This window comes from Hemitrygon akajei, chromosome 29, assembly GCF_048418815.1.
Source record: "Hemitrygon akajei chromosome 29, sHemAka1.3, whole genome shotgun sequence".
Taxonomy (NCBI): domain Eukaryota; kingdom Metazoa; phylum Chordata; class Chondrichthyes; order Myliobatiformes; family Dasyatidae; genus Hemitrygon; species Hemitrygon akajei.
Window position 1 is genome coordinate 50,681,351 of NC_133152.1, and position 144,179 is coordinate 50,825,529.

Consider the following 144,179-nt stretch of genomic DNA (forward strand, 5'->3'; position numbering starts at 1 on the left):
GTTCAGCAAAGCATTTGATAAGGTACCCGGTACAAGGCTTATTGAGAAAGTAAGGAGGCATGGATCCAAGGGGACATTGCTTTCTGAATCCAAAACTGACTTGCCCACAGAAGGCAAAAAATGGTTGTAGATGGGTCATATTCTGCATGGAGGTCAATAAACGGTGGTGTGCCTCAGAAATCTGTTCTGGGACCCTTTATCATGATTTTTATAAATGACCTGGATGAGGAAGTGGAGGGATGGGTTAGTAAATTTGCTAATGGCACAAAGGTTGGAGGAGTTGTGGATAGTGTGGAGGGCTGTCAGAAGTTACAGCAGGACATCGATAGGATGCAAAATTGGGCTGAGAAGTGGCAGATGGAGTTCAACCCAGATAAGTGTGAGCTGGTTCATTTTGGTAGGTCAAATATGATGGCAGAATATAGTATTAATGGTAAGCCTCTTGTCAGTGTGGAGGATCAGAGGGATCTTAGGGTCCATGTCCATAGGACACCCAAAGCTGCTGTGCAGGTTGACTCTGTGGTTAAGAAGGCACACAGTGCATTGGCCTTCTTCAATCGTGGGATTGAGCTAGGAGCTGAGAGGTAATGTAGCAGCTATCTAGAAACCCGGTCAGGTCCCATTTGGAGTACTGTGCTCAGTTCTGGTCGCCTTACTACAGGAAGGATGTGGAAGCCATAGAAAGGGTGCAGAGGAGATTTACAAGGATGTTGCCTGGACTGGGGAGCCTGCCTTATGAGAATAGGTTGAGTGAACTCGGCCTTTTCTCCTTGGCATCATGGAGGATGAGAGGCGACCTGATAGAGGTGTATAATATCATGAGAGGCATTGATCGTGTGGATAGTCAGAGGCCTTTTCCCAGGGCTGAAATGGCTAACATGAGGGTGCAATTTAAGCTGCTTGGACAGAGGACATGTCAGGGGTAAGTTGTTTTTTTATTATACGCAGAGTGGTGAGTGCATGGAATGGGCTGCCGGCCACAGCAGTGGAGGCAGATAAGAGAGGGTCTCTTGAGAGACTTCTGGATAGGTACATGGAGCTTAGAAAAATGGAGAGCTAAGGGCAATCCCAATTAATTTCTAAAGTAAGTGCATGTTCAGCACAGCATTGTGGGCTGAAGGGCCTCTATTGAGCTGTAGGTTTTCTATCTTTCTATGTTTCATCTCACAAAGCAGTACAGATTTACAACACTCCTGCTTTCCATCAAATGTTCAGGCCAACTTCTTTGCAGATTTTCAATGTCTAGATAAAGGTACTTTTGTGATGAATACAGAATTTAATCGATAATTAGGTGAAAATAAACTGTAACAGTTACTCAGTTTACTTCAAAAGTCATTGTACTTAGAAGTTACTTGAACACAGAAAATGCTGAAAATTTTCAGCAAGTCAGTTAGTATCAGAGGGAAAGAAACAGTTGACTTTTCAGGTTGACGAGCAAACAGCTACAGATGCTGGAAAAACAACAAAAAGCAAACTCTGGGATGCTGGATTGCTATTTCTCTGGTAGATCACTTGCTTAAACTCCAGTTCCACCTGTTCGGAGGTGGTTGATAAGGCAAATATCGGCCCCACAGTGGAGTGTGAGATTGGATGGGTGAGTAGTTTGTGAGATGGTGTGATTCTTCTATTTACACTGGGCTTCCAATAGTCACAGAGTCACCCACATTTAATGAGCGTTACTGAATATTCTGAAACAAAATTGGAACACAGTCTTCACCTACCCACAGTGACTCTGCTGTTGAAAGCTGGAGCCACATTTTTCCACCTTCAACCCCTTGGGCTCTGTCCTATCACAGACAATCCATGTGTTTCATCCCATCCTCCCCACTTTTCAGCTCTGGCACAGGGTTATTGATCAGTATATTCTATGTTTCTTTCAGCAGATACTGACTGACCAATCAAAATTACACATTCGTTTTATTGGAAACATGTAAAGACAACTGTGTGGAAGTATAGTACGGTATTTTAATCCGGCGAACGGTCTTTGAATGGGACCATCTACATACCTGCGAATAACGTTGCAAGTTTAGGAATCCCCATCGAATGATAAACAATGAGATTTTTGGGAGGACAGTCTGATTTCCAATCTGCACTCTTCTATAACGCACCTGTAAAACATGACAGCAAAGACCAACATCCTGTTATTGGTCCTGATGAAGGATCTCAGCCTGAACTGTCGACTGTTTATTCATTTCCATAGATGCTGCCCAACCTACTGAGTTCCTCCAGCAATTTGTGTGTGTTGCTAAGCATTTAACAACAGTTTTTCAACATCAAATTTCAAATTGTACAAATAGAAAAATGAAAAAAAAGTAATAAATATAGAGAATATGAGTTGTAGAGTCCTTGAAACTGCGACAGTTGTAGAATCACTCAGTATTTGGACGAGTGAGGTTGTCTACACTGGTTCAGGAGCCTGACAAGAACACAAGAATGATTGAGGGGTGATAACTGTTGCTGAACCTGGTGGTGTGGGGGTCACGGAAGGAACAGATCTGGACTATACGTAAGTGCCATTACAGAGTCAAATGCCACAATGATAGTGGACAGTATAAAGCTAATCATTCATTACAAGATCTCCCAGCTCGTTGATACAGTAGTTCTTTCTGCACAATAAGGTAGGCAACAGCTATGTCAGCGTAGGTGGCCGATTGTTGACAGGAAATTCTGAAGCAATAACTTACCTCAGAGTTGTAAATAAGGAGAATGCTCTTTTAATGACCCATTGGTGAGTACATCAACGTGGGTGTAAAGGGACAGCAAGGTCATTTTTTCATGTGTGATTCCCAGTTACACAGACCCCCATGCTGCAGAACGTTAGTGATGGGACCTTTGAACCTTCTGAAGATCCTCTTGAAGGTGGTAATTTCTGGCACTTGTATGGTGCAAATATTTGTTACTTCTCAAAGGTTCTACCCAACTACTTCATTTTTTTATCGGCTGCAGGAAAGAATTCAGAGTGGGGTGGGGTGGGGGAGAGGGGGAGCGGGGCGGGGGAGGGAGCGGGGGCCGGGGCCGGGGAGAGAGCGAGGGAGGAGAGGGAGAGGGAGCGGGGGAGGAGAGGGAGAGTTTAACACGTGCGACTCCATTGCAGACATCCCACTTCCCCTGGGAGTCTCCCGCAAACTGAAGTCGACGTTTTCTTTGACACCCCCAAACCCCTCAGTCATTTTCCCTTTACTTCTTGTCAAAATCCATTTCACACCATCAGTAAACACCCCAGCTGAATTTACCGAGACGGCTACACTCAGACACTTCACAGCTGATTAAAAAACCCGTCCAGTCGGCTGGCGCGCTCACGGGCTTTTTCATTAAAAATGTCTCCCCTTCAACTGTGCATCCCACAGTCCCTGGCACATTGACAGAACATAGTCTGGAATTAAAACTCTCCTCACTTACCTGCGCCGGTTCTGTAGTGGCATCCGCACCAAACTTCGGAGCGAGACTTCTGCGTGTGACACAAAGGAGAAGTGAACCACTTTCCCACTTTCCCAAGTGAACCAACCAGCCGATTGCAGGCGTCTCCCCACGGCTATATCGCGTGACACCGGTCTCATCGCCTGTTTCTAATGCCACACCCCTCAAGAAAACCAAATTAGACTCGGTGCGAGTAAACCATCTCTTTTACACCCCCACTGCTTCAGTCACTTCATGGTTAAGACATGAGCTCTCAAATGCAGACATCCCACCCTGCAAAAACTCGTTTCAGGGAGGTACAGTAGCACCACCATTTCAGACAGGTAGCACCCCCGCCCCCACCCGCAACCCATATCCTCCCCACCCCGGTCGATCTCCAAGAGTGTATGTAATACTTTGTTTAGTGATTTTGTCTAATCTCTAAACCAAGTTGGGTATATGCAGAAAATGTGACCTTAAAATATGTACCAATATCATATAATTATGGAGTCGTTTTTTTATTCTATTAGAACTTTAAGCAAGTCTACAGGAAGTTTGGCCTCATCGCGAAGGATATTAATAGAGTAGCTCCTTAGCAGCTAGCCAGCTAGTTTAAATAATGTTAGCTATACTAATGAACGAATGACACCTGTTAAACTCACCTCAACATGTCTTTTACATTTTAACCCACCACGGGCAATAGAAAAGTCACTGTTGCAAACAGTGCAGCGAACAACACTGTCATTGCTTTTGAGGTTCACTGTAAAACCCGCTCACGGAGAAAACTTCTTCAGTGTAGGCATCACTGGCAGAGGCTTTGCAGTAGAATTTAAAGAGCAAACACGAGGAAATCTGCAGATGCTGGAAATTCAAACAACAACACACACAAAATGTTGTTCCACCAGCATTTTGTGTGTGTTGTTTAAATTTCCAGCATCTGCAGATTTCCTCGTGTTTGCTCACGGAGAAAACTGACAGGTCTACTTAGCCGGAAGAGAGACCAATCAGGATGCTCCCTCTCGCTCTCAAAAAAATCGATTTCTGGGATATTGTATTAAATTTGCAGACGTCAGGGAGCTATCGACTGACTGCACCTTACCGCTGAAGCAATTTAGTAAGTGTTTTATATTCCAATTTGTTTCAGTGGACGAATGTCAAAGGACAGGTTCTGTACCACGTGTCCTGATAGCAAATTGTACAATAAAAGAAATTCATTGACCAGTTACATTTTTATGTGGCTCTGACGACAGTTCAGAGGCTGAGTATTCAGTGGAAGGGGACATATACCAGCCCAAATGTTTTCCACCAACTTCAGGATAAAGAGTGTAATGGAAAACTGTCCATCTGCCTAGTCAGTGCAGTTCCAACAACACACCATTCGGGATAAAGCAAGTCTCATCCGTGAGGACTTTTTATGCATCCAGGACACTATCTGTGACAGATTAAAAATGAACAACACCAAAACTTCATTAAATGCAGAAAACACAGACTGGGTTTAGCATTGAAATGAAAGTTCAAGTTCAAATGTGAATCTTTCCCATGGACTCCTTTGCCCCACTCCTGGATGGCGGTGGTATTGCTTCAGAAATTATCTGAAAGGGAAATCAATACACAGTCGACTTTTTTGGACCAAGACCCTTCAGCAGGACTTGAAAGGAAGGGGGAAAATGCTGGAATAAAATGGTGGGAAAGGGGGATGGAAGACTAGTTAGAAAGTGATAAGTGAAGCCAGGTAGATGGGAAAGGCAAATGACTGAGAAAGAGAGAATCTGAAAGGAGAAAGTGGACCATGTGAGAAAGGGGCACCATGGAGAAGTGATGGGCAGCTGATAAGAGGCCAGAGTGGGGAATAGAAGAAGAGGGAGGGGGAGAGAAAATCATTTTACCAGAGAAATAAATCGATGTTCATTCCATCAGGTTGGGAGCAAACAGGATGGAATATGAGATGTTGCTCCCCCACCATGACAGTGGCCTCACTGTAGTAAATGAGGAGTCAGTGAACAGGAATGGGAATAGGAATTGAACCAGTTGGCCACTGGGAAATTCTGCTTATGGTGGATGGAGCAGAGGTGTTCAACAAAACGGGCCCCCAATCGGGTCTCATCAATGTAGAGGAGGCCGCATTGGGAACACTAGACACAATAGATGACCCCAGCAGTTTCATCGGCGAAGTGTTGCTTCACCTGGAATGACTGTTTGGTGCTCGAATGGAGGTGGGGGAGAAGGCGAATGAGCAGGAGGAACACTTTGGCCACTTTCTGGGATAAGTGGCAGGAGGAAGAATAGTGGGATGGGACACATGGACAAGGGAACGATGGAGGGACCAGACTTCCGATTCGGAATCAGGCTCATTACCACTAACACCCGTTGTGAAATTCTTTGTTTTCTGGCAAAAGTAGAAGACATGAAATATTAGTGTAAGTAATTATAAAAATAGCTACATGGATAGCAACAGACTCTCAGTGGTCATTTTATTAGATACCTCCTGTACTTGGCAATAAAGGGGGCACTGAATGTATGTCTGTGACCTTCTGCTGCTGTAGCCCAACTACTTGACGTGGTATGTTTTCAGAGATGCCCTTTTGCAATTCACTGTTCTAACAGGCGGTTGTTTGAGTTACTCCCACCTTCCCGTCGGCTTGGACCAGTCTGACGTTTCTCCTCTCATTTCTCTCATTAACAAGGTGTTTTCACTCACCGAAATGCCACTCACTAGGTGATTTTTGTTTCCGCACCATTCTCTGTAAACTCTTAAAGACTGTTGTGTGTGAAACTCTAGAAGATCAGTTTCTGAGATACTCAGATCACATCTGGTACTAACATTCATTCCATCGTCAAAGTCACTCAGATCAAACTTCTTCCCCATTCCGACATTTGGTCTGAAGAACAATTAACTTCATGACTACGTCTGCATGCTTTAACGCACTGAGTCAAAGCCACGATTGTCTGATTAGATAGTTGCATCAATGAGCAGGTGTACAGTACCTAATAAAGTGGCTAAATGGATAGCTGCATACAGTTGCAAGAAAATGTTTGTGAACACTGCAATTACCTTGTTTTCTGCATTAATTATTCATAAAACGTGAGCTGATCTTCATCTAAGTCACTATAAAAGACAAACACAAACTGCCTAAACTAATAATACTCAAACGATTCTACATCTTCTCGTTATACTGAGCACACCATTTAAACAATGACAGTCTAGGTTCAGAAAAGTATGTGATCTCTGGGTTAAAGCCTTCTAACAAAGCTATTTGGAGTCAGGTGTTCCAATCAATGAGATGAGATTGGAGGTGTGGGTTGTAGAGTTGCCCTCCCCTATTTAAAAAAAAGACACACAAAGTCAGGTTACTGGCAGATACTGGACTTCTCAAGAAAGATTTCTTTATGTGCACCATGCCTCACTCAAAACAACTTTCAGAGGACCTTAGAAGAAGTATTGTAGAGATGCATGAAGCTGGAAAAGGCTACAAAAGCATTTTTAAGGACCTGATAGTTCATCAGTCCCAGTCCACAGTAAGAGAAATTGTCTCCAAATGGAGAAAGTTCAGTACCGTTGCTACTCTCCCTCGGAGATCATAAGAGCACAATGTGCAATGGTGAAGGAGGTTAAACAGAACCCAAAGGTAACAGCAAAAGATCTGCAGAAATCTCTACAACTTGCTAAACTCTGTTCATGTGACCACTACAAGAAAAACACTGAACAAGAACAGTATTTATGGAAGAACACCATGGAGGAAACCACTGCTCTCCAAACAGAAACATTGCTGCACGTCTCAAGTTTGCAAAGACCACCTGGATGTTCCATAATGCTTCTGGGACAATAATCTGTGGACAGATGAGACAAAAGTTGAACTATTTGGCAGAAATGCACACCCTATGCTTGTTGGCAAAAGGATACTGCATATCAATATCAAAACCTCTCAACAACTGTGAAGCATGGTGGAAGGAGCATCGTGCCTCAGGGACTGGACAGCTTGTGATCGTTGAGGGAAGAATGAATTCAAAAGTGTATCAAGACATTTTACAGGAGAATGTCAAGGTAGTGGCCTGTCACCTAAAGCTCAATAGAAGTTGGATGATACAACAAAAAAATGATTCAAAACACAAGAGTAAATCAACAATAGAATGGTTAAAAGAGAAGAAAATTCATGTTTTGAAATGCCAAGTCAGAGTCCAGATCTTAACCCAATTGAGATGCTGTGGCATGACCTGAAGAGGGATTTCACTAAGGTATCCCGGAAATATTGATGAACTGAAACCGCTTTGTATGGAGGAATGGTCTAAAATTCCTCCAAGCAGATCAACGGTAACTGGAAATGTTTGGTTGAAGTTATTGCTGTACAAGGAGGTCACACTAGTTATTGAAAGCAAAGGTTCACATACTTTTCCCAACAAATACATGTAATATTGGATCATTTTTCTCAATAAATAAATGAACAAGTCTAATGATTTTGTGTTATTTACTTAAGTGGGTTCACGTTATCTAGTATAGGACTTAAGTGAAGATCTGATCACATTTTAGATCATATTTATTCAGAAACAGAAAGAATTCTTTAGGGTTCACAAACTTTCTATCACTGCTGAACATATTGTGCAAAGGTGTAAGGTGCATATATATAGCTAGAGTGCCTAAAATATTTGCCTAATACTGTGGCAATTTTATATATTGCACAGGCAAGGAGAGGGGAATCATGGTTGGGAAAAGGGGAAGGGAGAGGAAAGGTAGCAGGAAATACCATAAAGATATTCTTTAATAATCAATAAACCAATTGTTTGGAAACAAATGACCTTGTGTGATTTCTCAGGGCTGGGTACATCTGCACCCGTACCATCCTCCACCCCAGCACTCCTTCTCTGCCACGTGTTCCACACCCCTCCTGCAGCACAACACCATCACCATTCCCAGCATATTTGCTCCTGCCAGATTAACAAACACATCCTCTACTGCACGTCGACAGATTCAGTGCTGTGCTAAAGTCTTAGGCACCCTAGATGTATACATGTACCTAAGACAATGGCAGAGCACTGTAGATACTAGATGGATACCTACCGACAGAGGGTGAATGAGATGTTGTGAACTAGGATCCAGTCACTGAAGCTTTGAAGAGACTGAGCTGAGTGAAGGTGGAAACAATATCCAGCAGTCAATAGGAAGAAGTACAGTCAACATACAATGAAACAACACTACAACTAACCCTATTTCCAGAGATTAAAACATTCAGTCCGGGTTTCAGGTCCACTGATCAGTCTGTGGGTGACTCCTGCTTAAGGCCGGCCCATCAGAAGCACTGCTGATAAATCCCTACCCTTTACATTCAATGGATAATGGTCTGTAATCCCACCACTTTCCACATGTTGTAACCATCAGATACATCTTCATCTCCTCTTTCAGAATTCCAAAGGGGCTGTTTTCTCTGTGACTCCCTGATTCACTCTTCAATCTCCACCAAATGTCCCTCTTCTCCTGGTTCTTTCCCCTGCAATCACGTGCTGTGACGGCTGAAATGAGGCTGAGACTGATCCTGGTTGATATTAAAAAGTCTTTATTCATTAGATTGGATTAATTAAGGAATCATATGCAATAAGGGTAGTAAGAGTTTATAGAGAAATTGTGAAAGGCAGTATAATTAAGAAAAGTGAACTTGTTCATTTTGGAAGGTGGAGCAAAATAAAAGGGAAGTGTTACTTCTTCAGAATTGTTATTTTAATTTTGTTTATGATTGACTGCTTGAAGCTGAAAACAAATATAATTTCAGATTACTTGTATCATGTAGGAATTTGGCTAAACAAGAAACAAGCATTTACTGAATATAATGTGTTTTATTGCACAGTGGTGCTGACACTTTGCAATAGTTCCATTCAGCTAAAAACATTTTATTGACTATTTGCACTTGTACACAGTGTCTGAGGTTTCTTGCTGAAGTGTCCAACAATAATCAGCCAGCATTGATGGATTCCAGTTGCCCTGATACTGTTTATCCCCCATGACTGCAATGTCCCGGTGAAACCCTTCCCCCAAGCTCATTACTGACCGGAACAAGATTTGCAAGGAAGAAGTCTAAATGCAAATGCAAAAACGAATTGAGTGACATGTTACACTCATGGTTTTGTGTGCTTGAAGCATGTTGTCAGCCAGTTGCACAGTCTGGTGCTCTGTAATGGCCAAGGAAATTTTCAACATGCTTGAATGCATTCCTGGCGATTTTCTCTGGTCCCACTAGACGTTCTTCAAATTGCCTGTCATTGGTGACCTGTTTAATTTGTGGACCAACAAATAATGCCTTCCTTACTGTTGGCATCAGTTATTCTGACGAATTATGAATTGAAATGATAAATATAGTCGATTTTTAAGAAAATGGTGCATGATAGGGAAACTTCGTGGTTCAAGATCGGCAACCCAAGATCCAAAAGATGCATGATAAAGTATTGAGGAAGCAATATCTTCGTTGTCCAGTGTAATTAGTATTTAATTTTCCTTCCTGTTGATGGAGTCCTACATTAATCTTCCATTACTTAACATCTATTCTACACAATGGTTCAATGCTCAATGTTACATATTATCTATGTTTGTATCATAATAAATTTGCAATACATTTTCAGCCTTTGTTATTTTGTAAAAACAGAGCTTCTATGTCATGTAATAAACAATGTATTAAAGTTTACCTATTGGCAATTATTAATGATTGCCAATAAGTAGTAAAAAAGACAAAACCAATCACTGACCCAAACCACACAACATAGTGATAGAAAGCACTACAAGTGTCCGACAACTTTTTGTCTCCCTCTTGTTGTCCTTGTCTCTATATCCAGCTCTTCGAATAAGTCACAACCCATCTTAATATTCCCACTAGCACAACAAAATTGCCCCTTTTTATATCCTTCAAGATCCCTTACTCTAATGCATGGGGAAGTGCCAGATCATATTTACACCTGCAGAATCTTCTCCCCCTTCCCAGACAAACGTATTTTCCACCATTATCTACTGGGATAATGTGTTATAGACTAGTACTCACACTAAACTCTCCAAACACTGCTGTGGACTGGTTCCTTGTACTTTCTCTAAACATTCCCACATTCTAAACAAACACCATTTTGTCTTGAGACTTCTGGTAAGATGGCGATTGCTTAGCTGCTCTGAACTTTTGTTCCGTTACTGTCGCTACCTTTGCACTAAATGTCTCCATTTTATAAACCTTAGTTAGGAATTATTTCGGTATCTCTTACTTGCCTGTGAATATATCTAACCTACAATGTCTAGCAAGAGTTCTAAATCCGGGAGAAAAGAAACTACGACCCCGTCGGACGTGACGATGGAGGCGCTTGAAAATCTCCGAGACGAAATCTTAAAGGAAATTAAAACCGCTTTCAAACAGTTAGAAGAGAAACTGGATCGGATCAATGATAAAGTGGACAAACATGCTGAACACTTATCTCGCATCGATTTGACTTCTGAAGCTTTAGAAAGTCGGGTTCGATACTTGGAGACTCTCTGTTCCAGCTTAGAGGAAAAATCTAACAAACTTCTTTCCAAAATGGTGGATCTCGAAAATCGCAGCAGACGCTGCAATATCAGAATTCTGGGATTACCAGAGGCAACTGAGAAGGGGTCAACCGTGAAGTTTTTCGCCGAGTTTCTCTGTGAGTTATTCGGGAAAGATTTGCTTCCGAACCCGCCCGAGCTCGAACGGGCACACAGAGTTAACGTCCCTCCCGGAATTCTGGGCTCCTGTCCGCGACCAGTAATCTTGTGTTTCCATCAATACCAGGTAAAACACAGTCTGATTGTGGAGGCACGTTGCAGAGGCTCTTTTTCTTTCCAGGATACAACCATTCGCTTTGTGGAAGATTTTGCACCCCAGACCTTAAAGATGCGCGCTGAGTATAAAGGCGTAATGAAAGTGCTTTTTGATCATGGTTTCAAACCTTCCTTTCGTAATCTTGCTGACCTAAGAATCAAGTTTAATACCGGGGAATTCAAGTGGTTCAAATCAGCGAGGGAAGCTGAAGCATTTGTGGCAAGTCTTCCGGCTATTCAGTTATCTTCGGAATCTGATCGGACCTCCTAAAATGGTGGATAAGTACTCCTCGTAGTAAAATTACTTTCTCTGGACTCGGAATTCACTTGAATCACTCAGACATTATTCACTGAAACTCTAAAGGCTGTTGACAATCTCTCCCGGGATTTGGTGTGTGTGTAATCTATTTTTACCTCTGTATAACTTTACCTACAGAGTTCTACAACTAATTCTAACTTGTTTTGGAGGTTTGAAGTCTTTAGTGAAGGCCTCCCTGTTTGTTGGTTCACAGTTCAACTGCTGATTTATTTTTCCTCTGTTTTAAATATTTATTTATTTTATCTTTTTCTTTTCTTCACCCCTTTTTTTTCCCATTCTCTGAATTTTTTTTTCTCCCTTCTCGGTAAACGGTTGATAAATACTTGTCTTGAATTTATAATTTTCCCCTTCCTCTTTTTTTCTTTTTCCTTCTTACCTTTTTTTTACCTTTTCTTACTTTATTCTCCTATAATATTTCGCGGGTAGGTTAGTTTTGGTTTTCTTCCGATTTTCTCTGTATTAAGTTGTATATCTCGGCAGAAGGTGTTCTAATCTGTAGTTATGTTTTCTAGTGCATAAACTAGTTACTGTTTGTTATAGCATTTATATGGAACTGCTGTCAATGACACAGATCTGGAAGTTGTATTTGGGTTAATTTTTTTGGTAGAGCTAGCTACTTGTTTTGGTAGCCGTCTAGTTTTGGGTTGTGTGGGTGGGGTGCGTTTTCCAGTTCCAACATTTCTTTATTGTTTAGGACATGTCTATATTTTGACCTTACGAATCTATGTTTACATCTCTGCTCCCAGACTGCTATTGTACCGCTTGATTTTTTATATGCCTGCTGCCTTTTATGCATTAGTAATTGATAATGGCTAGTGCACTTAAATTTGTGAGCTGGAATGTAAAGGGACTGAACCACCCTGTTAAAAGGAGGAAGGTATTCTCACATATTAAACAACTCAAAGCTGACATTGCTTTCCTCCAAGAAACTCATATTCGTTGTTTTGATAACTCCCGGCTTCTGTCCAAGTGGGCGGGTCAGCATTTTCATTCATCCTTTGCCGCTAAAGCTAGGGGAGTCTCCATTCTTATTAACTCAAATATTCCTTTTGAACTCCATAATAAAATATCGGACACAAATGGCTGTTTTATTATTGTTTCTGGTAAACTATATAACACTAAAGTTGCACTAGCAAACCTGTATGCCCCCAACTTTGATGATGTTAACTTTTTTGAACGGTTTTTTCCCTCACTACCAGACTTAAACTCATACTCTCTTATATTGGGTGGTGACTTTAACTGTTGGTTGGATCCTAAACTGGACCGATCGTCCTCTGTTACCAGATCACCTACCAAATCTGCTTTAGCTATTCAGTCGTTTCTCTCTAATTTTGGTATCTCTGATATTTGGCGTTTCCTCCATCCTACGGAGAGAGATTATTCCTTTTTCTCACATGTTCACCATACATTCACTAGAATTGACTATTTCCTACTCGATAACCAACTTATCCCATTTGCCCACACTTGTGACTATCAGAGTATACTGATTTCTGACCATGCCCCAATTACCCTCTCTCTGAACTTTCCCGGTCTCCCTCAGAGGAACAAACACTGGCGGTTCGATTCAACTTTATTATCGGATGATGATTTCGTAAAATTTATTAAAGACCAGATAACCTTCTATTTTAACACTAATACATCACCTGAAGTGCCATCCCAGATTGTCTGGGATGCCATGAAAGCATATTTGAGGGGTCAAATAATCTCTTACACAGCAAATCTCAATAGAAGATCCCGTGCAGATCGAGCAGACCTCATTAACCAGATCAAAGATGTGGATCAATTATATGCCCAAACTAAGAACCCTGAATTATACAAGAAGCGCGTTGAACTCCAAACTAAATTTAACCTTCTGTCCACTCAACCTGTCGAACGCCAACTTCTCGAAAGCAAGAGCCGCTTTTACATTCATGGGGATAAGTCTGGTAAATCCCTAGCCAATCAGCTGAGGCGTTCTAAAGCCAAACAACATATTACAAAGATCCGGAAGGAGAACGGAGACTTTACATCGGATCATTTAGAAATTAATGACACATTTAAAAAATTTTATTCTCGGCTTTATTCCTCTGAATCCCTGAATGACAATATCTCTGTGGATCAATTTTTACAGAATCTGAATATCCCCTCACTTTCATCTGATTTCAAAGCCAAACTTAATGCGCCTATATCACTAGAAGAAATATCTTCTGCAATTTCTGCACTATCCTCAGGGAAATCTCCTGGACCTGATGGGTTCCCTGTGGAATTTTATAAATCATTCTCCTCACTTCTTTCTCCTCAGTTACTTTCAGTATTATCTGACTCGTTTAACTACGGCAAATTGCCACCCTCTTTCAATGAGGCATCTATTATTCTTCTTTTAAAAAAGGGCAAAGACCCAACAGAGTGTTCCTCGTACAGGCCGATCTCTCTGCTCAATGTTGATGTAAAGATCTTAGCTAAAGTGTTGGCTCATAGATTAGAAACCGTTATTCCCTCCATTATCTCGGATGACCAAACAGGCTTTATTAAAAACCGCCTCCCTTTTTTTAACATTCGGTGTCTATTTAATATTTTATACTCAGTTCCAACTGGGACTCCTGAATGTGTTATCTCCCTTGATGCGGAGAAAGCATTTGATCGTATAGAGTGGAACTACCTTTTTGCAGTCTTAGAAAAATTTGACCTCGGCCAAAGTTTCATCTCTTGGATCCAATTGCTGTACCTGTGTCCTACTGCTTCTGTTCTAACTAACTTTCAGAAATCCCAAGTATTCAATCTCAAACGCGGCACCCGTCAGGGATGCCCCTTAAGTCCCTTTCTCTTTGATTTGGCTATAGAACCTCTGGCGATAGCATTTCGAAAATGTCCTGAACTGACCGGGATTTGGAGAGGGGGTGTTGAGCATAAAGTCTCTCTCTATGCTGATGACTTACTACTCTTTCTCTCATATCCGTCTACATCCTTACCTCTAATGTTTTCACTTCTTGACCAGTTTAGCCAGATCTCTGGCTATAAACTCAACTTACATAAGAGTGAACTTTTCCCAATTAATAAAGAAGCACAAGAACTAATATTTCGTGATCTCCCTTTTAAAGTAGTCCATAATCAATTTACTTACCTTGGAATTACAGTCACAAGGAAGTTTAAAAATCTCTTTCGTGAAAACTTTGTCAATCTTTCATATGCTACAAAACAGAATCTGGTACAATGGTCACCTCTATCTATGTCCTTGGTAGGTCGTATCAATGTTGTCAAAATGTATGTTCTCCCCAAATTTTTATACTTATTTCAATCTATCCCAATTTTTATTCCTAAATCTTTTTTTGATTCCTTAGACTCTATTATTTTGTCTTATCTGTGGCAGAATAAGCGCCCTAGAATTAATAAAATCCACCTCCAAAAATCTAAAAAAGAGGGTGGCATGGCTTTACCTAACTTTCGCTTATATTACTGGGCAGCTAATATACGTTGTGCTGCCTTCTGGTCTTTCTTCCACGGTCAACCTGAGTGCCCTAACTGGGTGGCAATGGAGTTGAGCTCCACTAAAGAATTATCTATATCTGCACTTCTTGGCTCTGCACTCCCTAGCAGTCTGCCCAGATCAATAGCTAATCCTCTGGTTAGACACACTCTGCGTATATGGGCTCAGTTCAGGAAATGCTATGGTTTCCAGGGGTTTTCCATTTCTAGCCCTGTCGCACATAATCACCTTTTTTTACCTACCACGTTCGATTCAGCATTCCATGTTTGGTACAGGAAGGGCATTAGACATTTTGAAGATCTCTTCATTGATAACCGCTTCGCTTCTTTTCAACAGCTCTCTGTTAAGTTCAACCTGCCTAACGCTCACTTTTTCAGATATCTCCAAATCCGACACTTTACTGCTCCTTTAATTCCTAACTTTCCTGAAATGCCTGCGAAAAATGCTATGGACCTATTTCTCTCCATTAATCCACTAGGTAAAGGTTTAATTTCAATTATCCAAGATAAACTAGCAGCCTTACGACGGGCCCCTGTGGATAAAATTAAAATGGCCTGGGAGCAGGATTTAAATATCTCCTTATCCGAGGAGAGCTGGGACTCAGTCCTCAAATCGGTTAACTCAACCTCTCTTTGTGCTTGCCATTGTCTCTTACAGTTTAAGATTGTTCATAGAGCCCATATGTCTAAATCTAAACTATCTCGATTCTACCCTGGCATTAGTCCGCTCTGTGATAAATGCAAGAGGGGTGAGGCCTCTCTCATCCATATGTACTGGTTCTGTCCTAGCTTGGAGAAATTCTGGAAAGATGTCTTCACTACATTATCGGGTATTCTGAATCAGCACCTAGAACCTAACCCCTTAATTGCTCTGTTCGGTTTTTGGGGCGAGACAGATTTATGTCTGGGTCCGACCAAATGCCGAATACTATCCTTTGCCTCTCTCCTGGCGAGACGCTTGATCCTCCTTAGATGGAGAGATGTTGCCCTGCCCACTCATGCGTAATGGCTTAACGACATTATGGCCTGCTTGGACCTCGAAAAAATTCATTATTCAGTTCTCAATTCGGATTTAAAGTTCCATAAGGTCTGGGGGCCTTTTATCGAGTACTTTCATAACCTTCCTCTTGACTAGCGTTTTTTTTTCTTTTCGGTCCCTTGCTTTCAGCTCCCTTTCTTTTTCTGGTAGTAGGCATTATTATCCTCTGTTGCTAAGCATATTCACAGTCTGGGAGTTTGACTGTCCGGACTTATACTCTCTATATTGTGTGGTGGTTGGTCTGGAATTGTTTTTTTTCTTGTGTTGTGGGGTTTGGGGAGGACACTAAGCTCACTTGTCTTTAATTTAGGTGCTTTTTTGTTAAATTCTCTTCCTTTGTAGCATATTGTTATTGTATGCTTAACCTTGCTCTGTATTAATGCTCCTCACTGGGATTTGGGGATTTTAATTTTGTAAAATGTTTTGAAAAACTAATTTTAAAAATTTTTAAAAAAAGCACCATTTTGTCTTACAAACACCCATTTTGTATCGCACATTTGAGAATCGACCAAGGAGGAATCAAATTTAACTTTTTCTTTCCAAGTGCTAATCTCAGATTCAGGAGGGGAGGACTCCCTTCAAAGGAGCAATGAGAATGTACAGTACTATAAAAAAAAAATTTAAGCACATGTATATAGGGTGACTGAGACTTTTGCATGGCACTGTAATAATTTCATGTATTGCACTATACTGCTGCAAAAATATTCTTGACATATGATAAACCTGATTCTGATGTGGGTCTCTGCTGTGGACTGAGAGTGAGAAGGGAGTGGGGAGAGGGGAACCACGGTTGGGAGAAGGGGAAGGGAAGAGGCATGGAGCAGGAAACACCAGAGAGACATTCTGTGGTAAACTCAAAGCATATTGAGTTTTTTAAATCATACATACAAGTATAAACAGCTGGTGAATCAATACACTTTCAATAATTACAATGTCATGAATAAACTCTTCTCAGGCTTCTAGCCAGATACGGGGTTCAATTATAACCAATGTTTCGATGACAAACTCTGCGATTTTCATCAGGAATGATGCCTGTGTCTAGACCTTGTTAAGTAACAGCAGCAACAGATTATACACTGAGTCAGATTTTAATGTTAAAACCACTACCTTTAGTTGTATATACACAGTATATAGAAACTTAACCAAGATAAACAAAAGTTAACAGTTAGGCGTGTATATGTACAACCATCAAGCTGAGGAATAGTTATTAAGGTCTTAAAATGGTAAAGTAGAAAAGTTCAGTGATCCACGTAATAAACGATGGGAGAGAGATCACTGTAATCCACGCTGTAATGTAGAGAAAAGGTTAGTACAAAGTATTCCACCGGTTCCACATCCACAATTATCCTGAGTCTCAGATCATCTCTGATGTGCATAAACTGTGATTTTAGCTTCCTTGTGGGTTTGTGGATGGTATTAATCCAGTTTTTCTTCACGACCCTGGCAGTCTTTTTTTTACAACTTTTGAACTATTTCCATGAAACTCTAATGAACTGGGGCAACTGCTTAATTGGACCAAAATGTACCACGTAACAGAACACCTGTGAATGTCACCTTTGCTGAGACAAAATTCTTGTGGTCATCTGCATCATAACACACAATGGAATCTGGGATGATTTTTGATAATCTGCAAATAAATGTCATATGTCAGATACTGCGAATATTCTGAAAAAGTAATGTTAAACTGTGGATTCATATCTGAAGCTTTAAATAAACATAATGTCCAAAATAAAACAAATTGCAGATGCTGAATGCCTGGAAACAAAAGCACAAATTGCGAGAAACACTTGGCAGATAGCAGCATCCATGGATACAGGGTTAACATGTTGGTAACACACGAGATTCTGCAGATGCTGGAAATCCAGAGAAACACACACAAAATACTAGAGGATTTCACCAGGTCAGGGAGCATCTATGTAAATGAATAAACTGTCAACATTTTGAGTGGAGATTGTATCCTGGGTTTATTCATTTTCATATATGCTGTTGGACCTGCTGAGTTCCTCCAGCATTTTGAGTGTATTAACATGTTGATGAAGTGTTAACAGTTTCTCATTAATAAATTAACTGTCTCTCTTTACACAGATATTGTTCACCAGCAGAGTTTTCCAACATTTTCTGTTTTATTGGTCTAGTGAAGGCCAATACATTCACTGCAATGTTCCAGTAAGAACTGTCCTTTGTTATTTAAATAACAAGCCATGGGTAACAAAGGACATTAAGGACATCCTGAACGCTAAAAAGGGGGTGTTTAGAGATGGAAATAGGGAGGGGCTGAGGACAATACAGAGGGACCTGAAAGCCAAGATCAGGGAGGCTACAGACAGGTATAGGAGAAAGCTTGAGTGGAAATTCCAGCAGAACAACATGAGAGAGGTCTGGAGTGGGATGAGGACCATCACTGGGTTCCAGCAAACTAGCAACAGAGGAGCTGAAGGCAGTATGGACAGGGCCAACGAACTTAACCTGTTCTTCAACAGATTTGACACAGTGGCCCCTGCCCATCCCCCACGATTAATCTGTTGTCGGCCCCCAACCAACATACACTCCACTCTCCCCTCCTACCCCTCCTCACAGCCCGCCACCCTCCTCTCATGACGACACCACTCCCCCACCTGAAACCTCCACGGTGGGCTTCACAGCTGAACAGTTGAGAAGACAGCTGAAACGTCTCCACCCAAGCAAGGCTGCAGGCCCGGATGGTGTCAGCCCCAGGGTGCTCAAAGCCTGTGCCCCCCAGCTATGTGGAGTACTTCACCATGTCTTCAACCTGAGCCTGAGTCTCCAGAGGGTTCCTGTGCTGTGGAAGACGTCCCGCCTCGTCCCTGTACTGAAGACGCCGCGCCCCAGTGGCTCCAATGACTACAGACTGGTGGCATTGACCTCCCACAGCATGAAGACCTTGCAGAGACTTGTTCTAGGGCAGCTCCGGCCTATGGTTAGGCCACACTTAGACCCCCTCCAGTTCACCTACCAGCCCCAACTAGGAGTTGAGAATGCCATCGTCTACCTGCTGAACCGTGTCTATGCCCACCTGGACAAGCCGGTGAGCACTGTGAGGGTCATGGTTTTTGACTTCTCCAGTGCGTTCAACACCATCCGCCCTGCTCTGCTGGGTGAGAAGCTGACAGTGATGCAGGTGGATGCTTCCCTGGTGTCATGGATTATTGTTTACCTGACTGGCAGACCACAGTACGTGTGCTTGCAACACTGTGTGCCAGACAGCGTAGTAAGCAGCACTGGGGATCCACAGGGGACTGTCCTGTCTCCCTTTCTCTTCACCATCTACACCTCAGACTTCAACAACTGCACAGAGTATTGCCATCTTCAGAAGTTTTCTGATGACTCTGCCATAGTTGGATGCATCAGCAAGGGAGATGAGGCTGAGTACAGGGCTAGGGTGGGAAACTTTGTCACATGGTGCGAGCAGAATCATCTGCAGCTTAATGTGAAAAAGACTAAGGAGCTGGTGGTGGACCTGAGGAGGGCTAAGGCACTGGTGACCCGTTTCCATCCAAGGGGTCAGTGTGGACATGGTGGAGGATTACAAATACCTGGGGATACGAATTGACAATAAACTGGACTGGTCAAAGAACACTGAGGCTGTCTACAAGAAGGGTCAGAGCCGTCTCTACTTCCTGAGGAGACTGAGGTCCTTTAACATCTGCCGGACGATGCTGAGGATGCTCTACGAGTCTGTGGTGGCCAGTGCTATCATATTTGCTGTTGTGTGCTGGGGCAGCAGACACCAACAGAATCAACAAACTCATTCGTAAGGCCAGTGATGTTGTGGGGGTGGAACTGGACTCTCTGACAGTGGTGTTGGAAAAGAGGATGCTGTCCAAGTTGCATGCCATCTTGGACAATGTCTCCCATCCACTCCATAATGTACTGGTTAGGCATAGGAGTACATTCAGCCAGAGACTCATTCCACCGAGATGTAACACTGAGTGTCATAGGAAGTTATTCCTGCCCGTGGCCATCAAACTTTACAACTCCTCCCTCGGAGGGTCAGACACCCTGAGCCAATAGGCTGGTCCTGGACTTATTTCCACTTGTCATAATTTACTTATTATTATTATTATTTATGGTTTTATATTGCAATATCTCTACACTATTCTTGGTTAGTGCGCCTGTAACGAAACCCATTTACATTGTATTAGGTATTTAAGTAATCTAGAAATGATTTAAAAGTACAGGCAGTCCCCGGATTAAGAATGAGTTCCGTTCCTGTGTCCGTCTTTAAGTCAGATTTGAAGTCGGAACAGGTACATCCGGTATTATTTAGCGTCAGTTAGTCAAACATTTTTCTTAGTATATAGTACATATTTTACCTTTCTATGCATATAAAACACTTAAAAATCATACGTATTTCAATAATCAAACCACTGTGTTGTTTAGTAATAACTGTAGCTTTCATCGGGGCAGGGCCTTTCACATTCTCCATTAAAATGGTTCCAATCGTTGACAGACAGACAGACAGACATACTTTATTGATCCCGAGGGAAATTGGGTTTCGTTACAGTCGCACCAACCAAGAATAATGTAGAAATATAGCAATATAAAACCATAAATAATTAAATAATAATTAAGTTATCGTAGATTCCGGACTACAGAGCGCACCTGATTAAAAGCCGCTGGCTCTAATTTTAGAAATAAAATCATTTTTTTAATTGTAAAGGCCGCATCGGATTTTAGGCCACACCGGATTTTAAGCCGCACCGGATTTTCGGCCGCAGGTGTCCCACGTTGTAATATGAGATATTTACACAGAAAGATATTACACGTGAGGATTTTTTTAACTTTTAATTAAATCCATATGGTAACAAAAACAAATACATATTGCAAATGCTTTTTTTCGAACCGTGCCCGTACGCGGCTACTTTTAAATATACGTTGCGTATACTTCTTTACTGAACAACATTCCAATATCTCCTAACGACTGGTAAAAAAATATATATATTGCAGCCTACCAGGAAAAGTTATTGATCACCTTTAACTTAAAAGCAGCGTTTTCGCTCAGATCCAAAGCCGCTCGCGTAATGCGCTCCCTCCCTCCGTCCCGTTTCATCGCAAACCGGCATTTTCCCACAAGACACCGCGAAACCGGGTGTGACGTCATAGCATCCCGCGATGTAGTACAGAAAACAAATATAGTTTAAACTAAGTAGGCAGCACAATGCTTCGAGTGTTTTCCATGTTGATGAGGGTGAGTACAAATGACTGATTTACAATAATTTAATTGTGAAAGTGCGCTTGATTTATCGTACAATTTCATTGGACCTCTGTGAACTACTCATCAATTTTATTGGTCTACTGTTACGAGGCAAAATGTTTACGAGGCGGCATGAAAAAAATCATGCATTAGCCGCTTCGGATTATTGGCTGCAAAGTTCAAAGCTGTTCAAAATGTGGGAAAAAAGTAGCGGCTTAAAATCCGGAATCTACGGTAATCATGCCAAGTGGAATTAAGTCCAGGACCAGCCTATTGGCTCAGGGTGTCTGACACTCCGAGGGAGGAGTTGTAAAGTTTGATGGCCACAGGCAGGAATGACTTCCTATGACGCTCAGTGTTACATCTCGGTGGAATGAGTCTCTGGCTGAATGTACTCCTGTGCCTAACCAGTACATTATGGAGTGGATGGGAGACATTGTCCAAGATGGCATGCAACTTGGACAGCATCCTCTTTTCAGACACCACCGTCAGAGAGTCCAGTTCCACCCCCACAACATCACTGGCCTTACGAATGAGTTTGTTGATTCTGTTGGTGTCTGCTACCCTCAGCCTACTGCCCCAGCACACAACAGCCAACTGTAGCCTAACGTTTTTCCAATGACAGATGGCGTTTCACCTCTTTCCGATCGCTTTATTACTTCCACCTTATTTTCAATCGCGATCGTGATTATTTTCATGAACAGAAACGCTGCAGTTTCAGAGCTGTGCCGCCAGGTCCTAATGTCCACCGCACTGATACATGTTAAATAAGGGACTTGAGCATCCGTGAGTTTTGGTATCCGCGGGGGGTCCTGGAACCAATCCCCCGCGGATAAGGAGGGCCGACTGTACTGTGTCTTTAAGAAGCCTCTGAAAGTCCAACCCATTGTGAGAGTTGGAAATGGGTAAGGCTGGCCAACAGGGTGAAGCTGTATAGGCCAATCCCCTATACAGTGAATACAATAGATTACAGAAACATCGATGAATTCCAAGGGAGGGTTTTCACGGTCTATGCTCTACTGGGAACTAACGGCCCAAGAAGACGAAGCGTGCCTTCAAGTTCAATCTTCCAAAGTGTATCATTTCATACTTCCTTTGATTGAACTTCATCCGGCACTTCTCCACCCAACTTCACACCCCTTTATAACCTACATCAACCTTTGACACCATCCAGAAAACCTCCAGCCTTCATGTCATCTGCAAGCTTACTAATTACTTCTCTTCTTTCTTACCCAAGTCGTTTATAAAAACACAAATTGTAGGGAATCTCTGCACAACAATGCTAGTCACCAACCACTGGGCAGAATACATTCCATCTACTACAACTCTCTGATTCTGAATCCATGAAGCCAAGTTTCCATGAATCCCATGTCTCATGGCTATCTGGATGAGCCTAACATGGAGAATCTTGTCTAAAGCATTACTAAAAGTCCACAACAGTGCTCTACCTTCATCAATTTGTTTTGTCACTTCTTCAAAATCTCAATCAGGCTTGTGTGGCATGAGCTGGCCCTCAGAAAGCCATGCTGACAATCCCTAATAAGTCTATTTGTTTCCAAATGCTCTTAAATCCTGTCCCCAAGAACCCTCTCCAAAAGAGCGTCCACCACTGACATAAGAATTCATCATGGAATTTGAAAAAATTCTCAACCAGAGACGGGTGAGCAAAGTCAGAAGATGAGTTGTAGTTGGAATTTGCAGGAGGCATTTGACAAGGTGTTATGGTTTAGTCATAAGTCCTGTGGCCTTAGGAGTCTCAAAAGGGTTAGAGATGGAACCACAAATGCTCACAATACATATTAGGGAGTTGGAGAAAAATTTGTGAACGTACAGTAGCCAAATATGCAAAGAATTAAAAACATACGGGAGGTAAGTTGCAGGGCAAAAGGGTTCATAACATTTTAGGTAACATTTGGATATTAAACACACAGCGCATATTTTCCTCGTTTGAACATATAAAATCATTGCAACACACCAATACTGTATTGCTGAATCAGTGGGAGCCCTGGGCTTGTTTCCCTGCAACAAGACGGTCCCATCGAGGGGTGATGGGAGACAGCGATACTCGAAGGGGATTCCTTATGTCCAGTCTATTCCGCAATTTAGTTTTTGTGGGTCTCAACATTGCTTCTGTCCCACTTACTCACATTTTTTCCGCTCAGAAAACTCAATGGGTTTGCTTTAAGTGCAGGGTGCTTGGACTCAAGGTATTGAAGCAGTTTTGAGGGCTTCATTGCCTCATTAGACAGCCTCCGGGCCCGAACTCCAGCTTCCCGCCCGCCCGCCGTCAGACGCCTTGGCCAGGTGCGGCTGGTCACGGGTGGGGTGAGAGGACAAGGTAAGGGTCAGAGGTCCCCGTGCTGGGGCCGCGGCGGTCGCAGTCTGGAGATAGTGACCGAGCGAGCGAGAGTGTGAGAGGGCGCGCGCGCCCGCACCCCCACCTCCCCAGATGTAGGTAGCATCTATCGGCTGACAAAAGTTTGGCTCAAGGGATGACTTTCAGTAGATCGCAGTGAGGTAGCTTTTCTGCTACTTACGAAACCCTGAGCCCGAATTAGGTTGTCTGCAAATATTTTAGCACCAGGTTTCCCACGAACATTCGGTGTGCTAAACAGGTTTAGAGGCGGCGCCCATCTGTCCGCGCTCCAGGCCAGTAGCAATGTCACTTCTCGCCAGCGCAACGAGTCGGCCGGTTACCCAAGGCCAACCACTGATCCCTGGCGCTAGGGTATCACTGCGTTTAGGCAACTGGTGACCTTGTGTGCGTTCAAGTTCAACAGTGGGTGTGACAGGGAATGAGGAAAGATGCAGCTGACTCATATCATTTCATTTCGCCAAATCATATCGTTACCTCATGCTTTGCGGCCTGGTGGTTGGGGACCACTGATCTATGGAACTCTATGGAGGCAGAGTTCTTGGGTATTTTTAAGATTGAGAGAGAGTGCAGTCTGATCAATGCCTTATAAATTCTCAGCATCACGTCCTTGCTCTTGCATTCTAGTCCTCTCAAAACCGCATTGCTATTGGGATGAATTATTCAGCTTTCAACAAGGAGGGAACCTGACATAGAGAAAAGGTTTAAGCTGAGTAATGTTTTTAGCATTTCCTTCTCCAGTAGACCGGTTGGTCAAAAATTACCTGCCTGTATGTGAACATTTCAGTCAAGATACAGTCTTACTGCAGCCACTGCAAGCTGACGTGAGCCAGATACAACATAAAACTGCAAAAGATACCAAATTGGCTGTGTGAAAAATATGAGAGGTCACTTGAATGTACTTACTTCCCCCACTTTACTCTGCCCTTTCCTCGTCTCTGAGAGTCTTTTCCTCATCTGTAGGAGGCTGCATCACCTTCCCATCTCCATTGTGATTCTGCAGAGGTAAACAAATTATTGTAATCACCAGTTTAGAAAATCACATTTTGTAAGTGTCATTTGATTTGTCACTGTTTTGTCACTCTGTCTATGAGAATGAATGTACACATGGTATTTCCCTTATGATGTCCTACACTGACTCTCATCATTATCATAAATGGCACAAGGACTCTGTGATTCCCAAAGTGGGGAGAACTCTCATCATTTCACCTTTGGTCACCTGCAGATTCATCGGCTGGTAACATCTCTGCCTTCCTCCGTCAGCTGAACTATGAAAAATGTTCCTTCATGGATATCATCGTTAAATCAGCTTCAATTACTGTAATATTTATTATTGCTCCATTAGTAGAGACAAACCCTCCTGAAGCAACTGACAGTCGAAACACGTCACTCTCCATCTTCACATTAGACTCCCAATGTTGTCCCACATTCCACATTCTCATCATGTTTATCTGGGACTTCACCAGCCCAAAATAGAAATATCTATCAATCAATATCACCAATGACATCTTACCTGAAAGCATCCTGTCTTATCATCCATACTTTCCTCATCAGCCCTGGTTCTGCCAACCACACTGTACAGAACTGACTCCCCAACATTACACCATGTTATTACTCCTTCCCACCACAACAGACACATCACACCATTTCAACTAGCTTCTATAAGACCATAAGACACAGGAACAGAATTTCCTATGTCCATCAAGCCTTTGATCATGGCTATTTATTTTCCCTCTTAGCCCCATTCTCCTGCCTTCTCTCTATAACATTTGATGTCCTTACTAATCAAGAACCTATCAACTTTCATTTTAAATATCCTCAATGACTTGCCTCTACAGATTACCCTCTGGCTAAAGAAGTTTCTCCTCATCTCTGTTAAAGGGATGTCCCACTGTTCTGAGGCTATGCCCTCTGCTCTTAGACTCCCCAATTACAGTATAGGAAATATCCTCTCCACATCCACTATATCTGGGCCTTTCAATATTCAGTAGGCTTCAATGAGATCTCCCCTCATTCTTCTAAACCCCAATAAGCACAGGACCAGAGTCATCAAATTAGCCTCACATTTTAACATTCCTGGATGTTTTCTGAGATTTGGGGACCAAAACTACTCAGAATCTTCCAATGAGATGGAAAATAAGTCAACCATGGTGAACAGTGAAGCAGACTCAATGGGCTGAATGGCCTAATTCTTCCCTTAGTCTCAAGGCCTTACTAGTAACCTCGGTACTTAAACACTTAACGCTTCAGATGCCATCAGCTGATATTACCGTTAAACATGCTTTGCAACTGGTGAAATTATGTATTGTTTCAAGATAAAAATAATGTGCATGGAAAACATAACAGGACATTAGTTAAATTAAATTGCAGTCTTTACATTATGATGTCAATTTTAATTCTGCAGTCATTGCAATTTAATACACGTGCCTTTTAAATATTGGAGAGATATTATGTACTTACCCTGAGGCTTTGAATGTTCTGATTATCTATCAAAAACAAAAACACAAGAAGTACTGTGAAATTATTTCTAGTAGTGATGAGACAGCCAGCAGAGGAGAGGATAACACCCTGACACAATGGTGCCAAGATAACAACCTGTCCCTCAATGTCCAAAGAACAAAATAGCTGATTGTGGATTACAGGAGGAACAGAGACAGGCTCGCCCTGATCAACATCAATGGGACTATAGTTGAGAGAGTGAGTAGTTTCAAGCTCCTCGGTATACACATCAATGAAGATCTCACCTGGACTGTACACACTGCTGTGTGGCAAAAAAAAAAGCACAATAGCACCTCTTTCACCTCAGATGAACAAAGAAGTTCGGCATGGGTAACCAAATCCTCAAGGCCTTCTACAGGGGCACCATTGAGAGTATCCTGACTGGCTGTATCACCACCAGGTACGGGAACTGCACCAACCTCGATTGCTAGGCACTGCAGAGAGTGGTACGGACAGCCCAGCGCATCTATGGGTGCAAACTTCCCTCCACTGAGGACATTTACAGCAGCAGGTACGTAAAGAAGGCTGGGAATCTCATTGGGGACACCAGTCACCCCAACCATAGACTGTTTCGGCTGCTTCCATCTGACAAACACTACTGCAGCATTAAAGCCAGGGCCAACAGGTTACGGGACAGCTTCATTCTACCAGCCATTAGACTTATAAATTCATGTCTGTACATTGCAACAGTCATTACACAATGATTTTTACTCCCTCATATTGTGGGACGGATATAGATTTAAGTAAATTCAAATTGATTTATCATATTTCTACTTTGTTTTGCCATATTTTTAAAAGAAATTAATGGGAGTTTAAGTCACAAATCATATTCTAGTGTCAATCTACAAGAACGGTGTGTGGGAGGTTGTTTTACCAAAGTGACCTCACCAACGGTTGCCATCACAACGGTTATGTTTGGCTCATGTCAGTTTGATGGATGATTCTACCACTGCCCAATGGGACCCATTTAAAAATGGACAGCTATGTTCTGATCACATTAATACTGTGATATACAAAATATTTGTGAGGTTTCCACAGTCTGCAATATCTGAAGTCTGAACGCAGAGCCAGAGTAGCAGGGCCCAACAGGCCTAAACAGCCAGTGCTGTTAAGATTGATGGGTGTTCACCTTCATGGACTCTCTCCATGTTCTTCTTGGTATGGGGCTTGTGCACAACATTTCCATCTCATCCTACTCCTTTTCTCCATATGCATCAAAATTAAAGGCTGATGAATCAGAGCAGGAATGCTATCCCAATGAATGTACTGGGAATGATATTCTGAAGAATTTAATAGGAGTGTTGACAAAAATACTGGCAAATTAAGACAGTGAGTTGAAAGTAAATTTATTATCATAGTACATCTATACTAACCTGAGATTCATTTTCTTGCAGTCATTCACAGTGGAACAAAGAAATACAATAGAATCAGTGACAAACTATGGCACTGATATTTGTAATAATAAATCACATATATCAGCAGGATCACAGAGGTAAATCTGTTGGAGAACGTCAAAGTAAGAAAAATTCCAGGAGGAAATTCCAGAGATTAGAGGACCGGTGGATGCTAAGTTCAGAGATGATCAGGAATTTTGAGATTGCAAGATTGTATAAGGTTGAAGGGAAGGAATAGCAGTTGTCCAAGGCCAGGGAAGGACTTGGAAAATGAATACTGTACTAATATTTAAAAGCTGAAGAGCACTTGTAGCAGGAGCTACTGGTAATCAGCAAGTAGGGCGGTGGAACAGTTGTTTAAGTAGCAAAGAGGTGACTGAGGATTTCAGCAGAGGATGGGTTTGTAGATAGCTTGGAGATAGCGTCGGGATTTAGAGGTTCAGTAGGGATGAGGGAGAATGAAGAGTCAGGGGCATGAGCCGGTTTTCCGAGTTTAGGTTGGAAAGCTCTACGGTCAAAAGTCAGTGATCCAGAGGTTGGGTCAGATCAGGTTCGACAGCTACTAATACCCAAGTTGCTAAATTTCAAGTTGGAAGCATGTATGGGCTGGAGTTATGAGGGCCGGTGAACCCTTCACCATTCTCCTCCCCCCCCCCCCCCCCACCTCCACCTCCGAACGTCTGTGATCGAAAGTCAACAATCACGGAAATTGGGTCCGTTGAGGCCCAAAGGTCAAACTTGTGATTATCAAGTCCTGGGGTTGATATCAAGAGGTCAGTGTTCTGGAGACTGAAGCTGAAGATCGAAGTCCAGAGGTCTGCAGACAGTGAGTCCTGGCCAGAGATTGAAGGTTGAGGCCTGATGTCTGCAAGTCTGGGAGTTTGAGCCAGAGTTTGGAGATTGGGAGTCTGATATCTGTGTGTTTGAGAGACCAGAGCCAAACCAAGATCTGTAGACCAGGAGCTGACCTGTCCTGGGGTTGGAGGTCTGTTTGTATTATGAGTGGGAGGTTGGGAAAGCAGCTTGTTTGGCTGTTGTTGTCTTATTTTGTTCGGTAGTTGTTTCTGCTTGTGTTGCTCTGTAGAGTGTGTTATGTTGCTGTTGTGCTGATCGTGGTGGGCAAGCTGTGCTGGCCTTGGAATGTGTGGCGACTCTTGCAGGCTGCCCCCAGCACACCCTTGGGTGTGTCAGTTGTTAACGCAAACATGCATTTCATTGTATGTTTCAATGTACACGTGATAAATAAAGAAGTAAATCGGCATCAGAATCTGAAAAAAAAACAAGAGCTATGTAGAAGGGAAGAGTTAGATTGATCTTAGAGTAGGTTAAAATGTCGACACATCATGGGCTGAAGGGCCTGTACTGTGCTGTAATATTCTATGTTCTATGCACACAGTAGTTCATTCACATACCTGTTTCAGGTCTGTTTTTGTTCCACAAAACATATGCCACGATACCACCAAGAATTACAAGCAAAATAACGACCACAACGGAAACAAAAACTTTCCAGTTGAACGCGGACACTTTTTCACATTTCACGTCAGCTTCAGCACTCCCTGGTTCAACCTGTTTAAATTTGGCCATTTCACATCTGGGTAAGACATAAAAAAACATGTATCCATACAAGCACCTGCAATAGTTGCTCTAAGTTTAATTACAATAAATGTTACGATTATCTGTTATTGAAATCCCAGTCAATCAGAAAAAATTTCAACAGCCAATGATCTACAGTAGTGGTCACCAACCCATCGATCGCGATTGACTAGTCAACCTTTGAGGCTTTCCCAGTAGATAACGACTGCTGAGAGGTTGTTTCTGGGTTGCGGGGGTTTAGTTCCATTCTTTCTGCCCAGTGCGCATACGTGTAGCTCCCACCCCCCCCCCCCCCCCGGAACTACACTGTGTAATTCAATGGTCCCCAACCTCTGGGCCGGGAGAAAACAATATGAGTCAGCTGCACCTTTCTCCATTCCCTGTCAGCCCACTGTTGAACTTGAACGCACTCAAGGTCATCAGTCGCCTAAACACAGTGATACACTCACGCCGGGGATCACCGGTTGGCCTCGGGCGGCTGGCGGGAAGTGCCGTTGCTACTGGCCTGGAGCACTGCCTCTAAACCTGTCTAGCACACTGAATGTTCGTGGGGAACCCGGTGCTAAAATATTTGCAGACAGCCTCATTCGGGCTCAGCGTTTCATAAGTAGCAGAGCAGCTACCTCGCTGTGATCTACTGAAACAAACTTTTGTCAGCCGATAGATACTATGAATCTGCACATGCACATGAATCTGCAGATGTTGAAAATATTCAGCAAAATGCTGCAGGAACTCAGTGCGTCAGGCAGGGAATAAACAGTTGATATTTTGAGCCCAGACCCTTCATCCAGACTGCAAATGAAGTGGGCAGAATCCAAAAGAAGAAGGTCGGGGAGGGCAGGAGTACATGTTAGCAAATGATAGTTGAGATCAGGCGAGGGGGAAGGTGGTTCCCTACGCTTCCCCTTTCTTCAATGATCCATTGTCCTCTCCTATTAGATTCCTTCTCCTTCAGCCCTTTACTTTTTCCACCTATCATCCCCCAGCTTCTTACATCATACTCTCCCCTCCCACCTTTGTATTCTGACTTCTGCCCCATTCCTTTCTAGTCCAGATGAAGGATCTCATTCCCAAAATATTGACTGTTTATTCCCCTTCATAGATGCTGCTTAATCTGCTGAGTTCCTCCCACATTTTGTGTGTTGCTCAACAATTCAACACATTTTTTTTGCTGTAGATTATGTTTGTAAAAATATACTTAAGGATTTTTTGTAATTCAGTTTACAAAGTTATGTGTAAACTATGATTATACTTGAGTTATGCAGAGAATGTATGATATACGTATGTTTTCATTTTCAGGTTTTTTTAGAAATACCTAAAGTGGACATTCATCACCTGAACTGAAACATACGTACACTCAGTGGCTACTTTATTAGGTACACCTTCATATAAATACAACTGCAAAGAAAGCATGACAGAGCCTCTTCTTCCTCAGGAGTCTGCAGAGTTTCAGCGTGTCATCAAAAACCTTGGTAAACTTCTGCAGATGTGTGGTGGAGAGTGTGCTGACCGGCTGAATTCCAGCCTGGTATGGGAATACCAGTGCCGTTGAGTGGAAAATCCTACAAAAGGTAGAGGACTCGGTCCAGTACATCACGAGTAAAACCCTCCCAACAATTCAGCACATCCACATGAAACGTTGTCATAGAAAAGCAGCATCCACCATCAAAGATCCTCACCATCCAGGCAGAAAGTATAAGAGCCTCAGGGCTCACACCACAATGTTCAACAACAGTTACCACCCCTCAACCATCAGGCTCTTGGACAGAAGAGGATAGTTACACTCAGTTAAGGACTCTTTTATCTTGTTACGTCATGCTCATTATTTATTGGTATTTATTTATATCTACAGTGGCAGATTACAGTTCCTGATGTTCACAGTTAGTTACAGTTACAGTCTGTAGATTTGCTCAGTATGCCCACAAAAGAATTTCGGGGTTGTATGTGGTGACATATATGTACTCTTACAATAAATTTTACTTTGAACTTTGAACTGCATCTGTACACCTGCTCGTTAATTCAAATATCTAATCAGCCAATCATGCGGCAGCAACTGAATGCCTAAAAGCATGCAGACATGGTCAAGAGGTTCAGTTGCCGTTCAGACCAAACCTCAGAATGGGGAAGAATGATGAAGAAATGTCACCCAAGTGACTTTCACCATGGAGTGATTGTTGGTATCAGGCGGGGTGATTTGAACATCTCAGAAATTGTCAATCTCTTGGGATTTTCATGCAAATCAGTCTCTAGAGTTCACAGAGAATAGTGTGAAAAACAAAAAAAAAATCACCTGAGTGGCAGTTCTGTGGGCAAAAAACATCTTGTGAGAGAGATCAGAGGAGAAAGGCCAGACTGGTTCACGCTGACAGAAACTCAATTAACCATGTTTTACTACAGTGATGTGCAGGGGAGCATCGCTGAATAATCAACACATCCAACCTTGAAGTAGATCGGGTAGAGCCGCAGAAAACCATGACCATACTCTCAGTGGTGTCGTCATTAGGCAAAGAGGTACTGGAATAAAGTGGCCACTGAGTGTCTATGACAAGTACAATGTAAAACTTACTTGCAACAGCATCACAGGCACGGAGCATCAGAGACACCACATTTACAATAAAAAACATCAATTAAGCACATTCCACACAGGGTTTACTGGAATGAACACAATTAGTACAAAGACAGATCAGCATTGTTTCTGTAGTGTGGTTACATAAGGATGAAGAAAAGTACTTCTCATCTTTTGCAGACCTGTAAGGAACTCCACACTCTCCAAATTAAATGAGTCTGCTAATTTTTTTCATCTGGGAGTTGCTGCCTAAGTGCAAAAGCTCCCAGTTATTCCTGAAATGAGAGACTTACATTTGGGGTACAGAAAGGAAGATCCAGACAATGAGACAATTCACTGAAAGATCTCCCACCCAGGACAAGGCAAAAGGAGGGAAATACTTTCCAAATGTACATCAATGGGCCAGGCAGTTTCTTTAATTCCCTCTAATTAAAGAAGTGAGAAACATAGAAGAGTGTTTTCAACCAAGTTCTATCTTGTTAACAGTACATTAGTGCAAATGATTAATTGTTTCTGAAAGGCAGATTGTGAAAGATTCAAGATTGAGGTTGGGGCAACTTGGGATCAATTCCTGAGCTGACAGTTAGGAGTTTGTACGATCTTCTCGTGACTGCTGAGGTTTCCTCCGAGTGCTCTGGTTTCTTCCCACAGTCCAAAGATGTATCGGTTGGTAGGTTCATCGGTCATTACAAGTTGTCCTGTGATTAGGCTGGGATTAAATAGGAAACCGTTGGGCAGCGCAGCTCAAAGGGCCAGAAGGGTCTACTCCACGCTGTACTTCAGTAAATAAATAAAAATGGCTTATTGTCATTCTTTAGTGCACAAATGTGAAGGAGGTCTTTTTTTCTCCAGTCCTGCTGAAGGGTCTCGGCCTGAAACATCGCATATACTCTTTTCTATAGATGCTATCTGGCCTGCTGAGTTTCTCCAGCATTTTGTGTGTTGCTTAGAGTTCCAGCATCTGCAGATTTTCTCGTTTGTGAAAAGAGAACAAAATGATTGTTACTCCAGATTCGAAGTAGCTTGAAAAAAAAACAACAGGCATAAATTCTGCCTCAATGCCTTATGGTCATGTGGTAGGTTTTGGGGAGAATTGGGTTGCAGGGGATAATAAATCAGCCATGACTGACTGGAAGAGCAGACTTGATAGACCGATTTATCTAATTCTCCTCTTACGTTCTTAAAGAACATAATAAAGAAATAAAAACACAATAAATATAAAAGCAATCCTACAAAACACACAGACTGATTATACGTACATAAAGTGATGCTGGGTGACGTGTATGTAGTAGTGTGGGGAGTGGTGGGTTGGGTTAATGTGGGGAGGTGTTGATCAGACTGACAGCTTGGGGGAAATAACTGTTCTTGAGTCTAGTGGTCCTGGCATGGTCACTGTGTCGCCTCTTCCCTGGTGGTTTGGGGCAAAAAGAAAGGAGGTATTGAGAAAAATCAACAAGAGGTGGTACTTTCTGGACATGGACACCGTGGAGTCTGAGGTACTTACACTGTCCAGTTCTTACACTCTTCAGTTGTTGAAGCTTCACTTGAAAATGTTCCGTCAGGACATTTCTCACACACTGTATCTTTGAAAGGTGTTCCTGAAACACACAATTAATGTTATTGTGGGTAACTTATAAAGCTGTAATACCAGTGTCAGAGATATCTTGTTACTTCTTTCCACATTCCTCTTCAAATAGTTAAATAAATGTGCAATTCCACTTTCAACTGTTATGAAGTTGTCACCTGCAGCATGTTGAAAATATCAAAGAATCCACTTCACTGAGTAGTTCTCAGTGTTTAAGAACAGAATTTTTGAACCCGTTTTAACATCCACAAATACCGTCAGTCAATTACTAGGGTCTACAAATATACCCATGCTTCTCGGTCACACCACTGTACAAATAACACTCCCAACTCCGAGCAGCACAGGAGAGGAATAAATTATCGTGTATTCCTTTCCTCATGGTGGATTAGTGTGTGGGCCTCTGTCAGCTGAAGAATTTGCTCAGACTTAGGAATAGCAGCATGAGAAGAGGCCAGATAAAGCACTACCAAAATACTAATGATATCAGAGATGAGGAGGAATTTGTTTAGCCAGAGGGTGGTAAATCCATGGAATTCATTGTCACAGATGACTCTGGAGGCCAAGTCATTGGGTATATTTAATAGGTCTTTGTTTAGTAAGGGCATTGAAAGCTACAGGGAGAAGGCAGGAGAATGGGATAATAAATCAACCATGATGGAATAGTGGAGCAGACCCGCTCGGCCAAATGGCCTAATTCTGCTCTTACCTCTTATGTCTTATGGTCTTACATCAAGCTGTTTAACAAAGAACTGGAGCAGAACCTCAGACTTTCTGTGGTCAGGAGCACGCAGTCATGCAATAAGATGGGCAATAGAGGCTGAAGGTTGGTTCCCTAAGGTTGTTATAGCCAGGGGTGGTAATGGGGACAAACTCCCACTACCTATTAAATGCTCCCAATGCTGTGTGAACCAAAAAGCCTCTGAAAACCAAGTCTAGCTCCTGGCCTTCACGTGTGATTTAGTTACTAAAACTAGCAGAACTGTTTCTACTAACAGAAGGTGCAAAGGCAGGTTATAGGCAATTTAAATCCAGTCGCTTAGAGCAGATGGCGCTAGTCAGCCAAGACTGGCAGCTAATCTAGGAGAAGGAAAACTCTGATCTCAAGCTTCCACTGCTTTGTGACCATACCCAGTCATGGGGAAGGCCTCGGGAGTAAATCCAGTGCTGGAGCACTTAGGGCAGTCCAACGTTAAGTTCAATGCTGACTGGCAACTCCTGTGATGCTGCTGGTACCAAACTGTATCAGTCTCTGCCGTTCCTTTAGATTCATCAGATGCATGGAGATGTGGAGCTTGCTACATGGACAACAGCTTGCTCTCCATGTTGTACTGCCCAGGCTTGTATACCTAGACAGCTAGGACACAATATCCATGGTCAACTCTGATCGACTGAGGCTTCAGGCTCGGTGGCTAAAACTCAAGACTGGCCAATAGTGGGTAAAATGGGAAGTGGGATGAATTAGCTTCTTAAAATACAAATCCAAAGACCATTCCAGTTACACTCAAAGAACTAACAGCAAGCTGCCGTTGCCAGTAGGGGGCCTCAGGCAGCCATCCTCAGAGCAAACTCCAGTTGGTGCCAGTGATTTCAATTTCCCCTGTCCTGCCCAGGGCACAGCACTTAGTAATGACACTCCATCAACCTACCTTTCTCTTTAACTCCTTTACCAGGTGGGCATGCTTTGTGCTTTCTGGCCATCTGACAGCCGTCAATGCAATAATACCCTTCCCTGGGCTCACATATCGTATTGCGACTGGAAGTACAATCCTGTTTAACTTGAAGTCCCAACTCTGTAAATACAAAAACATTTATGAGATCCACGATGAATTAAAGTATACTGCTTTCTGTCTGAAGTTAGACAGAAGACTAAATCAGGATTTGGCTGCTAAATCCCTTGTGTCTGTGCCACCATTCAAAAAGATCTTGTAGCTCAAAACCTCTCTCTTGTAATTAGCTCATATCCCTCAAAATCTAAAAATATATCACACTTGGTCTTAAACACACACAGCTGGTGAGCCTCTCAAAGTAGCTGTGCTCTTACTCTGAGACTGTGACCCCATGTTCCTGATAATCCCAGCCAGGGAAAATATTATTCCTGTTAATCCCACTAAGAATTTTTAAAGTGTTGTGTGATCATCTCTCATGCTTCTTCTAAACTCCAGAACAAGGTTTCCCAACCAAGCATCCATGGGCCCCTCAGTTAATAATAGGGGTCTATGGCATAAAAAAGGTTGGGTTGTAGAGTCTACAATAATATGATCCAGTTAATCTTTCCTTATGAGACAATTCCTTATCCCAGGAATTCTTCTTGTCCTCCTCTATCAAAAATATGTCCATCTTTAGGCCAAGATACCAGACGTGTACACAACATCCAGGTACAATCCCATTAGAGCTCTGCAAGCACACCATTCTGCCATTATTAATCAAAGTGGATAAAGAACTTAATATTCCATCTACCATATGTCACCCATTCACTTATCCTGTCCATATTCTCCCATGAACTCACATTGCAACCTGCTTTGTATCAGTAGCAAACTTAACAAATCACTCAAAAAGCAAAAATTGCAGATGTTGGAAAATTGAAATAGGAATTGCTATAAATATTAAGCAGCTGCATAACAACAAATTTCAAGATGTATGCCAGTGATAATAAACCTGATTCTGATCCTCAGAATGAGCTGATCTGTTGCGTGAGAGTCAATCCCGTCCTATTACTGCTTCCTGTTACCATTTCCTTTTAACAGGTTCTAACATTTCCTGATTGACTCATTCTGTGCTACCTGGTCTCTGTGACAACCAGTGCACCCACTACATCTATAGACAACTCTTTAAAACAGTAATGTGGAATGTAGGTCATCAGATCCTAATGATTTGTTGGTTATCAGTGTCATTAATTTCTCCACTGCTATGTTTCATTAATCTATTTCAGCTCCCTATTCACCCCAGACGAACATTCATCACTATTACTGGGAGTTTTCTGTGTTTTCCTCTCTGAAAGCAGGTACAGAATATCAATTTCTCTAACACTTCCATATTCACCAATATATCGTGTCTCAAGGATCACAAAGATTGACGTTATTCACCATCTATATTTACACTGCTGTGGTGTGTTGGGTCAACATGTAAGAAAAAGGCATGCACATGAACCAGATTATCATTTGCCATTTTATGTTATTTTCTGCTTCTGACTGTATTGGTCTAGTATTCTGCTTGCCTTTTTCTTGTCAATTTCTCAATCATTCTCCGTTAAATCTGATAAGAGAATCTAATCTTCACAGCTTTCAGGCAACAGTATAAGTCCATTCCTTACACATTATAATCAATTTAAATGGCTGACATAAAAATGGGGGAATTGTGGATGGTGAAGTAGGTTGTTAAAGGATACAATAAGATATAGATCAGCTGGAAAAAAATGGCAGATGGAGTTTAATCCAAGCAATTCTCAGGCGTTGCACTTTGGGAGGTCAGAATCATATTTGTAACATTGGCATGTCTTGAAATATGTTGTCTTGTGGCAATAGTACAGTACAATACATAAAAAATACTATAAATTACCATAAGAATATACAAAAACTAAATAAATAGTATATCAAGAGAACAAAACAGTGAGGTAGCATTCATGCATTCATCAACCATTCATAAATTTAATGGCCAAGGGGAAGAAGCTGTCCCTAAAATGTACGTCAATGGAAAGGGGGAAAGTATGCAGTAAAAGGCAGGATACTTAAGAGCAATTACCAATAGATGGATATTGAGGTGGAAGTCCACAGGTCCCCGAAAATGACCACGCAGGTAGATAGGATGGTAAAGAAGGCCATATGGCATGCTTGCCTTAATCAGTTAAGGCATCGAGCACAACAGTCATAAAGTCATGTTGTACACATAAAAAAACATTTGTGAAGCCATATTTGGAATATAGTGTGGAATTCTGAATCCCACATTACAGGCAGTATGTGGAAGATTTGGAGAAGGTCCAGAAGAGGTTCATCACAATGCTGCCTGGATTGGAGAATCATATCTACAGTGCCTATAAAAAGTATTCACCCCCCTTGGAAGTTTTCATGTTTTTACAACATTGAATCTCAGTGGATTTAATTTGGCTATTTTACACTGATCAACAGAAGAAGACGCTTTTGTGTCAAAGTGAAAACAGATCTCTACAAAGTGACCTAAATTAATTACAAATATAAAGCACAAAATAATTGCGTAAGTATTCACCCCGTTCAAGTCAGTATTTAGTGGATACTCCTTTGGCAGCAACTGCAGCCTTGAGTCTGTATGGATTGGTCTCTATCAGCTTTACATATCTGGACATTGCATTTTTCCCCATTCTTCTTTACAAAACTGCTCAAGCTCTGTCAGATTGCAGGAGGATTGTGAGTGAACAGCTTTTTTGAAGTACCAGCCACAAATTCTCAATTGGATTGTGGGCTGGACTCTGACTTGGCCACTTCAGGACATTAAATTTGTTCTTTTTACGCCTTTCCGGTGTAGCTTTGGCTTTATGTTTCAGGTCATTGTCTTGCTGAAAACAATTCTTCTCCTAAGTTGCAGTTCTCCTGCAGACTGCAGCAGCTTTTCCTACAGGATTTCCCTGTATTTTGCTGCATTCATTTTACCCTCTACTTTCACAAGCCTTCCAGGGCCTGCAGCAGTGAAGCATTCCCACTGCATGATGCAGCCACCACCATGCTTCACAGTAGGGGGGTTTGTTTTTGATGATGTGCGGTGTTAGGCTTACGCCAAACATAGCGTTTAGTCTGATGGCCAAAAAGCTCAATTTTGGTTTCATCAGACCATAGAACCTTTTTCCAGCTGACTTCAAAGTCTCCCACGTCTTCTGGCAAACTCTAACCGAGATTTCATGTGAGCTTTTGTTTCCAACAATGGCTTTCTCTTTGCCACTCTCCCATAAAGCTGCGATTGGTGAAGAACCTGGGCAACAGTTGTTGAATGCGCAGTCTCTCGTATCTCAGCCACTGAAGCTTGTAACTCCTCCAAGGTTGTCACACATCTCTTGGTGGCCTCCCTCACTCGTCCCCTTCTTGTACAGTCACTCAGCTCTAGGCAGATTTACAGCTCTGCCATATTCTTTCCATTCCATAGATTGTCTTAACTGTACTCCAAGGGATATTAGGTGACTTGGAAATTTTCTTGCATCTATCTCCTGACTTATGCTTTTCAAGAACTTTTTTGCAAAGTTGCATGGAGTGTTCTTGTGTCTTCATGGTGTAGTTTTTGCCAGGATACTGACTCACCAACATCTGGACCTTCCAGATACAGGTGTGTTTTTACTACAATCAATTGAAACACTTTGACTGCACACAGGTCTCCATTTAACTAATTATGTGACTTCTAAAACCAATAGGTAGCACCAGTGACGATCTGGTGTGTCATATTAAATGGGGGTGAATACTTATGCAATCAATTATTTTGTGTTTTATATTTGTAATTAATTTAGATCACTTTGTAGAGATCTGTTTTCATTTTGACAGTAAAGAGTCTTTTTCTGTTGATCAGTGTCAAAAAAGCCACATTAAATCCACTGAGATTCAGTATTGAAAAATAATAAAAATATGAAAACTTCCCGGGGGGGGGGGGTTGAATACTTTTTATAGGCACTGTTTAAGAAGAAGTTGGACAAACTTGGGATTGTTTTCCCTGGAATACTTAATACTCAGTGGAGATGTGATAGAGGTTTATAAAATTATGAGACACATAGATAGGGCATATAGTCTAATCCGGAGTGTCTGTACATAACAAAATGATAAGCAGTGGTAGTTGGGGATGTGGAGGGAAGGCGAGTGGGTAAAGGTGTTGATCAACCTTACTGCTTTTTGAGTCTGGTGGTCCTGGTGTGGATGCTATGTAGCCTCCTCCCTGATGGGAGTGGGACTAACAGTCCATGAGTAGGGTGGGTGGGATCCTTCATGTTACTGGCTCTTTCCTTGCACCTTTGTGTATTTATATCCTTGTTGGTGAACAGACTGGTGCCAGTGATGCATTGGGCAGTTTTGACTACCTGTTGTAAAGTCTTCCCGTCCACGACAGTGCTGTTTCCATGCCATGCAGTGATGCAGTTTGTTACGATGCTCTCTACTGTGCATACAGGCAGTCCCCGAGTTACGAACGTCCGACTTACGGACAACTCATACTTATGAACCGAGGAAGAAGAACACCGTCCGACATTTTAAGTCAGATCGCGACGCCGTCTGCCATTTTAAGTCATTGCCGTTGACACAGTGTTGAGTGTTTAACTTTGTATTTGGCTTAAATTTTTCTTAGTAAGATTCACCCTGACCCCCCTCCCCTGTTCCGGTCGGCTGGTGGCGCAGTCAGATCAGCACCGGGCTAGAGAACGGAGGTTCCTCAGTTCGATTTAGTGACAGATCACTCCCGTGCCGGGTTGATGTTGATTCAGTGACTCCCGTACCATCCATGCCGGGTTGATGTTGAGCTCGCAACTCGACCTCGTAAAAAAAACCACTGACACCACCAGTTTAAATTCCCACACGGAATATTGTGGAGGATCTAATACCCAAACCCAGCACAGACCCCACTTGTACCATTTAACCTGTCTCAGTGTGGTGCATATTAGGACCCGGGGAATTCAGTGTGGTGGTCCTAACCCAGCGGACTTCGGGAGCTGGCGCAGGTCGGGACCTGCCGCCCGCAGTGTTTCTGCTCCATTGATGGGAAGTGATTGCGATTGTAAATAAAATGGAAATAATAGTGTTTGGAAAGAGGTGAAACGCCATGGGTCATTGGAAAAGTGTTAGGCTACAGTCGGTCAACAATTGGAACAATTTTAAAGGATAATGGATAAAGTGAAAATAATGGAGCACGTGAAAGGTGCTGCCCCGATGAAAGCTACAATTATTACTAAGCAACGCAGTGGTTTAATTATTGGAATACATACGTTTCTTAAGTGTTTTATATGCTTAGAAAGGTAAAATATATACTATATACTAAGACAAACATTTGACTTACTGAAGCTAAATAATACCGGATGTACTTGGTCCGACTTCCGTACAAATCCGACTTAAAGACGGACTCAGGAACGGAACTCGTACGTAACCCGGGGACTGCCTGTATATAGAATGATATGAGTATGGCTGTGCAAAGTCCAGCTGTCTTCAGAGGATTGATAAGAGCAGAGTGGTAGATGTCGCCTACAAAGACTTTAATAAAGCTTTTGATCAGGTCCTGTATGGTAAGATGGTACAGAAGGCCAGAACATATAGGATTTGGGTGAAGAACCCAAACAGATATAAAACTGACTGGGGAATATTGTTTTCCAGATTAGAGGCCTGCGCGCAGTGGGGCATGAAAGTGATTGTTGCTGGGTATCATGCATATTAAAGATACGAATGAAAATGCAGGCGGCACCACTGGTAAGTTCGCAGTCGATATCAAAACTGGGACGGGTGGCGAACACTGAAGAGGGATCGTCTAAGTTTACAACAGGACATAGAACAACTGGGAAGATGGGAAGGGGATAGCAGATGGAATTTAACTTGGACAACTGGAAAGTGGTGGACTTTGTGAAGTTGAAACAAGGCTTACACAGTGAATGGTAGGGCTTTGAGGAATCCTGTTGAAGAGAGAAACCTGGGGGAATACAAGTACACAGTTTCTTGAAAACGAGAACACAGATAAACAGGGTGCTGAAGAAAGCTGAGGCTTCAAGTGCAAGAGTTGAGATGCTGTGTTACAGTCGTACAAAATAGTAGACAGACTGCACTTGGAATACTGAATGCAGTTCTAGTTACCAGACACTAGGAAGAATATAATTATGCTGGAGATGGCACAGGAAACATTTACAAGGGTGTGACCTTGATGGGAAGGCTTAAGTTATCAGATAAGATTGGAGAGGCTAGGTCTGTTTTCTTTGGAGCGAAGAAGGCTGACAGCCGAATAATATAGATATATGGAGGCACTAATGCACAGATTTTTAAAAAAAGCTGCAGAGAGTTGTAAACTCAGCCAATTCCATCATGGGCACTAGCCTTCACAGCATTAGACATATCTTCAAAAGGCGGTAGCTCAAAAAGGCAGCATCCACCTTTAAGGATCCCTATCACTCAGGACATACCCTCTTCTCATTACTACCACCAGGAAGAAGGTACAGGAGCCTGAAGAGCTTCACTCAAATGTTTTAGAAGCAGCTTCTTCACCTCTAATTGCTGAGTGGTCTATGAACTCATGAACTCTACCTTACTTTTTTTGCTCTCTTTTTGTAGTACTTTGTTTTTATTTCTTATTGCAATGCATAGGATTTGTTTTAATGCAATGCGCTATTCTTCTGCTGCAAAGCAACAAATTCCATGATACATATCAGCGATAGTTGATAGGGTAGATAGCCAGTGTCTCCTTTCTCTGGTAAGAGTATCTAAAACTAAAGAGCATGTGTATATTTGCATGAGGGAGGTGGTTGTGGGGGCAGGAACAGTAACAACATTTAAGAGGAATCTGAACATATTTGAATGAACAAGTATGTATGGATATGAAATTAATGCATGTAAATGGAACTTGATTGGCATGATGGCCAGCATAGACCATGTGCTGTACAACTCTATGACTCTAAATGTATGTCAAGGCTATGCCTTCCTGCCAGCAGTGACTGGTCAATATATCAAGATGGCTTTTTGCAAGAGTAAGACCTGTTTCATTGATGAAAAAGAGGTTTTGGCACCTGGGAAAGGAGAAACGTTCTTTCCTGTATAGAAGTTTAACTCCTAATCTTTGGACTGGAATGTTGACTTCTAGTACCACTGTTTTCCTAGAGTTAACTATTCGAAATGACAGCAGTTGTAATTCCACTGGAGATGTTGAAATTCATTGTTGTGTAAAATGAGTTATTTCCTCAGAGAACAACCAAGTTTTACTAATCATTTCTCTGAAATTATACCGTTTAATACAGGGGCCACCAGCCTTTCTTGCAACATGGACTGGTTTAATATTGACAATATTCTTGCTGACCGGCCGATGGGGGGTGGGGAGTGTTAATCACGACCGGAATATAGGTGATAAGTCAATTATAAGTCACTTGTAAGCAGCTAATACACTCAATTTCATTTCTAATAGGGTTTATCTATTGAATTTGATATTAAAAACACCGCATATTTTCCTCGTATGAATTTAGTGATAAGTCACTTATAAGTCAATAGAATCATAACTTTTTAAGTAACGTTTGGATATTAAACACACAGCGCATATTTTCCTCGTTTAAACATATAAAATCATTGCAACACACCAATATCGCTGAATCAGTGGGAGCCCTGGGCTTCTTTCCCTGCAACAAGACGGTCCCATCGAAGGGTGATGGGAGACAGCAATACTTGAACAGGGTTCCTTATGTCCAGTCTATTTCACAATTTAGTTTTTGTTGCATTCATTGCAGAAAACCCCACTTCTCAGAGATATGATGTTGGAAATGGAAGCAACGTTTTCAGTGCTTTTGTGGCTGTCTCAGGATATTCAGCCTTGACTTTGATCCAGAATGCTGGCAGAGATGTTATGTCAAACATACTTTTCAGCCCACCGTCATTTGCAAGCTCGAGGAGTTGATCTTCTTCCCACGCTGACATGGATGATTCACCAGGGACATTCACAAATGGGTCACGGACCCATTCCTTTGCACACCTTGGATCATTTGCGGTTGGGAAGTAACACGCGAATTCTGTTGACAGCAAAGATAGGTGATTGCACACCAGCTGTGAGAAGGACGGTGCAGCCTCAGTCTCTCCCAAAATCCCAGCTAATGTTGGGAACATGTCAAATATGCCCCTGTCCTCTCGCCGTCCCCACAGTTCCAGTTTGGCTTTGAAAGCAGACACTTTACCTGCCAACTTGAAGACAGTTGTCATTCTCCCCTGAAGTGACAAATTGAGTTCATTGAGCAGGTTGAAGATGTCACACAGATAAGTGAGTTTTATATCCATTCCTCATCACTGAAGTGTGCTGCCAGTGGTGATTTTTTTCTGAAAGAAATCTCTGCAGCGGCTCTCTTAACTCAAAAACCCTGGCCAGGGCTCTCCCCCTTGATAGCCACCTGACTTCAGTGAAGAAGAGAAGGCGTTTGTGCTCTGCATCCATTTCCTCGCACAGCTGCTCAAACAGACGTGAGTTAAGGGCTTTTGCTTTGATGTGATTGATAACTTCAACAACGTCACTCAATAGGCTGTTAAGATCGGGTGACATTTTTCGGCTAGCCAGCATTTCCCTTTGTATGACACAGTGTGTAGACTGGCATTCAGGAGCAACCTCTTTGACTCGGGTGGTGAAACCAGACAGCCATCCAGTCATAGCTGCATATTCCAACCCAGAATGACCAGTCCAGTTTGCCTGACATGTAGTCATTCAAAGACTTGAATAGTTCTACCCTAGTTGTGTTAGTTGGCAGCGGCAGTGCACACAACGTATCGTCGTGCACATCGTCTTGAGATATATATCGCACATAAACCAGCAGTACTGTCTTGTTGTTGACTTCGGTAGACTCATCAACCTGGATAGCATAGCATGGTGACTCATTAAGCTGTTCCAATAGCTGTGCTTCGATGTCCTCCACTATGTTATCGATTCTCCTTGAAACTGTGGTAGCTGAAAGAGAAACCTGTGCCATCTTGTTAGCTGCAGCTTCTCCCAACAGTTCACGGCACATGTCCCTGGCAGCAGGTAGAATCAATTCTTCACCAACAGTGAAAGGCTTCTTAGCCTTAGCGATACGGCTAGCCACAAAGTACGATGCTCTCAGAGCAGCAGCATTTGTGGAAGCGGTGGCTCTCAGCACTTGCCTCTGTCCCGATTGCTCACGTTTTCTTCTGCTTAAAAAACTCAATGGGTTTGTCTTTAAGTGCAGGGTGCTTGGACTCAAGGTGCCGAAGCAGTTTTGAGGGCTTCATTGCCTCATTAGACAGCTTGTCCCCACATATCACACACAGGGGGCTTGGAGCGTGCGAGTCACCGGTCACATTAAAGCCATATTTTATGTACGACTCATCGTATTTCCTGTTGAAGGAAGCTTTCTTTTTTTTGTAGTCTTGGCCTCAGCTGTCTCTGCGTTATCATTATCATTAGGCCTTTTATGTCCCCTACCACCTCTTCCAAAGAAACTCTCAAGTGACATTTGTTTTTTACTCATCGAGTAGTTGTAGGTTAATGACCGACTGATGCCCTCGAGTGGGTAATGACCTCGTGTGCATTCAAGTTCAACAGTGGGCGTGATGGAATGAGGAAAGGTGCAGCTGACTCATATCACCAAATCATATCGTTTCCTCGTGGCCTGAATCCGGTCCGCAGCTCGGTGGTTGGGGACCACTGATGTATTGGGCTGAAATTGCACTATCCTCAATAACATCAATGAGCTGCTGCAACCTCAACTATTGTCTCCATATATTGCATTCACTACTTCTGGAGATCATTCTTTGCTTTGTGCACTCAAAGTCATTCCATGTTGCCATCATTGACTGCTGCCCCATCTCAGATTGAGTTGTTCGTTGAATTATTACCCAGGTCACACAAAGCCAAACTAAAGGAGAGAAATTTCAGCCAATTTTCCTTCAACCTGTAGGAGGAAGAGGCATGGGTTGAAGATTTCTCAAGTACAGGCATTCATGTCCATGCAGAGATCTTCCTGGCAACTCCCACTGCCAAGAGTATGTCTGTAGTCCAGAAAAGGTGCAGTGGCTCCCTTGTACAAAGATCATGCCTCCTGCTAGTTCTGTTTTCCACCACCTTGCCCAGCTCCTAGTAACTCTTGTGAGCACTCTCCCAACTCCATATTCTTAGTGTATTCATTCTTTAGGTGAAGGCTCACCTGTAGCCTGATCAATGCTGCTTATATTAGGCAATATGCCCTTTTGACAACTGGTTTCATGGCTCAACTCAGCTGGGCTAAAATATGACAGATCAAAACATGTCAACTTTCACAAAAACAGGGTGACAAGAGATGCTGTTTTAAAATCCCGGAAAGAAAGTGAAGCAACTTCTGCCCCGGGATATTTTCACTGAGATTTAAGCTCATCATAATTTGTCCTACAGCAAGAATCTGATGGCAGAAAATGGCACATCAGGTTTGAAGTTAAGCTCAGGTTTTCACTACGATGCAGTCATGACATTGTTTGGTACAATAGCAGCAAGTGGTGTCAGTAATACTTTGTAAATGAATTTCAGAAAACCCTGATGGGTTGATAAAATCAGCATAACTTCAATCAATATTATAATAAATACCTGCATCGCATATTTTACACTTAAAACATTTCTCTAGTCCATTTGGATGCTCCATATACTCTCCACTTGTACAGGGATTACATGTTGTGCCCGTCATCAAGGTGCAGTGTTTGGATACTCTAAAGCCTGCAATAAAACAAAAATCTGCATTGGAAAAGTGACAAGGAATCACAATGCTTATTCTGCTCTCAAAGAATCAATTCGAATGCATTTTTGCCAAAAAAAAACGCTACCTGAGAACCATTATTACTTCTGAGCAGAAATAGTATTTCAGCGATGCCATGTATTCAGAGACGCTGTATGCATAAGCACTATCATGGATACACCCTATTTTTTGCAGCCCCCTGGAATTGTGGATGACTTGGTTAAGCTCCAGCTCTGTGGTTCCGAGGTGGACGATAAGGCTAATGTAAACCTCAGAGACTCAGCCTCAACTCTGGCAGGATGTTTGTAATTGGGCAGGTGGGTACACGGGTTGACGGCTGATGTGTTCAATCTTCCAATGACAGTGTGTTCTTAATTCATGAACATGAGGCTCTGCATGCACACTTCAATATTCCTTCCCCATATCGAGCAAATTCAAATCTGGGATGCCCATTAATCAGTAAGTCTTCACAATTTTATAACAAGCTTCTTTTATCCCTCAGCCATCAGACCCCTGAACCAGAGTGGCTAACTACACTCACTCCAATACTAAATTGATTCCACAACTTATGACTTCCCTTTCAAAGACTCTGTAAATCACATTCTCAATATTTATTATTTAGATTTTTTCTTTTTTGTTGTATTTGCACAATTTGTTGTCTCTTGCACATTGGTTGTCTGTGTGTAATTTTTTATTGATTCTATTGGGTTTCTTTGTACTGTGAATGCCTGCAAGAAAATGTATCTCAGGGTCGTATATGGTGACATATGTGTACTTTGATAATAAATTTTCTTTGAACTTTTTTGTCTGTCCACCTGGTAAATGCTTACTGTCACTTAACTCAAAACAATTTGTTTCAGGTCCTGCAAATAATATGGCCATCCATCAGGCCTAGGAAAGGAAGCTGATGTTGGTTTGCTTATTTGGAGGGAATGCAGAGACTTGTCTTGCTATGATTTTCTTGCTGCATATCGTCCATGCCACAGAAACATACAGGGGTGCAGTGAACCACTGCTACCCTGTGGAGCATGAGCTTTGTGATAGATGTGTGGTCTTGATCTTCAAACACTCCCTTCCTCAGATTACCCAGGTACACTGGAGGAGATAGTGAATATCACTACTGATAAGTGGATTCTGGTTAATTGGGTCATCAGATAACCAGGGCAGCCATTTATTTGGGACAGCCTTCAAAAGACAAAAACAAATCAAGAAAATAGCCAGGATTCCCTTTGTTTATTTGGGACACTATGCTGCTTAATTGGGACATGAGACCATCAGTCACATGCACTTGTGTAGCCATTAGACACTACACGGTGCAGACAGATGTGTGTGCTTGTGTTATGTTATGCATTTGGAACAACAGACGCTGATTCAAAAAGAAGAGATGTTTTTGATCATTTTGTACTTGAGTTCCTTGCCAAGATGCCATGAGAAGATTTGACACCAGCTGAAAAAATTACCCTAATAGACGGAATTGAAAGCTATCCGCCATACACCACTCAGCTGGCAGAAGTAACTGATGTGCCGAAATGCTGATGAGACAGGCCTTTTTTTAATCGTGCCACAGCAGATGGTTTCCTTTGATACAAACATGCAACACTATCAGGGTCAAAGAAAGCAAAGGATTGCAAAGCTGTGTTGCATTGTTCAAATATGTCAGGAACTGATTTAAAAAAACTGTTGATTACTGGGGAAAAGCATTAAACCTCAGAGCTTTAAGAGGCGAAGAACGGATAGTTTACCAATTGGGTTCTATGCTAATAAGAATGCGTGGATGACTTACGAAATTTTTAAGAAATGACTAATGAATTGGGATACAGAGCTACAAGCAAAATTCCTCTGCTTGTTGACAATCATACTGCACACTCTAATGTAGAATATTTGAGAAATATTCTTCTGGAATTTCTGTCTGCCAAGATAATATTCTTGGTGCAGCCAATGGATATAGGTATCAGGAAATTTATTGTTGGCTAACGACATTACTTCATGCAGGAAGGCAATGAAGTCAGTCCATTATCTGCACTAGGTCTGTGGACTGACTTTGTTCATTTAAAGTCAATCAAAAGAACACACCAGTATACACTCGATGAATTCCTCTACTGGTAACTATTACAAACAAATGCACAGTTTCTTTGTACTGTAGCGGTGTGCTACACGCAGCGCTGAAATAATGACACGGAGTCGGTAAACTGCAGTTAAAGAAGATTTTATTCGAACTTCACAGCCTTGCTTTAAAGCCTCCCTGATCCCGCCTTCCCCGGGCGCGGATGCTGTAAGGGGCACGTACTCACAATCCCCCACAGGCTTTTCCCTTTGTTGGTGAAGCAGACCTGGTGCCCTTTTGGGACTGGCCTTTGTGCCGGCGCGCTGGCTATTTGTGAGCCAGTTCGAGTGCGCTAGGAAGTGGGTCGCCACAGTACTGTAGTAATGTTGGTAGTTCTAATTTGTTCTATATTTCATTTAAATACAGGCAGTCCCTGGGTTATGAACGAGTTCCGTTCCTGAGTCTGTCTTTTAAGTCAGATTTGTACGTAAGTCGGAACAAGTACATCTGGTATTATTTAGCGTCAGTTAGTGAAATGTTTTTCTTAGTATATAGTATATGTATATAAATATATGTATATAGTATATAGTCTATGCATATAAAGCACTTAAGAAACATATATCTACTTTCATTTTTCACTGAGAGATGGCACCCCACAAAACAACACCAGCCGAAGTTTGAGTTACTGTAATATGAGGAAATAACGTTCTCAAGCCACATATGGTAACTAATAGCAAATTCCATAGAAATTCTTAACTTATGGAAGTTTAATTTATGCTCATTTCTCAATCATTCAAATGTTAATTGGTGCTGATATGGTAATTTTTTTTACTTCCTGTGTCCTTTTTAGCTCTCTCACTCAAGCTGTTCTTTCCCAATTTTTGCTTTTCACTGTGCTGCTGCTGCCTGTAGCTATTCTTTGAAAAGCACTGGTCTGACTCAGAAATCCCAAAAATCTACAAGCAGTGAGGGGTTAATGCAAAATGCTGGAAAAACTCAGCAGGTCAGGCAGCATCAACGGAGAGGAATAAACAGTCGATGTTTTGGACTGAGACCCAAATAGATAACTTGACTTGAAACATCAACTGTTTATTCTTCTCCATTGATGCTGCCTGGCCTGCTGAGTTCACCCAGCATTGTGTGTGTTTCTCTGGATTCCTAGCATCTGTATCAAGGGTTAATGCATCATGTGCACTTTCATGGCACAAGCTAATAGGATTGTTGTGGCCAATTTTAGGATTATCCAGTTCAATCACCAGTGTGGCTCAGTGAGGATTCTACACTCTCTTCAGTTTTTGAGCACTGTTTATTTTGTCCTGCACATAGCATAGTAGGAACCGTAGTAAATCAGATTGTCCGGGTGCAACAGTTCTCCATTCAAAGACTGTAGAATCTTGGCAAACATGTTAACAGTGACCAGGGTGCTCAAAGCCGGTGCCCCCCAGCTATGTGGAGTACTTCACCATGTCTTCAACCTGAGCCTGAGTGGCATTGACCTCCCACATCATGAAGACCCCGGAGAGACTTGTTCTAGAGCAGCTCCAGCCTATGGTTAGGCCACACTTAGACCCCCTCCAGTTCACCTACCAGCCCCGACTAGGAGTTGAGGATGCCATCGTCTACCTGCTGAACCGTGTCTATGCCCACCTGGACAAGCCAATGAGCACTGTGAGGGTCATGTTTTTTGACTTCTCCAGTGCGTTCAACACCATCCACCCTGCTCTGCTGGGTGAGAAGCTGACAGTGATGCAGGTGGATGCTTCCCTGGTGTCATGGATTATTGATTACCTGACTGGCAGACCACAGTACGTACGCTTGCAACACTGTGTGTCAGACAGAGTGGTCAGCAGCACTGGGGCTCCACAGAGGACTGTCCTGTCTCCCTTTCTCTTCACCATCTACACCTCGGACTTCAACTACTGCACAGAGTCTCGCCATCTTCAGAAGTTTTCTGATGACTCTGCCATAGTTGGATGCATCAGCAAGGGGGATGAGGCTGAGTACAGGGCTACAGTGGGAAACTTTGTCACATGGTGTGAGCAGAACCATCTGCAGCTTAATGTGAAAAAGACTAAGGAGCTGGTAGTGGACCTGAGGAGGGCTAAGGCACCGGTGACCCCTGTTTCCATCCAAGGGGTCGGTGTGGACATGGTGGAGGATTACAAATACCTGGGGATACAAATTGACAATAAACTGGACTGGTCAAAGAACACTGAGGCTGTCTACAAGAAGGGTCAGAGCCATCTCTACTTCCTGAGGAGATTGAGGTCCTTTAGCATCTGCCGGACGATGCTGAGGATGTTCTATGAGTCTGTGGTGGCCAGTGCTCTCATGTTTGCTGTTGAGTGCTGGGGCAGCAGGCTGAGGGTAGCAGACACCAACAGAATCAACAAACTCATTCGTAAGGCCATTGATGCTGTGGGGGTGGAACTGGACTCTCTGACGGTGGTGTCTGAAAAGAGGATGCTGTCCAAGTTGCGTGCCATATTGGACAATGACTCCCATCCACTCCATAAAGTACTGGTTAGGCACAGGAGTACATTCAGCCAGAGACTCATTCCACCGAGATGTAACAATGAGCGTCATAGGAAGTCATTCCTGCCTGTGGCCATCAAACTTTACAACTCCTCCCTCGGAAGGTCAGACACCCTGAGCCAATAGGCTGGTCCTGGACTTGGCATAATTTACTTATTACTTAATTATTTATGGTTTTATATTGCTATATTTCTACACTATCCTTGGTTGGTGCGACTGTAATGAAACTCAGTTTCCCTCGGGATCAATAAAGTATGTCTGTCTGTATCTTCCACATAATTCAGTTTAATCTACAATATATCTGAAAATTAATTTTCAAAAATATATATTGGCAAGATTTTGCAAATTTATGAATAGAAAGAAAAACAAAATTGAAATTACCACAAATAAAAGCTATTATGGTTGGAACTCTGGTTCAGCATTCTGTAGTCTGGCAAATCGCGAAGTGTGGCATATTTTAAATCTGACACTATTAGTTTGCAAAGCAGCTATGAAGACACTTGTATTATTCAGATGTCTCCCCTTTCCTTTTCAGTCCTGAAGAAGGGTCTTGAGCCAACATGTTCCATAGATGCTGCCTGAAGTGCTGATTTTCTCCAGTATTTTATCTATGTCACTGGAATTATCATTTTATATTTAATTAGCAAAATATTTCTCTATTAGCAATATGTGAGATACACAATTCATGTTGAAAATTAAACATAAAGTGTGTGAGGAACTACCCTAGTTTACCAGGGGCAATATTCTGTAGACTGGCAGTTCACAGCAGGCACGCACTTAAGGAATTTGCTTAGAAAACTGATATAGCAATCTCTTATCAATACTTGCTACTGTCAGTTCACAGTGGGAAGCAAATTATGGGATGTACTTGGTCTATGATTTTCACACATACAGTGAAAAACTGTTTCACTTGCCATGCAGGTAGATCATTCTAAAACAAATACTTTCAGGCAGTACAAAGCAAAATGCAGTAACAGAATGGAAAATACAGTTTTACCGATACAGTTACAGAGAATGTACAGTGTAGATAGGTGCAAGGGCCATGACAAGTTAGACTGAGAGATTCAGGAGGTCATTTTCATCGTACAATATGTTCAAGACTTTTAAAGAAGTGGGATTCAAGCTATCCTTGAACCTGCTGGCGTGTGTTTTCAAACTTCTGTATCTTCTGCCCAATGGAAGGTGGAAGCAGAAAAGATGTCCAGGGTGGGAGTAGTCCTTGATCATGTTGGTTGCTTGTCCAAGGCATTGGGAAGAGTAAGGAGAATTCATGAAGGGAAGGCTGGTTCTTATGATGGACTGAGCCGTGCCCTCAACTCTGTGTAGCATCTCGTGGTCTTGGCAGAGCAGTAGCCACGCCAAGCTGCTTACATTGATAAAAATTAGTCAAAGGAGACTGCCAAATTTCCTTAGCCTTCTGAGGAAGTAGAAATGTTGGTATGTTTTCTTGGCCATAGATTGAACATGCTACAGGTGGTATTTACATCAGGAATTTTAAGCTCTCAATCATCTCCACCTCAGCATCACAAATACATCCAGGAGCATGTACTCCAGGAAATGAGCAGCCCCTTTGTTCTGCTGCCATTGAGGAAAAGGTTCTTGTATTAACACCATGCCACTTCGCTCCCTGTATCCTTCTGGTACTCCACCTCATCATGTTTGAAATTGAGTTCACTACAGCGGTAACATCTATAAACTTTTACATGGAGTTAGATCACAGTCTGAACAAGTCGTGAGTGTATAGGGAGCAAAGTAAGTAAATTGGAAACACAGCCTTGTGATTCAAAGATGCAAAGTACGCTTATTATCAAAGTATGTATGCAGTGTGCAACCCTGATATTCGTCTCCTCAAGACAGCAATGAAACAAAGAAAACCACAGAACTGGATCAAAAAAAAACAGCAAACCCCTCCTCCCCCACACAAAACAAAACAAATCAATTCACGCAACCGAAAGCAAAAAGAAAAATGTGAAAAAACACAGAATAAAAAAAAACAAAATCGAAAGAGTCCAGGTATAATTCTGTTCAAGGATTTCAAAATACATTTATTATCACTGTATAATTTATAAAACCTTGCAATTTCTCTGCTTATAAGCAGTCACAAAGCAGGAAAGCCAAAAGAACTCAATTTTAAAAAAGACCAACACCCAATCGATAGAGAAAGGGGGGGAGAAAACTCAAATCATGCAAAGAATAAAAGCAAGCAACAGCATTCCTAACCGAATTCAGTCCATTGACCCGAATCCTGGAGCAGCCAGAGTAGGCCCATAGCCTCGGTCTCAAGTTAATCATTTCGTGGGGCAAGACTCTGCGAAGCTGACAAGTCAGCACCATGGAGAGAGGAGTGAACATCGCGGAACAGTGAGCAGAATTGGCCCGACACCGTGCCCTTACAATCCACCTGGGCTGGAGTTTAAATACTGTATCATGCCACATATTAGGACACAGGCCCCAGGTACTCTCTGGGCCAAGATCTCACCACCCAGCCAAAGAACATTCTTGACCTTTCCAAATTGGCTCAGCACTTGGATCAATCCAACCTCACTCCTGGTTCAGCTGGGCAGGCTACAAAACTCCTCCGCCACAACTCCTCTCTGAATTGCTCTCTTCAACTCCATCTCCGACTCCGACACTGTTCTGATCATGTTACGCTCCAAGTTTGCATCGCACCAGCACAGCTCAACCCTCGAGTTCACTTCGCCTTCACTCACCACTCCACTGTTTGCCTCAAGAAGTGTTCTTAATAATGTTGAGGATCCAGTTATTGAAGGAAGTGCTGAGTCCTAGGTCTGGAACTTCGGAGATAAGTTTGTCTCTTATGATACTAAAGGCAAAGTTGCAGTCAATAAACAGGAGATTAAATTCCAGACATTCCAGAGATGAATGTGGAGCCTGCAAGAATTTGTCTGCTGAGGAACTGTTTCAACAGTTGCAAATTGCAGTGGTTCAAGGTTTCTGGAAGGTTTCTGGAGCTGATGTGTGCCATAACCAACCTTTCAAAGCACTTTATGATGGTGGATGGTAGTTGCACTGAGGCATGCTAGTTTTCTTTTTCCTGTGGCATTGAGATGATAGTGGTCTTCTTAAAGTGGGTAGAAACCTCAGATTGGAGTAGGAAGTGGTTAGAAATGTACGCATAAAACCCTGTTTGCCTGCTTATGGACAAAGGATCAAAGGATGTGGGCCAGATACGTTCTGTGGGCTCACTCACAGGAAAGCTGATCCGACGTCTGCAACAGTGACTGGGAGTTCAGGTGTTTTGGAGGCTGCTGTCATTTCAATACCATTCTGTTCAAAACATGCATTGAGCTCATCAGTGATAATGCCCAGCCTGTTATAGCAGACAAGCCCTGATGGCTGGTCTGGGACTCGACTTTGAGCTGGTCTTGTCTCTTGGCATTCCTGATAGCTTTACAAAGGCCGTAGCTCAGTTTCATGTACAGGTCAGAGTCAGCTCATTAGAATAGAGCAGACCTACAATTCTTAGGAAGTCAATCTCTCAGTTTACCATCGTTTCTGTCTGGCAAACACCCAAACTGACCTCTGTACCGTGCAGTCCTCTACACACTTCCTGATGAAGTCCAACTGTGGTGACATACTCTTTTAGATTGGCCACAGAGTCCTTGAATATTCACCAATCTACCGACTCACAGAAATGTAAAACTTCATCATTTCCTCAACATGAGAAATTCTGCAGATGCTGGAAATCCAAAACAATACACGCAAAATGCTGGAGGAACTCAGCAGATCAGGCAGCATCCATGGAATGAATAAATAGTCGAAGTTTTGGGCCAAGATAATTTTTCAGTCCTGGATGCTGCCTCATCTGCCGAGTTCCTCCAGCATCTTATGTTTGTTGATATTTATTTCCTCAGACCGGCATTGTATGATTTTCTGTACTGGATCCTCATGGATGTCAGAGTGAACTGACCAGCCCAGGGATTAGGCATATATTTACATAGGGGGTTCTAGGGCTATTTCTCAGGTTTCCAGGATGCTGGACTAAGAAGTTTCAACCTGTCTAAGCATGAAAATCCTCTATGAAAAGGCTACAGATATGAATGAGAAACTTGACTGCCTTACGGAAATATTACACAAAAAAACTTCAATATAAACAAAACAGAACAGAGAGGCATCTACGTACATATGTTTTCATGTAAAAAGGGAAATATCACTGATAAAATAAACTTCATTAGAACATAGTTTATACAGTTGAACTGCGCTCTATGAACATAGAACGTAGTACAGGAGAGGAACAGGTCCTACAGCCCACAATGTTGTAAACTAATTAAATTAGTAATTTCTTCTGTCTACACAATGTCCATATTCTTCCATTTCCTGCACATCCACGTGTTTATCTAAGAACCTTGTGATCGCCCCCGCCACCCCGGGACACAGCACGTTCCAGGAATCACCAATCTTCTGAATAAAAATACTTTTCCCCCATTCTGGTAAAAGACATTTCAACTCTGGTAGAAAGATACCGGCTGTCTATCATTTCCTCTTATAATCCTAGAAACCTTTTTCAAATCTTCCTCAGCCTCTGCTGCTCCAGAGAAGACAACCCAAGTTTGTCCAGCCTATTCCTATAGCAGATGCACTCTAAGCCAGACAGCATCCTGGTAAACCTCTCTGCACCCCCTCCTTCCCATAATAGGGTAACCAGAACAATGCAATATTCTAGATGGGGCCTAACTGGAATTTTATACAGCTGCAACATAACTTCTCAACTCTTCAACTCAGTTCGTCAACATTAAAGGCAAGCATACCATGTGATTTCTTTACCACACTATCAACCTGTAATCACTTTCAGGGAGCTATGAACTTAAGCCCCAAATCCTTCTACCCACCAACACTGTTAATGGTCTTGCCAGTAACAGTGGATTGTCTCTTTGTATTTCCGGAAGTGCATCACTTCACATTGGATCATTTCTGTGCCCATATCTACAACCTGTTTATATATTCCTGTACCCTTTGCCAGACACCTACACTATCCACAAGAACACTGGTCTTTGCATCATTTGCAAACTTACCAACCACCCATCTATGTTTTCATATACAGCGGCATGCAAAGATTTGGGCACCCTGGTCAAAATTTCTGTTACTGTGAATACTTAAGTGAGCAGAACTGATCTCCAAAAGTCATAAAGTTAAAGATGAAACATTCTTTTCAACATTTTAAGCAAGATTCATGTATTATTTTTGTTTTGTACAATTTTACAGTGAAAAAAAAAGAAAGGAGCACCATGCAAAACTTTGGGCACCCCAACAGATTTGAGCTCTCAGATAACTTTTACCAAGGTCTCAGACCTTAATTACCTTGTTAGGGCTATGGCTTGTTCACAGTCATCATTAGGAAAGGCCAGGTGATGCAAATTTCAAAGCTTTATAAATACCCTGACTCCTCAAACCTTGTCCCAACAATCAGCAGCCATGGGCTCCTCTAAGTAGCTGCCTAGCACTCCGAAAATTAAAATAAATGATGCCCACAAAGTAGGAGAAGGCTATAAGTAGATAGCAAAGCGTTTTCAGGTAACCATTTCCTCAGTTCATAAGGTAATTAAGAAATGGCAGTTAACAGGAACGGTGGAGGTCAAGTTGAGGTCTGGAAGAGCAAGAAAACTTTCCAAGAGAACTGCTCATAAGATTGCTAGAAAGGCAAATCAAAACCCCCGTTTGACTGCAAAAGACCTTCAGGAAGATTTAGCAGACTCTGGAGTGGTGGTGCACTGTTCTACTGTCATCAGAAGAAAAGCTTTCCTGCGTCTTCACCATAAAATCCAGCATCAGAAGTTTGCAAAGGAACATCTAAACAAGCCTGATGCATTTTGGACTGATGAAGTTAAAATAGAACTTTTTGGCCACAATGAGCAAAAGTATGTTCGGAGAAAAAAGGGTGCAGAATTTCATGAAAAGAACATCTCTCCCACTGTTAAGCACGGGGATGGATCGATCATGCTTTGGGCTTGTGTTGCAGCCAGTGGCACGGGGAACATTTTACTGGTAGAGGGAAAAATGAATTCAATTGAATACCAGCAAATTCTGGAAGCAAACATCACACCATCTGTAAAAAAAAATCTGAAGATGAAAAAAGGATGGCTTCTACAACAGGATAATGATCCTAAACACACCTGAAAATCCACAATGGACTACCTCAAGAGGCGCAAGCTGAAGGTTTTGCCTTGGCCCTCACAGTCCCCCCCCCCCCCCCCCCACCTAAACAGCTTCGAAAATCTGTGGATAGATCTCAAAAGAGCAGTGCATGGAAGACGGTCCAAGAATCTCACAGAACTAGAAACCTTTTGCAAGGAAGAATGGGCCAAGATCCCCCAAACAAAAATTAAAAGAGTCATAGCTGGCTACAGAAAGCGTTTACAAGCTGTGATACTTGCCAAAGGGGGTGTTACTAAGTACTGATCATGAAGGGTGTTCAAATTTTTGCTTCGGGCCCTTTTCCTTTTTTGTTATTTTGAAACTGTAAATGATGGAAATAAAAAAGAAATCTTGCTTAAAATATTAAAGGAATGTGTCATCTTTAACTTCATGCCTTTTGGAAATCAGGTCATCTTTTACTCGCTTAGCTATTCACAGTAACAGAAATTCTGACCGGGGTGCCTAACCTTTGCATGCCACTGTAGGTCATTTATATGTATCACAAACAGCAGGGGTTCCAAGTACAGATCCCTGCAGAACACCACTAATCAGAAACCTCCAGCCAGAATAAGTCCCACTGACTACTACCCTATCTCCATGGGCAGGCCAGTTCTGAATCCAAACAGCCAATTCACCATGGATCCTGTGAAATTGTTATCTCTGGATGAACCTCCCTTCAGTGAACTTGTCAAAGCCTTACTAAAATCAATTTCTGGCATTTTTTTTAGTAAAAATATAGCTGCACCACTTTTGAAAGCTAATGAAAAGCATTCTGTTGGCATTGAGATAATTATTGTATAAAGTACTGGCCATCACTTACCTGGAGAACACAATGAACAACAGACACCATTATTTTCATACTCCCCTTGATCACAAGCAGTTGTCACTGGAATTTGGGAAATCAGGAATAGAAGGAAAATAATCTGTAATTAAACATTAAATATAGGGATTACTACAACTGAAAAAAATTACTTTTTTTATAACAGAAGTACCACTGCAGATTTAATTAAAATCTTCCATTTCACTCGACAGTGTAATTATAAAGCTCTACTGTTTCATGACTATTAATAAAGAAATAGTTCTCTTTTATATAGATTAATCAGCATCGTTACTGTCAGGTTTTCAACAAGGTCCGGGGCAATTATAGAAATTATGTTGCAAACTATGTTTTAATGCAAAGCATAAAATTGTAAGTGCACAGTTACTCCAAGAGATTTGAAAGTCATTTTTATTTGAATTAAAGACCGAAAATGATAAAAATTCTCAGGTAGTCAGGCTGTGTTTTTGGTAAATGTTTCTGGTTGACAAGCAAAGCATAAAAGATACTTGAAACTTCACTAAAAAGAGGCTGGGAATACTCAGCTGGTCAGGCGACATCTGTGGAGAGATGCTGACTCGCCACCAATGCTCCCTTACTACTCTAATTTTACTGTTTCATCAGTGTTTAAATAATGTGTCTCGTCCAGCTTATTATTTCTAGCATAAACATAAGAAATTCTGCAGATGCTGGAAATCTTGAGCAAAGCACATAAAATGCTGGAGGAACTGAGCAACTATAAAGGATGTTGTCTGGATTGAGGAGCATGCCTTATGAGAATAAGTTGAGTGAACTCGGCCTTTTTTCCTTGGAGCAACGGGGGATGAGAGGTGACCTGATAGAGGTGTACAAGCTGATGAGAGGCATCGATCATGTGGATATTCAGAGGCTTTCCCAGAGCTGAAATGGCTAGCACGAGAGGACACAGTTTTAAGGTGCTTGGAAGTAGGTACAGAGGAAATATCGGGGTAAGTTTTCTTTTTATGCAACGAGTGGTGAGTGCTTGGATTGGGCTGCTAGCGATAGTTGTGGAGGTGGATACGATAGGGTCTTTTAAGAGACTCTTGGACAGGTATATGGAGCTCAGAAAAATAGAGGGCCCCAGGTAATTTCTGAGGTAAGGACATGTTCAGCACAGCTTTGTGGGCCGAAGGGCCTGTATTGTGCTGTCCATTTTCCATGTTTCTAGAAAGGGGAATAAATAGTTGATGTTTCTGACCAAGACCCTTCGCCATCAAGGCTTGAAAGAAAGAGGGAAGAAACCATATTAATAAAGTGGGGGGTGGAATGGGTACAGAGTACGAGCTGGCAGATGAAGGGCATTTCAGAATCAGAACCAGGTTTAATATCACCGGCATCTATTGTTACATTTGTTAACTTCCACCATTTGACAGACTTCCAGTACAAAAGTGACCTGACTTTTTTAAAACTTATTTTAAATCACTTCCTGATACCAACACTAGCCACTAAAAAAAAATCATGACTACTGAAATACAACAAAAAGTTTGACCAGTTTATCCTGTTACATTGTGGCAGATGATGTTTCCTTGTTGGTAGCTTTGACGAGAAAAACGAAGTGATTTGATTTGCACGTTCACTGATTAAAGTTTATCAAAATTAGAATCAAGTTTAATATCATGACATTCAATATGGTGTAAGAATCTTAAGCACACGTATAGCCAGGGTGTCTAAGACTTTTGCTCAGTGCTGTATTTGTCACCATGAAGCGGTGCGCAAGATTGTAAATCTGGTGGGAGCAAAGGAAGTTGGGAATGGCGAGGGAGGAGTGTCACGAGAGAGGTAACAGAGAAGGAGTGCCAGGGGCAGGTGGCAGTGTGGGTGCAGACGTACCCAGTCCTGGGATACCAGGCAAGGTTATTTGATTATAAATTTGGTTTATTAATCATTACAGAAAGTCTCTCTGGTGCTCTCCACTGCCCCCTCTCCCTATCCCCTTTCCCAACCATGATTACCTTCTCCCTGCCCACTTCCCACTTTCAGAACCAGATTTATCACGAGTCGTGAAATTTGTTGTTTTTGCAGCAGCTGTACAGTGCAATACATAAAATGACTCAGTACTGTGCAAAAGTCTTAAGCACCTAGCTATACAGTACATATGTGCCTAAGGCTTTTGCACAGTACTACATGTCCTGAAATTTGTTGTTTTCCATCAGCACTACATGTACGCAGAAAACTACAATTTACACTAAAAATTCATTTTGAAAAGTAAATTAAATAGTACAAAAAAGTGAGCAAAGATAGTGAGGTACTGTTCATAGGTCGGTTCATCTACAGGTGAAGGGGAAGTTCACCCTAAAACATTGAGTGTCTTCAGGCTGTTTCTTTCAGGATAGCTCCTCTGGACCTGTGGAGTGACATCAGGTCTGGCAGGTGTTTTGTCAAAGACAACATTCTCGGTTGCCTGTGTCACATTGCTGTCAGTGTCATGATCATCACTGAGAGGCAAGTCCAGTGTCTGTAATGTGTCCGTCTTGCTGGATGCAATCGACTCAGGTGTGTTCTTCAGTTGAGCATCCACTATCTGGTCCACATCTCCATGTCTGATCTCCAACATCCACTGTGTACATCAGTGGTCCAGTTCCCGTAGCTATCATACTGGTTGACCACCTGTTCTCTTGGTAATCACACGCTAGGACTTCCTGTCCAATCTCGAAGCTCCTTTCTGATTCTCTCAGCAACTGACTGAACTGTTTATTCTGCATTTCCCTCCAGAGGTCTGGTTTCAGGTCTATGCGAGATCTCAGATTCCTGCTCATGAACAGTATTGCAGGTGTTTAATTTGTCATTACAAGGCCAGAGGTCCAATACACAAAAAGGAAGTTGTCCACCTTGTGCTGTAGAGAAATGTCCTCCTTGTCCATCGCTTTAATGGACTTCTTGAATGTTTGGATAAACCTTTCAGCTAACCCATTCATTGCTGGGTGGTGAGGAGCTGATTTGAAATGTTTGATGTTCTTTTTCTTCATGAATCATCTGAATTCTGCCGTGTATCATGGTCTGTTGTCACTCACAATTTTTTCAGGTAAGCTAGTTCTGGTGAAGATAGTCCTCAGAGTGGAAGTAGTCCTTTCTTAGCTGATTAACTTCATTGGTACGACCTCCGGCCACTTCAAATGAGCATCCACAGTAATCAGACATGGAGTCCATGAATGGCCCAGCAAAGTCAGTATGTACTCTTTGCCACGGTGAGGACAGTCATTCTCATGGGTATAACGGTGCCTGTGGGGGTGCATTTTGAACATTTTGGCATCCTGAACAGCTTTGGGCCAAGTCTTCAATCTATTCCCAGCCACCACACATTGCTCCATGCCACAGTCTTCATCTTGACTGTACCCAGGTGTTCTTCATGCAGATTCCCTAACACTCTGGTACACGGTCTGGAAGGAACAGCGCAAGATCTACAGATCAGCATCCTTGATGTACTGATAGTTGGTCTCGTCTCACTCAGAACTCTGGAAACATTGGGTTACCATGAGCTGGCCATCCTTGCATGCTGATGTCATAGACAATGTTGGGTCATTCCTTGTTTTTCTTTATATTTGTTACCAATGTGGTGTGGAACACTTCTGCTGAATCACAGTATGAAGACTTTCCTTCTTCAGCTGCCAACAGTGGAAGACACGACAAGCCGACAGTGTTGCTGTGTTGTTTGGTAACCTTGAACTCTACGTCATAAGAGTGGGCTCCTAGGAACAATGCTCAACGTTGTAACCAGGTAGCAGACATCACTCGAATTCCCTTCCTGGGATTGAAAACAGACACAAGAACATGGTGATCTGTCACTAGAGTAAACTTTTGACTGTAGAGGTAGTGATGGAACTTCTTATTCCCCATACTAGATTAAGGGCTTCTTGCTTGATCTGTGCATAGTTGCATTCTGCACTTGTCAGTGATCTTGAAGCAAACACAATCAGACGTTCAGATCCATCTTTCATAGAGTGTGACAAAATGCCCCAATGCCATAAGGGGATGCATTGCATGTAGTCTGATGGGCAGTGATGAGTCATAATGGGTGAGCAGTTCATCTGATGTTAGCAGTCTCTTTGTTTCTTTGAACGCTCTTTCACATCTGTCTGACCATTCCCACTTTGGCCTTGTTTGCAAAAGTGTGTTCAATTGGATGTAGCACTGTAGCAATGTTTGGGAAAAACTGGTTATAGTAGTTTACAAGGTCAGAGTACGACCTGAGGTGTAACACATATTCTGGTTTGGCCTGTAGCACTGCCTCAGTCTTGTTTTGTGACTTATGTAAGCCATGCTTGTCAATGACATGTCCACAATATGCGATTTCATTCTTGGATAAACTCACATTTCTCTCTTTTTGCGTGCAGGCCATACTCACTCAGTCTGGTATGTGCTTTACCAAATTTCTGGAGGTGCTCTTCATTACTTCTGCCAGTTACAATGATGTCATCAAGGTAACACTGTGTTCCTGGGATATCGTGGAGCACTTGATCCATCGCACTTTGCCAAATTGCTGGAGCTGATGTGACGTCAAAGACGAGACGATTATACTGGAAAAGTCCCTTCTGAGTGTTGATCGCGAGGGATTTCTTGCTTGACTCCGCAATCTCCATTTGCAGATAGGCTTATCTTTGAAAACCTTTCCCCATCTGCCAAAGATGCAAAAATGTTTTCTATTCATGGTAGAGGACAGCGCAATACACAGCACTGGATTGATGCTCACTTTGAAATCCCCATGCATGTGAACTGCTCCAGCCTTCCCTTTCCTCATCACTGGGACAATGGGCATGGACCAATCCCTCCACTCAAACATGGAGAAAATTCCAGAAGCCTCCAAGCTCTGAAGTTCAGCATCCACTTTAGGACGTAGTGTACAAGGCACTGGACATGCTTTATGGAATCTTGGTGTTGCAGCTTCATCCATTTCATTTCTGGCCTTCGTGCCTTTGAGTTTATCAATGTCCTTCTCAAACATTTTCTCATTAGCATCAGGTTTATTATCACCGGCGTGTGACGTGAAATTTGTTAATTTCGCAGCAGCAATACAACGCAATACATAATATAAAAGAAAAAAAAAAGAAAAAATAATAATAATAAGTAAATCAATTACAATATACGTATATTGAATAGATTAAAAATTGTGTAAAAAACAGAAATGCTATATATTAAAAAATGTGAGGTAGTGTCCATGGGTTCAATGTCCATTTAATAATCGGATAGGAGAGGGGAAGAAGCTGTTCCTGAATCGCTGAGTGTGTGCCTTCAGGCTTCTGTACCTCCTACCCGATGGCAACAGCGAGAAATGGGCATGCCCTGGGCGCTGGAGGTCCTTAACAATGCACGTTGCCTTTCTGAGACACCACTCCTTGAAGATGTGCTGGGTACTTTGTAGGCTAGTACCCAAGATGGAGCCGACTTGTTTACAATCCTCTGCAGCTTCTTTCAGTCCTGTGCAGTAGCCCCCCCCTGTGCATTAAGCAGCTGTGACAGTCTCTGGTTAGTGTTATCGTCTGGGCTGCAGTTGCCTGTTGATGAGATATTGAAAACTTTCATTGAGCACCAGCCTAGTTGGATTTTTCTCAACCATTCATTTCTGAAGTGTGTAGGCCCTCCACTTTTCAACACATAAAGCTCTAACTGCCGTGTATGACCTCCATACGTTACATTCACTTCCAGTTTGCCTTTGGGGGAAACTTTTTCGCCTGTGTAGGTCTTTAGCATCACTAAGATCTTCTCTAATGGTAACTTAGAAAACACAAGTCTTTTGTAGTCACCCCTGAAAATTATAGACAAAGCTGACCCTGTGTCCAGTTCCATTTTCAGTTTTACACCAGATATATCTATAGTGATCCATATGATTTTGTTATCTGCTTCAGTAATACTATGCAGTTCCAGGCATGAAAGCTCACCTTTGTCAGAGCCTGTGCTGTCTGATACTGTTTTACATTCAGTCATTTTATGCATTTGCTTAGTTTTGTGTGTGAGACTTTTCACTCTGTTGTGCTTTTTGTCTGCCTTGCACACTCTCACTATGTGACCTTGTCCCTGACCATTTCTGCAAACTTTTTCTTTAAGCCAACAGTCACTTGCATCTTGGGAGGATTTGCCACATTAATACTATTTTTAGCTTTTTGCATCTTTCAGGGACATAATGTGCATTTCACATTCTAACCTCTTTTCCTGTAGTTATGCTGCATCCTTTGCTGCAGTCTCTAACAATATTGCAATGGTCAGTGCCCGTTCTAAGGTCAGGTCTTTTTCTGACCGTAGCCTCTTTTGGGTGCTTTGACTATGCATGCCACATACAAGCCTGTCCCTTAATGCATCAGAAATCCCATCTCTGAAATCACTGTACTGATAAAAGTTTGCGTAGTTCTGCAATGTGTTCAGAAATGCTTGCTTCCTTTGACCGGTTCCTTCCCAAAAATCTAAATTTCTCAGCTATTACCAGGGGTTTATGGCTCAAGTGATTTTATAAATCAAGTGATTGCTTGCCAGGGGTTGCTAAGTTGCATAAAAGACAGGACGTTCCAGCCTCTATTAAGCTAAGAAGATGGGATTGACTTGCACCAGATTGTCAACTCCTGGAGAACAGTCGTCTCCAAAGCTTCACTCTTTGCTAACTGTTACAGGGCTGCACACATTTACCATTTACAAAATATTAAAAACTGAATACATTACCAAAAACAAAACTGAGTGGTTTGACTTAACTGGAACAAACTCCATGATTCCCTGTAAGATTCTCCCATCTCCACTCACCAGTCAACTTCTGACAACACTATCCCATGCAACCGAAAGAGCGTACACCATTATCGTTTTGCTTATCCACCATCCTTTTACCTCTTTCCTTCCCTTTATCCCAGAAGAATATCAGTCTTTCCAGGTGAAGTCATTCACCTGCAGTGTTTCCAGTTTGTGGACTCCAAAACCTGTTCACAGCATGAATCATCTGAGCTTGAGAAACCTCCATTCAGTCTGCGAGGGTGATCCTGCACTTTGCAATACTCCCACATTAACTTCTCAGTTTGCAGCTTCCTACATTTCCCCAAAAATGCCCAATACCAGCTCAAGATACAGTACGTCATCTTCCTTCTGGCTATGTTGTGGTCCTCTTACGATTCAATTTATGACAAAATTCAAACTCGTACCATTTAAATAATATAAGCACAGCACCGTGGAATTTCTAGGTAGGTAGCTCCTGCACCAACACTGCCAAGTTAATGTTCTTACTATAGTGCAACCATATATCTTGTCTAACTGATGTGCACATTGGTTGGAAGCCAAAATCTACCAGAGAACTATAATTATTTTTAAATTGCAAAGTACTAGGCCGGAAGATAGAGATGACACTGGAGTATTGCTGTCAGGATTATTTGCAGTGAAAGATGGCAATAATTGTAATTCTAAGCCAGGAGGCCAAGAGGCCTGTCCTGAAGTCGGAGGTCTGTCATGTGTCGGTAGGAGGAAAGGGACTTATTTGTTGTTTGGTTGATTTGCTGCTTGTCGTGTTTTGTGTTGTTCTACCCAGCATAGTGGGTATACTATGTTGGTGCCAGAATGCTGGTTGTTAATGCAAATGACACATTTCACTGTATATTTCGATGTACATGTGATAAATAAATCTGAATCTCACCCGTGAAGAGAACAGCGTTGGTCTAACCTGTGCATAAAACATTACATTGAACATCCTGACCATCATCAACTGAAAAGATGCTTCTCATGACCAGTTAGTTGTATATTTGCCAAACTTGACCCTTTCATTAACAAGAAAGGCATAAACACCAACAGAATAAGTAAATGACAATGACCGCAGTATTTTGACAAGCAAGTACTCTTCATCTCATGTTCTCAGTATTTATTGCTTACTAATTATTATTTTGCAGTTTGTTGTCTCTTGCACACTGGTTAATTGACAGTCCTGTTGTGTGCAATCTTTCAGGGATTCTCTTTTGCTTCCTGGATTTGCTGTGGATGCCCGCAAGAAAACAAATCTCATGGTTGTATATGACGACATGTGTACTTTGATAATAAACTTATTTTGAACTCTGATTACCTGAAATGTCATTTTCTCTCATAATAAAATGAAGGAATATAATGTAATCTTACCTTTATGAACTCTTCATATTTTGTAGCTGAAAAAAATAATGTAAATATATTTCTACAATTACTAAAAAGATCAAACATTTAAAATCCTAATAAGAACAATCTCAGAAGGCCTACAATATTAGTCCCTCAGGGTTTATCTTTGCTACTTTCCAACTCTTCCCAGGCCCAATCCACTGAATTTCATCTTGATTTCTGCTGTCTTCAAATAAAGTGCGCCACCATGGAAATACAAGCAGCAAGTTTCCTTCCCTTTGAATAAACCCCCTTCTCATCCTGTCTCCTATAAGGACACTATATCCTTCCCTCAGCTTCTCTGTCTCCACAAAATCTGCTCTCAAGATGAGGGTCTCCACTGCAAGTCTTCGGAAGAGTCCCCCTCTTTTAGGAAGCACAGCTTCACCCTGCTGTGGTTGATGGAGCCCATGCATGCATTTCCTATATGTCTGATCTCGCATTCCCATTCTCTTCCCCCACCCATCTTCCAAGCTTTCTGCAGACAAAACAAGAGCTTCCTACTACATTCAGCAAATCAATTTTGGCACTTCAACCAGCTCCAAAGGATCCCACAACCAAAAACATCATCACCTTTCCCCAACTTTCTGTTCTCCGCAGGAACCATTCTCCCTGTGATGCCCCAATCCATCTTTCCCTTCAAAGCCCACCCTGTCCCATCCCCTGCAACAATAGGAGGTGCAACACTTCTCCTGTCATCCAAGTGCAGTAGGGATACACGTGCAATTCTTCCATCCTGGTCTGTTGCATTCAAAACTTGTAACATGGCTCCTCCACACTGGCAAAACCAAGTGTAGACCAGCTGACTGTTTAGTAGTCCACCTGCACACTCTCTAAAATGGTCACGTTGAGATTCCAGTTGCAACCCGAGTTTCCTTTGCATCTACAGTTGTTACTCAACTTGTTGAGTTCTTATTTTTTGCTCAAGTTTCCCACCTATTTAGACATTCCTGATCTAACTGTTGTAATTCCATATCCAAGATGTGTGCCCAAGATCAGAAAGCCTTCTGGTGAGTGTTCTTATCTGCTTGGGACAACAGTAGGGAACAGAACACTCATGTGAATTTCCCCTGTAACTACTTATGTACTCAGTTTTCTTATGATGTGGATAAACTTAAATTCACACTGCAGATTATATCAATGCGACTGAAACATGCAGGGGCAACAGTAAATTAACAACTGCAATTCTATTCATAATATCATAGATAATTAGTTGTGGTTAATGTGGAATTTCCCTGTTATCAGTGTGTGTGCACACGTTAGATTCTATAGACACAAGATGCTCCAATTTATTTATATTAAATAAAACTTCAATTTTTACTACACATTTTTATTTTTCTGCATAAATTGTTCCGATGAGAACATTGGTTTGTTTCCCTTTCCTCAGATGTTCAATAATTCCAGAATGTTATTCTTTTTACTTAAATAAGACCATAAGACCTAGGAGCAGAATTAGATCATTCGGCCCATGGAGTCTGCTCTACCATTCTTCTAAACTCTCAGCGAGTACAGGCCTAAAGACATCAACGGTCATGTTAACCCTCTCATTCCCACAATTATTCTCATGAACTTCCTCTGGATTCTCTCCAATGTCAGCACATCCCAAACTGCTCACAATATTCCAAATGCCGTCTGACCAATGCCTTATAAGGCCTCAGCATTACAACCTTGCTTTTATATTCTAGGTCCCTGGAAATTAATGGTAACATATAACAATAACGTTGTTTCCAACAGGATTTAAAATTGAGTCAGCATTGTTGAATTCTCACCTGCCAATCAGCAGCAAAAATGGTGCATGAATTCTGTCAATTTTTCTATGCAGTTAAATGGAACAGAATTTAAATTATTTGATCACAACTGATCATACTGCCATCACTGGTTGTCCCAACATCTTGACTGATTAAAGAAGACATAACATGGTCAGTTAGTCAGTATGGCTTGCCAGTGTACTAAAGAATGGAATGGTGCCTGAGCATATTGGCTCAAGTCTGCTATTCAAACAGACATTCCTGTACATTTTTCTTGCCAGCTGAGTTGCAGCCCTCAACTTAGGGCTCTCTATATCAGATGCAGTTTACTGAAGTGAAGAACTATACTTGGATTCTCCAGTTTATCAGTGGGATTCTGAATTTCTTGCATCACCTTACTGCACTCTACCTTAAATATGCCCAATGACACGACCTCCACAGCTGCCTGTGGCAAAAAATTCCAGATTCACCACCACACATTCAGCCAGAAATAAAATCTTCCTCATCTTTGTTCTAAAATAAAGCCCCTCTCTTCTGAGGCTGTGTCCTCTGGTCTTACACTCCCCCACCATAGAAAACATCCTCTCTCTCTCAAGGTCTTTCAACATTCGAAAGGTTTCAATGAGGTCACCTCTCATTCTTCTGAATTCCAGGGAGTACAGGCCCAGAGCCACTAAACACTCTTCATATGACAAGCCTTTCAATTCAGAATCATTTTTGTGAACCTCCTTTGAACCCTCTCCAATGTCAGCCATCCTTTCTTCGATAAAGGGCCCCAAAACTGATCACAATTCTCCAAGTGAGGCCTCACTAGTGCTTTACAAAGCACAATGTTACACCCTTGCTTTTATATTCTAGTCCTGAAATGAATGCCAACATTGCATTTGCCTTCCTCAGCACGAGCTCAACCTGCTAATTATCCCTTGGGAGAATCCTGCACAAGGACCCACAAGACCCTTTGCACCACAGACTTTTTAGATTTCCCTACAACTTATACTCATATCTAAACTAAACCTCTCTTTGTCACCCTGCTTCTCCCATCAACCTTCTACAACAGGAGTAATATTCATGATGGTTGTGGGAGGAAACTGGAGCAATGAGAGGGAAAGGAGATCACAGAGAGACCAAGCAAAGTTCCCACAGACAGCATTTCCTTGTGGTCAGAATGGAACAAGGGACCCTGGAGATGTGAGACATTTACAATGCTTGTAATGTCACTGTGCCGACCATAATGCAGTTCCTTTGTGGCCAGTATTGATTCTCATTGTGAATTAATTTTGACTTTGCTACGATTGAGAGGAAAAGTTCTTAGAATGGGACTCAAACCCAAATTCTGGGATCTGAATAAATTGGCAAAGCTTATAAGCTGAAACACAATATATGGACTTAATCTACCTGCATACCAGCAAAGTGGAAGCAAAATGGACATGCAGCATCATTAACAAATAGATTTATTTTACCAAACACATACTGAAATCATTATACCAATCGAACAAATGGCCTTCTGAAATACATGGAAGAAATCCCATACCTGAAAATAAGAAGCAGTATTTTTCACTGTTTACTTGGTATGCAATATAGGTAACAATAGAAACGATTAAGAGCAAAGCCTGTAGAGTTGGGGCTACCACATGGAGCTTTTCCACCCCAGCTGGCATTTGGACCATCTGTTCATCCCTATGGAAAATGGAAAACAAAGATTATCACTGAGATGCTCCATTAACTGCACCTCCCAAGAATGTTCAGCAATTTTTCTTTCCAAAAAAAATCAATTTCACTCCCTTGTTCTTTTCCCCTTATCCCTAGAACTTATACCCTTTTATTTATTCAGTATGCTTTTTGAAACTACAATTTCTTCTTTTTTCCAACTTATTCATTTGCCTGCTGAAATGTTAAGATCCTTGCCTCCCACTCTATTTCCTATGAACATAAGCATCATGAAAAGGGAAGAGTTATTGTTTTTCCCCATGTCACAACTTCATGGTAACATCAGCATTGCTAACAATGGGATTCTTAATAACTCCAGACTCTTTTCTTCATGGAATTTAAATTCACCAGCTCACCAGACTGATAATTTAAAAGAGAAAATAGAAATCGTTAAGTTGCATCTAAGGAGAGACAAAAAAAAACTTGATAATGCATCAGTCAAGCAAATATATCTTATTATAATTCTACAGGGCCTTCATGAGACTAGACATTTGCTCTCCTTACCCAAGAAAGGATACACAGGTTTTTATTTTCATTTATAGAAGAAAATGCATAAAGCAAGCAGACTTTTCCAACCAGACACAAAAACACAAGTTACATTTCAGAGGACAAGAATTATAGTCAATATAAATCCTGAGCACTTAAAAATACATTAAACGTCTCTGAATACCAAATTTAAAATTTAATTATTAAAAATACATGCAGTGGCCACTTTATTAGGTACTTCCATTACCTAATAAAGTGGCAAGTGAGTGTATGTTTGTGGTCTTCTGTGGCTGTAGCCCATCCACTTCAAAGTTCAACCTGTTGTCCGTTCAGAGATGCTCCTCTGCACATCACTACTGTAAAGTGTGGTCATTTGTGTTACAGTCACCTTCCTGTCACCTTGACCCAGTCTGGCTATTCTCCTCTGACCTCTCTCATTAACAAGGCATTTTCACCCACACCACTGGATATTGTTTCTCGCACCATTCTCTGTAAAGACTGATGTGCATGAAAATCCCAGGAGATTAGCATTTTACGCTCCAAACGTGGACTATCCTGATTTTTTAAAAGTCTTTATTTACTTCTCTACCTAATCTAAATGAATATATGTTGATAATGGGCGGTGACTTTAATTGTTGTTTAAGTCCCTTGCTGGATAGATCTATATCCACTCAGACTTTACCAAATAAGTCGGCTGCTTTTATCAACTCTTTTTTGACTGATTCTGGAATTTCAGATATTTGGAGATTTCTACACCCTAAGGCATATACGGTATGTCAAACTCAAGGCCCGCGGGCCAAATCTGGCCTGCGGTGGAATTATCTTTGGCCTGCGAGATAATATCTAATTACTATTAAACCTGGCCCCAGTAATCGAAGCGCCTATGGCGTATGATATGGCTAATGCTGAGTTTATTCAGGTACCAGGTTTTCAGGGTTTTTAGTGTTTATTCGGCAGTCTTCTTCATAAGAAACGGAATTTGTAAAGTGAAACACTTTGTAGTTATAGCAGAGACTGAGACACATGAGAGCAGGCTGAAAAAACGGAGGCAACGAAAGCTGCGTTCGCACGCGTCCGACTGATCCGGCCCGCATGAAGCTGCATTTTGCTCAATCCGGCCCGTGACCTAAAATGAGTTTGACACCCCTGCCCTAAGGACAAAGAGTTTTCATTTTTCTCACATGTTTATCAATCTTACTCAAGAATTGACTACTTTTTTATTGACTCTCATTTTACTCCATCTGTAATTGGTTGTAAATATGACATTACAGCCATCTCTGATCACGCTCCAATGAAACTTTCGATTAATGGACACAGCTCCTAGCATTAGACAATGGCGATTTGATTCTACTTTGCTTCAAGATCCAGATTTCATTAAATTTGTGAAGGAATAGATTAATTTCTTCTTTTCAACTAATACAATGGAAGAAATTTCCTGCGGAACACTTTGGGACACTTTTAAAGCCTATATACGTGGACAGATTATCTCCTATTCTGTTGGTTTGAGAAAATGTATTAAGAATGAAACTCTTTTAGTAGTTGATAAGATCAAAGAAATTGATAAGAAATATTCTATCGCTCCTAGTGAGGAGCTCTATAAACAAAGAGTTGAGCTTCAAATGGAACACAGCTTATTACTTACATCCTTGATCAAAAATCAATTAATGAAAACTAGAAGTGAATTTTATATGCATCGTGATAAATTGGGCAAATTGTTAGCTAACCAACTGAAGACTGCGTCGGTTAAACGCCAAATTATTAAGATTCATAAACAGAATGGTGACTTGACAGTTAATCACGATGAGATAAATAAATCTTTTCAAGATTTTTATACTTCTCTGTATCACTCTGAATTTCCTCATGATCTCAATACCAAGTATGATTTTTTAGGGAAATTGAATTTTCTTAAACTATCACCTGAAGAACATTTGACATTAGAAACTGCTATTACAGATGCAGAAATAAAAGGTGTTATTTCCTCAATGAATTCTGGAAAAGCAGCAGGTCCAGATGGGTGTACAGTTGAATTTTTCAAGTTATTTTTCTTCTACTCTTTCTCTTTGGTTATGTAAGGTTTTTGAAGAAGCAATTAGATTAGGTAAATTACCACAATCATTTTATAGTGCTTCTATTTCTTTAATTTTAAAAAAAGATAAAGATCCAACTGATTGTGCATCCTATAGACCGATGTCCCTGTTGAATGTAGATTTTAAGATCTTTTCCAAGATGCTGGCCACCAGGTTGGAGAAGGTATTACCTCAAACTATCTCTGAGGACCAAACTGGATTTATTAAAAATTACTCATTTTTTAATATTAGATTAATGAATATTGTTTATTCTTTCATGTAACACCCCAGAATGTGCCATTTCTTTAGATGCTGAGAAAGCCTTTGATAGAGTTGAATGGCCATATTTATTTACTATGCTTGAGAAATTTAACTTTAGTCCGACATTTATATCTTGGATTAAATTGATATATCACACTCCATTAGCCTTGGTTCTTACTAATAACCAAAGATCTCCTTTTTTTTCTCGCTTATTTCGGGGTACCAGGCAAGGTTGTCCTATTAGTCCATTACTATTTGATATTGCCCTGGAACCTTTAGCAATTGCTATTCAAGAATCACCTAATATTCTTGGTATTATTCATGGGATGGAGATACATAAGTTATCATTATATGCAAACAACTTGTTACTATACATTTCTAATCCTGAGAAATCCATTCCCGCAGTTATATCCCTGTTGGCTCAGTTTAGTAATTTTTCTGGTTACAAACTGAACCTTAATAAGAGCAAACTGTTTCCCCTGAATATGCAGGTTCCAACTTATGGAAGTTTACTTTTTAGATTGGTTACTGATCACATTATATATTTAGGGGTTAAAATTACAAAAAAGCATAAGGATTTATTTAACGCTAATTTCTTACCTTTAATTGATCAGATTAAACATTTGTTTACTAAATGGTCACCATTGTCTCTGTCACTGATAGGTCGGATCAATGCTATTAAGATGATTATTTTACCTAAATTTTTTAGATATGTTTCAAGCGGTACCGATTTTTATTCCGAAATCCTTTTTTGATCATGTTGATTCTAAAATTTCTTCACATATCTGGCAGAATAAAAATCCTAGGTTAGGTAAAAGATACTTACAGAAGTCTAAAAAGGAGGGTGGACTGGTTTTGCTGAATTTTAGATTTTATTATTGGGCAATCAATATCTGATATATGAAATGTTGGTTATGGGACTTGGATGTAACTTCAAGTCCTCACTGGGTAAATTTGGAAACCAAATCTGTACGAGGGTTCTCATTGGGTTCTATCTTAGGGACTTCACTTCCCTTTGCTTTTTCTAAATTGCATAAACAAATTGACAATCCGATAGTTAAATACACTTTACGAATATGGTTTCAATTTCAGAAATTCTTTGGGTTGAATCAATTTATTTTAGCAATTCCTATTAAATCTAATTTCTTTTTTCATCCCTCTATTATGGACCAAATCTACTTAGCTTGGAAAGTTAAAGGTATATTACTAACCAGAAAAATTACTAAACTGAGCCAACAGTACTGCAGGAATGGATTTCTCAGGATTAGAAATATATAATAACAAGTCGTCTGCTAGGAGCTGTATCCATTAATTTAATAGAAAGTTTCATTGGAGCATGATCAGAAATGGTTATAATGTCATAATTACAATCAATTACAGATGGAATAAAACGAGAGTCAACAAAAAAGTAATCAATTCTCGAATAGGAATGATAAACATGTGAGAAGAGTGAAAACTTTTTGTCCTTAGGGTGTAGAAATCTCCAAATATCCAAAATTCCAGAGTCAATCAAAAAAGAGTTGATAAGAGTAGCCAACTTATTTGGTAAAGTCTGAGTGGATATAGATCTATCCATCAAGGGATTTAAACAACAATTAAAATCACCACCCATTATCAACATATATTCATTTAGATTACCGTAGATTCCGGATTATAAGCCGCTACTTTTTCCCCACATTTTGAACAGCTTTGAACTCTACAGCCTTTAATCCAGAGCGGCTAATACATGGTTTTTTTTCATGCCGCCTCGGAAACATTTTGCCTCGTAACAGTAGACCAATAAAATTGATGAGTAGTTCACAGAGGTCCAATGAAATTGTACGATAAATCAAGCGCACTTTCACAATTAAATTATTGTAAATCAGTCATTTGTACTCACCCTCATCAACATGGAAAATACTCGAAGAAAAGCAAGACCCGAGCGCATCAGACCCGATCGCGTTACGCAAGCGCGTCAGTTCCGAGCGCATCAGACCCGATTAGACCCGATCGCGTTACGCAAGCGCGTGAGACCCGAGCGCATCAGACCCGATTAGACCCGATCGCGTTACGCAAGCGCGTCAGACCCGATTAGACCCGATCGCGTTACGCGAGCGCGTCAGACCCGAGCGCATCAGACCCGATTAGACCCGATCGCGTTACGCGAGCGCGTCAGACTCGAGCGAAAACGCTGCTTTTAAGTTAAAGGCGATCAATAACTTTTCCTGGTAGGCTGCAGTATATATATTTTTACCAGTCGCTAGGAGATATTGGAATGTTGTTCGTGCTGTTCAGTAACAAAGTATATGCAACGTAATTTGTGTTACCGATACGTATGTATATTTAAAAGTAGCGGTGCGGCCTTTACAATTAAAAAATTGATTTTATTTCTAAAATTAGAGCCAGCGGCTTTTAATCAGGTGCGCTCTGTAGTCCGGAATCTGCGGTAGGTAGTGAAGTAAATAAAGACTTTAAAAAATCAGGATAGTCCACGTTTGGAGCGTAAACATTAACCATAGCAAACTTTTTATTAAAAGGTAACCCAGTAATTAACAAAAATCTACCATTCCGATCTGAAATAATATCATACTGAACAAATGTAATTGAGGAGTCTATAAAAATTGAAACTCCTTTTACTTTGGCATGCGAGTTCGAACGATACTGTTGTCCCTTCCAAAACCTAAAAAACATTGACCAAGGGTCTCGGCCCGAAACGTTGACAGCGCTTCTCCCTATAGATGCTGCCTGGCCTGCTGTGTTCCACCAGCATTTTGTGTGTTGTTGTTTGAATTTCCAGCATCTACAGATTTCCTCGTGTTTGCTCTTACAAACATTGATTGTCCTCTTTCCTCACATGAGTTTCTCGTACAAAAATAATATGAGCATTTAGTCTTTGTAATATTTTAAAAATCCTTTTCCATTTAATCGGATGGTTTAAACCATTTGTATTCCAAAGAGACAAAATTAATAGTCTTTGAGCCATATTTCCTAGGATCAACCCTTTGGTATATAAAGAGTTAACCATACTGTGAACTCATGAACCTGGAAGAGGAACAAAAATTCAGACAGGAAGCGAAAGTGACGATGCGGTAGACATTTTGGTAGTTCTAAATCAGCCCAAATGAAAAAACTAGAAAATCTAATAGAAAAGAACCCCCCCCCCACCCACGAAGCCCCCAAACTGGATCTGAAGAAGGCCAGAAAAAAGAACAACACTAAATCTACCCCCATGTCTCCAGAAGGCAACTCCAAAGATATATGTTTAAAAAAAAGAACCACCCAAAATGCAAAAAAAATTAAACACTATACTAAAACAGTCTTCGTAATATAGCATCTAAAAAGAAAAAAAGTGTAAGCACCAGTACATATTATAAGTCGGTTAAAAACCAGAGCAATTAAAAATAAAGTTATAAAAAAGGCATTATGGGAAGATGACGACAAAAAAAAGGTGAGGTATAAGAACAAAGGGTGTAAAGGGTGTATAAAAAAAAGAAAAACAAACCTCCATCTTAATTAAATGAAAAATGAGAAAAACAAGATATTTATCCAGAACAATAAAAATTCACCATCAAATTAATAGTGTCCAGAAAAAAAACTAAATAATTAAAATTAGTTAATTAATAAAGGTAAATACATCAACGAAGAAAAACTTTAATTGAAGTATAAAATGAACCTACACTAGTAACCAAAAACGAAAATCTTAAACTTATACAGATCAAACTTCATACGATGATTATAGGCTTTAAAAGAATATGAAAGAACAGAGCCAGTACTGAGAAAGCCATACATTTATTAGAGCCGAGAGTCTGAAGTAGTAGGATAGGGCTCATCCAGGAAACTTCGAGCTTCAGTCGTAAAGAGAAAAATGCGACGTGGTCCTTCCGAGGGTGAGATTCTTAGGTGCGCAGGATATAATAACGCTGGTTGGAGATTTTTCTCATAACATTCCGACATCAAAGATTTAAAAGCGAGCCACGCCTTCATCACTTTTGGACTGTAATCCTCCACAAGGTGGAAATGGCAATCTTGAAAATTAATCATACCTTGCTGACAAGCAGAGAGAGGGGGGAAGAGAGAGGGGGGAAGAGAGAGGGGGGAAGAGAGAGGGGGGAAGAGAGAGGGGGGAAGAGAGAGGGGGGAAGAGAGAGGGGGGAAGAGAGAGGGGGGAAGAGAGAGGGGGGAAGAGAGGGGGGGAAGAGAGAGGGGGGAAGAGAGAGGGGGAAGAGAGAGGGGGAAGAGAGAAAGAGAGAGAGAAAAAAGGACAGAGCAGATACAAGGAGGATGCTTGCTCTGGTTTAGAACAACAAGGGGTCTCAGGATCAAAATAAGAAACAGGCCATTTCAGACTAACACTATCACCCAATTAGAGTAACAATAGTTCTAGATCCACTCACTGCTTACCCATTTCTCTTACTGAGCAGTATTGATTTATCGATGGATTCCAATCCGTGCCACCTCCTGCTACTGACATGACCCCAGTGGTTTCCTGCAGAAAGGTGACAGAAAAACACAAAAAATAGGAAGTGCTTGTCAGTCCAGTGAATTGTGTTGTTCTGATATTTAACAAGTAGACTTGACTTTATGTGTCTCTTCTGTTTCATGGCAAAGCTGAATTCTTACACAATCTTGATTCTTGGGGCCATTACAGAAAAAGGGCAAGGACCCCCTGCTCTAGATGATGTCTTTATCCAAATGGGTTATCTCTGAATTATAAATATAAATATCAATATGCAAGTCTACAAAATGATATTGAAATGGCATAAACTGCGGACCTGTGAAAATCAGTTCAAGATCACTACCAATGACTGTCCATACACTGTTGAGCAACGCTGTTAACAGTGAGACATCTAGGATGACAGGCAGTGGTTTCCAGTTCTCAGTCTTCATTGGAACTGGATGCATCCTTTAGTATTTTCAAAACACAATTAGACAACTCTGGGGATTTACTAAATGGTTCTCAGTCAAGCAAGCCTTCTGAAATACCTCTCATCCCCCCACTTCCTTCTTCTACCATTCACTCTGCTCTCCTATCAGTTCGAGCAACGGTCGGCAATCGTGTCGACTCCCCTCGGCCGCTAGGGGACAGTCGCCGGCCGGTGAGTAATCCCGTTGCCATGGGAGAACCGTGACACCTTCCCACCGCTAGGGGGCAGTCGCCGGCCGGTGAGTAATCCCGTTGCCATGGGAGAACCGTGACACCTTCCCACCGCTAGGGGGCAGTCGCCGGCCGGTGAGTAATCCCGCTGCCATGGGCGCTATATTCACGTCCCCACTCCTTCCCAAACGGTGCCAGTTGGAAAACGGCCTCGTCTGTCAGTGAACCGGCCACCGCTTGGCAGATCGGTTCTTGGCGCCAAGTGGAAGCCTCTCGGCGTTCGCAATATCGCATAAACACGGCCCGCACCGCGAACATTCCCACCGCCCGGTCGAAAAGGGAGAAATAAACAAAGGCGAGCTGGGCGGATCAGGAACCGCCTCCCCTCGCCCCGTCTCTCTGTGTCTCCTCAGACCGACCCCGATCAGAAACCGGCTCCAAACCGACCGAACGAAGGGACTTGTCCCAGACGGTTAAGCGATGTCTGTACTTACTGGAAAGGCGCTTCACCCCGCGGCAGACACTGGATCCGGGTCCATTGGAAGAGCGACACGAACTCTGCACAAACTAGAAACCATGAAGAGCCCGGCTTTTAATTTCTGTTGCTGTGGGCGGGGATAACGCTGAGGCTGAGCCTATCACTGACTTTAGCATTATCATGGAAAAGGATAGAATCAGAGAGGACAGGAAAATTTTTAATTGGGAAAGGGCAAATTATGAGACTATAAGGCTAGAACTTGTGGGTGTGAATTGGGATGATGTTTTTGCAGGGAAATGAACTATGGACATGTGGTCGATGTTTAGGGATCTCTTGCACGATGTTTAGGGATCTCTTGCAGGATGTTAGGGATAAATTTGTCCAGGTGAGGAAGATAAAGAATGGTAGGGTGAAGGAACCATAGGTGACAAGTGAGGTGGAGAATCTAGTCAGATGGAAGAAGGCAGCATACATGAGGTTTAGGAAGCAAGGATCAGATGGGGCTATTGAGGAATATGGGGTAGCAAGAAAGGAGCTTAAGAAGGGGCTGAGGAGAGCAAGAAGGGGACATGAGAAGGCCTTGGCGAGTAGGGTAAAGGAGAAACCCAAGGTATTCTTCAATTGTGTGAAGAACAAAGGGATGACAGGAGTGAAGGTAGGACCGATTAGAGATAAAGGTGGGAAGATGTGCCTGGAGGCTGTGGAAGTGAGCAAGGTCCTCAATGAATTCGGTATTCACCAATGAGAGGGAACTTGATGGCGATGAGGACAATATGAGTGTGGTGAACTACATATACCTGTCTGGACTGCTCCTGTGGCTCCTCCCACAGACCCCTGTATAAAGACGACTGAGGCCTGTTGCCCAGCCTCATTCCCCAGGATGTAGTGTTGTTCATTCTTCCAGTCAATAAAAGCCGATACCTCGCTTCCTACGTCTCAGCGTGAGTTATTGATGGTGCATCAATGAGTGAGGTTGAAGTTCTGGAGCATGTTGATATTAAGGGAGAGGAGGTGTTGGAGTTGTTAAAATACATTAGGACGGTTAAGTCCCCGAGGCCTGATGGAATATTCCCCAGGCTGCTCCACGAGGTGAGGGAAGAGATTGCTGAGCCTCTGGCTAGGATCTTTATGTCCTCGTTGTCCACGGGAATGGTACCGGTGGATTGGAGGGAGGCGAATGTTGTCCCCTTGTTCAAAAAAAGTTAGTAGGGATAGTCTGGGTAATTATAGACCAGTGAGCCTTACGTCTATGGTGGGAAATCTGTTGGAAAAGATTCTTAGAGATAGGATCTGTGGGCATTTAGAGAATCATGGTCTGATCAGGGACAGTCAGCATGGCTTTGTGAAGGGCAGATTGTGTCTAACAAGCCTGTTAGAGTTCTTTGAGGAGGTGACCAGGCATGTAGATGAGGGTAGTGCAGTGGATGTGATCTACATGGATTTTAGTAAGGCATTTGACAAGGTTGCACACGGTAGGCTTATTCAGAAAGTCAGAAGGCATGGGATCCAGGGATGTTTGGCCAGGTGGATTCAGAATTGGCTTGCCTGAAGAAAGTAGAGGGTCGTGGTGGAGGGAGTACATTCGGATTGGAGAGTTGTGACTGGTGGTGTCCCACAAGGATCGGTTCTGAGACTCCTACTTTTCGTGATTTTTATTAACGACCTTGGATGTGGAGGTAGAAGGGTGGGTTGGCAAGTTTGCAGATGACACAAAAGTTGGTGGTGTTGTGGATAGTGTAAAGGATTGTCGAAGATTGCAGATAGGATGCAGGAGTGGGCTGAGAAATGGCAGATGGAGTTCAACTCGGAGAAGTGTGAGGTTGTACACTTCGGAAGGACAAACTCCAAAGCAGAGTACAAAGTAAATGGCAGGATACTTGATAGTGTGGAGGAGCGGAGGGATCTGGGGGTACATGTCTACAGATTCCTGAAAGTTGCCCGACAGTTAGATAGGGTAGTTAAGAAAGCTTATGGGGTGTTAGCTTTCAAAAGTCAAGGGATAGAGTTTAAGAGTCACAAGGTAATGATGCAGCTCTATAAAACTCTGGTTAGGCCACACTTGGAGTATTGTGTCCAGTTCTGGTCGCCTCACTACAGGAAGGATGTGGAAGCATCGGAAAGGGTACAGAGGAGATTTACCAGGATGCTGCCTGGTTTAGAGAGTATGGATTATGATCAGAGATTAAGGATGCTAGTGCTTTACTCTTTGGAGAGAAGGAGGTTGAGAGGAGATATGATAGAGGTCCATAGAGTGGACAGCCAGTGCCTCGTCCCCAGGGCATCACTGTTCAATCCAAGAGGACATGGTGGGAAGTTCAAGGGGGATATTAGAGGAAGGTTTTTTTATACAAGATATTAAGAGGAATAGATAGAGTGGACAGCCAGCACCTCTTCCCCAGGACACCACTGCTCAGTACAAGAGGACATGGCTTTAAGGTAAGGGGAGGGAAGTTCAAGGGGGATATTAGAGGAAGGTTTTTCACTCAGAGTGGTTGGTGCGAGGAATGCACTGCCTGAGTCAGTGGTGGAGGCAGACACACTAGTGAAGTTTAAGAGACTACTAGACAGGTAGATGGAGGAATTTAAGGTGGGGTGTTATATGGGAGGCAGGGTTTGAAGGTCAGCACAACATTGTGGGCTGAAGGGCCTGTAATGTGCTGTACTATTCTATGTTCTATGTACTCAGAGAGTGGAATGCACTGCCTGAGTCTGTGGTGGAGGTAATTACACTAGTGAAATTTAAAAGACTACCAGACAGGTATATGGAGTGTTTAAGGTTCAGCACAACATTGTGGGCCGAAGGGCCTGTACTGTGCTGTACTATTCGATGTTCTATAACCTCCTTTCATTTGTTCCATTTTAACACTTGTGGAACTAATCATCATGCAGTGTCTGATGGCCAATATCTCACTTTCCAATGCAAAATTGGCAAAAGCCGCTAAATACCTAGCACTGAATTGGAAACTCAAACATATAATACAAACTCATTGTCTTAACCAGTGAATGGTAGGGCACTTAGGAGATCTGGGAATACAGGTCCATAATTCATTAAAAGTGGTGTCACAGGTAGACAGGGTCATAAAGAAACTTTTAGGCACATTGGCCTTCATAAATTAAAATATTGAGTACAGGAGATGGAATGTTATGTTGAAGATGTATAAGACATTGGTGAAGCCTGATTTGGTGTATTATATGCAGTTTTGATAACCTATCTACAGGAAAGGTGTAAACAAGGTCTAAATAGCACAAAGAAAATTTACAAAGATGTTGCTGGATCTGGAGGACCTGAGTTATAAGGAAAGGTTAAATAGGTTGGGACTATTCTTTAGAACGTAGAAGATTGAGAGGAGATCTCATAGGGGTATACACAGTTATAAGGGGTACAGATAGGGTAAATGCAATCTGCCTTTTTCCACTGAGGTTGGTTGGGACTACCTCAGGAGATCATGGGCTAAGGGTGAAAGGTGAAAAGCTCACGGAAACACAAGGGGAAACTTTCTCACTCGGTAGGTGGTGCGAGTGTGCAATGAGCAGCCAGCTCAAGTGGTGCATGTGAGCTTGATTTCAATGTTTAAGTGAAGTTTGGATAGGTACATGGATGGTAGCAGTATGGGGGGGAGGGTGCTGCCATGGTCTGGGTGCAGGTTGATGGGAGTGGGCAGATTAAATGGTTCAAAGTGGACTAGATAGGATGAAGAGCTGTACCTTTCTATGACCATATGCAAGCTCAGATTGTTGCCCTGATGTCTCTGGTTACCATATTACAATATTCCAACAGATCTCTAGGAGGTTTTGCTTCAGAAAGTGACCTTGAATCTGAAACCCAGAGTTGCTGTCTTCTCCCTGGAAGACAGCATTCCTGAATTCTGTTTACCAATGGTGTTATCAATTTACCAGCGGGCTCACATTTTAGCTGCTAACAGTTCAGCAGCAAGAGATAATCCTTCGGGATCTTGTGCAGCCTCTTCCGCCACAAGTGATCAGACTTCGACTGACTATGCTGCAGTTACTTGTGTTGGATATGACAGCAGAAAATGCTGGAACCACTCAACAGATGTAGCAGTATCTGTGGAAAGGGGAGCAGAGTTAAATTTTTCAGATGCGAATCATTAACTCTCGATCCTCTTCCACAGGTATGTCACCAAAAACAGTCGCAAATTTCTACAGGTGCACTGTGGAGAGCATTAAAACTGGCTGCAACACAACCTGGTATGAGGTAGGAGGGGTGTGGTGTTGCACAGGATTAAAGTAAGCTGCAGAGAGTTGTAAAATTAGTCAGCTCCATCATGGTTACTAACCTCCATAGCATCCAGGACATCTTCAAGGAGCGGTGCCATAAAAACTCAGCGTCCATCATTAAGGACACCCATCACCCAGGACATGCCCTCTTCTCATTGCTACCATCAGGAAGGAAATACAGAAACCTGAAGACTCACACTCTACAATTCAGGAACAGCTTCTTCCCCTCAGCCATCCAATTTCTGAATGGACATTGAACCCATGAACACTACCTCACTACTTCTTCATTGCTATGTTTGCACTACTTACTTAATTTAAATAATTATTAGTTCAAGTAGTTAAATTAACTATTATGTATTGCATTGTACTGCTGCCACAACGTTAACAAATTTCACAATATACAGTATGCCAGTGATATTAAACCTGAGTCTGATATTAACTCACTGCAGAGTTTTTTCAGACTTCTCACCTTTCATTTCATGTTGCACATTTTTTCTTTATTTTCAGTGTGTAAATAGGTGAGGGTACAGAGACAGTATTTCAGGGTGTAGATAGACAAGGGTACAGAGACAGTATTTCAGTGTGTAGATAGACAAGGGTACAGAGACAGTATTTCAGGGTGTAGATAGACAAGGGTACAGAGACAGTATTTCAGTGTGTAGATAGACAAGGGTACAGAGACAGTATTTCAGTGTGAGGATGGACAAGGGTACAGAGACAGTATTTCAGGGTGTAGATAGACAAGGGTACAGAGACAGTATTTCAGTGTGTAGATGGACAGGTGTACAGAGACAGTATTTCAATGTGTAGATGGACAAGGGGTCAGAGACAGCATTTCAGTCTGTAGATGGACAAGGGTACAGAGACAGTATTTCAATGTGTAGATGGACAAGGGTACAGAGACAATATTTCAGTGTGTAGATTGACAAGGGTACAGAGACAGTATTTCAGTGTGTAGATGGACAAGGATACAGAGACAGTATTTCAGTGTGTAGATGGACAAGGGTACAGAGACAGTATTTCAGTCTGTAGATGGACAAGGGTACGGAGACAGTATTTCAGTGTGTAGATGGACATGGGTACAGAGACAGTATTTCAGTGTGTAGATGGACAAGGGTACGGAGACAGTATTTCAGTGTGTAGATGGACATGGGTACAGAGACAGTATTATTATTATTAAATTACTTATGGTTTTATATTGCTATATATCTACACTATTCTTGGTTGGTGTGCCTGTAACGAAACCCAATTTCCCTCGGGATTGATAAAGTATGTCAGTCTGTCTGTCAATGTCAACTCCGATGGACTTCAATCTGCACTGCTTTGGACAATCCTTTCTCTGGTTGTCCCATGAATTTTGTGCACGTTGATAATAATGCACTGATGCATAACATACACATTACAATGTTCCCAATAAGGAGGACAGATTCTGAGGAAGAGCTAAATGGAATATGACTAACCAACAATGTTCAGGAGAATGTTAAGTTGGAGGAAGAAACGCACAAGGAAGCAAAAATTATTGGTAGACCTGAAGATTGGGATAAATGCAGAATCCAGCAAAGGATGATGATATTGGCAATAAAAAATAAACTGAGGGCAAATTATTGAGGAATATAATAGCAAAGGTATACAAAAAGAAGACAGTGGTTCAAGTGAACAGACAGTAGTTAGAAAATGAGGACCAGAAAAAACAGTGATGGGCAGTGAAGAAACAGCAAAGGAATTAAACAGATTTTACATGATGAATCTGTGGAATTCATTGCACAGATCGCTGTGCAGGCCAAGTCACTGAGTACATTTGAAGCGGAGGTTGATGGGTTCGTGATTAGTAAGGGTTTCAAAGGTTATGAGGAGTAGGATGAAGAATGGGCTTGGGAAGGATAATAAATCAACCAGGATGGAATGACACAGCAGACTCGATGGGCCTAATGCTGCTCCTTTGTCTTATGATCTCATTTTGTATATGGCTTTATAGTAAAATAGAAAATATGATGAAAGCCCCATTAATATTGTATAATGCCTATGAGGATATTAAAATCATCGCCATCAGCAGGAGACACAAGGGCAAACTATTGAGCACACAGACAGACAAGACCCTGATGGCCTGTATCCTCAGTCCGAAAAGTTGTGGCCATTGTATAGTGGATGTGCTGTTTATAGATCTCCCACAAATCTTTAAGTTCCGAAGAAACACCAAAGGACTATCAACAGAAAGGGAGACAAACTGGTTTTGTAAATAATGTCAAAATTACTTAATTGATGATGAAATAGCAGCACAGTAGAAACATCATAATTTAAACAGGCTCCTTGAAGGGAAATAGTGACAACCTCCTTGGCACCCTCTCTAAAGCTTCCACACCTTCCCTATAATGAGACAATCAGAACTGAGCACAATACTGCAAGTGTGTTCTAACCAGTTTTAGAGAGCTGCAACATTGTCTTGAGGCTCTTGAACTCAATCTCCCCACCACTGAAGGCCAGCTTACCACAGGACTTCTTAATCAACCTATCAACCTGAGCTACAACTTTGAGGGATCTATGGATCTGGACCCCAAGATCCCTCTGTTCCTCCACACTGCTAAGAACCCTGTCAATAACCTTGTCCAGTCGGCTCTCCTTATCCGCAGATTCCGCATGCACGGATTCAACCAACCGCAGATCGGGAAAACCCATAAGTTCTCTCTCCAGCACTCGTTGCTTGAGCATGTTCAGACTATTTTTTCTTGTCATTATTCCCTAAACAATACGGTATAACAACTGTTTACATTGCATTTACATTAAAAGTACAGGCAGTCCCCGGGTTAAGAATGAGTTCCGTTCCTGTGTCCGTCGGAACAGGTACATCCGGTATTATTTAGCGTCAGTTAGTCAAACGTTTTTCTTAGTATATAGTACATATTTTACCTTGCTATACATATAAAACACTTAAAAATCATACGTATTTCAATAATCAAACCACTGTGTTGTTTAGTAATAATTGTAGCTTTCATCGGGGCAGGGCCTTTCACATTCTCCATTAAAATGGTTCCAATCGTTGACAGACAGACAGACAGTAATGCTTTATTGATCCCGAGGGAAATTGGGTTTCGTTACAGTTGCATCAACCAAGAATAGTGTAGAAATATAGCAATATAAAACCATAAATAATTAAATAATAATTAAGTTAATCATGCCAAGTGGAATTGAGTCCAGGACCAGCCTATTGGCTCAGGGTGTCTGACCCTCCGAGGGAGGAGTTGTAAAGTTTGATGGCCACAGGCAGGAATAACTTCCTATGATGCTCAGTGTTACATCTCGGTGGAATGAGTCTCTGGCTGAATGTACTCCTGTGCCTAACCAGTACATTATGCAGTGGATGGGAGTCATTGTCCAAGATGGCATGCAACTTGGACAGCATCCTCTTTTCAGACACCACCGTCAGAGAGTCCAGTTCCACCCCCACAACATCACTGGCCTTACGAATGAGTTTGTTGATTCTGTTGGTGTCTGCTACCCTCAGCCTACTGCCCCAGCACACAAAAGCCAACTGTAGCCTAACGCTTTTCCAATGACAGATGGCGTTTCACCGCTTTCCGATCGTTTTATTACTTCCACCTTATTTTCAACCGCGATCGTGATTATTTTCGTGAACAGAAACACTGCGGATTCAGAGCTGTGCCGCCAGGTCCTAATGTCCACCGCACTGATACATGTTAAATAAGGGACTTGAGCATCCACGAGTTTTGGTATCCGCGGGGGGTCCTGGAACCAATCCCCCGCGGATAAGGAGGGTCGACTGTACTGTGTCTTTAAGAAGCCTCTGAAAGTCCAACCCTACATTCCCATTGTGAGAGTTGGAAATGGGTAAGGCTGGCCAACAGGGTGAAGCTGTATAGGCCAATCCCCTATACAGTGAATACAATAGATTACAGAAACATTGATGAATTCCAAGGGAGGGTTTTCACGGTCTATGCTCTACTGGGAACTAACGGCCCAAGAAGACGAAGCGTGCCTTCAAGTTCAATCTTCCAAAGTGTATCATTTCATACTTCCTTTGATTGAACTTCATCCGGCACTTCTCCACCCAACTTCACATCCCTTTATAACCTACATCAACCTTTGACACTATCCAGAACACCTCCAGCCTTCATGTCATCTGCAAGCTTACTAATTACTTCTCCTCTTTCTTACCCAAGTCATTTATAAAAACACAAATTGTAGGGAATCTCTGCACAACAATGCTAGTCACCAACCACTGGGCAGAATACATTCCATCTACTACAACTCTCTGCCTTCTGTGGACATGCCAATTCTGAATCCATGCAGCCAAGTTTCCATGAATCCCCTGTCTCATGGCTATCTGGATGAGCCTAACATGGAGAATCTTGTCTAAAGCATTACTAAAAGTCCACAACAGTGCTCTACCTTCATCAATTTGTTTTGTCACTTCCTCAAAATCTCAATCAGGCTTGTGTGGCATGAGCTGGCCCTCAGAAAGCCATGCTGACAATCCCTAATAAGTCTATTTGTTTCCAAATGCTCTTAAATCCTGTCCCCAAGAACCCTCTCCAAAAGAGTGTCCACCACTGACATAAGAATTCATCATGGAATTTGAAAAAATTCTCAACCAGAGACGGGTGAGCAAAGTCAGAAGATGAGTTGTAGTTGGAATTTGCAGGAGGCATTTGACAAGGTGTTATGGTTTAGTCATAAGTCCTGTGACCTTAGGAGTCCCAAAAGGGTTAGAGATGGAACCACAAATGCTCACAATACATATTAGGGAGTTGGAGAAAAATTTGTGAACGTACAGTAGCCAAATATGCAAAGAATTAAAAACATACGGGAGGTAAGTTGCAGGGCAAAAGGATTCATAACATTTTAGGTAACATTTGGATATTAAACACACAGCACATATTTTCCTCGTTTGAACATATAAAATCATTGCAACACACCAATACTGTATCGCTGAATCAGTGGGAGCCCTGGGCTTGTTTCCCTGCAACAAGACGGTCCCATCGAGGGGTGATGGGAGACAGCGATACTTGAAGGGGATTCCTTATGTCCAGTCTATTCCGCAATTTAGTTTTCGTGGGTCTCAGCACTTGCTTCTGTCCCACTTACTCACATTTTTTCCGCTCAAAAAACTCAACGGGTTTGCTTTAAGTGCAGGGTGCTTGGACTCAAGGTATTGAAGCAGTTTTGAGGGCTTCATTGCCTCATTAGACAGCCTCCGGTCCCGAACTCCAGCCTCCCGCCCACCCGCCGTCAGACGCCTTGGCCAGGTGTGGCTGGTCACGGGTGGGGTGAGAGGACAAGGTAAGGGTCGGAGGTCCCCGTGCCGGGGCCGCGGCGGTCGCAGTCTGGAGAGAGTGACCGAGCGAGCGAGAGTGTGAGAGGGCTCGTGCACCCCACCCCCCCAGATGTAGGTAGCATCTATCAGCTGACAAAAGTTTGGCTCAAGGGATGACTTTCAGTAGATCGCAGCGAGGTAGCTTTTGTGCTACTTACGAAACCCTGAGCCCGAATTAGGTCGTCTGTAAATATTTTAGCACCAGGTTTCCCATGAACATTCGGTGTGCTAAACAGGTTTAGAGGCGGCGCCCATCTGTCCGCGCTCCAGGCCAGTAGCAATGGCACTTCTCGCCAGCGCGACGAGGTGGCCGGTTACCCAAGGCCAACCACTGATCCCTGGTGCTAGGGTATCACTGCGTTTAGGCAACTGGTGACCTTGTGTGCGTTCAAGTTCAACAGTGGGTGTGACAGGGAATTATGGAAGATGCAGCTGACTCATATCATTTCATTTCGCCAAATCATATCATTACCTCACAGCCCGATAGCACATGCTTTGCGGCCTGGTGGTTGGAGACCACTGATCTATGGAACTCTATGGAGGTGGAGTTCTTGGGTATTTTTAAGATTGAGAGAGAGTGCAGTCTGATCAATGCCTTATAAATTCTCAGTATCACGTCCTTGCTCTTGCATTCTAGTCCTCTCAAAACCGCATTGCTATTGGGATGAATTATTCAGCTTTCAACAAGGAGGGAACCTGTCATGAAGGAAACGTTTGAGCTGAGTAATGTTCTTAGCATTTCCTTCTCCAGTAGACCAGTTGGTCAAAAATTACCTGCCTGTATGTGAACATTTCTGTCAAGATACAGTCTTACTGCAGCCACTGCAAGCTGACATGAGCCAGATACAATATAAAACTGCAAAAGATACCAAATTGGCTGTGTGAAAAATATGAGAGGTCACTTGAATGTACTTACTTCCCCCACTTTACTCTGCCCTTTCCTCGTCTCTGAGAGTCTTTTCCTCATCTGTGAGAGGCTGCATCACCTTCCCATCTCCATTGTGATTCTGCAGAGGTAAACAAATTATTGTAATCACCAGTTTAGAAAATCACATTTTGTAAGTGTCATTTGATTTGTCACTGTTTTGTCACTCTGTCTATGAGAATGAATGTACACATGATATTTCCCTTATGATGTCCTACACTGACTCTCATCATTATCATAAATGGCACAAGGACTCTGTGGTTCCCAAAGTGGGGAGAACTCTCATCATTTCACCTTTGGTCACCTGCAGATTCATCGGCTGGTAACATCTCTGCCTTCCTCCGTCAGCTGAACTATGAAAAATGTTCCTTCATGGATATCATCGTTAAATCAGTCTCTATTACTGTGATATTTATTATTGCTCCATTAGTAGAGACAAACCCTCCTGAAGCAACTGACAGTCGAAACAACTTCCATGATCTTCTCAAATCACCTTCCACATCACTCTCCATCTTCACATTAGACTCCCAATGTTGTCCCACATTCCACATTCTCATCATGTTTATCTGGGATTTCATCAGCCCAAAATAGAAATATCTATCAATCAATATCACCAGTGACAGCTTACCTGAAAGCATCCTGTCTTATCATCCATACTTTCCTCATCAGCCCTGGTTCTGCCAACCACACTGTGCAGCACTGACTCCCCAACATTACACCACGTTATTACTCCTCCCCTCCACAACAGACACATCACATCATCTCAACTAGTTTCTATAACACCATAGGACACAGGAACAGAATTTCCTATATCCATCAAGCCTTTGATCATGGCTATTTATTTTCCCTCTTAGCCCCTTTCTCCTGCCTTCTCTCCGTAACATTTGATGTCCTTACTAATCAAGAACCTATCAACCTTCATTTTAAATATCCTCAATGACTTGCCTCTACAGATTACCCTCTGGCTAAAGAAATTTCTCCTCATCTCTGTTAAAGGGATGTCCCACTGTTCTGAGGCTATGCCCTCTGCTCTTAGACTCCCCAATTACAATATAGGAAATATCCTCTCCACATCCACTATACCTGGGCCTTTCAATATTCAGCAGGCTTCAATGAGATCTCCCCTCATTCTTCTAAACCCCAATAAGCACAGGACTAGAGTCATCAAATTAGCCTCACATTTTAACCCTTACATTCCTGGATGTTTTCTGAGATCTGGGGACCAAAACTACTCAGAATCTTCCAATGAGGTGGAAAATAAGTCAACCATGGTGAATAGTGAAGCAGACTCAATGGGCTGAATGGCCTAATTCTTCCCTTAGTCTCAAGGCCTTATTAGTAACCTCGGTACTTAAACACTTAACGCTTCAGATGCCATCAGCTGATATTACCGTTAAACATGCTTTGCAACTGGTGAAATTATGTATTGTTTCAAGATAAAAATAATGTGCATGGAAAACATAACAGGACATTAGTTGAATTAAATTGCAGTCTGTTTACATTATGATTTCAATTTTAATTCTGCAGTTATTATAATTTAATACATGTGCCTTTTAAATATTGGCGACATATTATGTACTTACCCTGGGGTTTTGAATGTTCCGGTTATCTATCAAAAGCAAAAACACAAGAAGTACTGTGAAATTATTTCTAGTAGTGATGAGACAGCCAACAGAGGAGAGGATAACACCCTGTATAACGTTCTCGCTCGGGTGTGACGAACCTGAATTAAACGTCGAGTTAAACCATAGTCAATGAAAACAAGGTCGCAGTAAGATTAACCATTTACTGTTCACTCTTCACATTAATGTATGGTGAAAACTGTTGATAAAACAATACAAGATTGGTACAGTGTTTGTTTCCTTCTAAATATCACATTTACATCGTGAATACTTGCAAAGGTAAAACTACAATAACTACATTACATTAAAGTGCAGCATACAGTCAGAATCTACCTGCTCCATTGACTGCTTTAAATAAACTTCAACACAAACTATCCCGACTCTTTAACTAACGAAAACATAAACCTTATCGACCGTCGTTACTTTTAACAGAATCAGCGTTAACAATTTAATTCAACATATCGATTATCTCATGACTTACAGCGTTGCTTTCACTGTGTCTTTGGTGCGTAGAGAACAACCTTAACTCGCGCTGAACTGCCACATGTGAGCGCCCCCCACCCTTGCATTTATCCCAAACCGGTATTTTCCCACAAGACGCGGCGAAACCGGATGTGACGTCATCGCAGCCGCGATATATTACAGACAAATGAATTTACTTAAACAATCCTAACTTTAACTAAAAATGCTAATGAATGAATTACTAAGCGAAAATATTATAAACTAAATAACTGCCATAAAGGCAGCACACCCTGACACAATGGTGCCAAGATAACAACCTGTCCCTCAATGTCCAAAGAACAAAATAGCTGATTGTGGATTACAGGAGGAACGGAAACAGGCTCGCCCTGATCAACATCAATGGGACTATAGTTGAGAGAGTGCGTAGTTTCAAGCTCCTCGGGATACACATCACTGAAGATCTCACCTGGACTGTACACACTGCTGTGTGGCAAAAAAAAAGCACAATAGCGTCTCTTTCACCTCAGATGAACGAAGAAGTTCAGCATGGGTAACCAAATCCTCAAGACCTTCTACAGGGGCACCATTGAGAGTATCCTGACTGGCTGTATCACCACCAGGTACGGGAACTGCACCAACCTCGATCACTGGGCACTGCAGAGAGTGGTACAGACAGCCCAGCGCATCTATGGGTGCAAACTTCCCTCCACTGAGGACATTTACAGCAGCAGGTACGTAAAGAAGGCTGGGAATCTCATTGGGGACACCAGTCACCCCAACCATAGACTGTTTCAGCTGCTTCCGTCTGACAAACACTACTGCAGCATTAAAGCCAGGGCCAACAGGTTACGGGACAGCTTCATTCTACCAGCCATTAGACTTATAAATTCATGTCGGTACATTGCAACAGTCATTACACAATGATTTTTACTCCCTCACATTGTGGGACGGATATAAGATTTAAGTAAATTCAAATTGATTTATCATATTTCTACTTTGTTTTGCCATATTTTAAAAAGAAATTAATGGGAGTTTAAGTCGCAAATCACATTCTAGTGTCAATCTACAAGAATGGTGTGTGGGAGGTTGTTTTACCAAAGTGACCTCACCAACGGTTGCCATCACAACGGTTATGTTTGGCTCATATCAGTTTGATGAATGATTCTACCACTGCCCAATGGGACCCATTTAAAAATGGACAGCTATGTTCTGATCACATTACTACTGTGATATACAAAATATTTGTGAGGTTTCCACAGTCTGCAATGTTTGAAGTCTGAACGCAGAACCAGAGTAGCAGGGCCCAACAGGCCTAAACAGCCAGTGCTGTTAAGATTGATGGGTGTTCACCTTCATGGACTCTCTCCATATTCTTCTTGGTATGGGGCTTGTGCACAACATTTCCATCTCATCCTACTGCTTTTCTCCATATGCATCAAAATTAAAGGCTGATGAATCAGAGCAGGAATGCTATCCCAATGAATGTACTGGGAATGATATTCTGAAGAATTTAATAGGAGTGTTGACAAAAACACTGGCAAATTAAGACAGTGAGTTCAAAGTAAATTTATTATTTACTTTGATTATTATTATTATGGTAGGCCATTTAGAACAGAGATACGGAAAAACTTTTTCACCCAGAGAGTGGTGGATATGTGGAATGCTCTGCCCCAGAAGGCAGTGGAGGCCAAGTCTCTGGATGCATTCAAGAGAGAGTTAGATAGAGCTCTTATAGATAGTGGGGTCAAGGGATATGGGGAGAGGGCAGGAACTGGGTACTGATTGTGTATGATCAGCCATGATCACAGTGAATGGCGGTGCTGGCTAGAAGGGCCAAATGGCCTACTCCTGCACCTACTGTCTATTGTCTATTGCTCTGTAGAGTGTGGTATGTTGTTGTGCTGATCGTGGTGGGCAAACTGTACTGGCCTTGGAATGTGTGGTGACACTTGCAGGCTGTCCCCAGCGCACCCTTGGGTGTGTCAGTTGTTAACACAAACAACACATTTCAAGGTATGTTTCAATGTATATATGATCAAGAAATAAATCACAATCAGAATCTGAAAAGAAAACAAGAGCTATGTAGAAGGGAAGAGTTAGATTGATCTTAGAGTAGGTTAAAAGGTCGACACATCATGGGCCGAAGGGCCTGTACTGTGCTGTAATATTCTATGTTCTATGCACACAGTAGCTCATTCACATACCTGTTTTATGTTTGTGTTTCCTCCACAAAACACATGCCATGAAAATACCAAGAAGAATTACAACCAAAATAATGGGCACAACATAAAAGGCAACTTTGGACAAGTTGGACACTGCTTCACATTTCACGTCAGCTTCAGCACTCCCTGGTTCAACCTGTTTAAGTTTCAGTGTTTCACATCTGGGGAAGATATAGAAAAACATAAATCGATATAAGCACCCACTATAGTTGCTCAAAGTTTAATTATAATAAATCTGTTACAATTGATATGTTATTGAAATCCCAGTCGATCAGAAAAAATGTCAACAGCCAATGATCAGCAGGATCTTTCAATTCCATCTGAGTGGGGAGACAAGGCCTTGGTTTAACATCTCTCCCGAGACACTGCACTGCAACGACAGCCTAGATTCAGGGGCACAGGTCTTGAAAATTGGACTTGAACCACAACCTTCTGAGACACAGAAGGTGCATCCACTGTGCCAATGTCAACTTCTGTAAAAAATGTTAAATAAAACAATCCCAGGTATAACAGAAAACCTGATCTGATAAAGTAATGTAGACATTAAGGGGCAGTTGAGTCCCTTTGTCTGTGTAATGTTGTAAAGCTTAGGTAATGTTGTAGGGTCTGGTCTGTTGGGAAATGACCAAAAGACCCGAATATATAAATAAATGGAAAGGGAAGAGCAGGATGGCAGTTAAAAACGACCAGTCAGAATGCAAACAGACAGGAGAAGTGAGGTGGCTGGAGTTTGATAACGTCATTCTCAATGTTGAGAGATTTGTTTTGTGAGCCTGTGTTTTAATTCCCTTCTCTCCATGTTCTTGACTAAAACTGGAGCAGGCTGTGTGCACAACTCAACTCACGGAGAATCACACACATGCACACGATTCTGCAGATGTTGAAAATATTCAGCAAAATGCTGCAGGAACTCAGTGGGTCAGGCAGGGAATAAACAGTTGATATTTTGGGCCCAGACCCTTCATCCAGACTGCAAATGAAGTGTGCAGAAGCCAGAAGAAGAAGGTGGGGGAGGGCAGGAGTACATGTTAGCAAATGATAGCTGAGATCAGGCAAGGAGGAAGGTGGTTCCCTACGCTTCCCCTTTCTTCAATGATCCACTGTCCTCTCCTATTAGATTCCTTCTCCTTCAGCCCTTTACTTCTTCCACCTATTATCCCCCAGCTTCTTACATCATACTCCCCCCTCCCACCTTTGTATTCTGACGTCTGCCCCATTCCTTTCTAGTCCAGATGAAGGATCTTGTTCCCGAAATATCGACTGTTTATTCCCCTTCATAGATGCTGCTTGATCTGCTGAGTTCCTCCAGCATTTTGTGTGTTGCTCAACAATTCAACACATTTTTTTGCTGTAGATTATGTTTGTAAAAATATACTTAAGGATTTTTTGTAATTCAGTTTACAAAGTTATACGTAAACTATGATTATACTTGAGTTATGCAGAGAATGTATGATTTACGTATGTTTTCATTTTTACGTTTTCTTAGAAATACCTAAAGTGGACATTCATCACCTGAACTGAAACATACGTACACTCAGTGGCTACTTTATTAGGTACACCTTCATATAAATACAACTGCAAAGAAAGCATGACAGAGCCTCTTCTTCCTCAGGAGTCTGCAGAGTTTCAGCGTGTCATCAAAAACCTTGAACTTCTGCAGATGTGTGGTGGAGAGTGTGCTGACCGGCTGAATTCCAGCCTGGTATGGGAATACCAGTGCCGTTGAGTGGAAAATCCTACAAAAGGTAGAGGACTCGGTCCAGTACATCACGAGTAAAACCCTCCCAACAATTCAGCACATCCACATGAAACGTTGTCATAGAAAAGCAGCATCCATCATCACAGATCCTCACCATCCAGGCAGAAAGTATAAGAGCCTCAGGGCTCACACCACAATGTTCAACAACAGTTACCACCCCTCAACCATCAGGCTCTTGGACAGAAGAGGATAGTTACACTCAGTTAAGGACTCTTTTATCTTGTTACGTCATGCTCATTATTTATTGGTATTTATTTATATCTACAGTGGCAGATTACAGTTCCTGATGTTCACAGTTAGTTACAGTTACAGTCTGTAGATTTGCTCACTATGCCCACAAAAGAATTTCGGGGTTGTATGTGGTGACATATATGTTCTCTTACAATAAATTTTACTTTGAACTTTGAACTGCATCTGTACACCTGCTCGTTAATTCAAATATCTAATCAGACAATCGTGTGGCAGCAACTGAACGCCTAAAAGCATGCAGACATGGTCAAGAGGTTCAGTTGCCGTTCAGACCAAACCTCAGAATGGGGAAGAACGATGAAGAAATGTCACCCAAGTGACTTTCACCATGGAGTGATTGTTGGTATCAGGCGGGGTGATTTGAACATCTCAGAAATGGTCAATCTCTTGGGATTTTTATGCAAATCAGTCTCTAGAGTTCACAGAGAATAGTGTGAAAAACAAAAAAAAATCACCTGAGTGGCAGTTCTGTGGGCAAAAAACATCTTGTGAGAGAGATCAGAGGAGAAAGGCCAGACTGGTTCACGCTGACAGAAACTCAATTAACCATGTTTTACTACAGTGATGTGCAGGGGAGCATCGCTGAATAATCAACACATCCAACCTTGAAGTAGATGGGATAGAGCCGCAGAAAACCATGACCATACTCTCAGTGGTGTCGTCATTAGGCAAAGAGGTACTGGAATAAAGTGGCCACTGAGTGTCTATGACAAGTACAATGTAAAACTTACTTGCAACAGCATCACAGGCACGGAGCATCAGAGACACCACATTTACAATAAAAAACATCAATTAAGCACATTCCACACAGGGTTTACTGGAATGAACACAATTAGTACAAAGACAGATCAGCATTGTTTCTGTAGTGTGGTTACATAAGGATGAAGAAAAGTACTTCTCATCTTTTGCAGACCTGTAAGGAACTCCACACTCTCCAAATTAAATGAGTCTGCTAATTTTTTTCATCTGGGAGTTGCTGCCTAAGTGCAAAAGCTCCCAGTTATTCCTGAAATGAGAGACTTACATTTGGGGTACAGAAAGGAAGATCCAGACAATGAGACAATTCACTGAAAGATCTCCCACCCAGGACAAAGCAAAAGGAGGGAAATACTTTCCAAATGTACATCAATGGGCCAGGCAGTTTCTTTAGTTCCCTCTAATTAAAGAAGTGAGAAACATAGAAGAGTGTTTTCAACCAGGTTCTAACTTGTTAACAGTACATTAGTGCAAATGATTAATTGTTTCTGAAAGGCAGATTGTGAAAGATTCAAGATTGAGGTTGGGGCAACTCGGGATCAATTCCTGAGCTGACAGTTAGGAGTTTGTACGATCTTCCCGTGACTGCGGAGGTTTCCTCCGAGTGCTCTGGTTTCTTCCCACAGTCCAAAGATGTATCGGTTGGTAGGTTCATTGGTCATTACCAGTTGTCCCGTGATTAGGCTGGGATTAAATAGGAAACTGTTGGGCAGCACAGCTCAAAGGGCCAGAAGGGTCTAGTCCACGCTGTACTTCAGTAAATAAATAAAAATGGCTTATTGTCATTCTTTAGTGCACAAATGTGAAGGAGGTCTTTTTTTCTCCAGTCCTGCTGAAGGGTCTCGGCCTGAAACATCGAGTATACTCTTTTCTATAGATGCTACCTGGCCTGCTGAGTTTCTCCAGCATTTTGTGCGTTGCTTAGAGTTCCAGCATCTGCAGATTTTCTCGTTTGTGAAAGGAGAACAAAATGATTGTTACTCCAGATTCGAAGTAGCTTGAAAAAAAAAACAACAGGCATAAATTCTGCCTCAATGCCTTATGGTCATGTGGTAGGTTTTGGGGAGAATTGGGTTGCAGGGGATAATAAATCAGCCATGACTGACTGGAAGAGCAGACTTGATAGACCGATTTATCTAATTCTCCTTTTACGTCTTACGTTCTTAAAGAACATAATAAAGAAATAAAAACACAATAAATATAAAAGCAATCCTACAAAACACACAGTCTGATTATGTGTACATAAAGTGATGCTGGGTGACGTGTATGTAGTAGTGTGGGGAGTGGTGGGTTGGGTTAATGTGGGGAGGTGTTGATCAGACTGACAGCTTGGGGAAAGTAACTGTTCTTGAGTCTAGTGGTCCTGGCATGGTCACTGTGTCGCCTCTTCCCTGGTGGTTTGGGGCAAAAAGAAAGGAGGTATTCAGAAAAATCAACAAGAGGTGGTACTTTCTGGACATGGACACCGTGGAGTCTGAGGTACTTACACTGTCCAGTTCTTACACTCTTCAGTTGTTGAAGCTTCACTTGAAAATGTTCCGTCAGGGCATTTCTCACACACTGTATCATTGAAAGATGTTCCTGAAACACAGAATCAATGCCATTGTGGGTAACTTGTAGAGTCTATAATACCAGTGTCAGAGAGACCTTGTTACTTTCCACACTCCTCTTCATACAGTTAATTTTCTTCACCTGTGAACAATGTTTAACAATGAACCAAGTAAACTAGCTATTTTTGCACTTCCACTTTCAACAGTGATGAAGTTGTCACCCGTAACATGTTGAATCCACTTCACTGAGTAGTTCTCAGTGTTTAGCAGCAAATATTTTTTTAACCTGTTCTGACATCCACAAATCCCTTCAGTCAGTTACTAATACACTCATGCTTCTCAGTCACTCCACTGTGCGAATAACACTCCCAGCTCCGAGCTGCACAGGAAAGGAACAGGCTGTGGTGGTTTCTTTTCCTAATGGATGAATAGTGTGTGGGCCTGTGTCAACTGAAGAATTTACTCAGAATTTGGAATAACAGTGAGAAGAAAGCAGATAAGGCAATACCAAAGTAACAATGATATCAGAGCTGAGGGGGAATATTTCTTGCCAGAGGGTGGTGAATTTGTGGAATTCCTTGCCATAGACAGCTGTGGAGGCCAAGTCATTCAGTATATATAATGAGGAAGTTGACAGGTTTTTGATTAGTAAAGGTGTCAAAACTGAACTGAAGAGATGGAGGAAGGGGTGGTTGGCTCACAAACAGAGAAATCCTGGAGAAGGTGCAGAGGGAGGATATGCAGGTGATAGAGAAGGGATACGCTCAGACAATGGTTTGAGATTTGTCTATTTTAATGCAAGAAGCATTATGAACAAAGCGGATGAGCTTAGAGTGTGGATCAGTACTTGGAACTATGATGTTGTGGCCATTACAGAGACCTGGATGGCTCGGGGCATGAATGGCTACTTCAAGTGCCAGTCTTCAGATGTTTCAGAAAGGACAGGCAGGGAGGCAAAAGAGGTGGGGGTGTGGCACTGCTGATCAGAGATAGTGTCATAGCTGCAGAAAAAGAGGAAGTCATGGGGGATTGTCTACTGAGTCTCTGTGGGCGGAAGTTAGAAACAGGAAGGGGTCAATAACTCCACTGAGTGTTTTTTTAAAAATAGACCACCCAATAGTAATAGGGACATCAAGGAACAGATAGTCAGACAGATTCTGGAAAGGTGTAATAATAACAGGGTTGTTGTGGTGGGAGATTTTAATTTCCCAAATATTGATTGCTATCTCCCTAGAGCATATATGTCAAACTCAAGGCTCGCGGGCCAAATCCGGCCCGCGGTGGAATTATCTTTGGCCCGCGAGATATATCTAATTACTATTAAAGCTGGCCCCAGTAATCGAAGCGCCTATGGCATATGATATGGCTAATGCTGAGTTTATTCAGGTACCAGGTTTTCAGGATTTTTAGTGTTTATTCGGCAGTCTTCTTCATAAGAAACGGAATTTGTAAAGTGAAACACTTTGTAGTTATAGCAGAGACTGAGACACATGAGAGCAGGCTGTAAAAACAGAGGCAACGAAAGCTGTGTTCGCACGCGTCCGACTGATCCGGCCCGCATGAAGCTGCATTTTGCTCAATCCGGCCCGTGACCTAAAATGAGTTTGACACACCTGCCCTAGAGCAAGGAGTTTGAATGGGGCGGACTTTGTTAGGTGTGTTCAGGAAGGTTTCCTGACACAATATATAGACAGGCCTACAGAGGACAGGCTGTACTTGATCTAGTATTGGGAAATGAACCCAGTCGGGTGTCGGGTCTTTCAGTGGGAGAGCATTTTGGAGATAGTGATCACAGTTCTATCTCCTTTACCATAGTATTTGAGAGGGATAGGAACAGACAAGTTAAGAAAGCGTTTAATTGGATTAAGGGGAAAATGAGCTATCAGGCAAGAACTTAGAAGCATAAATTGGAAACAGATGTTCTCAGGGAAGTGTACAGCAGAAATGACTTGAGAGAACAGGACCAATCAAGTGTGACAGTGGAAAAGTGTGTATGGAACTGGAGGAGATAGCGGAGGTACTTAATGAATACTTTGTTTCAGTATTTACTACAGAAGAGGATCTTGGCGTTTGTAGGGATGACCTACAGCAGATTGTAAAGCTTGAACATATAGACATTAAGAAAGAGGATGTGCTGGAACTTTTGGAAAGCATCACATTGAATAAGTCTCCAGGATCGGATGAGATTTACCCCAGGCTACTGTGGGAGGTGAGGGAGGGAGATTGCTGAGTCTCTGGCAATGATCTTTGCATCAACAATGGGGACGGGGAGGTTCCCGGAGGATTGGAGGGTTGCAGATGTTGTTCCTTTATTCAAGAAAGGGAGTAGAGATAGCCCAGGAAATTATAGACCAGTGAGTCTTACTTCAGTGGCTGATAAGTTGATGGAGAAGATCCTGAGAGGCAGGATTTATGAACATTTGGAGAGGCATAATATGATTAGGAATGGTCAGCATGGCTTTGTCAAGGGCAGGTTGTGCCTTACAAACCTGATTTAATTTTTTGAGGATGTGACTAAACACATTGATGAAGGAAGAGCAGTAGATGTAGTATACATGGATTTCAGCAAGGCATTTAATAAGGTACCGCATTGCAAGGGTTATTGAGAATGTAAGGAGGCATGGGATCCAAGGGGACCTTGCTTTGTGGATCCAGAACTGGCTTGCCCACAGAAGGCAAAGAGTGGTTGTAGACAGGTCATATTCTGCATGGACATTGGGGACCAATGGTGTATGTCCGTTTGATGGAGCGGGCGCCGGAGTAGAGGGAGACAGAGTAGGAAGGCTTTGTCTCCAGAGGCTTCGGCGAGCAGAGGCTGAGGACGAGCTTCACTCCAAGTGAGGTAAGGCCGAGTAAGTTCCTTTAAAAGAAGAATGTTTCAAAAGTTGAGACAACGTATTGGGTAGGTCATGACAGCTGAGATCGGCCCCGTGGTTTGTTCATCCTGCAGCACGTGGGAAATCAGGGATACTTCCAGTGTCCCTGACGACTATGTGTGCAGGAAGTGTGTCCAGCTGCAGCTTCTGGCAGACCGCATTGAGCGTCTGGAGCTGCGAATGGATTCATACTGGAGCATCTGCAATGCTGAGAAAGTCGTGAATAGCACGTTCAGTGAGTTGGCCACAGCGCAGGTAAAGACTACACAGGCAGAAAGGGAAGGGGTGGCCACTAGACAGCGTAGCAGTAGGCAGGAAGTGCAGGAGTCCCCTGGGGTCATCTCCCTCCTAAACAGATATACTGTTTGGATACTGTTGGGGAGATGTCTCATCAGGGAAAGGCAGCAGCAGCCAAGTTCATTGCACCATGGGTGGCTCTGCGGCACAGGAGGGAAGGAAAAGGAGTGGGATAGCTATAGCGATAGGGGATTCGATTGTAAGGGGAATAGATAGGCGTTTCTGCAGCCGCAAACGAGACTCCAGGTGGATATGTTGCCTCCCTGGTGCAAGGGTCAAGGATGTCTCTGAGCGGCTGCAGGACATTCTGGAGTGGGAGGGTGAACAGCCAGTGGTCGTGGTGCACATAGGTACCAACCATATAGGTAAAAAACGGGATGAGGTCCTACAAGATGAATTTAGGGAGTTCGGAGATAAATTAAAAAGTAGGACCACAAAGGTAATAATCTCTGGATTACTACCAGTGCCACATGCTAGTCAGAGTAGAAATAGGAGGATATTTCAGATGACTACGTGGCTTGAAAAATGGTGCAAAGGGGAGGGATTCAGATTTCTGGGGCATTGGAACCAGTTCTGGGGGAGGTGGGACCAGTACAAACAGGACGGTCTGCACCTGGGCTGGACTGGAACCAATGTCCTAGGGGGAGTGTTTGCTACTGTTGTTTAGGAGGATTTAAACTAATGTGGCAGGGGGATGGGAACAAGTGCAGAGAGACAGAGGGGTGTAAAATGAGGGTAGAAGCAAAACGTAGTAAGGTGAAAAGTAAGAGTGGCAGGCAGGCAAATCCAGGGCAAAAATCAAAAAGGGCCATTTTTCAACATAATTGTACAAGGGCTAAGAGTGTTGTAAAAACAAGCCTGAAGGCTTTGTGTGTCAATGCAAGGAGCATTCGTAACAAGGTGGATGAATTGAATGTGCAGATAGTTATTAATGAATATGATATAGTTGGGATTACAGGAGACATGGCTCCAGGGTGACCAAGGATGGGAGCTCAACATCCAGGGATATTCAATATTCAGGAGGAATAGACAGAAAAGAAAAGGAGGTGGGGTAGCATTGCTGGTTAGAGAGGAGATTAATGCAATCGAAAGGAAGGACATTAACCTGGAGGATGTGGAATCGATATGGGTAGAGCTGCATAACACTAAGGGGCAGAAAACGCTGGTGGGAGTGGTGTACAGGCCACCTAACAGTAGTAGTGAGGTTGGGGACAGCATTAAACAGGAAATTAGAAATGTGTGCAATAAAGGAACAACAGTTATAATGGGTGAATTCAATCTACATAAAGATTGGGAGAACCAAATTGGTAAGAGTACTGACGAAGAGGATTTCTTGGAATGTATGCGGGATGGTTTTCTGAACCAACATGTTGAGGAATCAACTAGAGAGCAGGCCATTCTAGACTGGGTATTGAGCAATGAGGAAGGGTTAGTTAGCAATCTTGTCGTGTGAGGCCCCTTGGGTAAGAGGGACCATAATATGGTGGAATTCTTCATTAAGATGGAGAGTGACATAGTTAATTCAGAAACAAAGGTTCTGAACAAAGAGTAACTTTGAAGGTATAATTAGCTAAGATAGACTGGCAAATGATACTTAAAGGGTTGACGGTGGATATGCAATGGCAAGCATTTAAAGATCGCATGGATGAACTACAACAATTGTTCATCCCAGTTTGGCAAAAGAATAAACCAGGGAAGGTAGTGCACCCGTGGCTGACAACGGAAATTAGAGATATTATCAATTTCAAAGAAGAAACATACAAATTAGCCAGAAAAAGCAGCACACCTGAGGACTGGGAGAAATTCAGAGACCAGCAGAGGAGGACAAAGGACTTAATTAGGAAAGGGAAAAAAGATTATGAGAGAAAGCTGGCAGGGAACATAAAAGCTGACTGTAAAAGCTTTTATAGATATGTGAAAATAAAAAGATTGGTTAAGACAAATGTGGGTCCCTTACAGTCAGAAACAGGTGAATTGATCATGGGGAACAAGGACATGGCAGACCAATTGAATAACTACTTTGGTTCTGTCTTCACTAAGGAGGACATAAATAATCTTCCGGAAATAGTAGGGGACAGAGGGTCTAGTGAGACGGAGGAACTGAGGGAAATACATGTTAGTAGGGAACTGGTGTTAGGTAAATTGAAGGGATTAAAGGCAGATAAATCCCCAGGGCCAGATGGTCTACATCCCAGAGTGCTTAAGGAAGTAGCCCAAGAAATAGTGGATGCATTAGTGATAATTTTTCAAAACTCTTTAGGTTCTTCATAGCATGGATTTGTGAAAGGGAGGTCGTGTCTGACGAATCTTTTAGAATTTTTTTTGAGGATGTAACTAATAGAGTGGATAGGGGAGAACCAGTGGATGTGGTATATTTGGATTTTCAAAAGTCCCACACAGGAGATTAGTGTGCAAACTTAAAGCACACGGTATTGGGGGTATGGTATTGATGTGGATAGAGAATTGGTTGGCAGACAGGAAGCAAAGAGTGGGAGTAAACGGGACCTTTTCAGAATTGCAGGCAGTGACTAGTGGGGTACCGCAAGGCTCGGTGCTGGGACCCCAGTTGTTTACAATATCTATTAATGATTTAGACGAGGGAATTAAATGCAGCATCTCCAAGTTTGCAGATGACACGAAACTGGGTGGCAGTGTTAGCTGTGAGGAGGATGCAGGGAAAATTGGATAGGTTAGGTGAGTGGGCAAATTCATGGCAGATAATGTGAGGTTATCCACTTTGATGGCAAGAACAGGAAAACAGATTATTATCTGAATGGTGGCTGATTAGGAAAAGGGGAGGTGCAACAAGACCTGGGTGTCATTGTACACCAGTCATTGAAAGTGGGCATGCAGGTATAGCAGACGGTGAAAAAGATGAATGGTATGTTGGCATTCATAACAAGAGGATTTGAGTACAGGAGCAGGGAGGTTCTACTGCAGTTGTACAAGGCCTTGGTGAGACCCCACCTAGAGTATTGTGTGCAGTTTTGGTCCCCTAATCTGAGGAAAGACATTCTTGCCATAGAGGGAGTACAAAGAAGGTTCACCAGATTGATTCCTGGGATGGCAGGACTTTCATATGAAGAAAGACTGGATCGACTAGGCTTATACTCGCTGGAATTTGGAAGATTGGGGGGGGGGGTGGATCTTATTGAAACGTATAAAATTCTAAAGGGTTTGGACGGGCTAGATGCAGGAAGATCGTTTCTGATGTTGGGGAAGTCCAGAACGAGGGGTCACAGTTTAAGGATAAAGGGGAAGCCTTTTAGGACCGAGATGAGGAAAAACTTCATACAGAGAGTGGCGAATCTGTGGAATTCTCTGCCACAAGAAACAGTTGAGGCCAGTTCATTGGCTATATTTAAGAGGGAGTTAGATATGGCCCTTGTGGCTAAAGGGATCAGGGGGTATGGAGAGAAAGCAGATACAGGGTTCTGAGTTGGATGATCAGCCATGATCATACTGAATGGCGGTGCAGGCTTGAAGGGCCAAATGGTCTACTCCTGCACCTATTTTCTATGTTTCTATGTCCGTGATCTGCTCTGGGACCCCTTCTCTTCATGATTTTTACAAATGACCTGGATGAGGAACTGGAGGGATGAGTTAGTAAATTTGCTGATGACGCAAATGTTGGGGGTGTTGTGGATAGTGTGGAGGGCTGTCAGAGGTTACAGCCCGACATCGGTAGGATGCAAAACTGGAATGAGTAATGACAAATGGAGTTTAACCCAGACAAGTGTGAGGTGGTTCATTTTGGTAGGTCAGACATGATGCAGAATACAGTATTAATAATAAGACTCTGGGCAGTGTGGAGGACCAGAGGGATTTTGGGGTTCGAGTCCATAGGACACTCAAAGCTGCTGCGCAGGTTGACTCTGTCGTTAAGGCAGCATACGGTGCATTGGCCTTCATCAACTGTAGGACTGAGTTTAGGAGCCAAGAGGTAATGTTACAGCTATATAGAAACCTGGTCAGGCCCCACTTGGAGTACTGTGCTCAGTTCTGGTCACCTCACTACAGGAAGGAAGTGGAAACTATAGAAAGGGTGCAGAGGAGATTTACAAGGATGTTGCCTGGATCGGGGAGCATGCCTTATGAGAATAGGTTGAGTGAACTGGGCCTTTTCTCCTTGGAATCACGGAGGTTGAGAGGTGACCTGATAGAGGTGTATAAGATGAGAGGCACTGATCATGTGGATAGTCAGAGGCTTTTTCCCAGGACTGAAATGGCTGGCATGAGAGGGCACATTTTTAAGGTGCTGAGGTGATGTCAGGGTGTATTTTTTTACTCAGAGAGTGGTGAGTGAGTGGAATGGGCTGCCGGTGACGGTGGTGAAGGCAGATATGATAGGGTCTTTTAAGAGACTCTTGGATAGGTACCTGGAGCTTCAAAAAAATAGAGAGCTATGGGTAACCTTAGGTAATTTCTAAGTAAGTACATGTTCGGCACAGCATTGTGGGCTGAAGCATCTGTATTACGCTGTAGGTTTTCTATCTTTTTAAAAGTTACATGGAGAAGGCAGGAGAATTGCCAAAGGATTAAGAGTGATAATAAATCAGCCTTGATGGAATGGCAGAGCAGATCTGATGGTCCAAGTATCCTAATTCTTCTCTTGTGTCTTATTGTCTTATGGTCTTAATGCATGAGTTGCAATTACAGTATATTGCCATGTCAGTGCTGGTCAGACTTGATGGGCCAAATGGCCTAATTCTGCTCTTGTATCTTATATTGAGTTGTTCAACAAAGAACTGGAGCAGATCCAAGGGAATCTCAGCTTTCTGTGGTCAGGAGTGTACAGTCAAGCAAAAACAATGGACAATAGTGGTTGAAAGTCAAGACTGCCCAATAGTGGGTAAAAATGGAAAGTGGAATGAACTAGCTTCTTAAGCTACAAATCCAAAGACCATTCCAGCTACACTCAAAGTAGGGGGCCTCAGGCAGCCAAAATCAGAGCAAACTCCAGTTGGTGCCAGTGATTTCAATTTCCCCTGTCCTGCCCAGGGCACAGCACTTAGTAATGACAATCCATCAACCTACCTTTCTCTTTAACTTCTTTACCAGGTGGGCATGCTGTGTGCTTTCTGGCCATTTGACAGCCGTCAATGCAATAATACCCCTCCATGGGCTCACATATCGTATTGCGAGTGGCAGTACAGTTTTCTTTAGTTTGAAGTCCCAGCTCTATAAATACGAAACATTTGAGATTGAGATTGAATTACAATAAACTGCTTTCTGTTTCAAGTTAGACAGAAGATGATATCAAACCGAATCAGGATTTGCCTGCTGAACCCCTCGTGCCTGCTCCACCATTCAAAAAGATCTCAGCACCTCTCTCTCACACTATCCCCACATCACTCAAAATCTAAAAATATATCACTCTTGGTCTTAAACATGCACAGTTGGTGAGCCTCTCAAAGTAGCTGTGCTCTTAATCTGACACTGTGACCCCATGTTCCAGATGCCCCAGCAAGGGAAGATGTTATTCTCGTCAATCCCACTAAAACTTTATTTTTTATATATAAAGTGTTGTATGATCATCTCTCATTCTCCTTCTAAACTCTAGAGTAATATGGGCCCCATTAATCTTTCCTCATAAGACAATTCCTTATCCCAGGAATTCTTGTTAGGCTTCCTCTATCAAAACTATGTCCATCTTCAGACCAAGACACCAGACGTGTTCACAACATCCAGGTACAGTCTCACGAGAGCTCCACAAACATTTAAAATATACTCCGTTTTTCCATTATTAATCAAAGTGAATAAAGAATTTTATATTCCATTTACCACGTCACCCTTTCACTTAGCCTGTCCATATCCTTCCATTAACTTACACTGCAACCTGCTTTGTATCTGAAGCAAACTTAACATATCACTCAAAAAGCAAAAATTGCACATGTTGGAAAATTGAAATAAAAACAGGAACTGCTATAAATACTAAGCAACCGGAAAGCAACAGATTTCACGACAAATACCAGTGATATTAAACTCAACTCTGATCCTCAGAATTAGTTGATCTGTCGAGTGAGAGACAATCCAGTCCTTTTATTCCTTCCTGTTACCATTTCCTTATAACAGGTTCTAACATTTCCTGATTGACTAACACTAACCACTACGTCACTATGCTACCCAATCTGAACCCAGTGAGTTAGTCTACCAGGGGTCTCTATTCTCAATCCTCCAATCCAAATTTTAGTTTCCCAATTCCTGGAACCCAGAATTCCTAATTACTATCCTGTCCTCTGAATGCCAATTCCTGCCTGTGCTCTGAACGCCTGGTCCCTACTCTCCAATCCCATGTTCCTGATCGCTGGCTTAAATCCTGAATTCCCAGTCCCCGTCTCCTACCTGGAATTCTCAATCTCCATCCTAGGTTCTGAATTCCAAGTATCTACACTCGTCTGCAGCGGCAGCTTCCCTACGTCTTGAGAGATGATGGTGTGACAGGTTTCCTGGTGGTTCCTGAGTTTGTAGACTTGGGGTACTATTTGCATTTTCTTGGGTGGCTGTACAGACCAACCCTACAGTGACAGTCTCTTTCACTGCAGCTGCAGGTGGTGGAAGGTGCTATGGTGATGCAGCTCTGGCTTTTCTTCTGGCTCTCTTGTCGATGAGCAGTTTGCTCCTTGCTATCTCAGCACGTTGTACACCGCTTTTGACTGCAGCCCTCCGTGCTGTCTGAGCTTCAACTGTTTCCTCCCACGCGTTGAGGTCGATGCCTGCCAGCTTCATGTCACACTTGCAGGCATCCCTGTAGCGGAGGCACGGTCTTCCTCGTGGGCGGAAACCCTCGCCATGCGCCATGTCCTTGGGAACGCGACCCTGGTCCACCCGTTTGACGTGGCCCAGCTATCTGAGGCGTCTGTGACTGAGTGGCGTGTGGATGCTGCAGGTGTCAGCCCATTGCAGAACCTCTGTTGGTGATTCTGTTCTACCAGATGAGCAAGGTGCACCTGAGGAAGTGTAGGTGGAATGAGTTTAGCCTCTTATCGTGGCTGATGTATGGTGTCCAAGCCTCGCTGGTGTAGAGGAGTGTGCTGAGCACACGTGCCTGGAACACGTTCAGCTTGGTCTCGTTTGTCAGCTGTCTGCTGTTCCACACTCCCTTATTCAGTCTAACCATGGCAGCTGCAGCTTTGCCAACCCTGCTGTTCTCCTGTGCTTCGAGGGACAGGAGCTGGTGATGGTCGGCCCAAGATAGGCGAAGGAGTCGACTACATCAAGAGAGCAACCATCAAGGGTGATGTTTGGGGTAAGATTCTGCACCCTGGGATGTTTGTGTTTTTCACTCCATTCTCTAACCTACAGAGACTGTTGTGTGTGTGTGGGGGGGGGGGGTGAAATTGCAGGTCAGCAGTTTCTTTAATACTCAACCCACCCTATCTGGCACCAACAATTATTCCCCAGTCATAGTCACTTAGACCACACTTCTTCCCCATTCTGATGTTTGGTCTGAACAACAACTGAACCTCTTGACCATGTCTGCATGCTTTTACACATTGAGTTGCCTCCACATGATTGGTTGATTTGATATTTGCATGAACAAGCAGGTTTACAAGTGTACCTAATAAAGTGGCCACTGAGTGTAAATTCTCAATCCATACCTTGATTACACGATTTACACGCCAAACATTTCTCCGCTCCAGTGTCACGGTCAGAGTATTCCCCATCTGGGCATTGTTCACACTGTGTGCTGAATTGACGAGTGCAGTGTTCAGATACTCTCTTACCTGCAACAAGACATGTACATGGGGAAAGGCAGGCATGGAGTTACAAAACAATCAGGTAACCAGTTACAATGCAGGTTATCAAAAAAAAACTCACCTGAGAAATGGTATTGTTACTAAACAAATAACAATAACTAAGGATCATTATGATACGCAACAGGGATTGTGTTGGCAAATTGGTATTGAGGTCTTTCTTTGATAAAGCACTTGGTTACATTCCAGTTCTGTGGGTTTTGAGGAGGTTGATAAGGCCAATGTGGGCTGCACAGTCTCTACCACAGTGGAGTGTGTGACTGGACAGGTTTGTGAGATGGTGAGTTTATTCTTCTATTTACACTGGGCTTCTGTGTGTTCCCAATTCAGAGGGCGCTACAGCACAGAAACAATCTCTTCTGCCCATCTAGTCCGTGCTGGTCTGGTCTTCTGTGTAGTCCCACCTATGGAGAATCATAACCATCCAGACCTCTCTCATCCATGTAGCCGTCCAATCTTAGGTCTTTCTTAGGTCTGGAAGCTCATTTCACACATGCACCTCCCTCTTATTGGAGGGAGATCCCCCTCAAGTTCTCCTTAAATATTTTACCTTTCACCTTGAACCTATGACCTCTAGCTTTAGTCTCACTGAACCTGAGGGGATAAAACCTGCAAGCATTCACCCTATCGATACCCCTCATAATTTTATACACGAGATCTCCACTCATTCTCCTTCACTCCTGGGAATGAAGTCCTAACCTAATGAGCCTATCCCTATCAAGTCCTCAGTTCCCTGCAACATCCTGAGAAGTTGCTTGGATGCTCCTTCCCCATCCTGAACAGTTGAAGTTTAGGGACTCCTATTTTCCGATGAGAATTTACAACTTTCCGAGGTAGCTTTGACAATCTCCTCGAATGTTCCTAACGTTCCAAGTGGTAACTACTTCCTGCAACAAATCTCAGAACAGTTTGCTTCAGGAAGCTCGTGTGCCTACAAACAACACCATGGCCCACCCATCAGAGCTAATTGACCAGCACTGGGGTTGCAGGCCTGATGTCAGATCCCTCAAGAACTGGTCATACATGTGAATGAGAAACCAATTGCTCTGCAGAAACATTAAAGACAGGTCTTCAATTCTCTATAACCAAAGGAGAAAGAGCAGTCTTTTATCTCATACTAAAAGGGAAATGCCACTAATGAATCATTTCTTAATTTTAACTGCTCATACCTTAAGCATTTTTATGTTTAAAATATCTATAGTTTCTGTTGTGGTAGGGATTCCATACAATAGAGGCATTGCTTACCTGCTTCACATAATGGACAGCACCAATCTTTATATTTATACTCAAATTCTGTACAATCATTTGCATGTGAAGCTTCTATTAACACCAGTAGCAGGATCAGATAACCTGTAATTAAATAGTTAAATTAAGGGATTTTAATAGTGCTGGAGAAATACTTACTTTTGAAATCACACAGTATTACTGGTGATTATTTTGTAAGTTATTTTACTGTAATCCATAGATTCAATGTATTATCTCACAAAGCAGTACAGATTTACAACTATAATCAAAAGTGCAATTCTGCTTTCCATCAAACAGTTAGGACAACTTATTAGCAGATTTTCAATGTCTAGATAATTACAGAAAAGTACTTTTGTGATGAATACAGAATTTCATTGATAATTAACCAAAACAAAAACATAACAGTTACTCAGCTTATTTCAAAAGTCATTGTACTTGAAAGTTATTTGAACACAGAAAATGCTGAAATTTTTCAGCAGGTCACTTAGTATCTGAGGGAAAGAAACAGAGTTAATTTTTCAGGTTGACAAGTAAGTTACTGCAGATGCTGGAAAATAAACAAGAAGCAAACTCTAAGATGTTCCATTGAAATTCCTCTGGTAGATCACTTGGTTAAACTCCAGTTCCACCTGTTCAGAGTTGAGAGGTGATAAAGCAAATGTCAGCCCCACAGACCTTACCACAGTGGAGCATGAGACAGGGTGGGTGAATAGTTTGTGAGATGGTGTGATTCTTCTATTTACACTGGGCTTCCAATAGTCATAGAGTCACCCACACTGAATGAGTGTTACTGAATATTCTGAAATAAAATTGGAACACAATCTTCACCTACCCACAATGACTCTACTGTTGTATTATTGAAAGCTGGAGCCACATTTTTCCACCTTTAACCTTGGGCTCCATCCTATCCAGACATTCTATGTGTTTCATCCCATCCTCCCCACTTTTGCTTTCTCACTTTCCAGATCTGACACTGGATTATTCATCAGTTAATTCTATTTTTCTCTCAGCAGATACTGCCTGACCAATCAAAAGCATGCATTAGTTTTACTGAAAACGTATAGTCAACTATGAAGTAGTACAGTATATTGATCAGGTGAATGGTCTTTGAATGGGACCAACTACATACCTGCGAATAATATTGCAAGATTAGGGATCCCCATCCAATGGTAAACAATGCTGTCAACAATGAGATGTTTCGGTTGACAGTCTGTGATTTCCAATCCTCAGTCTTCTATTACACATCTGCAAAACATGACAGCAAATAACAACATCCTGTTATTGGTCCTGATGAAGGATCTCAGCCTGAACTCTCGACTGTTTATTCATTTCCATAGATGCTGCCCGACCTACTGAGTTCCTCCAGCAATTTGTGTGTGTTGCTTAGCATTTAGAAACAGTTTTTCCAACTTCAAATTTCAAACTGTACAAATACAAAAATGAAATAATAATAATAATAATAATAATAATAATAACAACAACAAATAAAGTAATCAATATTGAGAATATGAGTTGTCGAGTCCAGCGGTTGTGGAATCACTTCAGTCTTTGGGTGACTGAAGTTGTCTATGCTGGTTCAGAAGCCTGGGGATTGAGGGGTGATAACTGTTACTAAACCTAGTGGTGTGGGATTCACAAAAGGAACAGAATTAGAATATTTTAGACCTTGATTTATCAATGTATACAAATGCCACTACTGAGTCAAATGCCACAATGATAGTGGACAGCATAAAGCTAATCTTTCATTGCAAGATCTCCCAGCTCATTGATGATAGGCAACAGGTAGGTGAGCATAGGTGGCTATTTGAGGACAGCAAACTCTGAAGCAATAAATTATCTCAGAATTGTAAATAAGGAGAATGCTGTTTTGATGACCCATTGGTGAAAACATCAACATGGGTTTAAAGGACTCAGTAAGGTCATTTTTTATGTGTGATTCCCAGCTACACAGACGCCCCTGCTGCCCCACCATGGTGCAGAAGGTTGGTAATGGGACCTTTGAAGCTTGTGAAGACATTCTTGAAGGTGGGTTTTTTCTGGCACTTGTATGGTGCAAATATTACTTGTTACTTCTCAAAGGTTCTACCCATTTTTGATCGGCTGCAGGAAGAATTCAGAGTTAAAGGGTCTCTCAGAACAGAAAGGTATGATGAAACAAGGGGAGACATTGATGGGAACCTGAAGGAGGCTTTTGTACATTCGTTAGCCAAGGCTTGGAGCAGGGGTTGTTAAGACATTAAGACAGTCACTGTTGACTGTCCATTTTTCTGATTAACCTGCCAAGTACCTCCGGTATCATGTTGTGAACGAGCCGTCAGCTTCTGACATTGAGCCAGAGAAATAACATTGTGTATGTTACTAATGTCATATGCCATCACTCTTGCCATCGTCGTTCTATCTTTTGAACAATCTATCTCTCACTTAAGTGTTGCTAATGTCCTAGGCAGTGCTCATCGTGCTTCGGGCTGGAAGAAACCTCAATTTGCCACTCGCAATGAGTGATTCTGCTTTATTTTTCTGTAACTCTCCTCCCTAACATTCCAACTGTTTCAATCACTTCATGTGTTCCAAGGTCAGGGTGTGAGCTAGCAAAATGATGGACTGCTGTTGCTGAAGGAGTTTGGTAAGTTTTCCACGTCCCATGGACTGGGTACACCTTCCATCTCCTCCACAATGCGCTTCAGTATGATCCAACTTTTACACAGCAGAAAGACTCTCAAAAGCTTGACCAACTACATTCATAGTGTAGCTTTGAGACTGGGTATTGTCATGAGCCAGTGCGTGACTGCGTGCCATAGAGGGTTGGTGAGACTGAGATTTGGACATACTGGTTTACTTGAGTTTCTTGAGTAGCTGTAGTTACTGACTGTTATATTAATTAGAGCCATTAACCCCTTCTGCTATCTTCTTTTGTGTCACTGGTGGCTCGCACCCATCAGAAAGGTGTATTACCGCCATCTACTGTAACGGAGTATGAAGGGAGTCATGAAGGGGATCTTATCATAACACACCCCCCAAAACAGTTTTAATTAAAAAGTTCACCAGGGCCCTGCACAACTTAATCGTCCCAGTTTCAGGTGCCAGAATATCCTGCAAACTAGGCAGCCCAGATCTACCCAATAATTACCAAAACAGATTCCTACATTCTAACGAATGTCTGTGGCACACCATGATCTCACGTTCCACTGTCTCTGGGACCTTACAGACATCACACCCCCATTCACACACTCACCAACAAGCAGAGTGTAAACCCGGATGTCCAAACCTCAGTCTGACCAACCACACATCTTCTCTCCTATTCCTTCCCAAAAGGCACCTCCTCTGAACTGCTGGAAACAAATTTTAATACTAGCTCCCTGTCCCAATCCTATCCCACAATTTCTGTCATTTCCAAATCCCAGCCTACCTAATACAAGTGTCACAACCTCTCTGCCACCTGTCCCACACCCCTCCCGTGACGCTCCACCCTCATCATTCCCATCATCCTTTGCTCCTGCCAGATTTACAAACTCACTCTCCGCTCCACATTGACAATTACAGTACTGTGCAAAAACCTTAGGCACCCTAGTTAAAAATAAAGAACGAAACATATTTGGACTATATTCTACATCTGTTTACCAGCTGGATGTACTTATGCCTGGCACGATCTGCCTTTTTTGGCATGAATCAAAAGCTGTTTACCGTGTCTCCGCACACATGATGACAAGAAGCTAACACTAAAACCACAAGCCTCAAGACCACCCTGCATCTCAACGGCTGAGGTTGAGGGAACCTTGTCGTTGATGTTGAACAGGTTCTTACTCATCCTGCAGATTAAAGCCACTTCAGCAGGAAGCTTGTTGAAGGTGAGGCACAGAGTTGTGGTGAAGATGGTTGAACAACAGGTTAGAGAAATGACACAGACTTGCTTGGCCATCGTTCACACTGTCACTCAGTGCGCTGTGGGACTCATGAACATTTTGTGTGCTAGAGATTCATTCTTGACCTCATAGTCTACCTGGCCAATGTCCTTGCATCTTACTGTGCTGTTGAGAGGGCTCTCACTGGCTGCTTCACCGTCTGGTACAGGGTGAGGGGTCACTGCACAGGATCAAACAAGCTGCAGAGAGTTGTAAACTCAGTCAGCTCTATCATGGCCACTAGCCTCCGGAGTACCCAGGACATCTCCAGGGAGCGATGCCTCAAAAAGATGCCACCCATCGATAAGGACCCCCATCAGCCAGGTCGTGCCTTGGTCTCATTGCTACCATCATGCAGGTCCTTCCAGCCCAATGAGCCCGTGCTGCCCAATTACACCAATGTGACCGACCAACCTACTAACTGGTATGTCTTTGGAGTGTAGGGAGACCGGAGTACCCGGAGGAAACCCATACAGTGACAGGGAGAACGTACAAGTTCCTTACAGACAGCGGCAGAATTAAACCCGGACCACGGTCGCTGTAAATAGCATTATGCTGACCACTACCATGACACCCCACCTGTGGAGATGGCATGGAGAACGTTCTTGGTACATGTGACAACAATAACTCAGATTTGAGAAGGATTGTGCATAATCCCTCATGATTGAGCCAAGTTGAGGAGGGGGCCCTCCTTTTCCATTTGAAACTATAATTCCTGAATTTATCCAGAATCTTCTCAAGGTGCAGACTGATGAAAAGTTGTCACCCTAATGACAAGTTGTGTATTAGCATTTTCAAAGGTTTTCGAGAATGAATCCAGACTTGGAACTCACTTTGCACCTTTTTGATGGATTTGAAAGACTTGATTTTGGTCAGACTACAAGAGGAAACAGTTAAATTCTAACATGTGAGGGGTGACCTCATTGAAATCGATCGTATGCTGAAAGGGCCTCATTAGAATGGATGTGGAGAGGATGTTTCCGATGTTGGGGAGGTCTAAGACCAGACGAAGCAACCTTCGGATAGAAGGGCATCCTTTTGGAACCAAGATGAGGAGGAATTTCTTTAGCCAAAGAGGTGAATCTGTGGAACTCCTTGCCACAGGTGGCTGAAGTGGGGGCAAGTCATTGGGTATACTGTATTTAAGGCAGAGGTTGACAGATACTTGATTAGTCAGGGCTTGAAATATACATCAGGTCAAGCTGCCTCTGTGAGAAGAGAAATACAGTGAACATTTCAAGTCTGATGAAGCGACTGAACCTTGTTTAGTAATCTCAGTATTTCCGGTGTTCACATTGCTAACTTCCTGCCAATGGCGCTGTAAATGTGAGCTAGAGCGCCACCGTCTGGCATCTAGGGGTACTGCAGATACTTCGAAATCACCGCAAACTGCTTTTGACACGCAACAGGCTGGTTTAGGAGGTGATTGTGAAATATTTGTTAAGATAAACATGGAGAGGGAGTTCATGATTTGTAGCAGGAGATAAATGGACAAAACTTTTCCCAGGTTAGGGAGGAAAAAGCAGAGGCATCATTTCTCAGTCCCTGTTCAAAGTTCAAAGTAAATTTATTATCAATTAGTCAAGGGTTCATATGACAGGAAAGCTGGAAGATCCAAGAAAGACAGGAAATGGGGGTGTCATTCAACATCTACACAGAGCACTGTCACAGGAAAGATTAATTTTCTTACAGCAAAACTGGAAAATAAAAGAGTACAATAGAATCAATTGAAAACTACACACAAAGTCCAACAAACAACCAATGTGCAAAAGAGGACAAACTGTGCAAATAAAAAAGTAAATAAATAGATTTATTATCTATCTTATTTATTTATAAATAGATTATAGAAATAGAGGGACAAATAGATGCACAAGGCATTTTCTACATTTGGAAAACATGACTCCAAAGAATTGTCACTTATCAAACGGTACAACTGTAACTCTACAAGGTCTTGTATGGCGCCAATATGAGAAGCAAGATCAGTTTTCAATAATTCAGCAAGCTGCACAAATTCTTCGTTAAGACTTTCTTCCAGATCTTCCGGATATGATTTAATAAGATTTGATGACCTCTTTACAATTTCTTCAGGTTAAGTGACTGTAACTGATGAAGGAATCCAAAAACATCATTCACCTTTAGAGAAGCTTTCTGCCTTTTTGACAGGGCAGAAAGCAAGAATCAATAATGGTGAGAATTGTTCAGCTTTTAAACTTCTGAGAAGGTGTTTGAGATTCAATGTGGATCAAGAGTGCTGGAACCACTGAAATCTTCACACTTAGTCAGATCCTTGGCTTTTTGCTCAATGTCTGAAAAAGTAGACCACATAGCTTGAATATATCCATGCAAGGATTCATAGAGTGCACAAGCTGTGTTCAAGTCTTGCCCAGAAGATTGCAAAGAAGCACTGGTCATTTGAAAATGCTGTAGTACTTGAGCCCCCAATATTCATGGTTGAAAGTAGTCCACGAGCCTGTTGTTGACACTCTGCCTTCTGATCATTGTTATTTGGAACGTCATCCAAGCCTTGTTTTGTTGCAGAAAAGTTGTGTAAAAGTGCTTTTGTTGCATCTGCACGAGCTGACCACCTGGTATCTGACATTCTTTTCACAATGGGCAAATGAGCATCACCATCAGATAATGTAGCAGAAAGGAGATCCCACTGATAAGTAGAAGCAGAAAAAAATGTGTAGGCTTTCTACAAATTGAAAGAAAATTAATGCTTCTTGACAACATTCAGCAGCACATTTTCCAACCAAATTTAGTGAATGTGCAAAACATGGAATGTAATCCGCAAACTCATTCAGCTCTTGAATTCGTGCTCATAAGCCACTGTACTTGCCACTTATGTTGCTGGCATTGTCATAACTTTGACCACGGCAGTCTTTTATATCAATGTCATTTTCCTTTAAAAAGTCAATTAAACTTTGAGTGAGCTGTTCAGCACTATGACCTTCCATATCCAAAAACTTCACAAATCTTTCAACTGGTCCAGATGGCAAAACATAGCGCACAGTCAAAGTCAGCTAGTCCGCATTAAATATATCTGGAGTAGAATCCAATGAAACAGAATAATACTTCACCGATAATGTGATCCAGTTTGCTGGATCCAATCAGATTGATGAATTCCTCACATGTTGTTTTAGATAGGAATGATTTATGCCCCCTTCCTTGGTTTGCATGAGCATTTATATGCTCTGCCAGAAAAGGGTCAAACTTGGCCAGTAATTCTAACAACCCCAAGTAATTTCCATTATGAGGAGAGCCAACGGCTTCATCACTACCACAAAATGAAAGGCCTCATTCTGCTAAAAACTTTACAACTTCAATTATTCGCTCTAGAAGTGTGCACCAATCCTTCTGTTCAGTCTCCATTTCTTTCACAAGGTGGGAATCGACACATTGAGCTTTGTTTTTGTGCATCAACAGTAAAATTAAAGCTTGTCTATGTGAGGAACTTTCTTCGTGTTGGCGTAATAGATTACCTCATTTTTCCAGTCATTAAACCCCTCTTCACTAAACTTTGATGAACATCCTGAAGTCATAACCTCGCATGGGAAACAGAATAGGCTTCCTTTGCTTTCTGAATAGCATAAACAATTTCTTGCATGTTGCTTGTTTGTAGGTTTATGAACATAAGTAAAATAAGACTTCGGACAGTGCCGAGGTTTCTTTCCATTGTCATACAATCACATGGATGAAATCACTCTCAGCATGTTGACATTCACTACTTCCCTTGGCTATCCAATATTCACGATCACAATCGTTTGGCCATTCACCAATATCATTAGAGTACTTGTTCTTTCGCATTCAATGGACGCTGTTGCTGTGTTGTGCCTTCTGCCGCACTAGTGCTAGTTGTTCCTATATTTCCAGCTTCAGCCATTATAGCACCATCACCATCTCCATGAACATCAAAATATTCTGTCAACTTATGTGTTTTTGATATCACAAGTTGGTCTCTTCTTCCTTTTTCTTCCTTCGCTTTACGTTTTGCACTTCCAGCAGCATAATGACGTCCAATCTCTCTGGCTCTATTGTTCATTGCTATCTACATGAAAACAACAGCGTTGCAAGATCGTCGTTGTTGTGGCGTGGATGAAATCACCGAGCGTTATGTTACTGGTAGGTACAAGGCAGTTTCTTTATTCGACAAAATAAGCTTACAGCAGGCAGAGACCCCTGGCAGAACAGGTCTAACCACCTTGTGATTGAGGTTCAATATTTATTTGCTAAACAGAAAGGACAGTTCATAGTTATAGACAATTCTTTGAAGTTTTCACATCTTTTGATTAAATTCATTCTACCAATGCCAGTATGCCTAAACTGGCATTCATGGCCTTTGGGAATGCAAGTTAAAATCCATAATACATTATTTTACGTGCTAACATAGAGGACAATTCATATTCAAAAAGCATAGATATGGTGTCTTCGCAACTACCTGTAAACTTAGCATTCTTGTCTCAGAGGCGCCAGAGATGCAATGTTACAAATGAAACTGGGTTCACAGCTTTTAGGAAATGCATTATTATGAACTCAGTCCACAACACTTTGTCAAAGGACAGAAGACTGAGGGCTGAAGTCATTTATTTAAGTGTAAGTGAATCATCTACCCAAAACTCACTCTAACAGTTGTGAGAATAGGGTGAGATGCCGATTTCACCAGACTGCAGCTTGCAAGCATTTAGTGCGGGCGGGGCCCGTAGCATATGCTACTTTTAGGGTTAATCCAGCCCTGAACATGGTGTGCTGAACCCAAGGCTTCTGTACCTTCGGGCAGCATCCGTTGAAACAAGCAATCAACGTTTTGGGCTGATACCCTTCGTCAGGACTGAAGAACGAGGGGGCAGGGCCCTATAAAGAAGGTGGGGGGATGGTGGAGGGAGAAGGCTGGTGGGTGTCAGGTTAAAAACCAATCAGAGGAAAGATCAAGGGATGGGGAGGGGAAGCAGGGAGGGGATAGGCCAGAGAGGTGAAGAAGGAATGTAAGGGGAAAGCACTATGAGTAGTAGAAGAAGGCAGAATCATGAGAGAGATGATAGGCAGCTGGAAGAGGAGGCAGAGTGAGAGTGGGATGGGGGAAGGGAGAGGGAGGGGATTACCAGAAGTTGGAGAATTCAATGTTCATACCAAGGGGCTGGAGACTACCCAGACGGTATATGAGATGTTGCTCCTCCAACCTGAGTTTAGCCTCATCATGGCAGTAGAGGACGCCATGTATGGACATATCCGAATAGGAATGTGAAGCAGAGTTGAGGTGGGTGGCAACCTGGAGAACCTGTCTGTTGTGGCAGATGGAGCATAGGTGCTCGACGAAGCGGTCCCCCAATCTGCGTCGGGTCTCGCCGATGTAGAGGAGGCCGCACTGGGAGCACTGGATGCAATAGACGACTCCAGCAGACTCACAAGTGAAGTGTTGCCTCACCTAGAAGGATTGTTTGGGGCCCTGAATGGTGGTAAGGGGGGAGGTGTGGGGACAGGTGTAGCACTTACGCTTGCAGGGATAAGTGCCAGGTGGGAGATCTGTGGGGAGGGACGTGTGGACCAGGCAGTCATGGAGAGAACGATCCCTGCGAAAAGCAGAGAGGGGTAGAGAGGGAAAGATGTGCTTAGTGGTGGGGTTCTGTTGAAGGTGGCGGAAGTTGCAGAGGATAATAGGCTGGAATCTGGAGGCTGGTGGGGTGCTAGAGGAACACGGTCCCTGTTGTGGTGATGAGAGGATGGGGTGAGGGCCGAAGTGCAGGAAATGGAGGAGATGCGGGTGAGGGCATCATTGCTGACCGCAGAAGGGAAACCACGATTCTTAAAGAATGAGGACATTTGAGATGTCCTGGAATGGAAAGCCTCATCCTGGGAGCAGATGCAGTGGAGACGGAGGAACTGGGAATAGGGAATAGCATTTTTACATTTGGCAGGGTGTGAAGAGGTATAGTCAAGGTAATTATGAGAGTCAGTGGGTTTATAGAAGATGTCAGTGTACAGTCCGTCTCCAGAGATGGAGACCGAGAGATCGAGAAAGAGAAGTGTCCGAGATGGACCAAGTGAATTTGAGGGTTGGGTGAAAGTTAGAGGCCAAGTCAATGAAATTGACGAGCTCAACATGGGTGCAGGAAGCAGCACCAATGTAGTCATCAATGTAGCGAAGGAAAAGTTGGGGAGCAGTACCAGTATAGATATGGAGCATAGACTGTTCCACATAACCCACGAAGAGGCAGGCATAGCTGGGGCCCATGCGAGTGCCCATAGATACACCCTTGGTCTGAAGAAAGTGGGAAGAGCCAAAAGAGAAGTTATTAAGTGTGAGTACCAGTTCCACTAACCGTAGGGGTGTGGTGGTGTTGGGGAACTGATGAGGTCTATTGTCAAGAAAGTAGCAGAGGGCTTTGAGGTCTTCTTGATAGGGAATTGAAGTGTATAAGGATTGGACATAGTGAAAATGAAGCGGTCGGGACTGGGGAACTGTAAGTTATTGAAGAGGTGGAGTGCATGGGATGTATCCCGGATGTAGGTGGGGAGGGACTGAACTATTGTGACAAAATGGAGTCCAGGTAGGCAGATACAAGCTCGGTGGGGCAGCAGCAGGCCAAAACTATGGGCCTACCAGGACAGTCAGGCTTGTGGATCTTGGGGAGGAGGTAAAACCGAGCAGTGCGAGGTGTGGGAATTGAATTTTTTGGCTGAGGATGGAAGGTCTCTGGAGTTGATAAGGGCAGTGATGGTAATGGAAACAATGGTTTGATGTTTTTTGGTGGGGTCCTGTTCCAGGGTTAAGTAAGTGGAGGTGTAAGAAAGCTGCCGTTTGACCTCAGTGAGGTAGAGGTACGTCTGTGAGACTACTACGGCACCATCTTTGTCTGCGGGTTTGATGGTGAGGTTAGGATTAGTGTGGAGAGAGTGGAGGGTATTGGAGTATAAAAGTATAAACTTTAACTACGAAGTCAGTTACTTGCTATGCATGTACTCAATTTAGTAGACTGAACTCTTAGGAATGTAGAAGACAGTGATGTGTTAATGAGAGGTAGCTAAAGAACTAAAGAAATGTAGATTAGAACATTGCTCGGTTCTGAGTTTATTATTTGCTATGCATGATGTACGTGCAGCACGTGTAAAATGCAACTAGAGATTGCTTTAAAAGCTGCTGTGTCCGAGGATCGGTGGGCAATCAGCGACTAGCGCTCAATGACTGTCTCAGCTTTGATTTGCAAATTAAAGTTTAACCCTTCTTGAAGAATCTTCTGCGTCTCTTGGTCATTTGTGAGGCACGAAAAACCACGACATAATTGGCGACCGCGGCAGGACCGGATAGAGACCCGCGGAAGGGAAACGGCAGATTGGGAACGCTTCCCGGTCCTCTAGGGACCCCCACAAGGCTAACAGAATTAAGGGTGCACCCAAACTAAAGGAAAGCGCTTTTTGCGACAATTTGGACTAAGAATTCTGTTGGCTTTGGGGAGGTCTTGGAGTCTCAGGAGTGTGGAACCACTGCCAAAGGGTCTCTCCGGTCCAAAGAATCTGGGAGAATTGGGGGTTAACAGAGGAGGCTCAGAGGATTGCTCAAGAACACTGCAGTGAGGGTAAGTACAAATAAGTTAATAAGACGTTAAGAAAAAGTCCACGTGGTGTTGGTAAATCCCTGTGGGTACCGCTTTGTATGAAACGAAGGGCTGAACGGGCAGGGAAAGTAGAATAGAATTATAGTAGAAAATCCTCGTGGATACCGCCTTAAGAGATAAGGGTCTGAACGGGCGAGGTGTTAGACTAGGCGTAGAATTAGAGTAAGTTATAGGAAGAAAAAGTCCATGTGGTGTTATAGGAAGAAAAAGTCCACGTGGTGTTAGACTAGGACTAGGTGTAGAATTAGAGTAAATAATATTATCCAGTAAACAAACTGTGAATCTCTGAAATACCTTAAAAAGAGAGAATAACATGACAGGTAAAGGAACAGCAGTAGAGATTCTGAGCAAAAAATTCCCATTTGTTCAAAATGAGATCACAAAAACTTCAGAAAAATGGGAAAAAAGAACCAAAAACCTGGTCACAAAGTGGCCAAAAGAAGGAACATTTGATGTAAGTTTGTGCGAAGAAATGGAGGAACTAATTAAAAATTACAAATCAAAAGATAAATCTAAGAAAAGAGAGCAAAAAAGAGAACGAGAAATGGAAGTGCTAAAACTCTTCAGAACGGAGGGAGAAAGGCTGAGGAGGACAGGTAGAATATTGATTACAAGCGAGGAAGACACTAAGGTGCTGGAGAAACAGCCTGTTAGAGAGAGAGAAGGGTACGGTGAGAAGCTGGCTTCAGCTCCGTACCCGGATGCGAAAGAAACAGAAAAACCCCCTCCCTATAATGAGGAAGGAACCCCCAAGCAGTGCCCCCTGCTGATGGGAACAGTAAACATGCAGGGAGAAGTCCAAGTTTGGGATAATGAGGAGGAAAAAAAACAATATGAGAAGGAAAAAGCAGCGATATGGCAGGAGATACAGGCAGAAAGGATAAAGATAGAACAGGTACAGAGAGAAATGCAAGAACAGATTGAACGGATGAAATACTTGAGAGAGGAAAAGGAATATGAGGAGTATCGATTATACCATAGAAATAAACAGACTAGAAAAGGTGACTCATTGGAGGAGCAAGAGTTAAATGGAGAGAGAGAGGATGTGAGAATTTGAGGAAAAGGTAGGAGGCAGAAGCCTAGAAGGACGGAAGGAGGCAGTAGGGGAGCGACTTGCGGAAGTAGAGAGAGAGCTAGATAAGTTACTGAAAGGGGATTGCCAGGAGAGATGCGAAAAATACTCTAGGGGCCAACCAAGTGTTGAATCAAGACAGAAAGGAAGGACTCCACAGGGAGACCGAGGGAAGAAGAGGACCCCGGAGACATTTGTGAGGGAGGCAGTAAAGACATACCCTGAGACAGATGGGGAGTCAGGCGAGGAGGAGAGCCAGGGCAGGTGGGAAGAAGGAGGAAGAATGATGCCGTTGTTGGTTAAAGGATCAGGACAAGTGCAGTATATCCCTTGGGGATCCCAGGACCTAGAAGGGCTGAAAAACACTCTGCCCAATTTCCATGAAGGAGCAGGGAAATGGATTAGAGCCTTTGAAGAAGAAACAGCGGGACGATTATTGGCTATGGGAGATTTGAAGGCACTGTTGATAAGGTTGATGGGAACCTCCAAATTTAACGAACTAATGGAAATGGCTGGCATAGTAAACTCGAACGACCCAAGAACTGATGGAGATGGGTTTGACAGAGTGAGGCAGAGGGTATGGCAGGCCCTCAGAAAGCTTTATCCACCCAAAGTGGACCCCAAAGCCTTAAAAGGGGATCCACTGGGAGACACTGAAAACCCAGCAGCCTACGTAGAAAACCAGTTGAAAAGGTGGAGACTGGAGACTGAGCAAGAGGTGGAGAATAGCTTACTTATGACCTCACTGTTCTGACATAGCATTTTGGATGCAATGCCTCCGCAAGTAAAATCCAAACTGGAGGAGGTGGTTGGGCTAACGTCAAAAACCCCACAAGAATTTAGAGACCACGTAGTCCATGCGGTTGAGAAATACCGGAAAGACAAACAAAGGTTGGCTGAGCAGCAGGAAGAGGTGCAAAGAAAGTTAATACAAATGCAGCTCAAAGAACTCAAAAAGAAGGAAAAAGAGAAAAACAAAAAGATGCTGCCAACAACCACCGGTTCGAGTACAGCCATCGAGCTGGACAAAGCACTGCTATATGGAGGGACCGATCATACTGTAAGACAAGGGCTGGAAAACCCCATGCCAATAATTAACTTTGAGGGAGCATTCCCACAAATGCTCTATCAGGAACAGGCTAAATTCAAACAGCCCAGACAGGACTGGAAGTCCCAAGGAGGGGGACAGAGGAGCTATGGGCAAAGGAGACCAGTGAGAAGACAGTGGGAAAGAGAGGTAGAGAGATTGTACTGGGAACGTAATCAGCCAGGTCACATGAGAAGAGATTGTCCGTTTATACTATGGCCTGTCACACACCGGCAGGAACTGATAAGAAGGGAACTAAAGTTTAGCCAAGGACCAGCCCCCACCGGCCCAAGCGGACCTGTGAACCCCTATGCGAGGTATTAGGGGTGCCCCGAGAACTTGAGTGGGAAGGGACATTACCCAATGATAACAAGGGAGGCAGATGAGGAACCCATTGTTCAGGTTATGTTAGAAGGGCAACTGACACCAATGATGATAGATACTGGAGCCACGTACACTTGCGTACAGCCACAGTATGCCCTTCACCTTCCCATGCCAGGAAAGTTTATTAAGACGGTAGGGTTCTCGGGGAAAACACAGTTGACACAGTGCACGGCTCCAGTGTGATTGAGAATGGGAAATAAAGAAATTGTTTTGCCAGTGCTGGTATTTAAAGGGACTCCGATTAATTTGTTAGGCAGAGATGCCTTGTTGAAACTGGAATTAAAATTAGAATGCACCAGAAATGGGCTGAGTGTGAAAAGAGCAGGGGCTCAATTGATAGTGTGAGAAGACAAGAAGGCTAATGTCTTTTGGATAGGAGACATCGCAGACCAGATTCAGGAAACCTGGGAAAAATGGAAAAAGGGCGTGCAGGCTATATTACCCAGGGCTGTAATGCCCAAATCTGAGCTACATTGTACAGTGATTTTTGACGAGACTCAGAACAGGGAATTAGAAGAGAGATGGCACCTGGAGGTATGTACCCAGCAGCACCTGGAAGGGGAGGCTGTGATAATTGGAAAGCAAGGGGCAGCTTTACAAGTTAAGTGGAACACCTTTTTAGAAAAATGGTACAGGATACCGGAGGCTGCGCCCCACGTAACGTTGTTGGTAAATAAGGGATATCAGTCTAAAGACTTAGGACCTTTAGTTAAGAGTGCTGAAACCGTAACAGTGTGGAGGAAAATCACGCCAGAGGTGTGGATATCAGAAAACAACAATTGTATTAAAATAATGGTAAGTGTAGATATGGTAGGGACAGTGAGAGAGGTCGAAATAACTCCCCAACCACACATGCCCGTGCTGGGAAAGGAAAGAGGCCAGCAGAAAGATAAAAGGTTAGATGAGTTGCCGTCTATTCTGTGGTCACAGCATGACACGGACGTAGGGAAAATAAAAACAGCGAGTCCGGTGGAAATAAGGCTGAAAAGGGGAGCAATTCCACCCAGGAGACCACAATACCCTCTAAGACCAGAAGCGGAAGAGGGAATAGTGTCGACAGTGCAGGGGTTGCTTGAAATAGGAGTGCTTAAAAGAACAAACAGTCCATGCAATACCCCGTTGTTGCCGGTCTTAAAAGCAGATAAATCTAAGTGGAGATTGGTGCATGATTTGTGAGCGGTAAATGATGTGGTAGAGGACTGGCCAGCGGTAGTCCCCAACCCACACACGTTTTTGACTAATGTTCCACCAGAAGCAAGTTACTTTTCAGTGATCGATTTGTGTTCGGCTTTCTTCAGCATTCCTCTGGCTGAGCAATGTCAGTATTTGTTTGCATTTACTTACAGAGGTGCTCAGTATACCTATACCAGAATGCCGCAAGGATTTAAACATTCACCACACATTTTTAATCAGGTATTGAAGGCAGACCTAGAGGGCATGCCATTGGAAAGTACATTGTTACAGTATGTGGATGACCTGTTGATTTGCTCCCACAGCGAGGAACAATGTAAGCAGGACACTATAACTCTGTTAGAGAAGCTAGCGCGTGGAGGACATAAAGTATCCAAAAAGAAACTGCAATTCTGCACGCAGCAAGTGGAATACTTAGGCAGGGTAATATCCAAGGGAGTGAAGGCGATAGCACCAGATCAGATTGAGGCAATAGCTAAGGCCCCAAAACCCCAGACTGTAGGGCAGATGATGACATTTTTGGGAATGGCAGGGTACAGCTCAGATTGGATAGGAGAATATGCTGAGATTGTGGCACCTTTAAGAAAGATAATGAAAGAAGCAGGACATACAAATTTGAAGAACGGCTTACAGTGGAATGGAGAGGCGGAGATAGCTTTCAATACTATTAAGCAGGAATTGCAGTCAGCACCAGCATTAGCTTTGCCTGACTACGAGAAGGTTTTTTATTTGTATGTATCCAATCGACAGGAGGGTTATGTCACAGCGGTTCTAACACAAGAGACAGGCACAGGAAAAGCAAAGCAGCCGATAGCATACTACAGTACGAGACTAGATGAGGTGGCTCAGGGGTACCCACCCTGTTATCAGGGATTGGCGGCGCTGTACTATGCATATGAAAAGGCATCATCGGTAACCCTGGGCTATCCTGTAACTCTGTACACACACCACAAAGTAGCAGAATTGCTGGAAAGAGGGAAATTTGTGCTGACGCCAGCCAGGATAGCAGTGTATCAGATGCTATTGACATTTCCTGACATAACTATACAGAGATGCACTACCAGTAATATAGCCGATTTTGTCCCTTTGGACTATGAAGGAGAACCCCATGATTGTGTAGGGAAGACGATGGCATTTGCCAAATTGAGAGCAGATTTACGGTCAGAACCACTAGAGGATATAGATAAAAAGGTTCTGTTCGTAGATGGCTCTTGTTATAGGGATTATGATGGAAATCACGCAGGATTCTCAGTGGTGCAGCAGGATCAGTCGAGCTATAAGATTATTAGGATGGAGTCCTGTCCCCAACCGTGTTCCGCCCAACTAGCAGAACTCAAAGCCCTGACAGCTGCATGTGAAATGATGGAAGGTGAGAAAGTAGACATCTATACTGATTCAGCATATGCTCACGGAGTATGCCATTTGTTCGGGGCAGTGTGGAAGCAGAGAGGTTTTAAAAAAAGTAGCGGAGATCCCATACAACATTGTCAGCAAATTCTAGACTTAATAAAAGCCATAATGAAACCTAAAGCATTGGCTATAGTAAAATGCCAGGCACATAAAAAGGGAAACGATGTAATAACAAAGGGAAATCAAGCTGCAGACGAGGCAGCTAGAAAAGCGTCTGGATGTACGTCAGCTGTCATTGCTCCCCAGGTAAGCCTAACTCCAGAACCTGACGTAGAGGACCTAATTGAAATACAAGGTAAGGCAACTTTGGCAGAACAGACAATGTGGAGAAAAAGGGGGGCCAAGCAGAACCCGGAAGGCTTGTGGAGCACGGAAGACGGTTTGTTGGTAGTACCCACCCCTCTACTGACGATTCTGATTTCAGAAGTGAATGGGATGGACCATTGTTCAAGGGGGGAAGTGATAAGGAAAATAAAGAAGGATGGTTTTTGGTCACCTTATTTACAGGCTTCAGTGGACTTTGTTTTGTCACAGTGCGAGGTATGCGCACAAAATAATGTTCAGAAGGGAATTACAACCCCAATAGGTCACATTCCTGTACCTGAAGGACCATTTAAACATTTAGTGATCGATTACGTAGACATGATAAAGACAGTGAGAGGGAAAAGATACATGCTGGTAGTAATTGATCGATTTAGCAGATGGGTGGAGGTGGTACCTTCAAGAGATCAAGGGGCAAAGACAGTGGTAAAATTCCTGATAAATGAAGTGATCCCAAGGTTTGGAATACCTACAGAAGTTAGCTCAGACACGGTTCAGCTTTTATCCAGAAAGTGGTCAAACTGGTACTACAGGCGCTGAGGATAAAGCAAAGGTTTGGATGTGTATATCACCCTCAGTCGCAGGGCATGGTAGAGAGAATTAATGGAACCCTGAAAGCCAAACTAAACAAAATTTGTGCAGATACTAAACTTAATTGGGTCGATGCTTTACCGTTAGCATTGATGAGTTACCGCATGCAAACTAATCGAATGACATGCCTGACACCGCATGAGATGCTCACTGGGAGGCCCATGCCAGTGCCCCAGTGGAGAGGGCCGTATAAGGGACCTAGCTTGGAACAATTGGAAATAGAATTGAAACAATACATGCAGCAGCTAACTATGATACATAGGTCTATTTATGCCCAGGAAAAACAGAAAGAGCCGGAGACTGTACAAGGGGAAGGACTGATCAAACCAGGAGACCAGGTTTACGTGCGAGTTTTTCGGAGAAAGTGGAACGAGTCGAGAAGGGGAGGACCCTTTACGGTGACCAAGGCATCACCCACTGCAGTTCAGGTAGAAGGACGCTCCACCTGGTACCACCTGAACCATTGCACGAGGGCAGTCCTGCAAGGGCAATCAGGTGAAGTGTCCGAGGTAAGTGATGCGGAAGAGCAATTAGCGGGAGACAGACAGGGGGAACAAGAAGCTGACACTGCACCGCAGGAGTTTGATCAATTAGTAAGGGAAATTTTTGATTCTGAGGATGGGCCTCAAGACCCTCAGGATGTGGTGGTGGATAATAGGGCTTCTCCAGATAATGGAGATGAGCTGGGAACGACCAGTTGTGCCCCCGGGGACAAAGCACCCACATACTCTAGTGCAGACTTGGGAACCATTAGTGGGGCAGATATGGAATGGGACTGGTAACCTGCAGAAAAGAAGTAAGAGGAGCACAACACTTATCTCCTCGCCATGGTTAAAGACACATACTAATCAGTGGTATCAATGGGCAGCTTACACGGCAGGAATGATGAAGAAACAAAATTGTTACCTGTGCTCAAGGGAAAGCCTCACTCAGCATGTAGTTCCCATGCCGTATAACTCCTCCACTTGCACGCGGTGGCGGAGAGAGCACAGGGAACAATGCGAACGACAGTGTCCAGGTCCGGGTAGGGCTTGTTTCATGAGGATTTGCGTTAAAGCAGATTCCTGCTATCAAAACTGTATGAACAATGCACCAATGTGCCCATATTGGTGTATGCTATATCAGGCGTCCTCGCAGTTTGACCAAAACAAGCTTGCCTATCACTGTAATTATAGCAGACCCTGGGCTATAAACAAAAGAAGCCAGACACCTACACTGCAACAGCTTATAATGCAGGACCATCTGAATTATGAATGTTTCATGCGGGTGGGCACTCACCCGGTTGGCCATTTCCGAGGCAACTGCACTCAGACATGGGATGTAACCCCAGGTAAAAGACACTTGACGGGTTCCCCTCCTCCTGAGGGTGCAATGGAGTCTCAGACTATCCCATTAGCAGACACTTGGTGGCTGTGTGGACAGGAAGGAGGTCTGAGATCTACGCTCCCCCTCAGGTGGGCAGGAACATGTACGCGTGTCATGCTGCTTCAGGAAGTTATAATGTCCCCTGAAGTACAGTCCAATGCTAACTTCCCTGAGCAGCGGACTCTGCTACGGCAGAAGAGAAAATATGACCCAGATCCGACAATCCGGATTGACAGTATAGGGCAGCCAAGAGGTATACCTAACGAATTCAAGGCACAAAATGAGATTGCTGCAGGCTGGGAAGCTATCATACCTGTGATAGGGGTGAGCAAAAATGTTGAATGGATAAACTATATATACTATAAACAGCAGAGATTCATCAACTACACCGATGATGCACTGGAGGCCTTAGGGCAACAGCTGGATGCAACTAGCAGGGTGGCGTGGCGAAACAGACAGGTACTAGATTGGCTTTTGGCAGAGAAAGAGGGTGTGTCTGTAATGTTTGGAGAACAATGCTGCACTTTCATACCGAACAATACTAGCCCAGAAGGGTCTTTCACCAGAGCAATGAATAAGTTAAAGAATCTGCGGACGGAGGTCAAACAGAATGCAGGGTTCAGACATCAGTTCTTTGACTGGTTGGAAAGTAGACTCAGAGGATGGGGAGCATGGCTGACTAAAATAGCAATAACTGTCAGTATTATATTGTTGAGCTGTGCGCTTCTGCTGTGCTGTTTTCTTCTTTGTCTCAAATCTCTTGTAGTGCGTGCTGCAACCAAACAATTTCCAATGCTCGTGGCAATTACTGAAGCAAGCTTAATGGAGAAAGAAATACCGAACATGTATCGTTACAGCCTACAACACCTGCAGGATGAACAGGAGCAAAACGACAGTGTGGGAGTAGATTGTAAGGGCTTCTGAGTTTTTTTCCCTGTCTCAGAAACAGAGGGACAGGTTTTTGGCTCAGCAGCCCAGGGTAACAGGGAGAGAATACTTTGAGGTCTTGGCGCAGAAAATTATAGTTTAACCCGAGATTTGGGAATAAGTGCTTGAGTTTATTGGGGCTTTTGTGCGCAGACTCTTCGTCTTCCTTCTCTGTGTGAGACCCTCTGGGTCTCAAAGGGGGGATATATTGGAGTATAAAAGTATAAACTTTAACTACAAAGTTAGTTATTTGCTATGCATGTACTCAATTTAGTAGACAAGTCTTAGGAATGTAGAAGACAATGGTGTGTTAATGAGAGGTAGCTAAAGAACTAAAGAAATGTAGATTAGAACATTGCTCAGTTCTGAGTTTATTATTTGCTATGCATGATGTACGTGCACCACGTGTAAAATGCAACCAGAGATTGCTATAAAAGTTGCGGTGTCCGGGGATCGGGGGGCAATCAGCGACTAGCTCAATGACTGTCTCAGCTTTGATTTGCAAATTAAAGTTTAACCCTTCTTGAAGAATCTTCTGCGTCTCTTGGTCATTTGTGAGGCACGAAAAACCACGACAAGGGCAGTGCGTTCAGAGGGAGTGAGGTTGGAACAGGAGAGAGGAGTGGTGAAGTTGAGACGGTTGATGTCTCGGCGACAGTTGGAGATGAAAAGATCGAGTGTAGGTAGAAGGCCCGGTGGGGGTGCCAAGGAGGAGGAGGTTTGAAGACGGTAGAGGGGATCATCAACATGGGGAGGGGAATCTTGTTAAAGTAGTAGGCTCGGAGACATAGACGACGGAAGAAGAGTTCAGCGTCATGGCGGGCACGGAACTCACTGAGGTGTGGACGGTGGGAGACAAAAATGAGGCCCTTGCTAAGGACAGAACGCTCTGCCTCAGAGAGGGGAAGGTCAGAGGGGATGGTGAAGACATGGCAAGGGTTGGGGCTGGGGTCAGAGGAGGGTAAAGAGTGGGAGGTCATACAACATGCTGGAGGAACACAGCAGGTCGGGCAGCATCCGTGGAAACAAGCAGTCAACGTCTCGGGCCGAGACCCTTCATCAGGACTGAAGAGGGAGGGAGCCGGGGTCCTATAAAGAAGGTGGGGGGAGGTTGGTAGGTGCCAGGTGAAAAACCAGTAAGGGGGAAAGATCAAGGGGTGGGGGAGAGGATAGATAGATAGATAGATAGATAGATACTTTATTCATCCCCATGGGGAAATTCAACTTTTTTTTCCAATGTCCCATACACTTGTTGTAGCAAAACTAATAACATACTATACTTAACTCAGTAAAAAAATATGATATGCATCTAAATCACTATCTCAAACAGCATTAATAATAGCTTTTAAAAAGTTCTTAAGTCCTGGCGGTTGAATTGTAAAGCCTAATGGCATTGGGGAGTATTGACCTCTTCATCCTGTCAGAGGAGCATTGCATCGATAGTAACCTGTCGCTGAAACTGCTTCTCTGTCTCTGGATGGTGCTATGTAGAGGATGTTCAGAGTTATCCATAATTGACCGTAGCCTACTCAGCGCCCTTCGCTCAGCTACCGATGTTAAACTCTCCAGTACTTTGCCCACGACAGAGCCCGCCTTCCTTACCAGCTTATTAAGACGTGAGGCGTCCCTCTTCTTAATGCTTCCTCCCCAACACGCCACCACAAAGAAGAGGGCGCTCTCCACAACTGACCTATAGAACATCTTCAGCATCTCACTACAGACATTGAATGACGCCAACCTTCTAAGGAAGTACAGTCGACTCTGTGCCTTCCTGCACAAGGCATCTGTAATGGGAGTCCAGTCTAGCTTAGGATAGGCAGGAGAGGTGAAGAAGGAATGTAAGGGGAAAGCACTATGGGTAGTAGAAGAAATCAGAATCATGAGAGGTGATAGGCAGCTGGAGAAGGAGGCAGAGTGAGAGTGGGATGGGGGAAGGGAATTACCGAAAGTCGTCGAGTTGGAAACTGAAGCGATAAACGGAAGAGTTCACGGATCATAGAGTCAGCACCGAGTGGTAATAATTGTTAAAACATCAGCAATGGCTGGCTACATCTGGAAGAGTGACGAGTTTGATTAACTAACGGGTAATCGGCTCCGTGTACACCGGGTCATTGAAACTATTCTGATGAAATTTCTCTCCCACATCGCCATTGAGTTTCCCGATTGAAAAATATGTAAACGCAGCGCCCACCAAACTCAGGTCAGGCGGCATCTTTGCAAAAGAGATCAGAGGGAGAGACTCCGCCATCAGCCGCCGGACGACACACTTTCCAAAATATAATTCCCCTCGAACTGAGTGGTTAGCAAAACGATACAAAAAATACACCTCAGATGAAAGTCCTGCTTTTATGTTCGGGAAGGAAGACAAATAAATATTATGTTCTGTTTCCTGCAGGTCTTATACTATTCCGGAACCGGGGGGAGTAAATAACTCGGTGACAGGCTCAGCCTCAGCCTCATGTTCTGTACCTCTTGTATGTTAATCACAATACACGTCGGTGATAGGCTCAGCCTCATGTTCTGTACCTCTGACGTCAATCACAATACACGTCGGTGATAGGCTCAGCCTCATGTTCTGTACCTCTGACGTCAATCACAATACACGTCGGTGATAGGCTCAGGTATGTTAATCACAATACACGTCGGTGATAGGCTCAGCCTCATGTTCTGTACCTCTTGTATGTTAATCACAATACACGTCGGTGATAGGCTCAGCCTCATGTTCTGTACCTCTGACGTCAATCACAATACACGTCGGTGATAGGCTCAGCCTCATGTTCTGTACCTCTGACGTCAATCACAATACACGTCGGTGATAGGCTCAGGTATGTTAATCACAATACACGTCGGTGATAGGCTCAGGTATGTTAATCACAATACACGTCGGTGATAGGCTCAGCCTCATGTTCTGTACCTCTGACGTCAATCACAATACACGTCGGTGATAGGCTCAGCCTCATGTTCTGTACCTCTGACGTCAATCACAATACACGTCGGTGATAGGCTCAGGTATGTTAATCACAATACACGTCGGTGATAGGCTCAGCCTCATGTTCTGTACCTCTTGTATGTTAATCACAATACACGTCGGTGATAGGCTCAGCCTCATGTTCTGTACCTCTGACGTCAATCACAATACACGTCGGTGATAGGCTCAGCCTCATGTTCTGTACCTCTGACGTCAATCACAATACACGTCGGTGATAGGCTCAGGTATGTTAATCACAATACACGTCGGTGATAGGCTCAGCCTCATGTTCTGTACCTCTGACGTCAATCACAATACACGTCAGTGATAGGCTCAGCCTCAGCGTTATCCCCACCCACAACAGAAATTAAAAGTCGGGCTCTTCCTGGTTTCCTTGTGAAGTTTGTGCAGAGTTCGTGTCGCTCTTCCAATGGACCCGAATCCAGTGTCTGCCGCGGGGTGAAGCGCCTTTCCAGTGAGTACAGACATCGCTTAACCGTCTGGGACAAGTCCCTTCGTTCGGTCGGTTTGGAGCCGGTTTCTGATCGGGGTCGGTCTGAGGAGACACAGAGAGACGGGACGAGGGGAGGGGGTTCCTGATCCGCCCAGCTCGCCTTTGTTTATTTCTCCCTTTTCGACCGGGCGGTGGGAATGTTCGCGGTGCGGGCCGTGTTTATGCGATATTGCGAGCGCCGAGAGGCTTCCACTTGGCGCCAAGAACCGATCTGCCGAGCGGTGGCCGGTTCACTGACAGACGAGGCCGTTTTCCAACTGGCACCGTTTGGGAAGGAGTGGGGACATGAATATAGCGCTCATGGCAGCGGGATTACTCACCGGCCGGCGACTGCCCCCTAGCGGTGGGAAGGTGTCACGGTTCTCCCATGGCAACGGGATTACTCACCGGCCGGCGACTGCCCCCTAGCGGTGGGAAGGTGTCACGGTTCTCCCATGGCAACGGGATTACTCACCGGCCGGCGACTGCCCCCTAGCGGCCGAGGGGAGTCGACACGATTGCCGACCGTTGCTCGAACTGATAGGAGAGCAGAGTGAATGGTAGAAGAAGGAAGTGGGGGGATGAGAGGTATTTCAGAAGGCTTGCTTGACTGAGAACCATTTAGTAAATCCCCAGAGTTGTCTAATTGTGTTTTGCAGATACTAAAGGATGCATCTAGTTCCAATGAAGACTGAGAACTGGAAACTACTGCCTGTCATCCTAGATGTCTCACTGTTAACAGCGTTGTTCATCACTGTATGGATGGTCATTGGTAGTGATCTTAAACTGATTTTCACAGGTCTGCAGTTTATGCCATTTCAACATCATTTTCTAGACTTGCACATTGATATTTATATTTATAATTCAGAGATAACCCAGTTGGATAAAGACATCATCTAGAGCAGGGGGTCCTTGCCCTTTTTGTGTAATGGCCCCCTACCATTAACCAAAGGGGTCCATGGACCTCAAGTTGGGAACCACTGGTCTAGAGATACCTATTGTTGTATCTGGAGAATAGATGAAAATAGGCAAATGAGGTTTAAACAAAGCCTGTATTTTGATTACACTGAAAGTAATTAAGCAAATTAGTGAAATAAGAGGCATGATGGAATGAGGCTCCCGTATTGTGGACACGGCACAGGATGAATTTCTAATCCTCTAGATTTCTGCATCTGGAGAAATATCGGAAAACTTTACACATCCTAGTGGCAAAGCATGCAGTTGAATGTGTGGAAAAGTTTATAAACCTTGATGGTAGAATAGTGTTGTGAATGTGGTATGAAAGAATTAGAATTGTTTCTGGAGCTAAAGTTAAATTAGACAGTTTAGCTTTGTTAAGAGTTGCTAGACCGGATATTGTGTGGATCTCAATGTTGAAACGTCATTACTTAATAAGCAAAAGGTACTAACAACAAATGTTTTTGGATTAACTGCTGATGCAAGGTGTACCTAAGAATCAAGATTGTGTAAGAATTCAGCTTTGGCATAAAACAGAAGATACACACAAAGACAAGTCTACTTGTTAAATATCAGAACAACACAATTCACTGGACTGACAAGCACTTCCTATTTTTTATGTTTTTTTGTCACCTTTCTGCAGGAATCCACTGGGGTCACATCAGTAGCAGGAGGTGGCACGGATTGGAATCCATCGATAAATCAATAATGCTCAGTAAGAGAAATGGGTAAGCAGTGACGTGGATCTAGAACTATTGTTACTCTAATTAGGTGATAGTATTAGTCTGAAATGGCCTGTCTCTTATTTTGATCCTGAGACCCCTTGTTGTTCTAAACCAGAGCAAGCATCCTCCTTGTATCTACTCTGTTGAGCCTCCCAAGCATTTTGTCCTTTGCAATGAGGTCAGCCCTCATTTCTCTGAGCTGTAGAGAATAGATGCCCTCCTCACTCTAGCAAGTACAGTTATCCCTGTTTGATTCACTGAAATGCCACAGATTATTTAGGACAGCTGTCCATAATTAACAAAGCTTTTCTTGCTATAACAAAATGGAGACTAATCACCATGAATAATACGTTTTTTGTTCCATAAGAGTATTAACATAGGAGGAGAATTAGGCCTTTTGGCCCATTGTTTCTGCTCTGCCGCTTTATCAGGGCTGATCTATTATCTCTACTGGCTTCTCCCCACCTTTGACTCTCTTACTAATCATGAACCTATCAACCTCCGCTTTAAATCTACACAATGACTTGACCTCCATTGCCATCTGTGGCAAAGTATTCCACAGATTCACCACCCTCTGGCTAAAGAAATTCCTTCTCACCATTGTTCTGAGGGGACATTCGTCTATTATGAGGCTGTGCCCTCTGGTCATAGACTTCCCCATTATAGGAAACATCCTCTCCACATCCACTCTATTTAGGCCTTTCAATATTCAATAGATTACAATGAGATCCCCCTTTATTCTTCTAAACTCCAGCCCAGAGCAATTAAATGCTCCTCGCATATTCTCCATTTCATTCCTGCGATCATTCTCATGAACCTCCTCTGTACCCCCTCCAATGTCAGCACATCCTTTCTTAGGAAAGGGGCCCAAAATGCTCACAGTACTCCCAAGTGCAGTGTGACCATTCTTGCCTTTTTGTCTCTTGTCAGTATCGTTAATGCCATGATGCTCCACTTGTTCATAACAATGTATTGTGAGTATTCTTGGTTTCAAATCACCCCAGCAGCTCTAAGGATTGCATTTCCTCTCAGGAAAAATGGCAAGTTACAGTATAAGCGGTAACACAATACTGGGTGCCGTACAAAAGTGAAGAACATGTGTTGGCTGTCCAGCGATGACCAAGACCTGTGCAGGAGGAATCTTGTTGCACTGGAGCAGCTCCACTCTCTCAGCCTCACAAATCTTGGTGCAATGGTATGAGAAATTGTCATGACTGGAGACTTCCTTGGCTGCAGTGGATAGCCATGACACTTTGTATCTTTTCATGCCCCTCGCTCTCCATGAAGCATTGCAGCATTGCCTTCTTGGCTGTTAGATCTTGTAGTTGATCTCATCTGCCCAGTCTGCTGGAACTGGCTTCTCATGCTGGGGCAAGCAAATCCCTGTCTCACTGTCTCCCGGCTACCCTCACCTGGTTCATCTCTCCTGTCGAAGCAGTGTGGCCATTGTTGACTGCAAACAGTTTCTTGGCCAGAGGTGAGAGCTGGGTGACAGGTGGGGACCAAAGGTGGATGAGCTGCCCCTGAGTGGGCACGACAAGCCTGCCACCAGAGGTGCTACCCCTCCCTGGACACCCCATACACCGTACAGAGAATTAACTTCGAGACATTGAAGTGTGTTGATAGCAGCAAATCAAATCAGCGAGGATTGTGTTGGGGTGTCTGCAAGTGCCACCACGTTTCCAGCACCAACATCGTATGTCTACAACTCACCAGCCCTAACTGTACCTCCGTGGAATATGGGAGGAAACCAAAGCACTCAAAGGAAACCCAAGCAATCACAGGGCGTGCGTGCAACTCCTTACAGGCAGAAATGGGAATTATATCCCAATCTTACAGTTGGTGTTGTAAAGTGTTGTACAAAACACTACTCGACCATGCCTGTACATTATATATATTTATAGGGCAGCAATGAAGGTTCTCCATCTCTGGCAGTGTTCAGGGCTTCCTTCGTCATGTCAGTAGCTTCCTCTTGAATCTTCGAGAGGACACTGTCAAATTGGTAAACAACGCTGTGTTTAATGAGGCAGATCAGGATGACAAAGAAATATAAAAATCTCATGCCAAAGAGCTTACAATAAGGATTAAGTGGCCACGCATCAATAGGTATATTTAATGTCAGAGAAATGCATACAATATACATCCTGAAATTCTTTTTCTTCGCAAGCTTCCATGAAAACAGAGGAGTGGCCCAAAGAATGAACGACACTTAAATGTTAGAACCCTAAAGCCCCCACCAGCTCCCCTCTCCACAGACAAGCAGCAGCAAGGCAACCCCCCCATCAGCAAAAACGTATCGGCGCCCCCCCACAAAGCATCTCTATGTGTCTCTCTCCCCTCCCTCCAAGAAGGGAAAAGAGGTGTCCCCATTTCACCTGTTGAGGGGAGACACAATAAAACAACTCGCTGATTTATGGTGTTCAAAGTCTCTGCGTGGCTTTTTCCATGCTCTGTGCCTCTGGGTACACAGTCAACAGCAATCCTGCTGCTTCCTTGTTCTCCCATGACACATCAGTCGTTGGTGGTGGCATCAGCCTTGAATCAGCCCGCCTCCAGAGCCGTGAAAGTCTGGCCTTCTAGGCTGCATACTTGGCATATCGAAAAGTGACCAAACATGAGGCCCGCAAAGAACTGAATTCAGCGTTAACTCCACATCAGGGTCTTCAAAAGAAAGTTGAAGGGGTTCTCCAGTAGGCGCTCATGGAGTGAGATCAGCTTTGGATTTGCTCCATTATCTTTACTTTTTTTAGCCCATGTTCACCCTTATTTAACCTATTCTTACCTACACTAGAAGATTTTTATTACTTCTTTTGAATTATCTTCGTGTTTGTACTGTGAATTTTGAAGATATGTGCACAGAAAGGGTCTTAAGATCTAAAGGGCGAGAACCCAAAAATGGGAAAGATTCTGATGGCAACGGAAAGAAGAAAAAGCCTAAATCTAAGTGTACTGAATTAACTTACAACATGTTGTTGGAGCTTTTAAATGAAAAATTTGAAGAACAACGTCAAAGTATTAAAGAAGATTTAAAGTCAGTCCAGGATTCTGTGGAAGCGATTGGTCACAAAGTTAAACAGCACTAAACTATAATCGTAAGTTTGCAAGAGGATGCTTGGAAGGGAGATTTGAAAATTGAGAATTTGGAACAAAAATTATCCTCGGCGATTAAACAGTTGGAGACTCTTAAATCCAAGAGCATTGATTTTGAAAATCGATCCAGAAGACAGAACTTACGTGTAATTGGTCTCCCTGAAGACATCGAGAAAGGGGACCCTTCAAAGTTTTTTTCTGGACACTATTAATTTGATGGTGAATTTTTATCGTTCTGGATAAATATCTTGTTTTTCTCATTTTTCATTTAATTAAGATGGCGGTTTGTTTTTCTTTCTTTTAAACACCCTTTGTTCTTTTATCTCGCCATCTTATTTTTGTCGTCTTCCCATAATGCCTTTTTTATAACCTTATTTTTAATTGCTTTGGTTTTTAACTGACTTATGTACTGGTGCTTACTCTTTTTTTTCTTTTTAGAAGCTATATTACGAAGACTGTTTTAGTATAGTGTTTAATTTTTTTTGCATTTTGGGTGGTTCTTTTTTAAAAACATATCTTTGGAGTTGCCTTCTGGAGACATGGGGGTAGATTTAGTGTTATTCTTTTTTCTGGCCTTCTTCAGATCCAGTTTGGGGGCTTCGTGGGTGGAGGGTGGGGGGGTCTTTTCTATTAGTTTTTCTAGTTTTTTTCATTTACGCTGATTTAGAACTACCAAAATGTCTACCGCGTCGCCACTTTCGGTTCCTCCCTGAATTTCTGTCCCTCTTCTGGGTTCATGAGTTCACAGTATGGTTAACTCTTTATATACCAAAGGGTTGATCCTAGGAAATATGGCTCAGACTATTAATTTTGTCTCTTGGAATACAAATGGTTTAAACCATCCGATTAAATGGAAAAAGATTTTTAAAGTATTCCAAAGACTAAACGCTCATATTATTTTTGTATGAGAAACTCGTTAGGAAAGAGGACAATCAACTTTTTTTAGGTTTTGGAAGGGTCAACAGTATCATTCGAACTTGCATGCCAAAGTAAAAGGAGTTTCAATTTTTATAGACTCCTCAATTACATTTGTTCAGTATGATGTTATTTTGGATCCAAATGGTAGATTTTTGTTAATTACTGGGTTACTTTTTAATAAAAAGGTTGCTATGGTTAATGTTTACGCTCCAAACGTGGACTATCCTGATTTTTTTAAGTCTTTATTTACTTCTCTACCTAATCTAAATGAATATACGTTGATAATGGGTGGTGATTTTAATTGTTGTTTAAATCCCTTGATGGATAGATCTATATCCACTCAGACTTTGCCAAATAAGTTAGCTACTCTTATCAACTCTTTTTTGACTGACTCTGGAATTTTGGATATTTGGAGATTTCTACACCCTAAGGACAAAAAGATTTCATTCTTCTCACATGCTTATCATTCCTATTCGAGAATTGATTACTTTTTTATTGATTCTCGTTTTATTCCATCTGTAATTGATTGTAATTATGACATTATAACCATTTCTGATCATGCTCCAATGAAACTTCCTATTAAATTAATGGATACAGCTCCTAGCAGACGACTTGTTATTATATATTTCTAATCCTGAGAAATCCATTCCTGCAGTTATATCACTGTTGGCTCAGTTTAGTAATTTTTCTGGTTAGTAATATACCTTTAACTTTCCAAGCTAAGTAGACTTGGTCCATAATAGAGGGATGAAAAAAGAAATTAGATTTAATAGGAATTGCTAAAATAAATTGATTCAACCCAAAGAATTTCTGAAATTGAAACCATATTCGTAAAGTGTATTTAACTATCAGATTGTCAATTTGTTTATGCAATTTAGAAAAAGCAAAGGGAAGTGAGGTCCCTAAGATAGAACCCAATGAGAACCCTCGTACAGATTTGGTTTCCAAATTTACCCAGTGAGGACTTGAAGTTACATCCAAGTCCCATAACCAACATTTCATATATCAGATATTGATTGCCCAATAATAAAATCTAAAATTCGGCAGTCAGTCCACCCTCCTTTTTAGACTTCTGTAAGTATCTTTTACCTAACCTAGGATTTTTATTCTGCCAGATATATGAAGAAATTTTAGAATCAACATTATCAAAAAAGGATTTCAGAATAAAAATCGATACCGCTTGAAACATATCTAAAAATTTAGGTAAAATAATCGTCTTAATAGCATTGATCCGACCTATCAGTGACAGAGACAATGGTGACCATTTAGTAAACAAATGTTTAATCTGATCGATTAAAGGTAAGAAATTAGTGTTAAATAAATCCTTATGGTTTTTTGTAATTTTAACCCCGTAATATATAAAGTGATCAGTAACCAATCTAAAAGGTAAACTTCCATAAGTTGGAACCTGCATATTTAGGGGAAACAGTTCGTTCTTATTAAGGTTCAGTTTGTAACCAGAAAAATTACTAAACTGATCCAACAGGGATATAACTGCGGGAATGGATTTCTCAGGATTAGAAATGTATAGTAACAAGTAGTCTGCATATAATTATAACTTGTGTATCTCCATCCCAATAGTAATACCAAGAATATTAGGTGATTCTTGAATAGCAATTGCTAAAGGTTCCAGGGCAATATCAAATAGTAATGGACTAAGAGGACAACCTTGCCTAGTACCCCAAAATAGGCGAAAAAAGGGAGATCATTGGTTATTAGTAAGAACCGAGGCTACTGGAGTGTGATATATCAATTTAATCCAAGATATAAATGTCAGACTAAAGTTAAATTTCTCAAGCATAGTAAATAAATATGGCCATTCAACTCTTATCAAAGGCTTTCTCAGCATCTAAAGAAATGGCACATTCTGGGGTGTTACATGAAAGAGTGTAAACAATATTAATTAATCTCCTAATATTAAAAAATGAATAATGTTTTTTAATAAATCCAGTTTGGTCCTCAGAGATAGTTTGAGGTAATATCTTCTCCAACCTGGTCGTCAGTATCTTGGAAAAGATCTTAAAATCTACATTCAACAGGGTTATCGATCTATAGGATGCACAATCAGTTGGATCTTTATCTTTTTTTAAAATTAAAGAAATAGAAGCACTATAAAATGATTGTGGTAATTTACCTAATCTAATTGCTTCTTCAAAAACCTTACATAACCAAGGAGAAAGAGTAGAAGAAAAAGAACTTGAAAAATTCAACTGTATACCCATCTGCACCTGCTGCTTTTCCAGAATTCATTGAGGAAATAACACCTTTTATTTCTGCATCTGTAATAGGAGTTTCTAATGTCAAATGTTCTTCAGGTGATAGTTTAAGAAAATACAATTTCCCTAAAAAATCATACATGGTATTGAGATCATGAGGAAATTCAGAGTGATATAGAGAAGTATAAAAATCTTGAAAAGATTTATTTATCTCATCGTGATTAACTGTCAAATCACCATTCTGTTTATGAATCTTAATAATTTGACATTTAACTGAAGCAGTCTTCAGTTGATTAGCTAACAATTTGCCCAATTTATCACGATGCATATAAAATTCACTTCTAGTTTTCATTAATTGATTTTAGATCAAGGATGTAAGTAATAAGCTGTGTTCCATTTGAAGCTCAACTCTTTGTTTATAGAGCTCCTCACTAGGAGTGATAGAATATTTCTTATCAATTTCTTTGATCTTATCAACCAATAAAAGAGTTTCATTCTTAATACGTTTCTCAAACCAACAGAATAGGAGATAATCTGTCCACGTATATATGCTTTAAAAGTGTCCCAAAGTGTTCCGCAGGAAATTTCTTCCGTTGTATTAGTTGAAAAGAAGAAATTAATCTGTTCCTTCACAAATTTAATGAAATCTGGATCTTGAAGCAAAGTAGAATCAAATCGCCATTGTCTAATGTTGGGAGCTGTGTCCATTAATTTAATAGAAAGTTTCATTGGAGCGAGATCAGAGATGGCTATAATGTCATATTTACAACCAATTACAGATGGAATAAAATGAGAGTCGATAAAAAAGTAGTCAATTCTCGAGTAAGATTGATAAACATGTGAGAAGAATGAAAACTCTTTGTCCTTAGGGTGTAGAAATCTCCAAATATCTGAAATTCCAGAATCAGTCAAAAAAGAGTTGATAAAAGCAGCCAACTTATTTGATAAAGTCTGAGTGGATATAGATCTATCCAGCAGAGGATTTTAACAACAATTAAAGTCACCACCCATTATCAACATATATTCATTTATATTAGGTAGAGAAGTAAATAAAGACTTGAAAAAAAATCAGGGTAGTCCACGTTTGGAGCGTAAAATGCTAATCTCCTGGGATTTTCATGCACATCAGTCTTTACAGAGAATGGTGCGAGAAACAACATCCAGTGGTGTGGGTGAAAATGCCTTGTTAATGAGAGGCCAGAGGAGAATAGCCAGACTGGGTCAAGGTGACAGGAAGGTGACTGTAACACAAATGACCACACTTTACAGTAGTGATGTGCAGAGGAGCATCTCTGAACGGACAACAGGTTGAACTTTGAAGTGGATGGGCTACAGCCACCGAAGACCACAAACATACACTCACTTGCCACTTTATTAGGTAATGAAAGTACCTAATAAAGTGGCCACTGCATGTATTTTTAATAATTAAATTTTAAATTTGGTATTCAGAGATGTTTAATGTATTTTTAAGTGCTCAGTGATTTTTATTGACTATAATTCTTGTCCTCTGAAATGTAACTTGTGTTTTTGTGTCTGGTTGGAAAAGTCAGCTTGTTTTATGCATTTTCTTCTATAAATAAAAATAAAAACCTGTGTATCCTTTCTTGGGTAAGGAGAGCAAATGTCTAGTCTCATCAAGGCCCTGTAGAATTATAATAAGATATATTTGCTTGACTGATGCATTATCAAGTTTTTTTTGTCTCTCCTTAGATGCAACTTAACGATTTCTATTTTCTCTTTTAAATTATCAGTCTGGTGAGCTGGTGAATTTAAATTCCATGAAGAGTCTGGAGTTATTAAGAATCCCATTGTTAGCAATGCTAATGTTACCATGAAGTTGTGACATGTGGGGAAAACAATAACTCTTCCCTTTTCATGATGCTTATGTTCATAGGAAATGGAGTGGGAGGCAAGGATCTTAACATTTCAGCAGGCAAATGAATAAGTTGGAAAAAAGAAGAAATTGTAGTTTCAAAAAGCGTACTGAATAAATAAAGGGGTATATGTTCTAGGGATAAGGGGAAAAGAACAAGGGAGTGAAATTGATTTTTTTGGGAAGAAAAATTGCTGAACATTCTTGGGATGTGTAGTTAATGGAGCATCTCAGTGATAATCTTTGTTTTCCATTTTCCATAGGGATGAACAGATGGTCCAAATTCCAGCTGGGGTGGAAAAGCTCCATGTGGTAGCCCCAACTCTACAGGCTTTGCTCTTAATCATTTCGATTGTTACCTATATTACATACCAAGTAAACAGTGAAAAACACTGCTTCATATTTTCAGGTATGGGATTTCTTCCATGTATTTCAGAAGGCCAGTAAAATCAGGAATATCAGTATGTGTACATCTCTGCATAATGGGTGGGAAACTTGAGCAAAAAATAAGAACTCAACAAGTTGAGTAACAACTGTAGATGCAAAGGAAACTCGGGTTGCCACTGGGATCTCAACGTGACCATTTTAGAGAGTGTGCAGGTGGACTACTAAACAGTCAGCTGGTCTACACTTGGTTTTGCCAGTGTGGAGGAGCCATGTTACAAGTTTTGAATGCAACAGACCAGGATGGAAGAATTGCACATGTATCCCTACTGCATTTGGATGACGGGAAAAGGGGAGTGCAGGGACAAGTGTTACACCTCCTATTGTTGCAGGGGATGGGACAGGGTGGGCTTAGAAGGGAAAGATGGATTGGGGCATCACAGGGAGAATGGTTCCTGCGGAGAACAGAAAGTTGGGGAAAGGTGATGATGTTTTTGGTTGTGGGATCCTGTGGAGCTGGTTGAAGTGCCAAAATTGATTTGCTGAATGTGGTGGGAAGCTCTTGTTTTGTCTGCAGAAAGCTTGGAAGATGGGTCGGGGAAGAGAATGGGAATGCGAGATCAGACATATAGGAAATGCATGCATGGGCTCCATCAACCACAGCAGGGTGAAGCTGTGCTTCCTAAGGGAGGGGGACTCTTCCGAAGACTTGCAGTGGAGACCCTCGTCTTGAGAGCAGATGTTGTGGAGACAGAGAAACTGAGGGAAGGATATAGTGTCCTTATAGGAGACAGGATGAGAAGGGGGTTTATTCAAAGGGAAGCAAACTTGCTGCTTGTATTTCCATGGTGGTGCACTTTATTTGAAGACATCAGAAATCAAGATGAATTTCAGTGGATTGGGCCTGGGAAGAGTTGGAAAGTAGCAAAGATAAACCCTGAGGGACTAATATTGTAGGCCTTCTGAGATTGTTCTTATTAGGATTTTAAATGTTTGATCTTTTTAAGTAATTGTAGAAATATATTTACATTTTTTTCAGCTACAAAATATGAAGAGTTCATAAAGGTAAGATTATATTATATTGCTTCATTTTATTATGAGAGAAAATGACATTTCAGGTAATCAAAGTTCAAAGTGTTTATTATCAAAGTACACATGTCATCATATACAACCGTGAGATTTGTTTTCTTGCGGGCATCCACAGCAAATCCAGGAAGCATAAGAGAATCCCTGAAAGATTGCACACAACAGGACTGTCAATTAACCAGTGTGCAACAGACAACAAACTGCAAAATAATAATTAGTAAGCGATAAATACTGAGAACATGAGATGAAGAGTACTTGCTTGTCAAAATACTGCGGTCATTGTCATTTACTTATTCTATTGGTGTTTATGTCTTTCTTGTTAGTGAAAGGGTCAAGTTTGGCAAATATACAACTAACTCATCATGAGAAGCATCTTTTGAGTTGATGATGGTCAGGATGTTCAGTGTAATGTTTTATGCACAGGTTAGACCAACGCTGTTCTCTCCACGGGTGAGATTCAGATTTATTTATCACATGTACATTGAAATATACAGTGAAATGTGTCATTTGCATTAACAACCAGAATTCTGGCACCAACATAGTATACCCACTATGCTGGGCAGAACAACACAGAACACGACAAGCAGCAAATCAACCAAACAACAAATAAGTCCCTTTCCTCCTACCGACACATGACAGACCTCCGACGTCAGGACAGGTCTCTTGGCCTCCTGGCTTAGAATTACAATTATTGCCATCTTTCATTGCAAATAATCCTGACAGCAATACTCCAGTGTCATCTCTATCTTCTGGCCTAGTACTTTGCAATTTAAAAATAATTATAGTTCTCTGGTAGATTTTGGCCCCAACCAATGTGCACATCAGTTAGACAAGATATATGGTTGCACTACAGTAAAAGGATTAACTTGGCAGTGTTGGTGCAGAAGCTACCTGCCTAGAAATTCCATGGTGCTGTGCTTGTATTATTTAAGTGATACGAGATCGAATTTTGTCATAAATTGAATCGTAAGAGGACCGCAACATAGCCAGAAGGAGGATGACATGCTGTATCTTGAGCTGGTGTTGGGCATCTTTGGAGAAATGTAGGAGGTTGCAAACTGAGAAGTTAATGTGGGAGTATTGCAAAGTGCAGGATCACCCTCGCAGACTGAATGGAGGTTTCTCAAGCTCAGATGATTCATGCTGTGAACTGTTTTTGAAGTCCACAAAACTGGAAACTCTGCAGGTGAACGACCTCACCTGGAAAAATTGATATTCTTCTGGGATAAAGGGAAG

At 42.4% G+C, this 144,179-nt stretch overlaps 3 protein-coding genes across 7 annotated transcripts in view; 1 reads left to right on the forward strand and 2 right to left on the reverse strand.

Moving 5' to 3' along the window:
• Nucleotides 1–3,697, reverse strand: part of LOC140718522 (tumor necrosis factor receptor superfamily member 5-like) — a 35,515-nt gene extending 31,818 nt beyond the window's left edge. The window contains exons 1-2 of one of the 2 annotated variants that reach the window (XM_073032476.1): nt 3,400–3,697; nt 2,007–2,108 (exon numbers count right to left, since the gene is read on the reverse strand). In XM_073032476.1, coding sequence (XP_072888577.1) covers nt 2,007–2,040 — 34 coding nt within the window. In that variant the 5' untranslated portion in view covers nt 2,041–2,108; nt 3,400–3,697. Of the gene's footprint in view, nt 1–2,006; nt 2,109–2,684; nt 2,856–3,399 lie in introns of those variants that run through there. The other variant, XM_073032477.1, reaches the window with a different exon arrangement.
• A 13,386-nt stretch (nt 3,698–17,083) lies between these two features.
• On the reverse strand, nt 17,084–77,256 carry LOC140718514 (tumor necrosis factor receptor superfamily member 5-like). Of its 3 annotated transcripts, XM_073032461.1 has the most exons (13): nt 77,105–77,256; nt 76,288–76,427; nt 75,917–76,001; nt 68,548–68,693; nt 65,257–65,282; nt 57,169–57,271; nt 45,472–45,597; nt 34,887–35,030; nt 33,160–33,253; nt 28,909–29,087; nt 26,064–26,089; nt 24,510–24,600; nt 17,084–17,641 (listed from the first exon to the last, which is right to left on the reverse strand). In XM_073032461.1, the coding sequence occupies exons 2-12, from the start codon at nt 76,415–76,417 to the stop codon at nt 24,520–24,522; spliced, it is 1,140 nt and encodes a 379-aa protein (XP_072888562.1). In that variant the 5' UTR covers nt 76,418–76,427; nt 77,105–77,256; the 3' UTR covers nt 17,084–17,641; nt 24,510–24,519. The 3 variants fall into 3 exon arrangements, with proteins under 3 accessions (XP_072888562.1, XP_072888564.1, XP_072888563.1); XM_073032463.1 differs by lacking the exon at nt 76,288–76,427 and having other exon boundaries at nt 77,105–77,238; XM_073032462.1 differs by lacking the exons at nt 17,084–17,641; nt 24,510–24,600; nt 26,064–26,089; nt 28,909–29,087 and adding an exon at nt 29,447–32,616.
• Nucleotides 77,257–131,560: 54,304 nt separating this feature from the next.
• Nucleotides 131,561–144,179, forward strand: part of LOC140718521 (uncharacterized) — a 182,864-nt gene continuing 170,245 nt past the window's right edge. For both annotated transcript variants that reach the window (XM_073032474.1, XM_073032475.1), the window contains exons 1-5: nt 131,561–131,676; nt 132,354–132,493; nt 133,295–133,379; nt 141,737–141,882; nt 142,897–142,922. In XM_073032474.1, coding sequence (XP_072888575.1) covers nt 132,364–132,493; nt 133,295–133,379; nt 141,737–141,882; nt 142,897–142,922 — 387 coding nt within the window. In that variant the 5' untranslated portion in view covers nt 131,561–131,676; nt 132,354–132,363. The remainder of the gene's footprint in view (nt 131,677–132,353; nt 132,494–133,294; nt 133,380–141,736; nt 141,883–142,896; nt 142,923–144,179) is intronic.

Excerpts from the sequence above, each read along its gene's own strand:
- LOC140718514 (XM_073032461.1), bottom strand. The coding sequence starts at position 76,417 with ATGCATCCAGTTCCAATGAAGACTGAGAACTGGAAACCACTGCCTGTC. Across the intron at positions 65,283-68,547 it reads ATACTGCTTCTTATTTTCAG|CTACAAAATATGAAGAGTTC; the intron begins GTATGGGATTTC and ends TATTTTTTTCAG. Across the intron at positions 35,031-45,471 it reads GTGTAAAATATGCGATGCAG|AGTTGGGACTTCAAGTTAAA; the intron begins GTATTTATTATA and ends TTGTATTTACAG.